The following is a 115,888-nucleotide window of genomic DNA, read 5'->3' on the forward strand; positions in this document are numbered from 1 at the left end:
AGCCCCACTCTATGTTTTTTGATTGGAGCATTTAGTCCATTTACCTTTAAAGTAATTATTGATAGGTATGTACTTATGGTCATTTTGTGTTTTCTGGTTGTTTTTGTAACTCTTTTTGGTTCCTTTCTTCTTCTTTTCCTCTCTTCCGTTGTGATCTGATGACTATCTTTAGTGTTACTTTTGGTTCCCTTTCTGTTTTTTTTGTGTGTGTATCTATTTTGGTTTGTGGTTACCACGAGGTTTGTATACAACAACATTTATATATGATTATTTAAAGTTGATGATCTCTTAAGTTCAAATGCATTCTAACAATGCTGCATTTTTATTCCTCCTTACTCACTTTAAAATTTTTTTCACCTCATATTTTACATCATTTTGTTTTGTGTGTCCCTTAACTACTTACTGTGAATAAAGATGATTTGACTCCTTTTGTCATTTAACCTTTCTACTATCTTCATCAGTGGTTGATCTACTACCTTTATGTTTGCCTTTACCAATGAAACTTTTCCTATCATAATTTTCAGATTTCTTGTTGTGGTCTTTTCTTTTCTGCTTACAGAAGTCCCTTTAACATTTTTTATAAAGTCAGTTTAGTGGTGCTGAACTCTTTTAGCTTATCTGTAAAACTTTATCTTTCCTTCAAATCCAAATGATCACCTTGCCGGGTAAAGTATTCTTTTTTTTTTTTTTTTTTTTTTTTGCGGTACGCGGGCCTCTCACTGTTGTGGCCTCTCCTGTTGTGGAGCACAGTCTCCGGACGCGCAGGCTCAGCAGCCATGGCTCACGGGCCCAGCCGCTCCGCGGCATGTGGGATCTTCCTGGACCGGGGCATGAACCCGTGTCCCCTGCATCGGCAGGCGGACTCTCAACCACTGTGCCACCAGGGAAGCCCTAAAGTATTCTTGTTGTAGGTTTTTTCCTCTCATCACTTTGAATATATTGTACCTCTCCTTTCTGGCCTGAAAAGTTTCTTCTGAAAAGCCAGCTGATAGTCTTATGGGAGTTCCATTGTATGTAACTAACTGTTTTTTCTTGCTGCTTTTAAGATTCTCTCTTATCTTTAATTTTTTGCCATATTAATTACAACATGTTTTGGCATGGACCTCTTTGGGTTCATCTTGCTTAGGACTCTCTATGTTTCCTAGACCTGGATGCCTGTTTCTTTCCCCAGGTTAGGACAGTTTTTAGCTATTATCTCTTCAAATAAGTTTTGAGCCCATTTCTCTCTCTCTTCTCCTTCTGGGATCCCTATAATTCAAATGTTAGTATGCTTGGTGTTGTCTCAGAAGTCTCTTAAGCTATCTTTATTATTATTATTTTTTTTTATTTTTTTGCGTTACGCGGGGCTCTCACTGTTGTGGCCTCTCCCCTTGTGGAGCACAGGCTCCAGACGCACAGGCTCAGCAACCATGGCTCACGGGTCCAGCTGCTCCGCGGCATGTGGGATCTTCCCAGACCGGGGCACGAACCCGTGTCCCCAGCATCGGCAGGCGGACTCTCAACCACTGCGCCACCAGGGAAGCCCAGCTATCTTTATTTTTTAAATTCTCTTTTTCTGTTCATCTTGGGTGATTTCCACTTCTCTGTCTTCCAGTTTGCTGATCCATTCCTCTGTATCATCTAAGCTACTGTTGATTCATTCCAGTGGTTTTTTTAAAAATTTCACTCATTGTATTCTTCAGCTCTCTTTGGTCCTTCTTTATATTTCTAATTCTTTGTTAAAATTTTCACTGTGTTCATCCTTTCTTCTCTTGAGTTCACTCTGCATCTTTATGATCATTACTTTGAACCCTTGATCATGTAGCTTGCTTATCTCTACTTTGTTTAGTTCTTTTTCTGAGGTTTTTGTTTGTTTAAACATATTCCTCTGTCTCCTTATTTTGCCTAATTCTCTGTATTTATTTATTTTATTTTTCTTTCTTTTTTAAAAAAAATCTGTGTTTATTTCTATGTGTTAGGTCAGTTACATTTCCTAATCTTGAAGAAGCTGCCTTATGTTAGAGATGTCCTATAGGCCCCAGCAGCACACTCCCCTCTGGTCACCAAAGCTATATGCTCTGGGGGTGCCCCTTGTGTGGGTTGCATGGGTCCTTCTGTTGTGGTGGGGCTGAGCACTATGGGCATGCTGGTAGGTGGGGCTGGCCCCTGGCCTTGTTGGTTGCCAGGCCCTGCCTCATGCTGTGACTGCTGGCCTCCCGCTTGAGGAGGGGTGGGTCCCAGGGCAACTGGCTGCATGGCCTGTGGGGGTTCTCAGGGCTGGTGCTTCCCTCCCCCCATCCCCAGTGTTAATAGACTGGAGAGTGGACTCCAAGATGGTGCTTGCCAAGCACCAGTGTCCTTGTGGTAGAACAATCTCCCTAAAATGACTTCCGCCAGTGTCTATGTCCCCAGGGGGAGTCCCAGTTGCCTCCTGCCTCTCTGAGAGGCTCTCAAGGTCAGCAGGTGGGTCTGACCCAAGCTCCTTTCATATTACTGCCTGTGCACTGGAACTCAGGGTGTGTGAGATTTCGCATGTGCCCTTGAAGAGCACAGTCTCTGGGGAATTCCCTGGTGATCCAGTGGTTGGGACTCTGTGCTTCCACTGTTGGGGACCAGGATTCAATCCCTGGTCAGGGAACTAAGATCCCGTAAGCTGTGCGGCCAATAAAAAATAAAATTATTAAAAAGAAAAAAAAGATCAGAGTCTCTGTTTCCTACACCCCTCCAGCTCTCCTGAAAGTAAGCCCTGCTAACCTTTTTAAATTTTTTTAATTTTTTTAATTTTTTTGCGGTATGCATAGATATGCTTACCCTGAATGACCCCCACCCCTCACTAGGTTGGGAGCCCCTTGAAATGTGGGCTGTCTTACTTTTCAGGGTATCCCCCTGTTCCTAGCTCAGGGCCTGCTATGCAGTAGATACTCAGCAAACCTAGTGAAGAAATGGAGGATGGAAGGCCAGAGATCTTCACAGGTGTGGGTGACAGCTCTCAGAGTATTGCCCTTCCCAGGGACTCCTGCATTGTTTGAAACGCTTGTTTTAGGCTTGGTAAGGTGGCGCTGGGAGACGAGGTGGTGTTTCTAGTGTCAGCAGCTGGTGCAGGGAAAAGGATTAGGGAAGGAGGAAAGGGACAAGGAAGCTGATACTCTTGTATCCTTTGTGGGTATTTTCCCACATGTAACTGTCTACAGTCTTCACCAGAGTCTCCAGAAGTGAGTGAGAGAAAAAAAGGAGTAGGAAGAGGAGGCCAAAAGAGCAGAGTAGTAATTTGCCCATCATCAGCCCAGCTACTGGAAGCATCATTTCGAAAACAAGGAACAGGCCATTCTATTCTGCTGAGGGTGCAGGCCCGTTCATTCCACAAATATTTATCGAGCACCTGTTATGTGTTGTTCTCAGTGCTGGGAAAATAGCAGTGAAGATAATATGGTGCTTATATTTTGGGGGGAGATAACTGTATATAGTAAGTCAGGTGATAATATGTGTTATGGAAAAGGTAAAGCAGGGTAAGTGGGTTACAGAGGGGTGGGGGGAGGAGCTGCTTCACATAGGTTGGTCGGGAAGAGCTCTGTGATGGCTTTTGAGCAGACCCCTGAAAGAAATGAGAGGAAGCCAGTGGACCCCTGGAGTAAGAACATCCCAGGCTGAAGAGACAGGTGCAAAGGCCCTGAGGCTGGAGTGTGCTGGGTGTGTAAGAGGAACTGCAAGGCAGCCAGGGCAGCTGGAGCAGAGGGAGGAAGGACAGAATGGTTAGGAAGGAGATTGGAGGGATGGCAGGGAACTGGATCACTTAGCACCCAACATTCTATGATGAGGACTCGGGATTTTTCCTCTGAGTGTAGTGGGGAGCCCTGGCAGGATGTGAATAGCAGAGTAGAGGGAGAAACATGATCTGACTTAGGTTTCAGCAGGATCCCTCTAGCTGCTGGGTGGAGAACTGATTGCAGAGGGCGCAAGGGTGGTGTCAGGGAGACCCGTTAGGATGCTGCTACTGCAACAGCCTGGGCAAAAGACAGTGACAGCCAGGGCCAGGGCAGTGGTAGGGGAGGGGATGAGAAGTGGTGAGATCTAAATGCACATTGAAGGTGGAGCTGATAGGGTTTTCTGAGGAGTTGGGTAAAGGCTGCGAGAGAGAGAGAACCCAAGGATGATTCCTGGGTCCTTGACCTGAGCAACTGGAAGGGTGGAGGAGGGAAAGACTGGGCGTTAGGGCAGCTTTATGGGAGAAAACCACCACAAGTATGGATCACAACAGGTTTTGAGATAGCTACTGGGCACATGTATTACTTATCAATTGCTTTGTAACAAATTACCCTCAAACATAACAGCTTAAGAGAACACGCATCTATGTCACAGTTTCTGTGGGTCAGAAACCCCGGTGCAGCTGGCACAGGTCCTCTGACTCAGGGGCTCTCACCTGCAGTGGAGGTGTCCAGCTGGGGCTGGGGCCCCTCTCAAGACTCGACTTGGAGAGGATCTGCTTCCAAGCTCACTTAGGAGGCTGTTGGTAGGACTTAAGTCCTTGGGGGCTGTTGGTTAGCAACGTCCTTCCTGACCATGCCAGCCTCTCCATTGAGATGCTCCCAGTGTGGCAGCTGGCCTCCCGTGGAGAGAGCAAGCAACCCTGAGGTCATCGTGGTTTTGTAACCTAATCTTAGAGATGACATCCTATCACTTCTGCTGTGTTTTATTTATTAGAAGAGGGTTGCTAGCCCAGCCTGCACTCAAGGGGAGGTGACGAGTGTGAATATCAATTGGCAGGGACCTTTGGGAACCATATAGAGGCACCTGCCACAGCAAGGAGGCGATTGGACCAACAAGTACAGATTTCAGGGAGAGGTCCAGACAGGAGCTGTCCATATGGGGGTTACCCATGACGGGCCTGAGCCAGGAGAGCTGGGAATGACCCAGACAGAGAAGAGAAGGGCACCAAGGACTGAGCCTGGGAGCTCGTCAATGTTTGGAGGTCAGGGAGATGCAGAGGGACCAGCAAAGGAGATGGAGGAGGGCCAGTGATGTAGGTGGTGAATGGAGAGTGGTGGCCCTGGTGTCCCATAGGCCAAAAGAGAAACCTGTTTGCAGGACAGGGAGGGATCAGCTGGTCAAAAGCCATGGAGAGGTCTGGCAAGGGAAGGCTGAGCTCAGGATTGGGCAGCGTGGAGATCAGCTTAACAAGAGCTGTCTCAGTGGAGTGGAAGGAGTTGCAGAGAGAATGGGAGGCTGGGAAGTGGAGGTGGACACAGCACTTTCCAAGGACTCTTGGTGTTGAGGTGCTCACAGCCTTGTATCTGAGGGCAGCAGGTAACTCTTAGCTGAGCTAATTCTTGGAACTCTGTTTCTCTCTCCACCCCTTCTACACACACACACACACCCACACACACACCCACACACACCCACACCTGCACCCACACACATGACCTTCCCACTGCTACCCCAGCTGGGACAGGGGATTAAAACCCTGAAGTTGGCCTATTTTGTTTTTTGTTTCTGGTACCAAGTTACACATTATGAGACTAGGGTGGAGACACATGCTATTAATCAGTCATCAGCTTGAGGTTCCCTAAATCCCCAAATCAGCCACCCCTAGAGGATCTGGTTTAGAAGGCAAACAGCACTAAGCAAAAGCTTATTGCTGACTGCCATCTGGTGGTCATTTTGGGACCTGGCCTGGATCTAAATCTGTCCCTCACGGGGTGGTGGAAAGAATTGAGGGAATTGTTAGAATACTACCTGGCACAAATTGTGTTCAGCAAAACTGGGCTGCTGTCTGTGCTCATGGTTTGGAGGAGCATGGTCAAAACAGTGGCCCTGACTTCACTCCCAACATTTTTTGAAGGAAAAGGAATTATTCTAAAAGGAGGTCCCTCTTCTTATCTTGGTAAAAGTAAGAGTGCTTCAGGGAACCAAGTAGGACAGTCATATAAGAAGTTAGATGATCTAGGGACTTCCCTGGTGGTGCAGTGGTTAAGAATCCACCTGCCAACGCAGGGGACATGGGTTCGAGCCCTGGTCCAGGAAGATCCCACATGCCACGGAGCAACTAAGCCCATGCACCACAACTACTGAGCCTGTGCTCTAGAGCCCACAAGCCACAACTACTGAGCCTGAGTGCCACAACTACTGAAGCCCGTGCGCCTAGGGACCATGCTCCTCAACAAGAGAAGCCACCACAATGAGAAGCCCGTGCACTGCAATGAAGAGGAGCCCCGCTCACTACAACTAGAGAAAGCCTGCGCTCAGCAATGAAGAACCAGCGCAACCAAAAATAAATTAATTAAAAAAAAAAAAAAGAAGTTAGATGATCTAGATCCAAATCCTGATTTTGATACTATGGGACCTTGATCATATCACTTAAGTGGCCTGAGTCTCAAGTTTCATCAAACCATAAAATGGGAACATTAGAATTAAAAACTATACAAGGTGAGACTTCCCTGGTGGCTCAGTGGTTAAGAATCTGCCTGCCAATGCAGGGATCACGGGTTTGATCACTGGTTCAGGAAGATCCCACATGTCGCAGAGCAACTAAGCCCGCGCGCCAAAACTACTGAGGCTGCATGCTGCAACTATTGAAGCCCGCACGCCTAGAGCCCATGCTCTGCAACGAGAGAAGCCATCGCAATGAGAAGCCCATGCACCGCAACGAAGAGTAGCCCCTGCTTGCTGCAACTAGAGAAAGCCCGTGAGCAGCCAAAAGCAAAACAAAACGAATGAACAAAAAAAAACAAAACAAAAACTATACAAGGTGGTAAATGTAAAGAGCTCTTATTAAAGGTACTCTCCATTAGTTAATAGTAGTGGCATACCAGCTCTAAGCACTGGGGGTGTGTTGCTTTAAAATAGTGGTTCTCGGGCTTCCCTGGTGGCGCAGTGGTTGAGAGTCCGCCTGCCGATGCAGGGGACACGGGTTGGTGCCCCGGTCCGGGAAGATCCCACATGCCGTGGAGCGGCTGGGCCCGTGAGCCATGGCCGCTGAGCCTGCGCGTCCGGAGCCTGTGCTCCGCAACGGGAGAGGCCACAACAGTGAGAGGCCTGCATACTGCAAAAAAAAAAAAAAAAAAAAAAAAAAATCGTGGTTCTCAACTGGGGGTAATTTTGCCCCCCAGAGAACAACTGGCAATGCATGGTGATATTTTTGTTTGTCACAAGGCTGGGGGATGCTAAAAAAAAAAAAAAAAAAAGAGGCTGGGGGATACTACTGACATCTAGTGGGTAGAGGCCAGGGATGCTGCTAGACATCCTACAGTGCACTGGACAGACCCCTATGAGACAGAATTATCCAGTCCAAAATGTCAATAGTGCTTGAGTTGAGAAATCTTGGAACTTTTTCTTTTTAATTTTTTTAAAATTTATTATTTATTTATACATTTATTTATTTTATTTATTTATTTTTGGCTGCTCTGGGTCTTCGTTGCTGGGTGCGGGCTTTCTCTAGTTGCGGCGAGCGGGGGCCGCTCTTCATTGTGGTGCACAGGCTTCTCATTGTGGTGGCTTCTCCTGTTGCAGAGCATGGGCTCTAGGCGTGCAGGCTCAGCAGTTGTGGCTCGCGGGCTGTAGAGCACAGGCTCAGTAGTTGCGGAGCACAGGCTTAGTTGCTCCGCGGCATGTGGGATCTTCCCAGACCGGGGCTCGAACCCGTGTCCCCTGCATTGGCAGGCGGATTCTTAACCGCTGTGCCACCAGGGAGGCCTAGAACTTTCTTAAATGGGGATTCTTCTTGCTGTGTTATGAACCAACATGAGGAACTGCTTTCTGAACATTATGAGGAAAGCAGAGTGATGCATGAAGTTGGAAAGGGGGTCTACAGTTACACGCAGGAGTAAAATGAGGCTCCAGATTACTGTGCTCTGCGACGTGGTAGCCACAAGCCAGCCACACGTGGCTATTGAAACTGAAAGTAATTAAAACCAAATAAAATTTTAAATTTGATTCCTCGATTGTAATAACCATGTCCCAAGTGCTCAGTAGCCACATGTGGCTAGTAGACAGCACAGATGTAGATCTGTTCCATCAGCACAGAAATTTCTATCAAATAGCACTGCTCATAAAGGATTCAGGAGAACCAGGCATCAGTGGGGCAATCCACAAGAGAAAAGTTAGAAACTAAGGATGTGCAGAGAGGAGGGTACAATGAGAGACAACAGGATACACCAGTGAGATGGTTAAGTAAGCACAAGGGCGGTCTATAACTAAATGCCAAAACAAGTCACAAATACACATGTATAATAACTGATCCACGCAACCCTCCCTCCCCCAAGGGTCATTCTTAAGCGCATAAAACTCGAGAACCCAGAAAAGGCAAGGAGAATCAGCAGCAGGCAGGCAGGGAAGGGCAAGCCACCGCTGGGGAGCGCTGTCCCTCTCTCTCCCTTCTTCCTGGCACAGTTTAGTTTAACTTGCGGTGCAAGGTTCCCAGCCCGACAGGTGGCCACGAGACAACTGTACCAACAGAGGAGTGTTTGCAGCGGCCTATCTTGCTTAAAGTCTTGAGGTCCTTGTAAAGGGAGTACGCATACTTGGTGACGAAGGGCAGACAGAAAAAGTGCAGGACCATTCGGGAGACCTGGAAAATCAAGTGCAAGTACCTCAGCTCCTTGAACTGCTCCTTGATGGTCCCATTGGTGAGCAGGACCACGGAGAAGCTGAGGAGCTCATAGGTGATGATCCACATGGTGTAGCACAGCAGCCCCGCGTAGTTGCTGATGTGGATGCAATAGAGGAACAAGGAGCTGACCAGGAGGGTGATGGTGGATAGGCAGATGTTGATGTGCTTCTTGTAGGTCGTGACCCAAGAGACTAGCTCAGACTTTGTCTCCTTGTAGATGCTGAAGTTGTCCTCGTAGCCGATGTATGCAACCTCGTTCACTTCAAAGATGAGGAACTGGATGGTGTTGAGGATACAGAAGATGCCCATCATGAAGGAGAACTTCTTGTCATTCATTTTATACTTGTTTTACCGGAGCATCGGCTGCAGAAAAAAAAAAAAATTGTGGAGACACCTAACAAGAGGGCAGTGCTAGCCCAGGACAAATCCTCAAGCCACTAGATGTAAATGGAAGAGCTAAGAGTAATAAGGGTATATAGACAGACAATGGGCTGGAAGTCAAGGGACACGGGCTCTGACCCTGCTCTGGCCTCACTAGCTACAGGTGAGCACATCACTGGGAAGTGAGGGCATCACTGGCCTGGAATAATCTTCAGGTAGCTCTGCTTTTCCAGCGGCAGCCATGCTTTAAGGTGGCACAAAGGGTACTCCTGTTGGTGTCAGGCTTGTGGGAATTAGGAAGTTCCTGTATCTGGAATAATGGTAGAGTCAGTTCTGGGCTCCTACTGGGATATTCATGTCTCCGAAGAAACACATTTTCTCAGAAAACTAGCATGGCTCCTCAAGGGCCTAGAATCATCCCTGACCTTCCCCTCGGCCCCCTTTTCTTTCCTTCCAAGCCCTTAAAAATGTAATTTCCCTGAGTTACTCCCTGGGTCTGACCCAGAATTGTCCCAAGTCACAGGATTCAGCCAGCAGTGAATGGAATGGGGCAAGGTTTACGGATCCAAGGCTGACTATCTCGTTTGCCCAGGGTGAAGGTGCCACAACAATAAGCCAGGTCGTTCAGGCGACAATCCAGCAGGCAGACCCCCAGCTGCAACCTAGGTTAGACCTGAACTCTAGAGGCTGGCTCCAGCCAGGGTGGAGTTGCCTAGCTCCCTCGAAGACCTGTTGAAGGTATTTATGGCGGAGGGCCCAAGGCTGTGGTAGGGCGGGCCCTGGAGCAATCGTCCCTCCCAGATCATATCGCCTTCTTACTGGCTCCCGGTTTCGGAGAACTCCAGAGCAAAGCTGCCTCCTCTTCATTCCCCACACTGGCCAGCTACCACTGTGAGGGCAGAGAGAGGGGGAACAGTCACACACGAGGGGAACACGTGCAGGCCTCTGGTTGATGTGTTTCCGATGAGGGACAACCAGTTGGAAGTTCGGTATGGTTTCCTTCTAAGGTCACTGGACAGGGCTCCTCTTCAGTCCTGTCAGAGCACAGACAGGCTGCCATCCGCCTCCCTCCAGCCTTCTCCTCGCTCACTCTATCAATCCCAAATATTCTTTTTTTTTTTTTTGTCAGTAGCAATTGTTTTATTGCTATGGTAAAATATACATAACATAAATCTTACCATTTTAACCCTTTTTCAGTGTACCATTCAATGACGTTAAGTACATTCATACTGTTGTGCAAGCATCACCACCCCCCACCTCAACTTTTTCATATTCTCCAAGAAAAAACTCTGTACTCATCAGACACTAATTCTTCCTCCCTCGTCTCCCGCCAGCCTCTGTTAATTCTACTTTCTGTCTCTATAAATCTGACTACCTCTAAGTACCCCATATAAATTGAATCATACAGTATTTGTCTTTTTGTGTCTGGCTTACTTCACAGAATAATATTTTCTTTTCTTTTTTTAGGTTTAAAAAAGTTTTTTTATTGGAGTATAGTTGACTTACAATGTTGTGTTAGTTTCTGCTGTACAGAAAAGTACATCAGTTAGACATATATCCACTCTTTTTTAGATCCTATTCCCATATAGGTCATTACAGAGTATTGAGTAGAGTTCCCTGTGCTATACAGTAGGTCCTTATTAGTTATCTGTTTTATGTATAATAGCATGTATATGTCAATCCCAATCTCCCAGTTTATCCTTTCCCCCACCAGCATAGTATTTTCAAGGTTCAGCCCAAATATTTTTACACCTTATACCCCACTAACCTCCCAACTGTGACTCCACAGTTCAGTCCTTGAGACACAGACCTCTCACTGCACCCCAGGCCCTGAAGGGTCCCATGTGGGGTGGGAGAGGCAGTGTGCTGGCCGGTGGATAGCTGCACCGATACTTCCCTGTCTGCATCAACTAAACCTCGTCCCTACTCACAGAGCAGCTTCCAGAGCATTTAAGAAAAATCTTTCTTGCTCCTGTGGGGGCCATGGGTCAGAAAGGGGGCAAAGAAAGAGACAGAATTTCAGAGGAAAGAGAAAGAGTAGCTTTATTTCTTTGCCAGGCAAAGAGGGAACACAGTAGGCTAGGCCTCAAAAACTGTGGCTCTTCCCTGGGGAATAGGGAGAGGTCTTATAGACAGGGCTTGTGGTGGGAGGTAGGTGATAAGGATCAAGGCAGTGATGGGCTTGCATTCTTCTGATGGGTTGATGGTGAGGTAAGTAGGAGTCAGCATCATCAACCTTAAGGTTCCAACTCCTCTGGGGTCCACATGCTTGTGGGTAGCATACCATCATTAATAGTTACCTTCTCCCACCTGGAGGGGGTTTCAGTATCTGAAAAACAGCTCAAAGATATCTTTTTGTGACCTTATCTCAAGGCTGCACTATTGTTTCTCTTGACTGTTTGTTTCTCCCTTGTCTGGCATCCCCTCCCTTCCCTAAATAACAACTGCTTGAATCTGTCCATTGGAAGTTGGGGAAGGTAATGGAGGCTGAATGAAGGCTATTTCCAGTAATCAAAGAAATGAGGGACACAGAAAGGCTTTGTGCCGAGGAGCCCCGCAGGGCCCAGCTCAGTGTCACTGGCTGGATTATTTTAGTAAATTATATTCTCCACCCCCCCACCCCCTCACCACCCAACACCCACATGTGAAGCCTCTGATGTTGCTTCTCATAGAGGTGCAGCTTAGGATATGCCCACAGTGATTCTAGGATAACAGTGGTTTTGCCAGAACTCTTCTCCCTCTTTCTCTGACCACACCCAGCTGTTAAGGCCTACTAATAGCTGGCTGATTGCCCTTTTGTTTTCAGTACTGACATGGGGCATAAATTGCTCTATAGACCATCCAATCAAATTCAGTCTCCTTTGAAGTAATATTTCCAGAAGTCAGTGTTTGATGTTCGTTCTGACCCCAGGAGGGCTTCTTCCAATCGTTTCTTTCCCCACTTCTCTCCTGAAAACTAGCTAGCCTACAGTTTAGCCTGAATCTTCATGTGTGATCTACACATCTCCTCTCAATTGCCTTTTGCCACAACTGTCACTATTTAGAGCACCTTTAGGCTTGAACTTCTTTTTTTTTTTTTTTTTTTTTTTTTTTTTTTCGGTACGCGGGCCTCTCACTGTTGTGGCCTCTCCCGTTGCGGAGCACAGGCTCCGGACGCGCAGGCTCAGCGGCCATGGCTCACGGGCCCAGCCGCTCCGCGGCATATGGGATCCTCCCAGACCGGGGCACGAACCCGCGTCCCCTGCATCGGCAGGCGGACTCTCAACCACTGCGCCACCAGGGAGGCCCTAGGCTTGAACTTCTTGTTCTGTTATGTAAAGAAAACCAGTTCCTTTGGGGGAGAGATTGCAAATATCTGTTTTATGGCTTACTTCTCCCCTGCCTCAGCCAAAACCTCTGGTCCACGGCTCTGGCATTGGGGGAGGGGACAACTGTATGCTTCTGTCTTAGTGATACTCCTGCTTTAGGAGCTGAGTGCTCTGTGGGGAAGGGAAGACAGTAGTCTGGGGTCATCCTGGCTTGCCTCTCCTGTCATTGGAACCACTACCTTACAACCTGGGGCAAGGGCAATTGGAGCCCCAGTATTCTCAGTGGTGCCACACCTAAGGTAATGCCTCCATCCCATGAGTAGGGACTAGGCATCGGAAGGGAGCCGCACCTCTTAGCCTCAGCAACAGGTACCTGGGACACAAGGTGAGAAATGCCAATGTCTGGCTCCTCCTGGGAAGAAAACCCTGACTGGGGGATAAGGGAAAGGGAGCCCTGTGTTCTTGGCTGCACCAGTCTGGAGTAGAGTTTCTACGTGGCTGAGCTGGGAGAGGGGCAGAAAGAAGTGGTTTTGAAACCGTGTGACTCAGATTGGGACTTGAATCCAACCAAAACGCAGATTGGGACTTGAACCCATGGTCTTTTAACTGAGATCACACCTGGTCTCAAGACTTAATGAAGTTCAGGGACTTCCCTGGTGGAGCAGTGGTTAAGAAACCACCTGCTAATGCAGGGGACATGGGTTCGAGCCCTGGTCCATGAAGATCCCACATGCTTCAGAGCAACTAAGCCCATGCGCCACAACTACTGAGCCTGCGCTCTAGAGCCCGTGAGCCACAAATACTGAGCCCATGTGCCACAACTACTGAAGCCTGTGCACCTAGAGCTCTGCAACAAGAGAAGCCACTGCAATGAGAAGCCCACCCACCGCAACAAAGAGTAGCCCCTGCTCACTGCAATTAGACAAAGCCCGTGCACAGCAATGAAGACCCAACACAGCCAAAAATAAATAAATAAATAAATAAAATAAATAAATTTATATATTAAAAAAAAAAGATGACAATAGTGGGCTTCCCTGGTGGTGCAGTGGTTAAGAATCCGCCTTTCAGTGCAGGGGACACAGGTTCGATCCCTGGTGCAGGAAGATCCCACATGCCGCGGAGCACCTAGGCCTGTGTGCCACAACTACTGAGCCTGCACTCTAGAGCCCGTGAGCCACAACTACTGAAGCCCACGCAACTAAAGCCCATGCTCTGCAGCAAGAGAAGCCACCGCAATGAGAAACCCGTGCACCACAACGAAGAGTAGCCCCCGCTTGCCACAACTAGAGAAAGCCTGTGCGCAGGAACGAAGACCGAACGCGGCCAAAAATAAATAAAATAAAATAAATACATTTATTTAAAAAAAAAAGATGACAATACTACCTAAAGCGATCTACAGACTCAATGTAATCCCTATCAAAGTCCCAACAGGGGCTTCCCTGGTGGCGCAATGGTTGAGAGTCTGCCTGCCGATGCAGGGGACACGGGTTCATGCCCCGGTCTGGGAGGATCCCACATGCCGCAGAGCGGCTGGGCCCGTGAGCCATGGCCACTGGGCCTGCGCGTCCAGAGCCTATGCTCCGCAACGGGAGAGGCCACAGCAGTGAGAGGCCCAAGTACCGCAAAAAAAAAAAAAAAAAAAAGTCCCAACAGGATTTTTTTTAAGAAATAGAAAAATCCATCCTAAAATTCATATAAGATCTCAAGGGACCCCCAATGACCAAAACAATCTCAAAAAAGATGAACAAAGTTGAGCGTCTCACACTTCCTGGTTTCAAAATGTATTACAAAGCTATATTAATCAAACAGTGTGAACGTCTGGCATAAAGGCAGACATACAGACCAATAGGATAGAATAGAGAGCCCATAAATAAACTCTTGCATATATGGTGTTATGGACAAAATTGTGTCCCCTACCCCAACATCGATATGTCGAAGCCCTAACCCCCAATGTGACTGATGAGAGGGCCTTTAGGGAGGTCATAAAACTTAAATGTAGTCATAAGGGTGGGGTTCTAACCCAGTAGGATTGGTATCCTTATAAAAAAATGAAGAGATACCAGAGAGCTCACTCTGTCTCCCAACCTGTGTACAGAAGAAAGACCATACAATGACCAGAGAGAAGGTGGATATCTTTAAGCCAGGAAGAGAACTCTCACCAGAAACTGAATTTGCTGGCACCTTGATTATGTATTTCTAGCCTCTAGAACTGTGAGAAAATAAAAGTCTGTTTTTTAAGCCACCCAGTCTATGGTATTTTGTTATGGTAGCTTGAGCAGACTAATACATATGGTCAAATGATTTTCAGCAGGGTGACTAGACCATTCAATGGGGAAAAGGACAGTCCTTCCAACAAATGGTATTGGGAAAACTGGATATCCACACACAAAAGAAGGAAGTTAGACCCTTACCTTATACCATATACAAAAATTAACTTAAAATGAGTCAAAGGCTTAAATCTAACAGTTAAAACTATGAAACTAAGGGGAAAGCTTCATGACATTGGATTTGGCAGTGATATCTTGAATATGACACCAAAAGCATAGGGGAAAAAAAAGAAAAAATATATAAATTGGACCACACAAAAATGAAAAACTTCCATGTATAAAAGGACACATCAAGGGACTTCCCTGGTGGTCTAGTGGGTAAGACTCTGCGCTCCTAATGCAGGGGGCCTGGGTTCGATGCCTGGTCAGGGAACTAGATCTCGCATGCGTGCTGCAACTAAGAGTTCACATGCCACAACTAAGAAGCCCGCATGCCGCAACTAAGAGCCCACATGCTCCAACCAAAGATCCCGCATGCCGCAATGAAGATCCGGCATCCTGCATCTAAGACCCTTTGCAGCCTAAATAAATAAATAAATAAATAAATAAATAAATAAATTGTAAAAAAGGACACGTCAATAGAGTGGAAAGGCAACCCGTAGAACAGAAGAAATTATTTGCTAATCAGATATGTGATAAATAAGAATGTATAAAGAACTTCTATAACCCAACAACAGTAACACAAATAACCTGATTAAAAATGGGCAAAGGACTTCAGTGGACATTTCTCCAAAGAAGATATACAAGGACCAATTAACACATGAAAAGATTCTCAACATCACGAAACGTTAGGGAAATGCAACTTAAAAACAGAGTGAGATACCACCTCATACCCTTTAGGATGGTTACTATCAAAAAACCAAAATAATAAGTGCTGGGGAGGATGTGGAGAAATTAGAATCTTTGTGCACTGTTGGTGGAATGTAAAATAGTAGCTCTGTGGAGAAAAACAGTATGACAGTTCCTCTAAAAATTAAAAGTAGAATTATCATATTATCCAGCAACTCCACTTCTGAGTATATACCCACCAAAAGAATTGAAAGCAGAGATTCGAACAGATACTTGTACACCGACGTTCACAGCAGCACTAGTCACAATAGCCAAAAGTTGGAAACGACCCAAATGCCCATCAATGAATGAACGGATAAATAAAAGGTGGTGTGTTCATATAATGGAATATTACCCAGCCTTAAAAAGGAAGAAAATTCTGACCCATGCTACAACACGGATGAAACTTGAGGACAACCATAGTCACAGCAGCATTATTCACAATACCCAAAAGGTAGAAGCAACCTGAATGTCCACCAACAGATGAATGGAATATATATATATATATATAATATATATAATATATATATTCCAATATATATATTATATATATAATATACATATTCATATATATATAATGGAATACTATTCGGCCATAAAAAATAATGAAGTTTTGTCATTTGCAGCAGCATGGGTGGAACTGGAGGGTATTATGCTTAGTGAAATCAGTCAGACAGAGAAAGACAAATACTGTATGTTTTCACTTATATATGGAATCTAAAAAATAAGACAAACTAGTGAATAAAACAAAAAAATGGGCAAAAGATTTGAACAGACACCTTACCAAAAAAGATATAAGAATGCTAAATAAGCACATGAAAAGATGCTCAACATCATTTGTTATTAAAGAAATGAAAGTTAAAACCACAATGAGATGCCACTATATACTCACTCTCTCTTCTCTCTCTCTCTCTCTCTCTCTTTATATATATATATATATATATATATATATTAGAATGGCTAAAATGAAAAACGTATTGTCTATACGAAGTACTGGCAAGGATGTGAAGGAATTGGAATTCTCATACACTGGGAGTATAAAATGGTACATCCCCTCTGGAAAAAAGCTTGCTAGTTTCTTAAAAAGTAAAAATGGTATTTACTCAAGATAAATGAAATCATAAATCCACACAAAGCCTTGTACACAATTGCTTATAGTGTTCTTATTCATAATTGCCCCAAACTACAAATCACTCTATGTCTTTCAGTGGGCAAGTGGATAAACAATCTGTGGTACATTCATGCCATGGCATACTACTCAGCAATAAAGAATGAACTATCAACATACATAATGACATGGGTGAATCTTTAAGGTCTTAGGCTGAGCAAAAGAAGCCAGGCAAAGAAAAATAAAGATTATGTACTGTATGATGCCATTTATGTAAAATTCTACAAAATGCAAACTAATATATAGGGACAGCAAATCAGTACCTTGTGATGGCGGGGGGGTGTGGTGCAAGAAGGGGCAGGAGACAGGGATTAGGAAGAAACTTTTGGGGGTGATACATGTATTCATCAATTCAATTACGGTGATGGTTTCACTGGGATATACTAGTGTCAAAACTCACCAAATTATATTCTTTAAACATGTGCTGTTTACTGTATGTCAATTATACCTCAAGAAAGCTATTAAGTAAACAAACACTTAACATAATGTCTAATGTTTGAAGTAGAGGTTTGCTCGGTTTGTCTTCCATTCTGGCTTAAACTGCTTCTGACAATTTCTGAACCTGAATTCAAAGTGAAGTTTGTTGTTATGTGATAGTGTGTAATCTTGTGCTGTCTTTTGTGGTTGGCTAATTGATTCATAAACATGATTTAGTTTCTCCCACTAAACTGAAAAATCCTCAAGGTCAGGCCTCATATCTTATACTTTTCTGTATCCTCCTGCAGTGTCCAGCACAGTGACTGACAGAAAAGTTTAACAAATACCTTTTGATTAACCACAAGTGTCTTTTGTGCTCCTTGAAAAATCTGGGGGGTGGGGAGTCAAGACAGAAAATGAAGTATGATTTTTCTCTATTTTTATTATTTTACTTATCTGGAATATAGTATAGAGGACGTAGGGAGAAAAACCATAACACAAAGCGACCTCAAGGCCCCAACACTATTCTTTGTGCTATAACACTCAGATATAAATACAGGTTTGCCTGTCGCTGGGTTACATCAGAGAGCTGTGGGTTGAAGGCTGATGAAGATATACCAAGATGAAAGGATTGCCAGACTGCAATTCAGTTTGATTTCATTCCTCACCCTCTTCGTTTTGACCAATAAGGAGGTAATGACAAGACAAGGGAAGAGGAACTCAAAGAGTGCTTGATAATAAAATGTCCTTTAGCTAAACATCCTTAATGAGCAGCGTGTTCCAGTTGTGACTATAATCACTTTTCTCTCCGTATCCCCCCAAAAGTGTGGCAGTAGAGTCTCTGCTTGCTGAAAAGTGAAAGAGATGGAAACTGAACTACCATGAGAACCTGGGAGATCTGCCTATCACGGAAAAGGGCCAACGTCATTGACTATAGTGGCCGGTGGGTAAAGTGTATTATCTTTGATTTCCGCCGTGGGAATTCTCCACGGCCTGTAGAAATACGTCTGTTGTAGGACATGATATTGCCCTGGCTTTGATTTTTGTAGATCATGTAGGCATAGGTGATGACAAAGTACATCCAAAAACAGTGCACCAATATACGGGACACCAAACCAAACCAGCGCATGATTCTGACCTCTCCAATGTTAGAATCATCATTGGTAAGTGTTTGTACTACAATGTTTACAGTTTCATAGAAAAAGATCCAGATGATGTAGATCACCAGGCCCTTGTACATATGGGCGTATACTGAGAATAGGAGCAAGAAGCAGATGATGATGGTGATGAATGATAGGAAGAAGACGATAGTCAAACTCCAGCAGATCATGAACTGTTTTATCAGGATACTTGTACTCTTGGTCTGTGGGGTAAGCTCAGTGCAATTGCTTCTCCTTAAGTACTTCTGTTCGAAGATGAGGTACAAGTCGATGGCCATGATGGTAAAGACCCCTGATAACACAGAGCCCGTTTTGGCGGTCATCCCACAACGGTGCTGCCGTCTCATGCTGAGACCTCCTGTGAAGACAAATAATATGGGGGAGAATTCTGATTCCTGCCAATGTGGTAAATTACCAGGGTTTCTACCTCCTTCCCCAAATTCACTTGGAGAAACAATAGAGAGAAATATGGAAACCAGGCAATAACAGCTTTGAGAAAGACAGAAGACTGTTTAAAATTAATTGGGAGTGTGAGTGGGGAGGAGGGAGATGCAGTCTGGGCCTTGGTGGCAGTGAGCAGATAAATCGGAGAAGTTGCTCTCAATGCCGGCTCCACATTACAGTCACTGTAAGTCAGTACCCCACACCAATTAGAACATTCTCTGGGTAGGACCCAGGTATCAGTATTTTTAAAAACCTCCCTGTGATTTTCATATGTAGGCAGTATTGAAAAACACTGAATAGAAAAAGTTAGTTTACATATTTTAAAATTTTGTTTATTTATTTTTGGCTGCAGGCTTCTCTAGTTGAGGCACGTGGGCTTAGTTACAGTATGTGGGATCTTAGTTCCCAGACCTGGGCCCCCTGCATTGGGAGAGTGGAGTCTTAACCACTGGACTGCCAGGGAAGTCCCAGAAAAAGTTAGTTTAAATTATGCTCTTATCTCTTCCAGCATTGCTTTGGGCAACCATTGCTGCCCCCTGATGGGGAAAATTGGCCGCATTATCCAGGCATTGAGTGCAGGTATCTCAGGAAAAAATCAGGGTAGCGCAATGGCCCTGCTGGGGTGAGTTGATGAAAACAATTAGGCTTTGAGCAATCACTCCTCCACTACATACGAAAACTTAAGGAATACAGTGAAAGGCGTACTTTAAGGGAAATTTAGAAACTTAGAATAGAATAGCCTTATCATGGAAAAAGAAAAGGCAATAATGAACTAAGCATTCAACCCAAGAAGTAAGGGGGAAAAAAAAACCAACGATAAGAACAAAAAAAAAAAAAAAGGAGGGAGAAAATAAATACAAGAACAGAAATCAATAAAAAGGAAGAAAAGATAAAACAGAGGGACTTCTGATTGCTAAGGTTATTGGGGCCAACTTGCTGCAAAAAAAAACCCCAACAACTAAAAACTGCTGTATAAAATAGTTTTTAAATATTCTTGAAAGCACAGAAGAGCTGACAAGATAAGAGGTAGGAGACCAAAGACTATTGGAATTCAGGAATTGGGACCGGTAAGCAAACATGAAAGTCAAATTTGCTCCGAGGGTATTTGCCAATCTGGGCAAGCTTGAATTTCATTATGAGAACTCTGTAAGGTAAGGAGGAATGAAATTAAAGCTCAGGGTCCACCAAGGTGGGGAGTCTATTTTTTAAAAATTAATTAATTAATTAATTTAGGCTGTGTTGTGTCTTCATTGCCGTGCGTGGGCTTTCTCTAGTTGTGGCGAGTGGGGGCCGCTCTTCGTGGTGGTGCACAGGCTTCTCATTGTGGTGGCTTCCCTTGTTGCGGAGCACAGGCTCTAGAGAGCAGGCTCAGTAGTTGTGGCTTGCCGGCTTAGTTGCTCCACAGCATGTGGGATCTTCCCGGACCAGGGATCAAACCCATGTCCCCTGCATTGGCAGGCAGATTCCCAACCACTGAGCCACCAGGGAAGTCCTGGTGGGGAGTCTATTAGAAGGCCTTCCCTGTATTAGTCATGGCCCCAAAGGTCTATGATTAGAGTAAAGGGGAATCAGAAGTAAACCTGCCCCCACATCTTGTCCCAAGAGACCCCAAGGAAAGTGAACTTAGTACTACACTGAACATATGCAGGGGGGCGGGGGGAATCTCTCCTTGAGACATTGTAACCATAGCTAACCTTTTTATAGATTTGTAGCCCAAATTACATGAAGTATTCAAAAAAACTTTTAAGTCATAAATCTAGTTTAAAGTAGTCCTAAACTGAAGTGTCTCTAAGTGCCTGGCAGAAGCAAACTCAGACCCTCTCTGGAAGGATACATCTTTGTGCTGGTCCTCAAAGTATCACCATCAGTAATTTTTCAGGGACAATGACTAGTACATAGTGAAAAATAACTGAGCATACAAGGAACAAGGAACTGAGAGAACCAGCAGAAATAACAGAACTGCAAAAACACCACATTATTAAACAATTATGATTAGGACTTTTTTTGAATTATTTAAAATTTTTATTTTATTTTTAATTTTGGTAAAATACACATAACATAAAACCTACCATCTTAACCATTTTAAAGTATAAATATTTTATACGTACAATAGTCATCCTAGTCGCTAACAGTGAGGACATTAGAATTAGAGAAGTTAATTTATTTTGCCTAAAGCTGTACATCTGGTCAGTAGCAAAATCAGGATTTGAACTCACACCTGCCTGGCTCTAAAACCAGTCTTAACACTCAACCCACTTGTGCCTTATCTGCCTCAGAGATTTGTGAGCTCAGAGAGCTCAGAGACTCTATTTATCCCACAGCTCCTAACAAAGGGCCTTGCCTAGAAAAGAGCCTTGATTAGAGCAGACCCTTTACTAGCTTCCTTCTGCTTATTCTTTTTTTTTAAATATTTATTTATATATTTGGCTGCATTGGATCTTTGTCGCTGCATGCAGGCTTTCTCTAGTTGCGGTGAGCGGGGGCTGCTCTTAGTTGCAGTGCGCAGGCTTCTCATTGCGGTGGCTTCTCTTGTTGCAGAGCACGGGCTCTAGGTGCATGGGCTTCAGTAGCTGTGGCACACAGGCTCAATAGTTGTGGCTCGTGGGCTCTAGAGCACAGGCTCAGCAGTTGTGGCACACGGGCCTAGTTGCTCCGCGGCATGTGGGATCTTCCCGGACCAGGGCTTGAACCCATGTCCCCTGCGTTTGCAGCTGGATTCCCAACCACTGCTCCACCAGGGAAGTCCCTCCTTCTGCTTATTCTTAAATGTTAATCTTCCTCAGTGCACAAACCAAGACGCTCTTCTTACTTTATACTCTCTTCCTAGGTAACATCATTTATTCCTGTGGTTCAGTTGCCATCTACACACTGATGACTCCCAAATCCAGTCCAGTCTTCTACTTGGAGATCCAAACCTGCACACTAAACTCTTCTGCCTCCATTTGGGAACTCTCTTTGGACTGCTCAAGCTCAATATGTTCCAAACTGAGCTTACAATTTCTCCCACCCCACCCTCATCTGCTGCTACGACCTGCTGATATTTCAGTAAATATCAGCGTCCACCTGCCCATTTCCCCATGTACCTGCCCTTCTCTCCTCCCCTACATTCAAAAACACTATGTTCCATCTACCCTTCCTCCCACGTATCTCTTGAATCAGTCATTGTTTTTACCATCTCCACTGACACCACCATAGTCCAATCACCACCATTTCTCCTCTGTGATTAACACTACTTATGCAGTTGTACGCTTTTTTTTTTTTTTGCCGTACGCGGGCCTCTCACCGTTGTGGCCCTTCCCGCTGCGGAGCACAGGCTCCAGGCATGAAGGCTCAGCGGCCATGGCTCACGGGCCCAGCCGCTCCGCGGCATGCGGGATATTCCCAGACCGGGGCACGAACCCACGTCCCCTGCATCGACAGGCGGACCCTCAACCACTGCGCCACCAGGGAAGCCCGCAGTTGTAGTCTTGATATAATCATGCATGGTGACCCAGCCACGTTGGGAGTTTGGGAGGAAAGGCAGTGCTTATGTGTGTATGGGATAAGAAGTCCTCACTATCATGATGGGAAGTCAGTAGAGAATGTCTAAAAATGATTAATCAAGAAATAGCAGTATAAGTATGTAATTTAGAGATAAAGAGGTACATAGGAGGGGAAATAGAAGAATTGATGTGGTTGCCTGTGGGAAGTATGACTAGGGGTGAGGGGAGTACAGAGGACTGAAGTTTTTATTATAAGCCTTTAAGTATTATTACTACACTTATATAATTTTAATAAAAATAAATTTATGAAAATATAGTTGTTCCATGAATTCCTAATAAATCCAGATCATTAAATAAATCCCACTGGCTCCCTTTTGGCTGGTGTAACTTTAATACAATATGTTCATAACCCCAGAAATGGTTTGCTGGCCTCATGGAAGCACGGTTTGCTGGATAACTCTGTTGTAGTCTGAACCAAGAGCTAAAAATGTTACCATGGAAAGTAGTTGGTGATAGTGCAAAGTCTTTTCTGTTTATTTATTTTTTTATTTATTTGTTTGTTTGTTTGTTTTTGGCTGTGTTGGGTCTTTGCTGCTGCGTGTGAGCTTTCTCTAGTTGCAGCAAGAGGGGGCTATACTTTGTTGAAGTGCGCGGGCTTCTCATTGCGGTGGCTTCTCTTGTTGTGGAGCACGGGCTCTAGGCACGCGGGCTTCAGTAGTTGCAGCACGTGGGCTCTGTAGTTGTGGCATACGGGCTCTAAGGCACGTGGAATCTTCCTGGACCAGGGATTGAGCCCGTGTCCCCTGCATTGGCAGGCAGATTCTTAACCACTGCACCACCAGGGAAGTCTGTCTTTTCGTTTATTTATGAAATTTTCTGAAAATGATACATCCTTTCAACTACTACACAACTAGAAGAGATTCTGATTCCATCTTTGAATAGTTACAACATTTTAAATGGTTTTTAAGTTAAAGATATCTCTACATAGATTTTTAAATAAACTATACTAGAAAAATAAAAAAACTTAAAATAACAGAATATTGTAAAAGAAAGAGTTAATTTTTATTCTTCCACTTCACTTTAACATCATCCTTTTTGAACTCAGTAGAAGTGTGTAATGTTTATTTTTAAATATTCTGTTTTTTGGGACTTCCCTGGTGGTCCAGTGGTTAAGAATCCACCTTCCAATGCAGGGGACACGGGTTCAATCCATAGTCAGGGAACTAAGAACCCACATGCCGCGGGGCAGCTAAGCCCGAGTGCCTCAACTACTGAGCCTGTGCACCACAACTAGAGAGCCCGCACGCCACAACTACTGAGCCCGCGCACTCTGGAGCCCATGCGCCACGACTAGAGAAGCCTGCACGCCGCAACAGAGAAGAACCGGTGCCCCACAACGAAGACCCGGAGCAGCCAGAAAAAAAAAAATTCTGTTTTTTAGGCCCTGAACTAAGCTTTTATCTTACTTGAGCAGGTCTCATTTGACAATCTGCAGATCAGTCTAGTCCTTTCTGAGTGGGGCTATATTTAGGGCATCGTCATGTGTCTTTGTTTTTTGTGTTTTTTTTTTTTCGGTACACTGGCCTCTCGTGGCCTCTCCCGTTGCGGAGCACAGGCTCCGGACGCACAGGCTCAGCGGCCATGGCTCACGGGCCCAGCCACTCCGCGGCATGTGGGATCTTCCCGGACCGGGGCACGGACCCGTGTCCCCTGCATCAGCAGGCGGACTCTCAACCACTGCACCACCAGGGAAGCCCTTTGTTTTGTTTTTTTGACAACGCTGCGCGGCTTGCGAGATCTTAGTTTCCCGCCGACCAGGAATTGAACCCAGCCCCTCAGCAGTGAAAGCGCAGTCCTAACCACTGGACTGTCAGGGAGTTCCCTGTTTTGTTTTTTGGAAGCTCTGCCCTACCAGGTTCAGCCTCAGGGGTAGGGAGGTTCAACCTTGGGGGAGTGAGTTAATTAGTCATGTTCTGAGCCATCCACCGTATCCTGAAAAGGCAAGGGAAGAAATAGATTGTAGACAATGTAAGGGAGGCATCAATATTAAGAACAGCTTCAAATCACATGAAGCTATTAGCAAACATGGATGTGACAGAGTTAGTCCAGTTAATAACCAGAAAAGAAAAATGTAATAGGTACTTTTACACTGAGAATATAATAGGTACTTCAGTAAAGAATGGTTTGAGGATGAATAAACTGCTACATATTCACACAATGGGATGTTAAACGGTCATCAAAATGAATGACTGTAGCAACACACAACAATTGGAATGAATCTTAGTAATGTAATAGTAAGTAAAAAAAGTACCAGAAGAAGATATACAGTTAAAAACAACTATAGATATATATTATACACACACACACAATTTTTGGACTGTATATATAGAAGCAATAAAACTATATAAGGAAAGCAAAGGAATGATGAACTTAGGACTCTAAATTACGATCACCTTGGACCAGGGGAAGGAAGTGAAATGGGTTGGGCAGATCATATACTCAGATCTGAATTACTGACAAGATCCTAATTTGATTTTGGGTAGAGGATTTGAGGGTACATATTACTTTATTAAAAATAACTAGTATTTTAAAAGTAATTAAAAGAGCTATGCATGGATCAGTGAGGAATATGTCATGCACCGAGGATTATGATGTCTAATTGTGAGCATAGGAAGAACAATAAAAAATACTAAAACAAGACAAGGATAATAACAGCATTTACCTTGTAAAGTTGCTGTGAGGATTAAACAAGTTAATATATTTAAAACACTCAGAACAATGCTTGGAACATGGTAAGCACTGTACTATGTAGGAGTTTTTGCTATCATCACTTTTGCTTTATGCCAAGGGGTAACCACTATTTATTATGCATGTAAAACTACTATTGGGAATTCCTTGGCAGTCCAGTAGTTATGAAACAGGAGGGAAGGGGGCAGGGCACAACCTTTAAAAGAATGACATAGCCCAAGGGCACGACGTAAACTAATTAGAACCAAATAGGTCCAAGATGACAAGTTGAATTCCACTAGACCTTAAGCCTCAATATACGCTCATTGTAACACGTCAGCAAGATAAATGACACACCCACAGGTGCCATGACAGTTCCAAGGCCAACCATAAAGGTCAAAAAGTGGGCAGTGACCCAATTTATGGAAATCCCCACTTCTTCCCCCAAATAGCTGGAATACCCCTCCCACTCATTAGCCTATGATATTACCCACCCCTATAAAAACTGCCAACCCCATATCCTGGGTCTGCTTTCACCTTCTGAGATGGCCCACACTCTGTCTGTGGAGTGTGTTTCTCTCAAATAAATCCACTTCGAACCTGTCACTTTGTCTCTCACTGAATTCTTTTGGCGATGAGACATCAAGAACCTGAATTTCATTAAGTCCTAAAACCAGGTGTGTGATCTCAGAAGACTGTGGAGGGCTTCCCTGGTGGCACAGTGGTTGAGAATCTGCCTGCCAATGAAGGGGACACGGGTTCGAGCCCTGGTCTGGGAAGATCCCACATGCCACGGGGCAACTGGGCCCGTGAGCCACAACTACTGAGCCTGAGCGTCTGGAGCCTGCGCTCCGCAACATGAGAGGCCACGACAGTGAGAGGCCCGCGCACCGTGATGAAGAGTGGCCCCCACTCGCCGGCACTAGAGAAAGTCCTCGCACAGAAACGAAGACCCAATACAACCAAAAATAAATAAATTAAAATAAATAAATTAAAAAAAAAATTACACTTAAAAAAAAAAAAAAGAATCTGCCTGCCAATGCAGGGGGGACACGGGTTCAAGCCCCGGTCCGGGAAGATCCCACATGCCATGGAGCAACTAAGCCTGTGCGCCACAACTACTGAGCCTGCGTGCCACAACTACTGAAGCCTGCGTGCCTAGAGCCCATGCTCCACAACAAGACAAGCCACGGCAGTGAGAAGCCCGCACACCACAATGAAGAGTAACCCCTGCTCGCCACAACCACAGAAAGCCCGTGTGCAGCAACGAAGACCCAGCACAGGCATGCATAAATAAATAAATACATAAGTAAGTAAGTAAGTAAGACCATGGGTTTTGGCCGGGTTTGAGTCCTGGCCACGTGGATTCAAGTCCAAATCTGAGTTACATGGTTTCATCTAGGACTACATGCTTCCACTGCAGGGGCATGTGTTCCATCCCTGGTTGGGGAACTAAGATCCCGTATGCCGAGGGGCACGGCCAAAAAAAAAAAAAAAAAAAGTGAAACTACTATTTATTAAGCTGCATTGCAACAGACACCATCAGCTTCCCCCCTAATACTCATTTCCTCTTTGCTAACAGAAGTCTTCTTTTGTCTGGAATGCCAGTGAACTTAGGACACAGGCTAAATATTTGCTTTTCTAGATATTTGCTTGTATCAAGAGTGTCCATGGGACATAGTTCTGGCAAATGACATATAAGCAGAAATCTGCTGGGATGATGTTTGCTTTTCCTGATAAAAGAGGATGATGTGGCTGGCACTACTGTAAACAGATAGGTTAGGGTTCCCCAGAGAAAGAGAACCAGGAATGGCTTTCTTGACATAAGAGAACCCATTTTGGCCTAAGCCATTTTGTGATCTAAGCCTGGCTACAGTGCTTGCCCTTGAACAGGTCTCAGTAATTAATGATCTTAAGGGAGGGAATGCAGAAACAAGGGAGGAGCAGTCAAGAAACAATAGTGCAGCCTTGGGGCAGGGCCCTGGCTCCTCAAGGGATATATATAACAATATACATAAAATCTTTAAAAAAAAATTTTTATTGAAGTATAGTTGATTTATAATGTGTTAATTTCTGCTGTACAGCAAAGTGATTCAGTTATACATATATATACCTTTTTAAAATATTCTTTTCCATTATGGTTTATCACAGAATATTCAATAGAGTTCTCTGTGCTATACAGTAAGACATTATTGTTTATCCATTCTCTATATAATAGCTTACATCTGCTAACCCCTACCTCCCACTCCATCCCTCCCCCATTCCACACCCCCTTGGCAGCCACAAGTCTGTTCTCTCTCTGTGAGTCTGTTTCTGTTTCATAGAGAGGTTCATTTGTACCATATTTAGATTCCACATATAAGTGATAGCATATGGTATTTGTCTTTCTCTTTCTGACTTGCTTCACTTAGTATGATAATCTCTAGGTCCATCTATGTTGCTGCAAATGCATTATTTCATTCTTTTTTTATGGCTGAGTAGTATTCCATTATATATATGTACCATATCTTCTTTATCCATTCATCTGTCCATAGACATTTAGATTGCTTCCATGTCTTGGCTATTGTAAATAGTGCTGCAGTGAACATTGGGGTACTGTATCTTTTCAAAGTATGGTTTTCTCTGGATATATGCCCAGGAGTAGGACTACTGGGTCATAGGGTAGCTCTATTTTTAGTTTTTTAAGGAACCTCCATACTGTTTTCCATAGTGGCTGTACCAACTTACATTCCCACCAACAGTGTAGGAGGGTTCCCTTTTCTCCACATCCTCTCCATCATTTGCATAACAAAATCTTTTGAGTTTTGCAGGAACTAAGGCCCCCACCCAGGTGGAGGATAGGATGGTGATGTTGACCCTCCTGACTTTACATCAACTAAAGCTTGGACTCTGTCAACCTTTGCCCCAATTCTATGCTGAATTGTCCTCTGCTTAAGTCCTCTCATGAATATGCATGTACCCTTAGCTTAAAACTTCCCCAATTTTGCCGTTCGGGGAAGCACTGCTTTGGGAAAGATCCCTAGTGTTCTCCTTACTTGCTGCAAGTATTAATAAATCCTTCCTTCTTTGGCTTGGATGTGTCTATTGGCTTGGTTATGTCTATTGGCTCAACACCCACCAAGAGGCAAACCCAGTTTTTGGGTAACACTATCTCTACATCTTCTTTCTTCTTAGCTTGAATATACCTCAACAGTCATTTGTTACTATGAGGCAACAGGCATGAAGACAAAAGCAAATATGCCAAGGATGTCAACATTGAAAAAGAAAGTCTTTTTGCATTTTATGGATTACTTCTGAAGTTGAATATTATTTTTATTTTTTTTTGGCCACACTATGCAGCATGTGGAATCTTAGTTCCCTGACCAGGGGTGGAACCGTGTGCCCCCCCTTCAGTGGAAGCATGGAGTCTTAACCACTGGACCGCAAGGGAAGTCCTGAAGTTCAATATTCTTATAAGTATTGATATGTGATTTAAAAATCTATGTTTAAATAAGTCTAGAAAATCATTTTGATAAATAGAAAATAAAAATACAAAGTGATGAGAAAGCATTAAGGCATAATTTAATTAATAGTATTTTTCTTTCAGTGATACCTGGAATATTAGTGCAACTTGCATTTGATAATATCTTAGATTTACACAGTTATGGTAAGAACTTTACATTTTCTGTTCCTTTCACAATTTGACTTGTGATTCCAGCAGAGAATGTTGCAGCCAGCTCTCTTCAGCTGGATCTCTTTGCATTATTGGGTTGAGGGAGGAAAATACCAATGTCAATGAGCACATTATAAGAGCCTAAGGCACCTATATCAGTTAAGAGTACATTTGGCTGTGGAGAACAGACTCGAACAATAGTATTTTTTAAAAAAGAGAGATTTATTTTCTTCTTATAACAAAAAGTCTAGCAGTGGCAGTCCAGCCTTTGGACATTGGCCTCTGAGGGGCATGTCTGTGTGGATAATGAAAGGTAGGATAAAAAACTTATTTTTAAAACTCTTTAAGTGTATTTTACTATCCCCCTCTGAACTATTATATTAGATATCTATTGCCCTGTAACGAATTACCTCAAACCTTAGAAGCTCATGATAACAAACATTTATTATTTGATCATTTTTGTGTGTCAGGAATCTGGGTGTGGCTTAGCTGGGTAGTTCCGGCTCAGGGTCTCTCATGCGGTTCAATCCAGCTGTTGGCTCAGCTGTGGTCATTTGAAGGCACTACTGTGGGGAGGAGATCCTCATCCAAGCCCACCCACGTGGTTGTTGACAGGAAGCCTTAGTTTCTTGCTGGTTTTTGGCTAGAGACCTCAATTCTTCACCTCGTGAGTCTTTCTATAGGCTGCCTGAGTGTTCTCACAACATGGCAGATGGTTTCCTCCAGAACAAGTGAGGAGATAGACCAAAATGGAAGCTGCAGTACCTTTTATAACCTAATCTCGAGTGACATCTGTCATTCCAGCTGCATTCAACTGTTCACACAAACCAACTCTGTAGGGGCCTATGAGGTATTTATACCTGCACAAAGGTGTAAAACACCAGGAGGCAAGGATTATTGATGGCCAGCTTGGAATGCCTACCACAACTATGTGTTTTGTTTGTTTATTTGTTTGTTTTATAGATTAATTAAGTTAATTTATTTTTGGCTGCATTGGGTCTTTGTTGCTGCATGCGGGCTTTCTCTAGTTGTGGCGAGAGGGGGCTACCCTTTGTTGCGGTGCACTGGCTTCTCATTGCGGTGGCTTCTCTTTGTTGCAGAGCACAGGCTCTAGGCGCACAGACTTCAGTAGTTGTGGCATGCAGGCTCAGTAGTTTTGGCTTGCGGGCTCCAGAGCACAGGGTCAGTAGTTGTGGCGCACGTGTTTAGTTGCTCCGCGGCATGTGAGATCTTCCTGGACCAGGGCTCGAACATGTGTCCCCTGCATTGGCAGGCGGATTCTTAACCACTGTGCCACCAGGGAAGCCCCAAACTATGTGTTTTTAATATATATATATATATATATATATATATAATAAAAGCATAGTTGATATAAAACAAGAAAATAAACAATTATAAAAACACTAGATATAAGCAAAACACCAAATGGCTCTTCCACCAAAAGTAAATGTACATACCTGTTTTGGGACATATATGTCATAATTTGGTATTACTGTTTTAAAATTATTTTCCATCTTGACTTACTCTTTCCATTTAACCTATGTAGTAAGTAAAAAATCATTTTTTAATTTTTTCATCTTATTGATTACTACTCTTAAGGCTGAATATTTTAAGAGTATTTGTTAACTAGTTTTACTGCCCTTTTTACACTGTTTATATCCTTTACCTGATACATTTATGTATTAGGACGTTACTGATTTTTTTTTTCAATCCCTGGTCGGGGAACTAAGATCCTGCATGATGCGAGGTGCAGCCAACAAAGAAAAAAAAAAATCCCCTACCCTTGGTATCTGATCACCCTGGCCTGGCTTCAGCAAGAATCCTCCAGCCTTGTTGTTTCCTCTCGGTCATTTTCCATGTACTGCTTCCCACCCTGCTACTTAGCTATAAATCTCTACTTGTCCTTGTATCCAGAGTTGGGCCCCCTCTCTCCCCTACCACAAAACCACCATTTGCAATAGTCCCTTTTGAAGAAAATTGTCCTTAGAATCTTTAACAAGTGTCATGAATATATATATATATATATATATATATATATATATATATATTTTTTTTTTTGGCTGTGCCGCGTGGCTTGTGGGATCTTAGTTCCCCGACCAGGGATTGAACCCACACCCTCGGCAGTGAAAGCTCAGAGTCCTAACCACTGAACCGCTAGGGAATTCCTTCATGAATAATTTTTTTTCTTTAACACCTCAGTAAAAATGCCTATACCTTATGTGGGGCCTGAAGCAGGCGCTGGTGGGCTTCAAGGCTCCATTCCGTGGGCTTGCACGAGGCAGCTGTCAGCAGGCCCCATGATGGTCACGGGTACGAGGCTGGCCTTCTTCTGGCGCCAGGTTCTACTTCTGGATTCTGAGGCATCCCCGAGAGCCAGAGGAGCCCTGGTAATAATGGAGATTGGATTTCCTTCTAGCCTGGCAGTGTCCGGCCAATTTAATTTGATTTTTAAAAATAAAAATGAGGGGCTTCCCTGGTGGTGCAGTGGTTAAGAATCTGCCTGCCAATGCAGGGGACACAGGTTTGAGCCCTGGTCCGGGAAGATCCCACATGCAGCAGAACAACTAAGCCTGTGCACCACAAGTACTGAGCCTGCGCTCTAGAGCCCGTGAGCCACAACTACTGAAGCCTGTGCGCCTAGAGCCTGTGCTCCGCAACAAGAGAAGCCACCGCAATGAGACGCCCACGCTCGCCACAACTAGAGAACGCCTGCATGCAGCAACGAAGACCCAATGCAGGCCAAGATAAATAAATTTATTTTTAAAAAAAATGAAAATGAATACTTTGCATATATACCAGCTTGAGCTCTTAGAGACACATCTTCTACACTCTTGTAAAAAAATCTATCGATTTAAAAAAAAAGCTACTGAGATAATTTATGACCTCTTCTTACTCCCTTTCCTTTGCCTTTGTATACCACAGAATCAGTTCGTACCATAATTGGACACTCTAATGCAAGAAGGCAGTATTTCATTTTATTTTATTTTATCTTATTTTATATTTCTGCATGTCTTGTGGGATCTTAGTTCCCCAGACAGGGATTGAAACTGTAACCCCTGCAGTGGAAGCACAGAGTCCTAACCACTGGACCGCCAGGGAGGAATTTCCTTTATTTTTTAAAAATAATATCAAATCGGACTCAGTTGTCTTCCTCAAGGAGTTAAGGAGAAATTCTATCTCAATCAGTTTTTTTTTGTTGTTTGTTTTCACTCCCCTCTCTCCTTGCTGGAATCACATAGAACTCCCAAGTTCATCCAATCCTGGAAACTCAGGGAAGGGCTCTAGACTTCAGGCTGGTGTGGCTGCTCACTGTGAGAGGCTTGATGTCCTAGCCTCAGTGGTCCCACTGTCCACAGCCCCGAAGGTTGTGGCTCACAGCTCAGTCCCCAGCCTGGGTCCACACAGACATCCTGTCACTCTGGGGTCTGGGAGGGAGTCAAACACAGGCCCCAAAGTGGTCAGAGCCAGGCACCTCTCCATTCCCCAAGGGTAGGGAAATCCCACTTGCTGTAGGGGTTGGGAATGATTCCCTTCTCCCTCATCTTTTCAAATCTACACCCACTACCCACCCACATCATCTAGATCTCTGCCTTTGAGAGCCTAGATTTTCCAAAACAAAAGTATTTTAACTCTCCAATGGGGGAAGAGATGCTCAGTCATCTTAAACCTACAAAGGAAAAATGCCTGTCACGCTTTGGTGGTGTATCAACCAACAAGCAGGAAACCAGCCCCAACTCTTAATGAGGCAATTCTGACAATAAATCACACTGCTGCATACAAAGTCCTCACGATTTGACTCCAGTCCAACTTTCCAGGAACATCTCTGAGCATTCCTTCTCATGTTTATAATACTCTTACTTTCTCAAATATCTTTTCTCCCCGTCTCCACCTGGCTCACTCATACTCATCCCTCAAGGTCACTGGAATCCTCAAGAAGGTGCCAGGGCTCTAGTTTGGCATTTGTAATTCTCTTGGCCTTTCTTTTATGGTAATAAGCCTCACACCAGTATCACAAACAGGAGTGCGACAGTAAGCTCTCCTCTGCATTTGTCTCTTCCATGGGAAGGAAACCACTTCCCAGAACTGCCCCCAGCAGCCTTCCCTTCATGGCTCACTGGCCAGAACTGGGTCACATGGTCACCCACAGCTGCAGGGGAGGTTGGGGAAACCAGTTCCTGACAAAGCTGAGTAGAATTGCCATCATTAGTTTAGACATATCATGAGTTATGCCCAGACTGGGAACACAGTTGCCTCACCTCTCCAAAAGATGAGTCCCCTTAACGGGGAAGAAGGAAGGAAATGGCTAATAAAGTCTACCACAGAGATCCTGTTCCATTAATTATCTCTTCTTCCCCAATGACATGGCAAGAACTCTTACTATCTGTTTGCCCCTTCTTCCACAGAAGCAGGATTTTTAGATATACACATAATTGGCCAGAATAAGGTTTGCCTTTCCTGGCCTCCCTTGCAGTTGGGTGTAACTGTGTGACCAATCTCTGAGAATGGGTTGGAAGGGGGAGAAATGAATGTAACCACCAGGTGTTCAGGAGAAAGTCATGTCTTCCCTTTCCCTCTTCCCAATGGCTGAAATGTGGATGGAGTAGGGAGTCATCTCAGACCAACTGGGCAAGGACATGATAAACACAGAGAGAAGGATCTGGGCTTCTGAAGGTTCCCACAGCAGAGCTGCCCACTTACTTAGGCTCTTACATGAGAGAGGGAAACTATAAACTCCTATCATGTTTAAAGCACTGTTATTTTGCAGCCAAACTTATATCCTAATAAACACAATTGCCTCCAATCCTCTGCCTGTAAGCATGCCAAAGTCTTTCCCAGCTCAAACAATCTCTCCTTTGACCCTGTGTCTCTCTCTGATTTACATTCAGGCTTTGTGTTAGGGCAAGCAACAGATACTGGCTCTTGGCTGAATTAAGCAGAAAAGGCATAGCTCACAGACGTGTGGAAAGGACCAGTTATCTATTGCCACAATGATGCTACATAAACAACCACAAAACCTCAGTGGCATGTAACAATGAACAGTACTTAGTTCACAAGTCTGTGGGGTTCAGCTTATCTGGGGCTGGGCTGAGCTGGACTGATTTCAGCTGGACTCACTCGAGTGTCTGGGGTCAACTGTTGGTTGGCTAGACAGTTCTGTTGATTTTGGCTGAGCTCATTCATATGCCTGAGGGTCAACTGGCTGTTGGCTGATCTAGGATGGCCTCAGCTGGGATAACTCAGGGAGACTTGGCCTAGGGCCACATGTTTCGCATCATCCAACAGGCTAGCCTAGACATGTTGTAATGACAATGGCAGAGGACAACAGTGAGAGTGCTACAGATTGAATGCTTTTGTCCTCCCCAAATTCATACGTTGAAAATCTAATGCCCAATGGGATGGTATTAGAAGGAAGGTCCTTTGGGAGGTGCTTAGGTCATGATGGTGGAGCCCTCCTGAATGAAGAGATCCCAGAGAAATCCCTTGCTCCTTCCACTACGGGAGGACATGGCAAGAAGTTGGCAGTCTGCAACTCAAAATAGAGCCTTTGCCAGAATCCAGCCATGCTGGCACTCTGATCTTGGACTTCCAGCCTCCAGAACTGTGAGAAATAAATTTCTGTTGTTTACAAGCCACTCAGTCTGTAGTATTTTATAATAGAATCACAAATAGACTAAGACAGAGAACAAGTGCAGCCACCCGAGTGCTTTTCAAGCTTCTGCTTGTGTAATGTTTGCGAACATCCATTGATCACAGCAAATCACAATAGTCAGTCCAGAGTCAGAATGAGAAGGTCCCATGGGACTTCCCTGGTGGTCCAGTGGTTGAGACTCTGTGCTCCCAATGCAGGGGGCCTAGGTTCGATCCCTGGTCAGGGAACTAAATCCTGCATGCTGCAACTAAGACCGAGTGCAGCCAAATAAATAAATAAATATTTTTAAAAAAAGAAAAAAAAAAGAACGAGAAGGTCCCACAAGATAATACGGATGCAGGGAGAGGTGAAGAATTGGGGCATGAATGCCATCAGTCTACCACACCACATTCAGAGGTTTTGCTTCCAGGATGGTAGCCAATATCACACCACAGGGCTGGGCTGCTGAAGACACTGCTGCCGCCAGCAATGAGCATTTGATATCATAGTTACACTGAGAGAGAGGCCTTCTAGCACCAGACTCTAGATGTTGCTGTTGCCAGAGCTATTCCCCCAAACTGGGTGTTGCTGTCACAGCTGGCACTGCCCACCAAGAATGGATTTTCTTGTTCTCTTTTTTCTTTGCCTCATAAGCTCCTCCTGATTCAAAGTCTAGTTTGGGAAAATTTTATTAGCAGAGCCTATGACGTGTGCATATGACTTAGTTCATAAGGAAGGATGGAAAACTAAGTAGCTGCCACTTTTAGCTGCAATACTGGTAGGTGAGCTCTCCTTCTCACAAAGTTTCATAGAGTGAAAAATTCTCCGTACATGGGAAAGAGGTTTGTATTACAGGCAAATAAAGAACTAAAACAACAGCAGTGATGAGGGGGAGGAAGAGGAGGAAACTAGCCTCTCTTCACAGCTAAGCTTCTTCTTTCTCTCTCTCTCTTTTTTTTTTTAGGCTGCACCACGTGTCTTGTGGGATCTTAGTTCCCCAACCAGGGATTGAACCCACGCCCTTGGTAGTGAAAGTGCAGAGTCCTAACCACTGGACTGCGAGGGAATTCCCCTACAGCTAAGCTTCTTGAAAGAGTACACCTAGCTGACTTTTCTCTTCTACTTTTCTTCCATTCCACTTCTATAATAATCAGTTATGGCCACACTAACAATGCAAACCCAGTGGTTTACAACCACAAGCATCTATTTTTCTCACTCTTGCTTCAGGCTGCAGATCAGCCTGAAACAACTAAATGCTCACCAGTAGTAACATAGATAAACTGTGCTATTTATAAAATGGAATGTTATACAGCAGTGGAAAATGAGGGTAAATCTCAAAACCATCCTGTTGTCTAAAGAATCAAGCAACAGGAGAATGGATACCATACAATATCATTAATATAAACAATACTTTACTTAAGGTTACAAATGTAGGTTGAAAAATATAAATACACAGAGGATGATTAATACAAAATTCTGCACAGTGGTTACACCTGAAGCAGGGAGAAAGGGGAATGCCCAGAGCAAGGGACCTCCAAGAGGCATCTAAGGTCCTGGTGATGTCCTGTTGTTGCATAGTGTGGAGAGTGGGTACATGCAGGCAAATGCTATTATTATTCATCAAACTATACATATTAATTTTTTTAAATTAATTAATTTTATTTTTGGCTGCGTTGGGTCTTCGTTGCTGCGTGGGCTTTCTCTGGTTGTGGCAAGCAAGGGCTACTCTTCATTGTGGTGTGCAGACTTCTCACTGCGGTGGCTTCTCTTGTTATGGAGCACGGGCTCTAGGCACGTGGGCTTCAGCAGTTGTGGCACGCAGGCTCAGTAGTTGTGGCTCGCGGGCTTAGTTGCTCCGCGGCATGTGGGATCTTTCCATACCAGGGCTCAAACACGTGTCCCCTGCATTGGCAGGCGGGTACACATTAGTTTTATACATTCTTTCGTGTATGTGGTATATTTAACATCCCATGAGAAAAACCTACTACAGGTGAGGATGTGAAGCAATGGAAACTCACTCATTGCTGTGAGGACCAATATAAATTGGAAAAACCATTTCAGAGAGCATTTTGCAGAGTCTAGTTAAGTGGAAACTGTGCATATTCTGTGATCCTGCAATATTTTTCTTGGGTGTCCCTAGGCACCTTAAAGCAATGGGTTTTTCAAACTTTGTGACAACCGCTTACTAAGAAATACATTTTACATTACAATAAAGTACACATAAACGCACACAAACACATGTATGTATAAGTGCATATAAAGTTGAAAAATTTTGCACAACAGTGCCTTTTCCTATTACATGTAACACGGTCTGATCTTTTCTAATCCTGTCTATTCTTTTTTTTTAAATTGAGATATAATTGACACATTATGTAACTTTAAGATATAAATGTTCCTGTCTATTTGATTTCATTAAAGGTCGCAACCTTTAATGTCAACTCACTAATAGTTGACAAACTGTACTTTGAAAAACACCACAGTAGAGAAAATTTTGCATATGGTAAATGTGTAAAAGAATGTTAATTGAGCACTGCTCAAAATAAAAATAACTGGCGATGACAATTGAGGAATATTTACATAGTGGAACACAATAGGGCAGTTAAGTTGAACAAACTAGAGCTCCTTGTGTCAACAGAGTGCAGTGTGAAAAAACCCAGTTGCTGAAGCATATGTACAGTGTGTTGCTATTTATAAAGTTTCAAAACATGAAAAACATGTTTATAGATTCGCACATATATAGTAAAAGTTGACAACATGGATGAGAGTGGATCCTGGTTTCCACTGGAGAAGGAGGGGAATGGGATCAAGGAGGGGCAAAATGGGGACTTATAAGGTTTTTTGTTTCTTAATCTTGTTATTTATTCTTTATTCTTTTTTTTTTTTGGCTGCGTTGGGTCTGTTGCTGCGTGAGGGCGTTCTCTAGTTGAGGCAAGCAGGGGCTACTCTTCATTGCGGTGCGCGGGCTTCTCATTGCAGTGGCTTCTCTTGTTGCGGAGCACGGGCTCTAAGAGTGTGGGCTTCAGTAGTTGTGGCACGCAGGCTCAGTAGTTGTGGCTCGCAGGCTCTAGAGCGCAGGCTCAGTAGTTGTGGCATTCGGGCTTAGTTGCTCTGAGGCATGTGGGATCTTCCCGGACCAGGGATTGAACCCATGTCCTCTGCACTGGCAGGCGGATTCTTAACCACTGCGCCACTAGGGAAGTCCCGCAGCTTGCAGGATCTTAGTCCCCGACCCGGGACTGGACCTGGGCCCTCGGCAGTGAAATTGTGGAGTCCTAACCGCTGGACAGCCAGGGAATTCCCTATTCTTTAGTCTTCACTGCAGGGTTGGCAAACTACTACCCGTGAGCCAAATCTGGTGCATTGTTTTTGTATGGTCTGTGAACTAAGAATGGTTTTTACATATTTTAATATTTGGGAAAAAAACTGAAAGAAGAATAATTTGTGATGTGAAAATCATATAGAATCCCAATTTTTGTAGCTACAAATGAAGTTTTATTGGAACACAGCCTTGCTAGTTTTGCAAAGCCGAAAATTATTTACAGCCTGGACCTTCATAGAAAAATGTTTGCCACCCCCTAATTTATTATGTGACATATATTTCATAATAATAAAAATATGGCAGCATTAGAGAAGAATTCTGGAAATAAAATGATGTATAATTCTACTATCTAACAAAATTTTCTAAATTTCTCCATGTTTTCTTCTACTCTGACAAAACCCATATATTTTTATTGAAATCGGGCAAAGACATTTTGCATTCTGCTTTTTCCCTGCTGTACCTCACTTCATAAACCTTTTTGACGCACAATGTAACATTCAAATTTGCATGATTTAATGACCTAGCATGCTTCAAGTTTACAAACCACATGCTGTAATTTGTGTAACTGCCTTCTCATGTTTAAACCTTTATATTCTTTTGATTTGTCCCATTTATTATTGGTTACTAGGCAAAGAATACCTTTGTACACAGAGCTTTTTCCCCCCTCCTTTTGACTTACTTTCTTAGAATAAGTTCCTAGGAAAGAAATTCTTAACCTTCCCTCCACTCCTTCAAACTCTAACTACTCTCTCTTCCTTTCTTTACTCCTATAACCTTGCTTCTTCAGTCTTTTTGCTTAGCCCTTTGCCTTCCCTAACATAATTGATCTCTCTCAGTTGGCTCTGTCTAGTGGTTGTTTAGGTACCGCAAAAACTCTCTTGCTTTTAGATCCCAGCTTGACCTCACTGTCCCTTTGGTGGTCCAACATTTTGCAGTACATTGTGAGGGATGCTTCTTGCTCTCATTTCTTAACCCTTCCTCTTAGCACAGGGTCCACTCCACTCCTACACTGAGGTTAAAGTCAGCCAGTGATCTCTTTGTAACTTAGTCCAAAGGCTTTTTTCTTGATTTTTATCTCCCCCTGGAGCTGCTACTCTGAAAGGCCCTTCAGGTCTTTCTCTTTCTTTGCCTGCATGTGTCTCCATGCACAGTTTATCTCTTCCATAGAACTTTCTCTAAGGATTGGGATACGCCCACTCTTTTGAGTGCGCATTCAACCCAGACATAGCTCATTCCCTTTGCTCCAAAGAGCTTGCAGGCAGACAATATTGAGAGTCTTCTACTTAGAATTTCAAAATAATCAAACCTTTGTGATAAATTTAAGGATCATAGGCCATATTGTGCCAAGTAACAGAAGATCTACAAAGTGAGGTCCACAAATCGGCAGCATCAGTGTCACCTGGGAGCTTGTTAGAAATGCAGAACTGTAAGCTCCACCCCAGGCCTACTAAAGCAGAATCTAGACATTTAACATGATCCCCAGGTGATTCACATGTACATTAACGTATAAGAAGCACCAGTATAGTGGACCAGTGAGTGCCTATCCCTAAGAGTCTCCATCAAAAGTACTCCAAGGGGGCCTCCCTGGTGGCGCAGTGGTTGAGAGTCCGCCTGCCGATGCAGGGGATACGGGTTCGTGCCCCGGTCCGGGAGGATCCCATATGCCGCGGAGCAGCTGGGCCCATGAGCCATGGCCGCTGAGCCTGCGCGTCCGGAGCCTGCGCTCCGCAACGGGAGAGGCCACAGCAGTGAGAGGCCCGCATACCACAAAAAAAATTAAATAAATAAAAAATTAAAAAAAGTACTCCAAGGACCCCTTGGGAACCTCAAACCAATGATTTTCACCTTTAGTTGGGCAAAGTTTGGTGTGATGGTGATCTTGCTGTCACAGCTATCACCCTTTGATGGACAGGTGGCTAAGTGTGTGGCCACCCTCCTTCATCATTTTAGGTACAGGTTTATCCCTCTGAAGATGCAAAAGGGTTTGAAGAGGACAATCTTTCCCAAGAAAGGAAGACTGTTCTTCAACCAAGAGCATAGGTAAGCTTATAGACTCTTTGGTAAAGTGGACACATCCTGCTAGGGGTGAGAAAAATGGTTCCTATCATCTTTTCCAACAAAAAATGTGTGTGAACAACATAGAACCAAAAGACAAGAATAGTTTATACTCTTCATTCTCTCATTCAGTAAATATTAAGCACCTACTGTGTGCCAAGCACTATTCTAGGTGAGAATAGCAGAGAAGAGCAGAGAACAAAGCAGACAAAATCCTTGCCTTAGTGGAATTTACATTCTGGGGTGTGGAGATGGACAAGAAACAGGTATATAGTATGGAAGGTAGGGAGAGTGCTTTAAAGAAAAATAGAGTGGTGGAGCCCGCTATTTAAGGTGGGTGGTAGGGGAGGGTATCCCCAAGGTGAAGACACTTGGGAATATAGGATGTGGAGCAAGCCATCCAGATATTTGGGGGAAGAGAATTCCAAGCAGAGGAAATGGCTAATACAAAGACCTTGAGGTAGGAACATGCTTGGAGTGTTTAAGGAATAGCAAAAAGGCAATAAGTGTGGTTGGAGCAGATTAAGCAAGGAAGAGAGTGGAACCAAATCATATAGGGTTTTTAAGGAGCTTGAATTTTATGCCAAGGGTGATGGAGCCATTGCAAGATATTGATCAGAGGAGTGACATAATCTGACATTCTAAAAGGCTCTCTCTCTGCTGTGTGGGGAACAGACTCTAAGGGGGCAAGAGTGGAAGCAAGAGGCCTAATAGCAGGCTGCTGTAAAGATGTGGGTGGTTTCAATTTGGGTGGTTATGGTGGGGGTGAAAAACGGCCCAACAATCTCAACTTCCCTAACAAAGAGTATTTTTAAAGTTATCGCTAGACAAGTAGAGTAAACTTTTTTTTTTTTTAATCTTGGATGGGAAAATGGCTTAGATGTAAAAAATAAAGAGTAAGAATATTAAGGGCTTCTCTGGGTTGAACAATGTTAAGGCATCCCCCGGGAATCAGTGTTATTTAACATTTCATAAATGATTAAGAAGAAGGAATACTTTGAGACATTTCTAGGTACACAAATTATACTCTGCTTTCCACATAGGAAAATGTCAAGTCAACAGGGGGCATCTCCCGGAACATTTCTAAAGCTATGTGAATTGGCTGGAAAGTGGCAGGTCACTTGCCAGGTGGACAAGTGTAAGGCAGCTCACATAGGGGGAGACAATTCAGGTGACATCTTTAAGATAATGAACTCTGAACTGCCAGCTGCCACCGAAGAAAGGGATCAGAAGTTGCTGTAGATTAGCCCTTCAAGACATCAGCTCTTGTAAAATCCAAAATGCCAGTAAAAGCTCTGGTGGTCCAGAGTAAAGACAAAACATCAGTTTCAACAAAAACCTCAGGAAATCCCTTTTGGATCTCAGTATGCAGTGCTAGCCACCGCATCCTAAGAAAAAGAGTCAAAGAAAGGCAGCTTAAAGGATTAAAAGGATAGAGCAGCTTTTGTTTGATGGAGCAAATGCCCATAAAGGTGACTATCTGAGACAGGATAAGATGAAAGTCTATAAAAAGATGAGAAATTCAGAGAAAATTAAAATAGCCCTTTTCATACAATCTCATGATTGTAAAATCAGGGGACAAAAGAAGCTTGAAAATGGAGGTATTTCTGTGTAGAAAGGGGCCATCAGAGGGCATATAAAAGAAGGTCCTTTAGACCTTCCAATATGTGGAAGGACTGTGCTAGCAGTAACCAGGAGTGGGGGTGGGGAACGATCAGCCTATCTCATCAGTCCTTCGTTGAGACAAAAACTACTCTGGACTAGGGTGTGCTCCCTGCACCCCACCCCCCCAGCCCCACCTCTGTCACTGTGGTATACAACCACAGAAACTCAAAAAGAGCAAAAAACACCGACAAGACATTCAAAGGATTCAAAATGTTAATATTAAATCTCATTCTGAGTCAAAACTAGGTTGAAAATAAATTCAAGGGTGAAGGATTTATAATTGATTAATAAGGGACATTAAGGATATTTGAGGGTACGTCCTTAATTTTTGTGATTCATGCCTTGGAGATGCGATATGTCCTCTCAAGAAATGTTACTTTGTAGTCTGAACTGGATAGATAAAATAAGAATATTTCGGGCTTCCCTGGTGGCGCAGTGGTTGAGAGTCCGCCTGCCGATGCAGGGGACACGGGTTCATGCCCCGGTCCGGGAAGATCCCACATGCCGCGGAGTGGCTGGGCCCGTGAGTCATGGCTGCTGAGCCTGCGCGTCCGGAGCCTGTGCTCCGCAACGGGAGAGGCCACAACAGTGAGAGGCCCGCGTACCGCAAAAAAAAAAAAAAGAAAAAAAAGAATATTTCCTAAACAGTTTGTCAGCATCTGGGTTCTCATAGTCAGAAAGTGACAGTTATTGGTTGAAACAGAGATTTGATCATTTGAATTTCACCTACAGCACAAGTCCTTTAATAGTGATCAATTACCTGAGGAGAGCGAGGCTCTTGTGAACCAACCGTTACTCACGTGTTGAACAGTTAGCAACTCTGGGCCATCGGGTCAGTATCGATCTTCCTCCACAGATTAAAATATATCAGGGGCCGAACGGAACGGGGGAGGGGAGAAGGTAATAACTAGAGTGTCGTTGAGTTGGGAGATGTTAAAAATGGGCTGCAACCAACACATGGGCCTTTATTTTTAGGTCAAAGATTTATGTATATAAATATATATGCTCTCTCTTTCCAAAAAATATTAGACTCAGGAACCTCATTACCCCCCAAAGAAAACAGCACCCTCTCCTCCTTCCCATAGGTCCCTTTCTTTACCTGCTTCTTCTGCCTGGGTTAAGGAACTTTCAGCCCCGCCTCCCGGCTCGTCCAAGCTCCGCCTGCCCGGTTCACCTGTGTGCTCAGCCCCTGACGTTACCGTTCGGCTTCAGCGGCCTGCAGGATTCCAGCTCCCGATTGGTCTGTCTGACCACAGCCTGCGCAGCCCACCAATGGCAGCGGCGCTGGGTGGGAGGGTGCCCACATCCAAGATGGCGCCCCCGGGAGCTGGGAGAGGGTGACCGGCAGCGGGGAAGCGGCCTGGGCTGGCCCTGCGATTGCGGGGTCCTGGGGGCATCTCGCTGGGTACCCCCCTGGCCAGCCTACAGGGCCTTCCCCGGGCCGGAGCAATGGCCGCCGAGAACAGCAAGCAGTTTTGGAAGAGGAGCGCCAAGCTACCGGGGAGGTGAGCCTAGGACGCTGAGAAGAGGGGATTGGACCAAACCCTTACAGATCCTAAACCCTAAATCCCGCAGGCCTGGGGCGTCAGCGACCCAAGAAGGCTGGTTTGGGGACCTGGGCGGGGGGAGCTGGGGCTACCTGGTGGCGGGAGGACAGCTGTCAGGCAAAGGAGCGGGCACCGAGCTTTGGAGGTGGCTGGGTGTGGGAGCAGACCCGGGACTGGGGGCGTAGGGCTCTGGAGGGGCTGCCCTCGGCCGGGAGGTGGCCGGAGTTCGGGCATAGGGGACAGTGGAATTGGGTGAATAATCAGTGTCGGTCCTGGGTTTGGAAGGCCATCCCCAGAGCTGCTTTTCACTTTAAACGGAACTCCTTCGTGGGGGGCAGGGGGGGTCTCCACCGCTCACAGGTGGTTGTTTGCACGAGGATGGCCCCTTCCGTTGCTCCCCCAGCTCTGCACGTACGAATTTTTCTCCTGGACTCCCAAAAAAGTTTTGGTGGGAGCGTCTGCGGGGGGACAAGAAAAGTGAGGAAAATTCTTAAGCTCGACCTTACTTTATCTTGAGTTGGCCCTTTCCCGTTAGGAATTATTACAGGGTGACCTAGAATTGAGAATATTTCTTCAGCGTTTCCTAAGGATTTGTTCAACCCCAAGTGACCTCTTCCCCTCTGCCTGGTAATGTACTTCTTGAATTAAACTGTTTAGTAGGAGAACAGACTTCCTAAGTTACTCTCCACTCCCACCATCACCCCCTTTTTGGTATATGTTGAGTCTCTTAGCAGTTGTACATTCGTCAGTCTACTGTTGGTTTATAGTTTAAATTTGTTTGGGCGTAGTCCTGAGGAGTAAAAGGAGTGTATATTACAGTCTTAAATTTAAGATTTCTGACAGCCACAGTCTACTTGATAATGAAATTCATGTTTGGTTGTGCCCCACGTGCTACCCTTCCTTATTGATTAATTCAGGGATAATCCTTTTTTTGTTTTTTTAAATAGCAAGAGAGAAATGAGGGTCAGTGGTTGCTATACAGCAGTCTTATTTTATTTAGGATCCTGTTAGACATTTGGGGATCAGCTTTAAGTAATACAGGGGAATGCAGAAATAGCTTCAGGTTAAAGTGCTGTGGAATCCCAGTGTTAATATTAATGCTAAAGACTTCTATGTTTTTAGATAGGCACCACTTCCTGCCAACTGATTATTTTTCCTTCCTGGTCTAGGGAGCTCTCTGGTCTCGCTAACTGCTGTTCTCTGGGGATTTCCATGGTGCGATCATTAAATTTTGACATCTGACATCTGAAGGTTATAATCAGAACCTATGGGAAAACTGTTAAATCAGGAAGCAGTGTTTGAGATGTGGGACATGGCAAAGTACTTTGTGCCTACTGACTGCTGGTCGTTATTAACAATTTTTGTTTTCATATTTCCTCTTTTGGATTGTAGAAACAGTCATCTTTTTTGCAAAGCACTACTTTTGTGAGATAGGAAGAGCAGTCTTTTCAGCTTCTTCAAGTTTCTGGCTTCCTTTTTCATTTTGAAGAGGAATATACAGGAATAGAAGAGAGAATATTTGAGTTCTGAAAGACTTGGATTATTATGGGACTGTTATCTGTGTGATCAAGGGCAAATGGTTTACTTAATCTTTTTAGGCCTCAGTTTCCTTATCTGTGAAATGAGGATAAAAATACTTTCTTAAAGGTTCCTGTGAGGACTGAATTAAACACCATATTTGTAAAGAACCTAGGACAGTGTTTATTTAGTGCATTATAGTTGCTCGATAAATACTAGTTATTAGTATTACTGTTATTATTAGAGAAAGTAAACATTTAAAAGAATGTTTCTCTGATCCTTACTCCAGTGCTAGGTATTTATTTTCATTGTTTATCTTAAGGCATTAAAGTGTTGCCAGAATTCATAATAGTACCTTGCTTGTTGAAGAGAAACATTGTTCAGCTGTGTGCTTTTAGCAGGGAAGCCCCAGGAGCCCCTGGTTATGGGAGAAAACTAAAGTTCTTTTAGATAGAAAGTGCTTTGATTTAAGGAAAATATTAGGATATTTTCTCAAGAACAGAACTTTTGCATTTGTATTCTTTCAGTCATACTGAAGAAAAACTTTCTCTGGTTGGGGAAATGACACAGATAACTGTGTCTAGGGCCATGGCAACCTAGAAGTGAAACTAGTTTACTCTTTACAAATTGAAAGGTAAAAATTCAGAGAGGGCAGATTACTTTCAGTTTCTTTGATCATGATCCAGCAACCTTAATTACAACAAATAGGAATTTTATGTAGTAAAATAGCCTCAAGTTCAAAATGAATTAAGCATCCTTTTGTAAAATAATAGCTTTATTGAGATAATTCACATATCATAAACATTCACCCTTTTAAAGTGTATAATTCAGTGGTATTCAGTATATTCATCTAGAGTATAAATGGTTTTGTGCAGCCATCACCACTAATTTCAGAACATTTTCATCACCCCGAAAAGAAACCTCATAGCCATTAGTAGTCACTCCCCATCCCTTCCTCCCCCTGGCCCCTGGCAACCACTAATCTTTCTGTTTCTATGGATTTACCTATTCTGAACATTTCATATAAATGGAATAATGTGATATGAGGCCTTTTGTGCCTGGTTTCTTTTATTAAGTGTAGTGTTTTCAAGGCTCATTCATGTTGTGGCATGTATCAGTATTTCATTCCTTTAATGGCTAAATAATATTCCTTGTATGGAAGTACCTCATTTTGTTTATCCATTCATTAGTTGATGGACATTAGGGTTGTTTCCACTTTTTGGCTATTATGAATAATGCTATGAAATTCATGTGCAGGTTTTTGTGTGAAAGTATGTTTTCTATTCTTTTGAGTATATGTAGGAGTGGAATTGCTGGGTCATATGGTAATTTGATGGAATTAAACATCTTTTTTAAGTTCTTTCAGTAATTCATGAGAGCCCCATGTACTTAATACATCAAATGGTCCTTGTGTGGATGCCTAGGAAGACAGGACGTAGTATGTACCATGTGGTTAAGAATACAGACTCTGGAAACTTGAAACTAGTAGATAAATAAGTTCTGGAGAGTTAATGGACAGCATAGTGATTATAGTCAACAACACTGTATTATAAACTTCAAAGTAGCTAAGAGACTAGATGTTAATTGTTCTAACCACAAAGAAGAAATGATAATTATGTGACATGATAGAGGTGTTAGCCAATGTGACAGTGGTAATCATATTGCAGTACAGTCAGCCCTCAGTGTCTGGGGGGGATTGGTCCCAGGACCCACTCAGATACCAAAATCTGCAGATACTCAAGTCCTTTATATGAAATGGCAGTATGGTTGGCCCTCAATATCCGTGGGTTCCACATCCATCCGCAGATTCAACCAACCGTGGATCAAACTTCGGAGGGTGACTGTAAGTGTACTGAACCAACAGAATGTACATCTTAAACTTACACAATGTTATATGTCAATTATATCTCCAAAAAAGGAGAAAAAACAAAAAAGAATGCAAGCTCTGGAACCTGACTGCCTGGTTTCAATTCCCAGCTCTGCCACTTTCTAACTATGTGACCTTGGGCAGTTACTTAACCTCTTTGTGCCTTAGTTTCCTCATCTGTAAAATGGGGACAGACTGTCTACCTTATAAAGCTGTTATGAGGATTAAATGAGATAATGCATAGAAAGTACATAGAAGGTACTCACTAATATTAGCCATTATGAAAATGATAGTTGTGATTACAGTAGCTCCTATTTTTATTTGTTTCTCCTAGTTGCTCTAGTTTCTGAAACTGGAATTGAAAAACTTTGATCAGTGGTGTGTCTGGAGCCCCCAGTGAATCCTGGGTGGAAAAAAACACCACCTATTGTTAATTAGGCAGAGGATTTACGGAGGCACAAAGAAGCCTAATGCAGGGTCTCTGGCTGTCAGGTGTTCGTTAGCGATGAAGAGTATGATTTTGAGCAGTGGTTCTCACACCTTAATGAGTCACCTGGAAGGCTCGTTAAAACACAGATTGCCAGGCCCCACTTCCAGAGTTTCTTTTTTTTTAAATTAATTAATTAATTAATTTTTGGCTGCATTGCGTGTTTGTTCATTGTGGTGCGCAGGCTTCTCATTGCAGTGGCTTCTCTTGTTGCGGAGCACAGGCTCTAGGGACGCGGGCTTCAGTAGCTGTGGCTCAAAGGCTCTAGAGCACAGGCTCAGTAGCTGTGGCTCACGGGCTTAGTTGCTCCGCGGCATGTGGGATCTTCCCAGACCAGTCCTCGAACCCATGTCTCCTGCATTGGCAGACAGATTCTTAACCACTGCGCCACCAGGGAAGCCCACTTCCAGAGTTTCTAATTCAGTAGGTCTGAGGTGGAACCTGAGAAGTTGAGCTTCTAAGAAGTTCCCAAAGGATACCGCTACTGCTAATCTGGGAGCTGCACTTTGAGAACCACTGAGAAAAAGAGCCCTGAATTAGATTGAAAGAAAGCTGATTCCTAGTGCTGGATGCTTTTGCCGTATGGATACTGAACAATTTTTTTTTTTTTTTGGCCACACCAAGAGGCATGTGGAATCTTAGTTCCCCAACCAGGGATCGGACCTGTGCCCCCTGCTGTAGAAGTGCGGAGTCTTAACCACTGGACTGCCAGGGAAGTCCCTGGATACTGAACAATTAATGCATCTCTGTTTTGCTGTCTAATAGCATCTCTCATGTAACACATCCAAGCAGAACTCTTGATTTCCACATCTGCCCACTCCTGCAAAGCTATTCTGTCCATCTCACTTAATGGCCCATTGACCAAGTTCCTCAGACCAAAAATCCTAATGTCTTTCATCCTTCTCTTTATCTTCCTGCCACATCCAATTCATTAGCAAGTCCTGTGTTGGCTTGTCAAAATATATCCTGAATATGAGCTGTTCTCACCACTTCTCCCTCTACTACCAGGATCAGACTGAGTCCTCTCTTGCCTGGACCACTGCTATACCTTCCTAACTGGTCTCCCTGCTGTGAGTGGAGTCGGTGCCCCTAATCCCCGTTGTTCAAGTCAGATGTAGTTAGGAGGCTACTGCAGTTAGTAGAGGGAGAGGTTAAGAGGGCTTGGACTAGGGCAATGGCCATAAAGGACAAGTTCGGGAATATCTACAGGATTTGGTAAATCATTGGATTTGGGGAGTAAGGGAGAAGGAGGTGCCAAAGAGATGTCACCTTCAGGTTTCTGGCTTGGGTGGTCAGGTAAGATTGTGGTGTCCTATCCTCAGAAAAAGCCACATTTTTGGACAATGTACTAACTACTCCATGCTCAGTTTTCTTATCTATGAAATGAGAAGTCTGGATTAAGTGAGCTCTGAGGCTCTTACCAGTTCTGACGTTGAATGTTAAACTTGCCAACTCCAACTCGTGTCACTGGATATTTCTCTTTTGCTCTGTCACTCACAAAAGCATGATTGATAGGTAAGAGTAGATTTGCGGGGGGCGCCAAAAGTGGGTTTTTCTATCTTGTGCTTTTGAAAGCAGTGAATCACTGGCCCCACTGAACATCTGAGTGTCACGAAATTGTAGAATGTTAGAATTCCACCCTAAGAGCACTGCCAGTGAGGAAACTGAGGCCAGAGAGGGAAAGTGACTTGCCCCAAAGGACACTGTCAATTATTATTATTATTTTTTTTTGCGGTACGCGAGCCTCTCACTGTTGTGGCCTCTGCCATTGTGGAGCACAGGCTCCGGACGCGCAGGCTCAGCGGCCATGGCTCACGGGCCCAGCCGCTCCGCGGCATGTGGGATCTTCCCGGACCGGGGCACGAACCCATGTCCCCTGCATCGGCAGGCGGACTCTCAACCACTGCGCCACCAGGGAAGCCCTACACTGTCAATTTCTTGACTCCTGGTCCACACTCTGCTACTGCTTCCCCCTTCCCTCAATCTCTGCTAAGATTTAGACACCGTCTGTCCAAGCACCTCATCCAGTCCAAGGGTGTGGACGCTGCCATTGAAAAGATGCAGATGAGACTTGGAGTAGGAGAGACAAATGTGAGCCAAAGCCTGGCTCATTTCCCACGTTCTTATTTCCAATCCTTCTGGGAAGGGCTTCTCCCTCTTTTTAAGCAAAAGTGTTTATTGTGAAAGTCAAGGAGCTCTTTTAACATTCAGTGAAGTTGAGAAAAGTGTCTAATCACTTGAATTACTTAGGAGCCCATGGATTTTTAACTGAAACTGTCTCTGTCATTTGGTCATTTTTCATAACACTAATGAATCTGATAGTAGACTCGGCGTAATGGTCCCAGCCTATCTGGGCAGGTACATTACAACCTATTCTTAGCTTGGAAATGCTTTATTGATAAAGTCAGTGACTAGAAGATACTGAATTATCCCTGAAACAGCCAGTTCTGGAAGACTTCCATCAAGTGAGTGTGTGACCCTGCATTGATTGCCAGCATGTTTGGCTTTAAATTGGATAGCTCTGTTCCCATGTTTGCTTTAGCTCCTCTGTCAGTGCTGAACAAACACCTGTTGATTTTTTCCTGCCAAGCTTTTTGCACCGTTCCGACTACGTGAACCAGCTATGCCAATACATCCTTTGGCATTGGTTTATTGAAGAGAACAATGGAGGTTGACCGAGATTTTTGCTTCATTTTGTCTTCGTTGTAGCACAGCCCATGGCATTCTTTTCTCTGTGTGTGCAGTGTGATTTCTCTGAGAGGCAGTGTGATTGCCTCTTGTTTTTAGGTCTAACTAAACAGAAGTCAGCTTAAACAGAGGCCTGGGTTTCATATAGTCCCAGCCTTGACTCACTAAGGATTGTTAAGTGCCTGCTGGTGTGTGTCATGCTCTGCCAGGTGGTGAGGGGACTACAGAAAAAGACATGGTGCCACCACTGCTCAGTAGAAGCTGAAAAACTCCTTGGCAGCACAGCTTCCCCTGGTGAGGATGCTGCATATTACTGCCTTTCCAATTTTTCCACTGAACATATGTTACTTTTGTAATCAGAAAAACTTAAAAGCAGAGCTGGGTAAGAACACATTGTTGAGTGAGAAAAGCAAGATGTAGACCGATATGTACATGCAGTCTTTTATGTAAAGTTTTAAAACATAAAAAAGATATTATACGTTGTTTATGGATACATGAATATATGTAAAAGTACAAAAGCAGATGGGAAGGATTTTGTACCCACTTCAGGATAGTGGTTATCTCTTGCGGAGGCAGGGTAATGGGCTGGGGACTGCAATTGGGACTTCAGAAGTCTCTCTAATGCTTTAGTTTCTTAAAAACAGAAATGTGAAAAGTGTTAATATTTGTTAAGTCAGAGTGATGGGTTCATGGATGTTATATCTTTCTCTGTACTTTTCTTTGTGTTTGAAAATGTGAATGAAATGCCTTTTACATTTGTGGTAGAGCAACTGTTTTTTAAATTTGTGTTGGAGAAATCAGCCAGCCAGCCATGAAATTAAGTAGTATTTAAAGTAGCATTTATGATTTAGCGTCAAAGTAAGTCATAAATACAGTATGATGTCATTTATATAAAGTCTTTAAAACATGCAAAGCAACACTATATATTGTTTAGGGATACATACATAGAAAATGTAAAAACAAAAATCAGGGTGAAAAATACCAGATTCAATAAAATGGTTTCCGGGGAAGGGAGGAAGGGTTGTGCTGGGGTTTCAACTCCATAATGTCTTATTTCTTTTCTTTTTTTTGGCTGTGCCACGCAGCATGTGGGATCTTAGTTCCCTGACCAGGGATCAAACCCACATCCCCTGCATTGGAAGCGCAGAGTCTTAACCACTGAACCTCCAGGGAAGTCCAATAATGTCTTATTTCTTATGTAGGTGTTAAGCACCTACCTGGGTGTACCCTATATTATGATCTAAATCTAGTTTATTTTTTAAAATAGCTTATTTTTTTTAAAGCAATATAAGCCCTGATGTCTGCATTTTAGGGAATCAGAGAAGGAATGGGTTAGTGGATGCTCAGAGAAGGTCTCATGGGGCAGTGGGTGTAGAATTTGAAGGAATTTTTTAGGATGGATAAGATTTTGAGAATGAAGTAAGCAGAAGAGCCCAGTTTAGTACTTAAGGTGTTTTTGGAAGGTGGAGTGGAGACCAGCCTGCTCTAGAGTTGAGTTTGGGTTTGGGAGGAGTGGATGGTACAGGTTGATAGGTGAATTATACATGCCAGGAGATTGAGCACCTTAATCACCAGGCTCTTTCCGTCTGTCTTCATTTAGTCTCTGGGATCATCTGGGCTTCTCTTCCTTTTTCTAACTTCTTGCTTCTCCTTTTTGAGATTCAGTAAACTGATAAATTATACAAAGTGTTCCTGGTACAGATACATCATGGTTTAGTTCAAGAATATGTTAACAAGTTCAATTTATGCTCTGATACCTTTGCTGATGAAGTGCATCATTTATCTTGGCCTTTCTGGCTGTGCCAGCTGACATCTTTTTTTTTTTTTTTTTTTTTTTTTTTTTTTCCCGTACGCGGGCCTCTCACTGTTGTGGCCTCTCCCGTTGCGGAGCACAGGCTCCGGATGCGCAGGCTCAGCGGCCATGGCTCACGGGCCCAGCCGCTCCGCGGCATATGGGATCCTCCCAGACCGGGGCACGAACCCGTATCCCCTGCATCGGCAGGCGGACTCTCAACCACTGCGCCACCAGGGAGGCCCAGCTGACATCTTTAAAAAATAGCCTACCATGATTTTAAGATCCCTTTCATGGATGGTAATTGATGGCCTTTGGTCTTTAAACCTGCACCATTAGGATTGTTTTTTTTCTCCATGGATGACTGGCAGGTGGTAATACTCATTTGTGGAGAGAACCTAAGGATTCTCTCATATTTTTGTACTCAGTCACCCAACCCAACTTACCCATTGAGATCTTCCTGCAAAGTTTATTCTCTGATCTTTATATTTTACTAATATAGAAGCTTATGGACTTGGAGAGTTCAGGTGTACTCAGAGTATTTGCAAACATTAAAGTAGAAATCAGTGGCCCTTTGGGTTTTCTAGTTTGTTTGTGCTTTTTGTTTTGTCTAAGCCTTCTCTCTCTAAGCCAAACTTTCCTGTATTCTTTAATCCCTCGTATTTTCTCTCTTCCTTTCCTCTGCCAAGGAAACTCTATAAATACATTCAAGTAGTACTGTTTGTATTTCTGTGGTCCTACATGTGATGGTTAATTTACAAATTACTTAACCTTCCAGAGAAGTTTAGGGAGTAGGGATTCTTACAACTAAAAAGGTCAGGGACATAGTCATAACTAAAGATTGTACACAAGAATATTCCCTTTGGGGAACCTCTTGCACTGTTGGTGGGAATGTAAATTGATACAGCCACTGTGGAAAACAGTATGGAGGTTCCTTAAAAAACTAAAAATAGAACTACCATACAACCCAGCAATCCCACTACTGGGCATATACCCTGAGAAAACCATAATTCAAAGAGAGTCGTGTACCACAATGTTCATTGCGGCTCTATTTACAATAGCCAGGACATGGAAGCAACCTAAGTGTCCATCGACAGATGAATGGATAAAGAAGATGTTGCACATATATACAATGGAATATTACTAAGCCATAAAAGGAAACAAAATTGAGTTATTTGTACTGAGGTGGATGGACCTAGAGTCTGTCGTACAGAGTGAAGTTAGAGAAAAACAAATACCACGTGCTAACACAATACAGACACAGATGTAGGGAATGGACTTGAGGACATGGGGAGGGGGAAGGGTAAGCTGGGAGGAAGTGAGAGAGTGGCGTGGATTTAAACATACTACCAAATGTAAAATAGATAGCTAGTGGGAAGCAGCCGCATAGCACAGGGAGATCAGCTCCATGCTGTGTGACCACTAGAGGGGTGGGACGGGAGAGTGGGAGGGAGACACAAGAGGGAGGAGATATGGGGTTATATGTATATGTATAGCTGATTCACTTTGTTATACAGCAGAAACTAACACACCATTGTAAAGCAGTTATACTCCAATGAAGATGTTTAAAAAAAAAAAGAATATTCCCTTTGGAATCTTAGTAGAAATCAATGTGAATTGGCTACATTTTTATTTAAAAGCAACTTTAGGATCACATCTGTTATGTCAAGGTAGGTACTTGGTAAACTTGTTCTATTTTCTAAATGTTGGGTGAGGAATAAGTTACAAAAATTGGAAGGAGGAAGAAAACCAACATTTCTTAAGCACTGAGTGTGTGCCAGGCAGCGTTCACCTCACTACTTGCTAGCGTTACTACCTGCAGAAATTGTGCTGAAGGGCTTTTTACACATTATCCCGTTTAAACCTCCCAACCCTCTTAAGATTGCTTAATTTATTTCTTAAAAAGGTGATAATGTACACAATACTAATTCAGAAAGGTACAAAAAGGTTTGCACTGAAAACTAGGTCTCTGTCACAGGGCCCTCCAGTCATCAGTTCCACTTCCATACCACTGCTACTGGTGTCTTACGTGTTCTTTCAGAGATACTCTATAAATACATAGACATAATCGTATATAATTATGTGGATATATTTTATTTTAAAGGTTTTTACAAAAATGGAGGTATTATGCATATATTCTGCATCTTTTTTCTTTAAAATAAATTTATTTATTTATTTTTGGCTGTATTGAGTCTTCGTTGCTGCATGCAGGCTTTCTGTAGCTGCGGAGAGCGAGGGCTACTCTTCATTGTGGTGCGCGGGCTTCTCATTGCAGTGGCTTATCTTGTTGTGGAGCACGGGCTCTAGGGTGCACGAGCTTCAGTAGTTGTGGCACATGGGCTCAGTAGTTGTGGCTCACAGGCTCTAGAGCACAGGCTCAGTAGTTGTAGCGCACGGGCTTAGTTGCTTTGCGGCATGTGGGATCTTCCCGGACCAGGGTTCCGACCCACGTCCCCTGCATTGGCAGGCGGATTCTCAACCACTGCACCACCAGGGAAGAGCCCTCTGCATCTTTTTTCAACGAATGTTTCATGTCAGTGGATATAGAACTGCCTAATTCTTTTTAACAGATGTACTGTAATTTATTTAACCAGCCCCATTGATAATACTCCTTTTTCTTTTAATAGGCAAGTTCAGCCCATTTATATTTATTGGAAAGACTGATATATTTGGTTTTAGTTCTATTTTTAATATTTTCTTTAAAAAAATCTTTCACTATCAGGACAGTACTTGCTTTGGGAGGTAGGTGTGCGTGTGTATATTCTGATGATTTGAAAGGTTTATCTTTTTATTCTAGTGATTGCGTATAACTTTTTACCATATTTCTTCAGACAGTATCTATTGACTCCCTGCCATGAGTAATGATGAAATTAGTAGTTATATTTCCTGCCTCCTCCTCACTTGCTTTTAGTTGATTATATTATTTTTCTTAGTTTTATTTTATATCTTGAAACCTACTTATACCTATATTACTTGAGCTATCAGCTTTAAATATCTTTTGAGCCTTGTCAGTAAAAGATGAGGAAATCAGTCTACTTATTTCAATCTACTTTTTCCTCCATCCCACTTTAACATTTGCCAATTACATTATTTTTACATTCTCTTCTGCAACCATAAAGCCTCAAATTTAAGACTCAAGCTTAAGGTAAAATCAATTAAGTGCTCTCCATCAGTCCTTTTGCCATAGTTTCTCCATTTATTTCATTATTAATAGAAGTTTTTCCTCTCGTAGTTTCTTCAGGAAGGAGTCAGGGAGACCATATTCCCTGAGTTCTTATATATTGAAACACGTTTTTCTGTCACCATTGTACTTAACAGTTTGGCTTGATAAACAATTATTTTCAGGTCACTCTTTTTTTCTTTTTTTTTTTTAAACTGTGAACTACTACAGAAAAGTACATGAAACAATTGTTTGGTATAATACTTGATAAATAATCTCAAAGTGAACACCCCAGAATCCCCCTGTGTCTGTTCTCTCTCACACCTCCTTCCTTCCCCTCAGTGATAACCACGTCCTTTTATGTTAATCACTCCTTGCTTTCTTTATAGTGTTACTACTATGGATGCATCCCTAAACAACAGAAATCATTTTTGTCAGTTTCTGAAGTGTATATATATAGAATTATACAGTATCTACTCTTTTATTCTTTGCTTTTTTGCTCAACACGACATTTGTAAGATCCATTCACGTTACTTTCAGCCTTACTCCATTTATTTACATTGCTGTAAAGTATTCTATTATGTGAACACATGACAGTTTATTTCTTTGTTGATAGACACTTGGGTTATTTCTAGTTTGGGGCTAAAAGGATCCATAATGCTATGGACACTTTTATATGTATCTCTTGATACACATATCTATATATTTCTCTAAAGATATATATTTGGGAGTGAAAATACTGGGTCTTAGGGTATGCATATTTTGTTCTTCCTAGACACAGCCAAACTTTTTTGAAGTGGTCGTAGCTCTTTATACCCCTACCAGCAGTGTGTGAGAGTCCCGTGGGTCACTCTACTCTTGATTTGTGGTGTTGCTTCACTGTCTTGTAGTCCAAGTGGTCCTTTGGGGTAGGTGATATTCCAATTTTATAGATGAGAAAGCATATTCAAAGTGGTCAGGTAATTTAATGCAAGTTTATAGAGGTAGTAGATGCCACAACTGGCATTTGAACTCTGTTCTCTCCAACTCTAAAGCCTTTCCATGCTGCCTTCTTTACAGATAGAACTTCCTGACAATCAGTTACGTAGGGCGCTGAAACCTCACCATGGAAGATGAACATTTTTTTTTTTAAAGAGTAGGGTGCTATCCTTTGGCTTGGGTATAGTTGTTCTCGGAGGCAACCTGGGTCTCAAAGTCCCTTCCAATGTTGTGATTCAGGTGGTACTCACCCAACGTATTTACTTTCCTGACAACTTGCTTCTTCCTTTTTTCCTTGCTTTTAGCATCCAGCCCGTGTATGGAGCACAGCACCCTCCTTTGGACCCTCGGCTCACCAAAAAGTAAGTCAAGATATTTTTCCTTTCATGCATGTACTTCTCCTAAAACCCCGGAACCCTCCCTTACTTTGTTGAAATGACAATTTCCACTTGGACCTTTTCTAGCATCTCCTCTGCTTTATTTTGGATCAGAAGATGAGCAATCTTCTTACCTCTAAGCAGTCCATTACTAAGTGGAAAATTAACTTATATCAAAGATTTTTTTCTTATATTGGAAGCTGGTATATGTAGGAGTTTAGTGTTGGATTCTCTGTTCTGTGAGAAGGTCTTTATTGATTAAATATTGTCCTGAAATTGAATGATTGATGACCTTCTTCTGGTTTCTGGGGCCCATTGCTTCTGAATATATATATAGGTCTGCCCTCTTCCTTGTTCTCTGAGAATTGAGGCAAATAGAAATAAACAAAACAAAAATAAACAGAACTGTGGGGCTGGCAGTTTTCAGGTCCTCTTTCTCTTTGACACACTCAAGGAAACCCAGCCAGACAATGGAGTTAAAAGCTCCCTGGAGACTATTTCTTTTTTTCTTTTTTTTTTTAATCCCACCCCACCCCACCCCACCCCACCCCCTGTCCTGAAGGCTATTTCTTCTAGTAAAATTCTAGTAAATTATTTTCTAACACAACAGAGACCCTAGTTAAATCCAAGATGTGTGGGTGTGTATTTGTACCCCCAATTATCGCTTTATCACATCTTTCTCTCATAGGCCATCATTCAGCCACAATAAATTTAAATGAGGAGATGGGTCATCTTCTCGCATGTTCTAAGAACTTTTGCCTCTATCTTTGAGCAGGCTTAATCTTAGAGACTTATTTCTAGGAAAGTTGTTGCTTGTAGTGAAAGCTGAATGATTTGAGAGGTACAGGAGACCTAGGTTCTCATCCTTCAGGTGCCTGTGTGATAATATCTACCCTTTCTTTCTTCATAGTCAAGGGGGAAGTAAAGATAATGTACATTAAAATATTTTGAATACCTAGAAAAATACCTTATCAAATACGCATCATCAATATTTTAATATTCTTTTAATAACTTAATGTGTGGTGAACTTTCTATAATTCTACCAAGTCATTCTTTTTGCAATTTGGCCAATGTGTAGAAGGTACAGTCTTCTGAATTACTATAGAGGCATGACTGCTGTTCATTTCTGTAAAATGCAGAAGTTTTATATCAGGAACCGCTAGAGTGTAAGCTCTCTGTTCACCACTGTACCCTTAGCACCTAGACCAGCAGGTTGCACATAATAGGCACTGAGTAAATATTTAGGGAATGAAGGAATGAAGTCCCTGCATTTACTTAGACAATGGGTTTTTCTTTAACGTTTCTTAGTATGTACCTTGTATTAGATCTTCTTAAAGGGAAACATGTTTTCTGTGGTATTTTTGTGATATTTTCATTAAGTATAATGAATTTTATTTCCTCGTTTTTATCATCCGTGGACTCTCTGGTCTGTTGGCCAGTGTAACAGGCACTGTTAATTACCTTCCCAACAGTCTTCCCTGCACCTGCTTCTTCCTTGCTCAGGAACCACAGTTCTATTCAGTTCTTGAGCAGGTGACAGTGTACTTAGAGTAGGTATCTGGTTTAGTTTAAGCCTTTTATAATAATTCCTTGGTAATACCAGTGACTGGTCTATGATGGGCTCATCTCATTGGTTCTGGCCAATGAGATGTAAAAGAAAGTCTCCTGAAGGAGGGTTCTTGGAAGGATTTTCTTTTTTTGACCAGAGAGAGATCATTTTGTGAAGAAAGCTGCATTTTGCCTCCACTCACATTTCCTGCTTTTCAATGCGTTAGTGTGAAAATGAGATGCAAGGGACTTCCCTGGTGGTGCAGTGATTAAGAATCCGCCTGCCAATGCCGGGGACACAGGTTCGAGCCCTGGTCTGGGAAGATCCCACATGCCGCGGAGCAACTAAGCCCGTGCGCCACAACTACTGAGCCTGCGCTCTAGAGCCCACGAGCCACACTGCTGAACCTGCATGCCACAACTACTGAAGCCCATGCGCCTAGAGCCCATGCTCCTCAACAAGAGAAGCCACCACAATCAGAAGCCCGCACGCTGCAACAAAGAGTAGCCCCTGCTTGCCACAACTAGAGAAAGCCCACGCACAGCAACGAAAGCCAAACGCAGCCAAAAATAAACAAATAAATAAATTTTTAAAAAAAGAAAGAAAGTGAGATGTGAAGAACTGTAACAGTTAACTTGTACCCTGAGGGAAAGACAAGAGAATTGCAGAGACACCAGCTCAGTGCCCTGACATCATGGTCTTTACAACTTAAGCGTCATAGTTGAGTATTCTGTTCCTTGTAGTCAGTTCTGTTCGCAGCCAGGATTTGTTGATTGGTAATAGATCCATTACAGCATAATTTATAATGGCCTTTGATAAACACATGGCTAATGTAAAATCTGCCATCCACCTGTATATAAGGCAGTGGGATATACTATCCTATTTTATGTTTGGGTCAGAGTCACCATACCTTCTCTGCATCTGTCATCAACTGAGTTTTCCCTGATTCTGTATTTAGGTCAGGTCTTGAGGAATATCACCATGTCCCAAACTGCCAAGGCAAACTTTATATACTCTTGTTTTTCCCACCGATTTTAAATTTATTTTTATGTTCATTTTTTGGCTGCGCCGCAGCATGCGGGATATTAGTTCCCTGACCAGGGATCAAACCCGCGCCCCCTGCAGTGGAAGTGTGGAGTCTTAACCACTGGACCACCGGGGAAGTCCCTTTTCCCCACCTATTGATGATATAAAACCATGAATGTTTCCACTGGTCATTCAGCAGTTTGTATTCATACTTTCGGTAGAAGTAGTTATTTAGTCTGCAATTTGGGAGGAATATATAATTGTCACTGAATAAATTGCATCCCTTTTTTGTGCATGTGGTGGTTTGGTATTACCACTCTACAATCTGGGACAACATCTAGGTCTGCACTGGACCATTTTACAATTCCAGATTGTTACAATAAAACATTTATTGCCCTTATTTGAGTACCTTTGTTTGGGACATTTTTATTACTTTCTCCGCTACCTGATTACCGTTCCACTTCAGGCTACCATTAATTACTGTGTGGTTAATCCTCATCACAGCAGAAGCCTTTACATTGGGTCTTCAATCATCTAAACTGCACGAGCACAGCAAGTCATTACCCGTCTGTGTATATTGACTTCCATTTGCCAAATTATTACCATTAGTGATAATATTGCCAGCAATAATTTTTATAGCTCAGATAAAACTAGTCTTACTGCAGAGCGGCCCCATTGGCCACTTGATGGTATGATAAACTTCTAAATTTATTGTTTTCTGAATTGATATCCTAGTTCTGAGTTATAAATCTAGTTCATGTGAAGCCACACTAGTCATTGATATGACTGGATTTAGCAAATTCCCCACTTGCTTCACACCCCTTTACCAGTGTCAAACGTTATTTTTCTAAATAGATTTGTGTTGTATTTCTATTAAGTGAACAGCCGTCTCAGTAAAACAACATAGTATTAATCAAATCACAGAATGGTTGATCTTTTGTTTCCTAACCCATATAACAAACAAACTATAATTTGGCATACAGATGTAAGGAGGTATGGTGAAGGTGTCTATGCGAGGCCAGGTTGGTTGTAACTTTGATATGGTTCTGTTTAAGTAATTTTGGTTAAACTTCAAGCCACACTGTGGCATTATTGTGCCTCAGGTTAGTTATAGATTAGTTTGGACCATGTTAAAATTAGGCAGCCTGTAAGCCAGAGGCACCCCCAGCTAGAATTATCTGAATTAATATTTTACTGACACTCACCATGGCCCATCTCTTGGTGTGTTATTTTTTTTGTTGTTTGTTTGTTTTTAAAATTTATTTATTATTATTTTCGGCTGCATTGGGTCTTCGTTGCTGCGTGCGGACTTTCTCCAGTTGTAGCGAGGGGGGCTACTCCTCGTTGCGGTGCACGGGCTTCTCATTACCGTGGCTTCTCTTGCTGCGGAGCACGGACTCTAGAGCGCAGGCTCAGTAGTTGTGGCTTGCTGGCTTAGTTGCTCCGCGGCGTGTGGGATCTTCTTGGACCAGGGCTTGAACCCATGTCCCCTGCACTGGCAGGCAGATCCTTAACCACTGTGCCACCAGGGAAGTCCCTGGTGCAGTGTTTTGATCCACTCCAGGGTGTGCAAATGCTTCACCCAATGTTAGACTAATAGCATCTAGTCAATTCTTTGACCTGAGTTAAAATTCAGCTTCTTTTTTTTTTTTTTTTTTTTTTTTTTGCTGTACGCGGGCCTCTCACTGCTGTGGCCTCTCCCGTTGCGGAGCACAGGCTCCGGACGCACAGGCTCAGCGGCCATGGCTCACGGGCCCAGCCGCTCCGCGGCATATGGGATCCTCCCAGACCGGGGCACGAACCCGTATCCCCTGCATCGGCAGGCGGACTCTCAACCACTGCGCCACCAGGGAGGCCCAAATTCAGCTTCTTGATTCATGGTTTATTTAAAGAATTCTTAAGACATCAAGAGGGTGTTTAAGAAACATCAACCAAGGGAAAAAAAAATAACCTTGGCATCCAAAGTACTCTTTATCACTCCATTGGAATCGTTCTGTGCAATCTTGAGGTACACATGGTCTCTAAGGAGGAAAACAATAACAATAGCCACATACTCCTATGCAGCATTTTTTTGATGGCAGATCTTTCTTACACATCCGCCTATTTGTTCTTGACAGTGAACCCACTGAGGTGAGTACTGCAGGTTGTGGATCCTGGATCCCCTTTCACAGAGGAGAAGCATAGTGATGAATACAGAACATATAGCCTCAAGAGGTCTGCAGAGAAGTAATTTGCCTCTGGCTCATGGATTTTTTTTTTTTTTTTAATATTTCCAGATGCTTTTTTTTAAAAAAAATCTTTATTGGGGTATAATTGCTTTACTGGCTCATGGATTTTGTTTGTTTTTGTTTATGCGGTACGCGGGCCTCTCACTGTTGTGGCCTCTCCCTTTGCGGAGCACAGGCTCCGGACGCGCAGGCTCAGCGGCCTTGGCTCATGGGCCTAGCTGCTCCATGGCATGTGGGATCTTCCCGGACTGGGGCACGAACCCGTGTCCCCTGCATCGGCAGGCGGACTCTCAACCACTGTGCCACCAGGGAAGCCCTCCTTCACGTTTGAACTGTTACTTCTTGTAATCTTATGTTATCTCCTGCATCCTGAGTGATAGAATGATATATTTTCCTTTACTCTGTGTGAGACTAGTGTTTGAAAATATGCCTCAGGGATATCTTTTTTGGTGTTAATAATAGGGACTCTCTGATGAGCTGTATGAGTTACGAGTCTGTATTTATCAATGTTAGGAACAATTATCTTTCAGAATAATTGTTGGACGTATCTAGGGAGATGGGATGGGTATTAGACCACCCACCTCTACCCAAAGGGATGAAACATCTCTCGGAAATGGGGGAACTTCAGCTCTTCCAGAAGAGCCTTGTTTTTAGTCTAGAGTTGCCCTGCCTTGCTGAGGGAAACAGTGAGGCATTTTAATGATGTTTTTACCCCTCACATTCCAGTCCTCAGGGATGCTAATTAAGACTGAATTAGAAATGTCCCAACTACCTAGTCCCCTGGAACCAGAAAAAGGGCCCCCAGACCTTAAGGGGTTCACAGAGAGGAAAAGTTCAGGGGGATTTCCCTGGCAGTACAGTGGTTAAGACTCCACACTTCCACTGCAGGGGGCACGGGCTCGATCCCTGGTCAGGGAACTAAGATCCTGCAATCCGCATGGTGCAGCCAAAAAAAAAAAAAGAAGAGGAAAAGTGCAGGAAAGTAGGAAAGGTCTACATCAGCGGTCCCCAATCTTTTTGGCACCAGGGACTGGTTTCATGGAAGACAGTTTTTCCATGGACTGGGGGGTGGCGTGGGGAGATGGTTTCGGGATGATTCAAGTGCATTACATTTATTGTGCACTTTATTTCTATTATTCAGTCATGTACTGTCTCCACGATTTTTTTTGCTGTATTCTACGCTATTATTTATTAAATACATTTGAAAAACTAAACTCGTATATACTCAGTTAATTTATTTTTAAAATAAACCTTATTAATTCCCTAAGTGGAAAACCAGTATCATTTGCCAAAAATAGAAAGTAACCTTAAAAATAAATACAGTGAAACACAAAACAATCTTATTAATTAACTTCTAAGCCAGATTCTGTTCTTACAAAATGTTGATCCTGAGACTGCCCTCACTTTGTTAAAAAATAGTCGTAAAGACAGGGTGGCAGCAAACTCAGATCTCTCCTCAAGGGCAGCAGGACTTTAACAGAATAAAAAGGGAACAACTTGTTCATTTTGGAACTCAGTGTTTCATAATACATGTGGGCTACTTAAAATTGTCTCTTGTTCTACCAGTAGTTGATGTCCTGCTTTAAAAAATAGTTTAGGTTATGTTGTCATAACAGATTAACTCTGAAATCTCAGTGGATTGACACAACAAAGGCTTATTTCTCACTCACCCCACCTGTCCAGAGTAGAGGCAGGTGGGTGTGGAAGGCAGGCTCCGCTCCACGTGGTCACTCTGTTATCCAGGCTGAGGGAGGCGCCACCATCTGGAGTTGTCATGATAGAAGAAAGCTTACAGAGAACTCACACCTGTTCTTTTATACTTTGGCTCCGAAGGAACTGCCTCACTTCTCTCCTTAGCCCATTGGCCAGAACTAGTCATATAGCGTCACCTAAGTGCAGGGAGGCTGGAAAGTATAGAGGAGCACATGGAATATTTGGAGAGCGTTGCTGTCCTTGTTTTGTCTGGCTCTGCAGCATAGAGGTGGTCTGGATGCATCAGATGAGGAATGGAAATGGATATTTTTTTGTTTGAAGAAGGTAATGATTGTGCATGGGATAGTTTATAATACTATTAATATTATATTAAGCAAGTGAAGATGGTCAGATGTGTCAGATCATTCCTTTGTAACGGTGTCTCCTTTCTTAAAGCTTCATTAAAGAGCGGTCAAAAGTCAGCACGGTTCCTCTGAAGAATAAGAAGGCCTCCAGTTTTCATGAGTTTGCCCGGAACACCAGTGATGCTTGGGACATTGGCGACGATGAGGAAGAGGACTTTTCCTCCCCTTCTTTCCAAACTCTGAACTCAAAAGTTGCTTTGGCAACTGCTGCCCAAGTGCTAGAAAACCATAGCAAGCTGAGGGTGAAACCAGAACGGTCCCAGTCAACAACATCCGATGTTCCTGCCAGCTACAAGGTCATAAAGTCCAGCAGTGACGCCCAGCTGTCCAGAAATTCCAGTAAGTCTGTCCAGCTCCCATCCTTAGGCTCAGCCTCTTCAGCAGAGTGCACTTTAAATAAAAACAGTTTTTTTTAGGGCCTCTCTCAGATCTCCCACTGGATGATAAATAGGCGAGCTCAAGCCTGAGGGACATCAGTGAGCCTAACTGGTCCTGAGCTGTACTTACTCCTCCCACCTGGATGGCTGCCTGGCCCTGGGACCCGGGGTTTCACTTCCTGACACTCGAGTGTTGCCTGCCATTCTCTTCTTCCTTTACCTGTGGTGGGGTCCAAAACTTCTGTGGTTTGGTTGCTTCATATTGCTTTAGGCCTGGTCAGGTTGAAGACTATTGACTATATGTAGTTACAGTTGTTAGTGGCTGAATTTCACCAATGTTTGGCACTGTTGGTTGACCTCCTCAGCTGTGGGGAACAGCCACCAGCATAGGTTGTCTTTTTCCTGTTCCTGAGCGACGGAGTCCCTGTGTCACGGCTCCCTGCCCGCCAGGTTGGGTGGGGCGGGAGGAGATACCCTTTCTTTTCAGGAAACTGGCAGCAGTAACTGGTTGAGATGATGGTGGTTTTATCAGATGTTTGGGGATGCTCGGTGTGCTCTTTTAAGTATCCATTGCTGTATTTAGTGTTGCCCTGAAGGGTTTTATGGAAGCCAGTTATTCTGAGCTGGAGGGGGAAGTGCCCTCAAGCTAGTGAAAGTTAAAACAGCTGACTGGTAAAGGATGAAAAGAAAGTAGAATGTCAGAGCCCTGGCGCGTGTCCTGGCTCATGTTCTAAGAGAACTTCTTTTACAGTTTCAGACTAAGGTTGTGGTCAGGAAATTAGGCTGAAAGGCCTTTAAAATCATTCCATAGTCACTTTCTGTTGCTGATTCGGGCCCCAGCTCGAACCTTCAATGACGTGCCCAGGACAGGCATTCAGTGTCCATTGACCGGGTGGCCACAGCTACAGGCTGTGGAAAGTGTCTTCACACGTGATTGAGGGTCTCCACAGGGTCCCAGTGTGAGGGAAGGCCCCACCACAATCCCTAATGAGTTGCCCTTGTGCAGCCAGGACTGCCCAGAGCATTCCTGTTATGAGGTTCCCTCCTGGGAGCATCTGTCTGTCAGTCACTGATTCCGAAAGTGCACACTGGTCTGAGCTCTTCAGCGTGTGGTCTGCGTTTTCTAGGCCCTGTGTTACACTAGGCATCCAAGCCAAGTACTCCATGGCAGTTGTTTCTGTAAACCTTCTTGTCATGCTGGTTGATGAATATTCACTGTTTTATTCTTGTTGTGACTACTACTTTTTAAGGCCCTAATATGTAAAGAATACGAAACAGTCATGAAAGGACAGTCAGAATTTAAAACTGAGTTTCATTTGGGGTAGTAAAATAAATAAGGCTTTTGGAGTTAGGCAGACCTAAGGTGGTATCTCAGCTCTCTCTTGCAAATTACTTAACCTCTCTGAGCTACAGTTTCCTAATCTCTAAAATAGTGATAAATTCCTACCATATGTTGGAAGCATCAAATGAGAGGTCATATGTAACTGTGACCAGCACAGTGCCTTAATAAGCATTCAATAAATGTTAGTCCTATACTGCTCATTTCTCCTACCTACCATCTAGTTTAGAAGTGTCTAGAACTGGACACAGAGTTCAGCTTGAGTCTGTGTTCCTGTTATTTCAATTAGAGAAATGTGATTGGCTGGTGAGAAATATGGGAGCACAGAGGAACCTGCCTTAGGCCAGAGCCTCTCACATGTGTGCAGAGCACAACTAGTGGGCCAAGAACAGGTGAGAGTTGTGCCAGAGGTATTGACCCTCTCAGCCCTTGGGGCAGCTGGCTAGGGCTGGGGCTTTGGGAGAGCAGCCACTTCTGTGGAAAAGGAAGGCAAACACTGCCTTTGACTGCGTTGCCCCAAAACTTGCTATTAGACCCCAAGAAAAGTTCCAGGCTGGGGTAGAAAGAAAACAATTGATTTTCCTCTGAAGTCACAAAAAAAGTTGTCACATTTGCTACCGCAGCCGGAGTCTCTGTTTGCACATAAGGTGCCTTGGTATGTATGATAAAAACGCAGCCCTTCCCCTGGGCGGTTGAATGGAGCGCAGCTGGGTTTCCATCCCCTGGCTGCTCCACACCGAGCACCTTCAGGCAGCACACAAACCATGAAGCCGCAGCTCTGGTGGAGGAGACCAGTGCTCAACAGTCAGGTTTAAGGTTTCTCAGAATCTGTGCTCTTCACACAGCTTGTTCTCTTTCTCTTTCAAATTATCTCAGGTGATACATGCCTGAGGAACCCACTCCACAAACAGCAGTCACTCCCTCTCCGACCCATCATCCCCCTTGTTGCCCGGATCTCGGACCAGAACGCTTCTGGGGCACCCCCAATGACCGTCCGGGAGAAAACCCGCCTAGAAAAATTCCGTCAGCTTCTCTCCAGCCACAACACCGACTTAGGTGAGTCCCCGTGAGCCCTGGGCAAAAGCTAGGACCTCTTGGTGTCTGGAATTCTCAGAGACCTGGAAGCTATTGCTCTTTATTCTTCCTTCTTTTACTTTTCCAGCATCTCCTGATCTGGTGCCCATTGAAGTGACATGCAGGTATTAAGTCAGAAATACGTTACTAGGAATTAGGGACCAAATTAGGTGGGACTGGATTCTGTGGCCTGTAGCTGTTCTGGCTTTGGTCTCCCCTACCTCCAGGTGATTCTTAACTGAAATCCACACCTACTGGCCTTTCTCTTCCCCTCTAACTCTAATCTCTGAGCTGACTGGATCACTGCTGCAGAGCCGTGGCCTTGGCACTTTGCTGCTCAGGGCTGTGTTTTGGGCTTTTTCCATGTGCTTGTCGGTAGCTGGTGGTGGTGGTGGCAGCGGCAGTGGTGGTGGTGGCGATGGCAATCGTCCTACTGGAACGGTGGGAGGCACCAGGCAGTGCTGGCTGAGGCTTGTCTTAGGGCATCTGTGGGAAGGGCTAAATCCAACAAAGCCTTTATCTATTTGCAGATGAACTGAGGAAGTGTAGCTGGCCAGGGGTTCCCAGGGAGGTTCGGCCTGTAACCTGGAGACTCCTGTCGGTGAGTTCTACCCACTGTGTAGAGAAGTATGAGCCTCACACAGTCCTTCTTACCTGCTGAGGTTAGTCTGGTCACATAAGTCTTGCTCCGTAGACTTCTCTAGTCCTACCGGATGTGGCAGACCTGTGGGACCGTAGTCCTATTTCTTTGCATAAAGAAACACATTCTTGAGAGTTTATTCCCACACATGTAGAAGAGCACACGTTTGTGCCTATAGTCCTGATCTCGCCTTCTCAGCACCGAGGAGGAAGAATACGGTGAGGCTGGGTGAGCCAGCACTTGTTTGAACAGGCTCCCACATTCCCTGGGCTTCCCTCCTTTTTCAGTAGGAATAACCAAGGTGGTTGAAACCCACTTTGCAACTGTGAAGAGTTGATAAACGGGCCTCCCTCAGAAGCCTGCACTAGTCTCACGTTCACTAAGTAACGGGGCACTGTGCCTGTCACTGTGATAGGAACACTTTGATTTCCTGAGCCTGTAAAATTCATTCATTCGTTCAATAAATCCTATAAGGATTTATTGAGGGCCTGCTGTTTGCCAGGCATGGTGCCAGGTGCTGTGAGGACATAGGGAAGTGAAGACGGCACAGCCCCTGCTCTCCAGACGCTTGCTTGCTCGCTCGCTATGGAATGTATCCCTTAGCTGCCTGCAAGGGGACGGCTCTCTCCTGACTGCCCTCACCCCCAGTCTTGCAGTCGTGTAATCGTTGCCCCTGCTTCTTCTAAGTTTAAATGCTATTAGAAGTAGATGTGGTGAGAATGGAAGGGGAACAGGAGATGTAAGAATTGAGAGTGGGATCTAGACCAGGGATAAGAATGTAAGTTGGCCTGGAGCTGGGGCCAGGAGGGGAGCTGCTGCCAGCAGTTCTGTGTCTGAATGTTGCAGCTTCTGTGTCGCAGATTCCATTCAGGTTCCTAAGCTGGTAGTTCTGAATGTTACCATAGAAAAGAACGTGTAACCGGCACCGACTCATGTGGCACACCACTGAGATATGCCACAGAGGCGGCCACCTCCCCGTGACCCTGGGAAGGTTTGTCTCACGCACATGCAGCCCCAGGAGGTCCTGACTTGGGTCCAGTTCCCTCCTACTGACCTACATTCGCTTCTCTACTGTGCCAGCTCCGGAGCTCCGTGGTGCTCCAGCAGTACCCGCTCCTAGCACAGTGCAGGGGGTGCAGGGGTAAATAACCCTGGTTGGCTGTGCTTCATCTGCCCACATGTGCATCTCTTTGAATGAGGAGAGGGCAAACACTGGGTGGCCAGAACCAAGATGGGATTTACGCCTGTGTCTTGGCAGCTTTCTTTCAGTTCCTGTGATAGTTTCCAAGCCACTGCTCAGGCTAAAATAAAAATTAAGGATTCATCCAACCAGTGCCTGTCCCCATCTGACTAGCAGTCTTGTCTACAGGGCTATCTCCCAGCAAACACTGAGAGGAGGAAGTTGACCTTGCAGCGGAAGCGGGAGGAGTATTTTGGCTTCATTGAACAGTATTATGACTCTCGAAATGAGGAACATCACCAGGATACCTACAGACAGGTACAGTCATCGCCTGCTGCCCTTTTGCTCACTAGTCATAATCTTAAGGTGTGGCTCCTGAAGTGCTCTGGGGGTGCGAGTTTTCCAAGTCTTCAGGCTACAGTGTGCTGGTTAGGAATTAAATTTATTCCCAGAACTACTTCCCCTCTTTCTAATTCAGTAGCTCTTATCTTAGCCATTTTAAATAGATAGATTCTGGGGGGTCCTGGTCAGTGGCAGTGCTTCTCTGACTTTAATGTGCATACACATCACCTAGGATTATGATAAAATCCCAACTAGGGATTATGGTAAAATGCAGATTCTAATTCAGGAGGTCTGGGGTGAGACCTTCACTTCTAATGAGCTCCCAGGTGATGCCACCTGCTGCTGGTCCACAGACCACACAGACAGTAGTAAGGGTTATGGGACACAAGCTGAAAGATGAGTTCACTCTGTGGTCCATCCCTCTGGACTGTGACATCAGTGTGTCCTTCTGGCAGCTGCAGTGCCTCTTTAGCAACCATGTTTGTCTGTCTGCAGGAGCCGTAGCCATCAGCAGCCTTAGCAGGGAGTGTTCTATCATTGCGCATAGTGGTCCCCACAGCCTGCGGAAAGGTGGAGGGTGTGAAGGGGAGTCTCGTGGTTGCAGAGGGGAAAATACTGGGGGAGGTAACTGTCTACAGCAAGCTCCAAGAATTGAAGTAGCCTCTGCGGCTATTGACACAGTCCTTAGGGTTGTTAGACATTGGGAAATCCCGAAGCCAAAACCAATCATCATGACTTCTTTGGTAACAGAAGTCAGAACTTTCAGTGCCAGGTATTAAAGGCCAGCTCCCTCTAGTTCTCTATCCTGGCATGTTTTTGCAGCTTTCAGAGCTCTTTTACTTCTTGGGAACTGTGGCTTATTTGGGAAGGTTTCCTCACTGTTCAAAAAGCTATTGCTGTCATGGGAATGTGTTCCAGATGCACAGGTAGGTAGGTTTAACGAGACTATTTTTGTATGTCAGTCAATTCTTTCTAAAGATAAATTGTGCTCTCACTCTTACTCCCTTGATTTCCGGTTCCTAAGAAAATAACTTCTGAAAAGAACAAACTGGCATTTGTGTTTTTGGATACGGCTTCTCTTTTTCAGATTCACATCGACATTCCAAGGACGAATCCTCTCATTCCATTGTTCCAGCAACCACTTGTACAGGAGGTGAGGGAAGTGCTCAACATTCTCAGTCCTCCTCCCCCCATCTTTCTGTGGCACCATCTGTGTGGATGTGTGCTTAGCCCTCCCTCCAGGCATGGGCAGGTTTAAGGCTAATCGTGATAGTGTGTTCGCCTATGGAGCTTTGGTCCTTTCAGAGCACTTTCTTATGCATTCTCATTCGATCCTCATAACAAACCTGTGGGCTAAGTAGCACTTTGAGAGGCTAAGGAACTTGCCTAGCATCTTGAGTCTACCTGGTGACAGAATGAAGACAGAAACTACACCCTAGAATTCCTAGTCCTGTGTTTGCTCTGCTTTATCTAGCTGGTAGTAGTGTGTGTGTGTGTGTGTGTGTGTGTGTAGTAAACATACGTAACAAAATTTACCATTTTAACCATTTTTAAGTGTACAGTTCAGTAACATTAAGTACATTCATATTGTTGTTCAACCATTACCACAAGCCATCTCTACAACTTTTTTTCATCTTCCCAAACTGAAGCTCTGTACACATGAAACAGTAACTTTCCATCCCCCAGCAACTGCCATTCTACTTTCTGTGTCTATGAATTTGACTATTCCAGGTACCTCAAATAAGTGGGATCATACAGTGTTTGTCCTTTTGTGACTGGCTTGTTTCACTTAGCATAATATCTTCAAGGTTCATCCACGTTGTAGCATGTGTCAGAATTTCCTTCCTTTTTATTTTTATTTATTTATTTTCTTGGCCGCACTGTGCGGCACGCGGGATCCTAGTTCCCTGACCAGGGATAGAACCTGCGCCCCCTGCATCGGAAGCATGGAGTCTTAACCACTGGACCGCCAGGGAAGTCCCCTTCCTTCCTTTTTAAGACTGAACGATATTCCATTATATTTGTATAAGACATATTGTTGATCTGCCATCTGTCAGTGGACACTTGAGTTGCTTCCACCTTTGGGGTATTGTGAGTAATGCTGCTCTGAACATGGGTGTAGAAATATCTGAGGCCCTGTTTTAAATTCTTTCGGATACCTACCCAGAAGTCAAATTGGTAGTGATATGTTGAGACCTAACAAATTGGCAAAGCACATGAAAGGTTTCAGTGGGACTGTTCATCTTTTGACCAAGCAGTAAGTATTGATATAAACTCCTCAAGATTAGGGATTTCCTTTGCAGCTTCATAGTAGCTAGGATACCGGATGTAAATGCTCTTTGAATTATATTTTCACTCATCCTCATAATAGAGAAAATGTGATAAAAAATGCTCAAAATAATTTCTGTTTGACTTTAGATTATACTCATAATTCTGTTTAAATATAGATGTGTCTACTGATGGGATCGCTCATAACTTACCACTAGCATCAAGAAGATTTTGAGGGTGACACCATTATTTTACCTGTGAGAGTCAGCTCAAAGGAAGCTAAAAGCCGCCCAGGATCCCTTTGTGTCTCCTGTTCAGCTTCCCATGGCTCAGCCCTGCTTATTCCTCATTTTAACCTGAAGATGTTCAGATTCTTCTCTCTTACCTGTGCCTGGTTACTTTAAATTTGGAGACAGGGAAAGTAGTTTATTTAAAAGGCTTCTCCTAGTAGTGGAACCTGCCTACAGAGAAAGAAATTCAAACTGTAGTCTTTCCAATTTTTCTTGAATCACCTTTCCATCTAGCAGACTGTAGTTATCATAGACAGAATAAATTGCCAACCAAGGAGCAGAAAATTAAGTAACGTTGAATATTGAAAGACTTGTTTTATAAACCTAAAGATACTTGAGAATTGACTATAGTAAGTGAGAATTACCCACACTAGTAGAAGAGGTGTCTCAGAGGTAGACAAGATTGTCCCAGGCTTTTTCTGTAAGGAAGATTCCATGGTCTCCCCTGGTGACCAGGCTTGGTGCTCATCTATTTCTCTCTCTTTGGCGTTTTCACTTGCACAGTGTGAGTGTGTCTGCACTGTCCCATCCTTACTAGAGAGGGATTATTGCAGGTCTCCTGATTCTGAATGGTTAGCTTCCATGCGCTTGGCCATTGTTTAAGCCAGTCACCAGGGATTTGTGTATTCACAAGGAGCTGATAGTGTGAAGTAGAAGCCCTGATAAGTCCTTCAGAAGGATTGATCCGGAAGAGCTTTTAACAGAGACATCCAGACAGACACAGGCCACAGGAGGTGTCAGGAGACAGAGTGGAGCAGGGAACTCTTGAGATCTTCCTGAACGTGGTGGGTCTAGCTTGAGCCACAGTTTCAAGGGAGGGAGGACGGTATTTAGCAGCAAAGAATGTAAGAGGGGTCCCATTGGAGTGTTGGGCCTAACACAAATGAGGACGCCACACCCTTCCCTCAGCCCCGGGGAGCAAGTGGGCCCATCTAGTGGAGGCAGAGGCCAGCTCATTCCAGGCTGGGCTTTGCTCTTACTGCCTGCGAGGGCAGGGGTGTTGACGGTGGGAGTGTTTCTTGTCTCTCTCTGCCAGCTGGAAGGCAGACTCAACACAAGGGCTGGGAAACATCCTTTATTGTGTCTGGATTCTCTACATCTCTCCTACACTGGCTAACCAACTCCAAAACCATACGACCACTTCTTTTTTACTTTTCCCCATGGGAGGTTTTTTTCTCCCTTGCACCTGACCTCCGAGAGGGCCTCTTCAATCTGCCCGCAGAGCTGACTGACTCTGGGCTCTGCAGAGCCAGGTGCTGTGGAGGCCCCTAATCTCCTGTCCCCCCGCATGTAGTCATTTCCACCTCTGTCATCCCTCTGGTGTGGTTCAGAGACCTGAGGCAGCCCAGTCAAAGCCTGTCTAAGGAATGTATTGGGCCCAGGAGTTGTGGTCAGCAGGATGAAGCCAGGGGATGAGTATCAGCAAGCTGAGAGAAGACAGGGGAAAAGCTCCAAGGGCATAGTGAAAACAGAGAGGAGTGTAACAGGATGCGACAGGGCTGGACTCTGTAAAAGGACCATAAAGATCTTTTCAGGGACATCCCTGGTGGTCCAGTGGTTAGGACTCCGTGCTTCCACTTCAGGGGGCACGGATTCGATCCCTGGTTGGGGAATTAAGATCCTGCGTGCTGTGCAGTGCGGCCAAAAAAAAAGATTTTTTCTTTCTCCCCAGTCCTCTGGCCTCTTGTGGCTAATGTACTTAACCCCAGAGGCTTTCCCCATGGAGGCCCTGGCTGACTTCTCTGTTCTCAAGTTCCTGTCTGTAGGCATCCATAGGATTTGGTTTATTTGACTTCCTGTCCCCAGTAAACGTCTGGGTTGCATCCTGATATGTGAAATGACTTCCTGCATTTAGAGTCTGTCACTGGTTCCTAGTCAAGCTGGGTTAGAACTAAATCCAGATCTAGATCTCCTTCTGTCTCAGCAGGGAGAAAGGGGAGTGTGGTAAAGAAGGCGTTTCCTCTTTAAATCCTGTAATGACCGAAAGAGATTTAGAAAATGTATCAGAACTTGGATATTGCTCCTGGAAATAGAGAAACAGCATCTACAAATGAGCATGGTGGCCTGAATTAATGACATCCACAGCAAACCTTTTTCTAAGCCATTTGTGTCACTCTCCTTTGCGTTTCCCAATTTTATATCACGTTGGCTAGATACTGAAAAGAGAAAGGGCAAGGAGCACCTACCCCCGTTTAAAAACAGTTAGTGTCTTAGAAACTTTTTATATTTGTAGACTGCCTTTGTCCACAATATTTTAAAATTTTTTCTACAAATTCTGTAGCAACGCTGAGTTAAATTGTGAGGTAGGTAAATGGAGGGAGGGAGAGTATCCCCGTGATTTAACATCATGTCGTCTTTTTTTCTCATTTTCCTAGATCTTCGAAAGAATTCTATTTATTTGGGCCATCCGACACCCTGCCAGTGGGTATGTCCAAGGAATTAATGACCTGGTCACTCCGTTCTTTGTCGTCTTCCTCTCAGAATATGTCGGTAAGAAGCATGAGTACCAAGTTGAAAAAGCTATTGCTCTTTCTTATCTGTGGTCTGTTTGTTTTTCCCAAGAGTGCAGCCAGTGGGCACATCTTGCTGAAAAAAGATAGTGGCTTTAGAATACACAACTAAACCTGTTTTAACAGCAGCTGCAGCAGCAGCCTGGAATTTCTCTCTCGAGATGGTCACAGATCTCTCCTAAGAAGACCTTTGCCAAAGAATGACCAAGTTGATATATTTATGTTCTGCCATAAACAGATGGTTTGATGGTTTGACTGAGGTTCCTTGTGGATTATTTTGAACTCACCTCAACTGCAGGCCCTCATCTGTGAAAGCTGGAATTTTAGACTATACATTAGGCCTTCACACTTCAGTTCACATGCTGTATCTTAGGAGCAGGATGTGGACGTATAGAGCAGGAAAGGTGCCAGAATCTAGGTAATGGAATGGGCCAAGGAGAGCTCTGGGACCTTGGTTTCTCCTCCTCTTTCTTCACCTCTTACCCCACTGGGTTCTTGTCATTTCGAACAGAGTGATTCGCTGTCACGGCAGCAGTTAGGTTTTCTTACAGCTCCAGCCACCTGCTCCAGCCAGGCCTAAATCAGGCAGAGTCTTAAAAGGCATTGAGGATGCTCCACTTTTTTGGTTTCCTCAGTCACTTGTGCTTCAAGACTCATAGGAAAACCTATCTGTCATGGCCTGATGCTTTGTTCTCTTAGTCAAAGAGAAGTTCATGTGGGAACAAGAACATTGAAAAGGATTTTAGAAAACTATCCGTCTACTCCCCTCATTTCACAGATGGATTGTGAGATTCCTAGCCTCCTTATTAGTGGCAGGGCTAAGATCAGAACCCTCTTTTTCAGACTCTGAGGGTGGTGGGTTATTCTTTTTGTAGAAAGCCATTGCAGGGGGTAGGATGGTAATGAGAAGGGGACTGGAGTGGAGCCCCTTGGAGGGGGAGGGCATAAGAAATGTCTCACTTGATCCTTCCCATTCAGGTTTTCTGGTGGGACTCAAAGGCGTGGTGTTTTGGTCTTTCATGAGGCAGCCTTTTTTATTTTTCATTACTCAAAACGTAAGGCAACCTAATGATGCCATTCCTTGTTCCCCTTAAGTGACAGCAGCCAGGGCAGAACTGGGAGTAAGGGTGGAAGGTCACACTCTTGTCCACTCTGTCCAGTGACCCTAAGCAAAAGCATATAAATAAAGCTTTTGCTAGAGAACTTTCATTTTCCCCTCACATTAATAGGTCAGTTTTCAGAGGCACCTTAATTCTGTGTGGTTTAACTTTATTAAAGAGTGGTGCAGCTGGTCTGTTGGGATTTGGGGGTTGATTCTTGCAGTAGTACTTTTCTGAAATGGTATTCAAGGATGAGCCTAGGAAGGTATTAATCCATTCATTAATCTACATTTGAGGTCTGAACGCTGGCATTGCCAGTTTTTATGCCCATTAAGGGAAATCCTCAGCAGCTGCAGTTCTAATTGGATATTAACTATCTTGTTAGCTGTCATTTATATTTTGTACCAAATTTTCCTTTACCTTCTATAGGCGCCCATCCCATTGCTACCATCAGCCCCACCAAGCACTGTGCCTTTCTTTTTTGTTTTTTAATAAATTTATTTATTTATTTATTTTTGGCTGCATTGGGTCTTCGTTGCTGTGCACGGGCTTTTTCTAGTTGCAATGAGCAGGGGCTACTTTTCGTTGTGGTGCACGGGCTTCTCATTGTGGTGGCTTCTCTTGTTGCGGAGCACGGGCTCTAGGTGTGTGGGCTTCAGTAGTTGTGGCTTACGGGCTTAGTAGTCGTGGCTCGAGGGCTCTAGAGCGCAGGCTCAGTAGTTGTGGCGCATGGGCTTAGTTGCTCTGCGATGTGTGGGATCTTCCCAGACCAGGGCTCGAACCTGAGTCTGCTGAATTGGCAGGCAGATTCTTAACCACTGCGCCACCAGGGAAGTCCACTCTGCCTTTCTTTGATAGATATGACTGCATTCTGATCTGGGTGTTTGGTTTGTCAGTCTCACCTGCTGACCAGTGAAACCACTGCTGATCCACAGTGTTTACACAGTGAAGCGTGGGCTTCTCTGCCCCTCCTCAGCAAGGAAGCCTTTCTTGGCAAGGCTGTACTCAGTTTCACCTCTGCAGCAGACTTCAGATGGGTGTTTGGTACCTCCTCCTAGAACTAGGAAGGCGGGGCCCATTCTTTTTTTACAAAAACTTTTCAGTTTCAAGCATATGTACAAGTAGAAAAAATAATACCATAAATCCTTATATACCTGCCACCCAACTTCATAACTCTGTCAGTTCTTCACCCACTCATCTTTGTGAGTAAGCACATTTCAATGTCAAGCACCATATAATTTCATCCAGAAATATTTCCATATGTACCTTTCAAAGATAATGATTAAAGATACTCACAGCTGTAATGCAATTATTAACATCTAAAAAGTTATAATAGGTCCTTAATATAATCTAATATATAACACTATTCAAATTTTCTTGATTCCCGTAATTATATTTAACAGTTTGTTTGAATCAGGGTTCAAATCAGGTCCACACATTCTACTAATTGGTTGATATGTCTCTTAAGTCTCTCTTAATCTATCAGTTCCCATCCATGTCTCTTTTCCTTAGGAGTTTGTACCTTTAGCCCTTATTTTTCCAGTTTTCAAAGTAGAACTTGCCAGGCCAACCAGTAATATAACCCTGATTTTTTAAAGCACTTTACCGTTTGCAAAGTACTTTGACTTACGTGATTTCATTTAGTAGCCCCCAATATCTCTTTAAGGTAGATGTATCAACCTTTTTTTTTTTTTTTAGTCTTTCTCTAGTTGGTTTTTTGGGGGTTTTTTTTGGCTTTCTCTAGTTGCGGCGAGCGAGGGCTGCTCTTTGTTGTGGTGTGAGGGCCTCTCACTGTTGTGGCCTCTCCCGTTGCGGAGCACAGGCTCCGGACGCGCAGGCTCAGCGACCATGGCTCACGGGCCCAGCCGCTCCGCGGCATGTGGGATCTTCCCAGACCGGGGCACGAACCCATGTCCCCTGCATCAGCAGGCAGACTCTCAACCACTGCGCCACCAGGGAAGCCCATATCAACCTATTTTAAATGAGCTTTCCAAACTCAAACCTAGGTCTTTTGCTATGACTGCATTCTGATCTGGGTGTTTGGTTTGTCAGTCTCACCTGCTGGCCAGTGAAACCATTGCTGATTTCATTTAGTAGCCCCCAGTCTCTCTTTAAGGTAGATGTATCAACCTATTTTAAATGAGCTTCCCAAACTCAAACCTACGTCTTTTGACCTAAATACCTGTGCTCTTTATAAGAATTGGTGGTATCTCAACTTAGATCTATCTAGTGGCTCCCTCTTCTCCATTCCCTGCTCCAAAGCAGGCAGCACATTTCTTATTGCTCCTTTTCTTAAAAAAAAAAAAAAAATACAGTAGAGGTACATACTCATTTTGAAAAATCAAGGACTTCCCCAGTGGCACAGTGGTTAAGAATCCACCTGCCAATGCAGGGGACACGGGTTCGAGCCCTGGTCTGGGAAGATCCCACATGCTGCGGAGCAACTAAGCCTGTGTGCCACAACTACTGAGCCTGCGCTCTAGAGCCTGTGAGCCACAACTACTGAACCTGCGAGCCACAATTACTGAAACCCGTGTGCCTAGAGCCTGTGCTCCGCAACAAACAGAAGCCACTGCAGTGAGAAGCCCGCACACCACAACAAAGAGCAGCCCTCGCTTGCCGCAACTAGAGAAAGCCTGTGCACAGCAACGAAGACCCAGTGCGGCCAAAAATAAACAAATAAAGAAGTAAATTTATTAAAAAAATAAAAACAATATAGAATTGTTATTACCTCACCCCTACCCCCCCATCACCAGAGATAACTACTATTGACCTCTTGGTGTGTATTTTTCCAGTCCTTTTCCTGTGTGCAGATAGAGCTGCATATATTATTTTTCTTTGTTGTATACAGAAAACTGGGATCAAACTTATCCATACTTTTCTCTATCTTGCTTGTTTTCATTCACAAATATCTGGTCAGCTTTCCAAGTTTGGACATATGGATCTACCTCATCATTTTCAGCAATTATATTTACTTTCATCAAATTTTACTATACTAACAATTCTTTTATAATAGGACATTTAAATAATCTACAATTTTTAGCTATTATAAAGAACACTTCAGTGAATATCCTTGTACATATTTTCTTATGCATTCGTGTTAAAATACATGTTTCCCTGAAAGAGAGCCCATAGAATGGAAATTACTAGTCCTAAAAGCATGCCAAATAGGTACCACTCCAAAATTACACTGCAAAAAGGTTTACAGCAGTTTATACTCCACTAATGTTTGGGTGCACTCTTCACATCCTTAGCAAAACTGGGTATTTTAGTCTAACTGTGTTTCACCAATTTGGCAAATAAACCATGGTTTGTGTTTCAATTTTTATTTCCACTTGCTCATCAGTGAGGTGGTTTATCTTTTCTTTTGTGTATTAGCATTTGTTTCTTTTGTCATCTGCTTGTTCAAATCTTTTATCCAGTCTATGGCCATACCACCCTGAATGCGTCCGATCTCGTCTGATCTCGGAAGCTAAGCAGGGTTGGGCCTGGTTAGTACCTGGATGGGAGACCACCTGGGAATACCGGGTGCTGTAGGTGTAAAAGAAAAAAGATTCTTTTATCCAGGTTTTTCGTTTTTTTAAAAATAACTTTATTTATTTATTTATTTATTTATTTTTGGCTTCGTTGGGTCTTTGTTGCTGCATGCAGGCTTTCTCTTCATTGCGGTGTGCGGGCTTCTCATTGCAGTGGCTTCTCTTGTTGAGGAGCACAGGTTCTAGGTGCGCAGGCTTCAGTAGTTGCAGCACACGGGCTCAGCAGTTGCCACGCCTGGACTCTAGGGCGTGTGGGCTTCGGTAGTTGTGGCACGTGGGCTCAGTAATTGTGGCTCGTGGGCTCTAGAGTGCAGGCTCAGTAGTTGTGGTGTGCGGCCTTAGTTGCTCTGTGGCATGTGGGGTCTTCCCAGACCAGGGATCAAACCCATGTCCCCTGCATTGGCAGGCGGAGTTTTAACCATTGTGCCACCATGGAAGTCCTATCCAGTTTTTTCTATTGGACTGTTGGTCTTGTTTTGTGAGAGCTTTATGTGGATTAGATATATTCATTTTTCATCTGCTATGTGTTAAAAATATTAGGTCAAAAAAAATATTAGGTCAAACCACATGAAATTGCTAATATTCAACCATTTTTGACACATCCCTCCATGGGAATTTTATATAGTTCAAGCTAATTCTTTTTTTTTCTCCCAGACCATCATTTGTCTTTTCAACTTTGTTTATTGTGTCTCCTTATGTAGCACTTCCTAATTTTTATGTGGTCAATCTGTCCATTCGACAGGTATTTATTGAGCTCCTCCTATGTGCCAGAGGATAGAGTGACTAAGATAACAGATGTGGGCCCTGCCCTTATGGAGCCTCCCATCTAGTGAGGGGTTAAGGGGCTCACAAAAAATTAAACAAGTCATTGCAAAGTGTGAGAAGGACATGAAGGAAATACCTTCTCCTTTATGGTTTTTAGATTCGGTATATTGCTTAGGAAGTCTTTCCCCACCACAATATTATAAGAATATTCTTCCATGTTTTCTTCTAATATGCTGTGGTTTTGATTTTACATTTAGCTTTTTAAATTCCATTAGTAATTTATTTTCCTGTACAGTGGGGGCTGAGATTTAAAGTTATTGTTCCAACTGGATAGTTCATTTTTTCAACTCTATTTATAAATAGTACACCCTTTCTTCACTCATGTGAAATCCCTTTTCATAATATAATATAAATTTCTTTATTTATATGGTTTACTTATTTCTGTCCCATTTATCTCCATTTCTATGCATGTACCAACAGCTTGGATTTTTGACCTTTGCAGTGTGTTTTATTATTATTTCAGGGCCAGTCTCTTTCAACATCCTTTTGTAAAAATTGTCTTGGCTCTTCTTCCAGGTGAACTTTAGAATCAACTTGCCAAATTCAGGATGTAGGGAACCCTTCTGAATTTTTATTGGAGATGCAGTAAATTTACAAATTAGTTTGGTGGGGTATTTTTTTCTTTTTTTGATAGCAGCTTCGTTGAGATGGCATTCATATACCATACAATTCACCCATTTAAAGTGTACAATTCAATGATTTTTAGTATATTTATAGAGTTGTGTAACCATCAGCACAGTCAATTTTAGAATATTTTCATCAGCCCAAAAAGAAATCCTGTACCCCTTAGCCATCACTCCCAAGACCCCGCACCCCCTCTGTTCCTAGGCAACCATTAATCTACTCTCTGTCTCTATGGATTTGCCTTTTCTGGACATTTCATAAAAATGGTCATTCCTTTTCATGGTCAAATAAATACTCCATTGTATGAATATACGACATTTTATTTGTCTGTTCATCAGTTGCTGGGTATAAATTAAGCTTCAAAGAAACAAGGCATACAGACTTCCCTCCAGCCTCAAGGCCTTTCCTGAACATAGATTCAACATTGTTTGTGGCCTTCAAGAATAGTTCTCTTGTCTGAGTAATAATGCTGCTTTTCTTCCCTTCTCTAACAGTGCCATATCCTAGTAAGGCAGCTACTGTGAGAGGTGTGTTGTTATGACCTCTCTGATATGACTCTCCCTACCACAGGAGGCCTCAGGTATCCTTCACCCATGGAACAGGCCAGGCAGTTGCCCTCGTCATCCCAGGCAGGTATCATCAGGCAGCCTTAGCCCACCGCCCCATCTTACTGAGCTGTAGCGTGGAGGACGTGTCCTAGTGGAGCTGTGGGATCCACATGTCGCCAGGACATTGTTTGGCCTCTCTCCTACCTCCTCCCCTATCTGTTCTTTATTACTTTTATAAATTGGTACCTGAGCTGGCTTCATGCTTTGTGTCATGTTTGTTGTAAAATAGTTGAAAACGGGGAGAACCAGTGACTCTCCTCTGAGTTGCTAGAGGATTTTTCTGTAGCTGGCTTAGCCCCCCAGTAGCCTCTTTATCTGCTGAAACCAGCTGCTCACGTAGAAGTGGGTCCTCTGTGGATAAGCCAGCTATGTCTGGGTCCAGAGGTGACAATGCTGGAGGGTCACCCCTGGGGAGATACTGTCTCTGGACTGCGACCCCTGAGATGGTAGAATGCCTTTAGACTCTCATCTCCAAAACCTTTTGGACTTAGATGACATTATTGATCTAGCTTGGAACATATTAAGGTCAAATGTAATTGATGATGTGGCCATCACCAAATTAAGCTGCGTAACAGCAACTGTTTAAGTGATGCAAATGAGGAAATCGTATAGAAAAGTGGGGCTCATGACATGTCCTGTTTTCAGAAGAAGAGTGGTGCCTGGTGATTTCTTTCATTACAAAATGAAACACTGTCAAATAACTCTCCCCCTTCTCCTCTGCATGAAGTAGTACGGCAGGATTTTCATTTCAGGTTGTACTTAGAAGCATGACAGCAGTAGGACTCCCAGAAGGGAAGTCTTTCCCATACCTCTGACTCATGTTCCCTGCCTGACATTTACACTCAGGTATGTCATAAATGACCAGTTAGGATTAGCTTGTCTGCACTGACAGGGAACCAATACCTTAAGCAAGAGAGAAAAGCTTACTTCTCTCACATTAAAAGTCAGGAGGTAAGTAGTCTGGGGCTCCATGGTATCAGGGATCCAGCCTCCTCTGTCTGTTGTTGTCCTGCCATTCTCAGCACGTGTTTTTGTACTCATGATCCAAGATAGCTGCTTGTGCTCTAGCCATCACATCTATATTCCAGCCAGTATGGAGGGGGAAAGGAAGAAAGGCATACTCCTTCTGTTGAAGGACACTTCCCAGGTACATGACACTTGGTTTTGAATCTCTCTTGTCTGAACTTAGTCTTATGGCCATTCCCATCTGCAAGTGAGCCTGGAAAACACAGTCTGTATCCCAGGTGGCCAGTACCCTTACAGGTCCTTTCACCAAGGAAGAGTGGGTTATAGTTATTTATGCATAGTGACAATCTTTGCTATCCCTAGGCTCCTCAGACTCAGTGTTTGACTAACTTCTCTCCATACCCAGCCACACTTTTCTCTCAGTTGCCAGCATTTCCTGTCACTTAAGTCAGAAATGCTAAGACTTGTTCATAATTCTTTTTTCTCATTCTTGCATATCCAATCAGTTACAGAGCTCTGATGATTTCATGTCCTAAATATTTCTTGAATCTGCTTCCCTCTCTGTTCCTCCTATGACTACCCTAGCTTAGCCCTGGATTGCTGAAATGGCCAAGTGTGTTTTCCCATCTCTGGTTTTTGTCCCCTTCTTCCCATCTTTCACACCATTTAAACACAGACTTGTCGGTGCAGCTCCTTTGCTTAAAACCCTTCACTAGCATCCCATCACCTACAGTTAAAATGTCCACATTCTCAGGAGTTCCCTGGTGCCCTAGTGGTTAGGATTCTGGGCTTTCACTGCCATGGCCTGGGTTCACTCCCTGGTTGGGGAACTGAGATCCTGCAAGCCACACAGCACAGCCAAAAAAAAAAAAAAGTCCAGATTCTCTGGCCTGTGCAAGGCCCTGTGTGCTCTGCTTCCTGCCTCACCTCTTAAACTCAGAAATCCAAAATTGACAGTTTGAATCTAAAGCCTTGTCCTGTACCACCTCTTTATCCCCTGGGCTAATCCTTGTGCATCCTTTAAGACACCCCTCCTTCCTGGAAGCCTGCCCTGAGACTTATTCCCTACCCCCACCACCCCAGTGGTACTCTTTCCATAACCCTGTGCATTTCCCCTTTGTAGGACTTTGCCACACCAATTATTGTGTGTTTCCCTCCTACCCTCTCCCACCAGACTGTATGATTCTTTGAGGCCAGAGACTATTTTAAACATCTTTATATTCCCAGTGCTTTTATTTTGGTGTCCAAAATAGGCATTCCATACTTGTCTAGATGAATGAAAGAATGAAAATTTCATAACGTTGCTAGATATTCAGGAAATAGTGCAGCTTTGCTGGGCTTGGCCACTGGAGGGCAGTGAATTACAGTATTCTGCTACTGTGCTGAGATAGTCAAAAGTTCTCTCTCTTGTAAGGGATGGAGATGGAGTTCCATCACTCATTCAGCAAATACTTATTGAGGAACTACACCGTGCCAGGCACTGCTCTAGGCACTGGGGATACGACCATAAACAAAGTGGACGAAAATCCCTGCCTTTCACTTCTAGGTATTTATACAAGGAAAATGAAAACATATAGTCCCCCAAAGCCTGCGTAGGAATATTCATAACAACTGTATTAATATAGACAAAAATTGGAAACAACCCAAATATCTGTTAATAGGAGAATGGGTAGTCACACAATGGGATAGTACTCAGCCATAAAAAAGAATGAACTACTGATAAAAGCAAGAACATGGAAGAAATCATCTCAAAAACCATTATGTTGAACAAAAGAAGCCAGATACCAGAAAAGTACACATTGTATGTATGATTCCATTTAAATGGAGTTCATAAATAATCTACAGTGATAGAAATCAGAATGATGGTCGACTCTTGGTGGGAGATTGATTAGGAAGAGGCAAGGAGAGACTTTATAGGGTGATGGAAATGTTCTCTATTTGGACTGGGGCACTTTATTACACGATGTATACATGTGTCAAAACAGAACCGTGCACTTATGTGTAGTCTAATGTATGTAAATTATATGTAAAACGAAATCCCTTCCACTGAACGTAAATTCTGATGAGCAGAAACTGACAATAAATAGAAAAGTAAGTAAGGTATTTGTTACCTTGACTGTGATAAGTGCTATGCAGGAGAACAGAGGAGGAAAGAAGGGCACAGTTGTGCCCTGTTGGCAAGAGTGGGGACAGGAGCAGGTTTTAATCAGGGTAGTGGCCGGGGTCACACTGAGAAGACCATGTTTGAGCAGAGTCCTGAAAGAGGCGAGGGGGTGAGCCATGCAGTTAATTTTTGGTAGTTAACACTCAGATTTTCAGAGGAAAGGAGTTGTTAATAACTCCCCACATGCCCAGGTACCATGGCCCCTGTTGCTGTGTCTTGCTCCTGGGCTGCTGTGGATTATACTCCAGCTCCATGCTCTTAGATCCTGGGAGGCTTCATTGTCCATCTCACGCCCAACTCTGCCCTGCCGATCCTCTTCCTCCCCACCTGGCAAGGTGTGGAGGCCAAAGATGAAACTGGACAGGCTTCCGTAGTCTTTCATTGTCTTAAGAGGACGTTCCTTTTTTTCCTTTTAAAATGTAAACTTCATATTGAAGTATAACATACACTTTTTAAAGTACATATGTCATGACATGCACAGCTCAATAATTTCCCCTAAATAACCAGCACCCAAGGGGAACATTTCCAGCACTGCAGAAGTTCCCTTGTGTTCCCTTCTAGCCCCTCCCCTCACCCCCACAAGGGTAACTATTTTACTGACTTCTAACACCTCGATTTGTTTTGCCTGTCTCTAAACTTTATATAAATTGAATCATAGAGTAAGGGTATTCCACTTTGCATTTTCATGCTACTGGTTTGGAGGGAACTGGGAGTGAGACCGATGCTGAATTTTTAGCACTCACCCTGTTTGGGACTTTACCCCTTTCTTCAAGGTGCCTCCTGGCCCCGTCTTCATAGATGCAGCAGCCTCATATGTGATAGTTGAGACATATGAGACTCTTTCCAGCAGCAGCAGACATGTATGTGGAGACGCCCAGTCAGAGTGCTGAGCTGAGCTGAGCTGAGCTGCTTTCAGCAGACAGTTGAGAGCAGTGTGAGCATTTGGTGGGATGTCCAGTGCTGGATTTTCTCCCCTGTAGGAGGTAAGCTCTCCAAGGGCGAGTTGTAGCTTGTCATCTCTGGCACTGTAGGACCCAGCCTGCTCTCTCCCTGGTGGTAAACCAAGTGACACATGCATGCTCACTTGCTGTCTCTCTCATCTGACCCCCCCAAAAATGAGAAATTAGAGGAGAACTTGAGGTAGCCAACATAGTCAAGATGTTTGAGCCTAGATGAGGAGCCTCTGGGCAGCTGACATTGGCACTGGGGACCTTGGACTCCCTAGAGCCTGTTCACATACACAGTGTCTTGGTGACATGCTGCCTGGCTCTGTGGGTAGTCTTTGGGCAGGTCCTAGAAGGTGAAGTGTGTGCTGGACCTGGCCCCTCCCTTGCCCCATAACCTGAATACTCATATAGTTCAGGTTCATGTAATCTGAGGTCATAGCCAGCAGCCACTTGTGTTTGTTAAATAAAAGTAAAAGTAATCCAGGAACCTCAGGAAAGTAGAGATGGTTTAGTGATATGTTGGTTTTTAAAATTAATTTTAGCCAGGCTGCCCCACGCTGAGTAGTAGACAGCCAGAGATCATTCTGAGTTAATATTTACCTTTTAGTCACTGCCCTGATTGACAGGCACGGCGTCGGGAAGGGCTCCATGGTCAGCTGCTTCTCTGTGTCTTGGAAACAGCACGTCTCCTCTCACTCAGTCTGGAACATGGTCCTCATGAAGAAGAAAGGCCCCGCATGGGTCTCCGCTCTTTAGGAGCCTCAGAAGAAGTCTTTCCTCTAATCTCCTCCCTGTCCTCGCTGCCTTTTCTTTGTCAGGTGGTTTGACTTTTCTGGGTTTAGCTGAGGGTTCCCTCTACTTTTTTTTTTTTTTTTTTTAAATATTTATTTATTTATTTGGCTGCGTTGGGTCTTCGCTGCTGCGCGGGCTTTCTCTAGTTGGCGGCGAGCGGGGGGCTACTCTTCTTTGCGGTGCGCGGGCTTCTCATTACGGTGGCTTCTCTTGTTGCAGAGCACGGGCTCTGGGCATGTGGGCCTCAGTAGTTGTGGCACGTGGGCTCAGTAGTTGTGGCTTGCAGGCTCTAGAGTGCAGGCTCAGTAATTGTGGCGCATGGGCTTAGTTGCTCCACGGCATGTGGCATCTTCCTGGACCAGCGATCGAACCCACGTCCCCTGCATTGGCATGTGGATTCTTAACCACTGCACCACCAGGGAAGTCCTGGGGCCCCTCTACTTTGTCCATGCTCAGCTGTGGTGGCCTTGTCTCAGCTGCTGCTATCAAATACTTGCCTGAAAATACCAGATGAATAACACCCAACAATAAGTTTCTATAGCACTTGAACCACTTAAAAATTATTACATACAGATGATCAGATGAATTCCTTGACACTTTTCTTAAAACTGTGTTTCTTTTTCTTTTTTTTAATATATATATTTTTTTAACTTTTTATTTTTGGCTGCGTTGGGTCTTCGCTGCTGCACAAGCTTTCTTCTAGTTGCGGTGAGTGGGGGCTACTTTTCGTGGCGGTGCACGGGCTTCTCATTGCAGTGGCTTCTCCTGTTGCAGAGCACGGGCTCTAGGCACACAGGCTTCAGTAGTTGTGGCGTGCAGGCTCAGTAGTTGTGGCTCACGGGCTCTAGAACGCAGGCTCAGTAGCTGTGACGCACGAGCTTAATTGCTCCGCGGCATGTGGGATCTTCCCGGACCAGGGCTCGAACCCATGTCCCATGCATTGGCAGGCAGATTCTTAACCACTGCACCACCAAGGAAGCCCGAAACTGTGTTTTTCTGGATGAAATATTTAACTCTTATTTTATGAAGTTCTTTAGATGTATAGCTGAAAAGATTTTTTTTTCTTTTCTCAATCAGTTTACTTTTGTGATCAGAAAATATTATGTAAGGTATTCTTTTGAGTCCAGTTAAAAAAAAAAAAAAAAGACAGGAATCAGGTAAGCCAGAGGCTTTGGAGAATAGAAGGGCTGTCTGTAGTCTGATGCCTTGAATCCTCTCATGCCTGCCAGTCAGGCTGATTAATTCTGACCCAACAGATCACAAAATCTAGAAATTGCCCTGCGATCACAGATGGTTCCTGGGACATGCCTAAAGCAGTTAGTGGACAAGTTAACTCTTGTCAGTTTAAGCAAAAGCCGTTCTTCCCGAAGCTGTAGGGGAGTGTTTGAGGCATAGGTGAGGCTGATTTTAGGCCCGAGATCTGGAGTTCTCAGAAAAATAAATACTTGACTGGGGTTACCACTCAGGTGGTACATTTTATCAGCTAATAATGCCGGGCTTGACAGCATGTTCTTGTCAAGCCCGGAATGGGCGATTTGATTTTTATAAAGAGCTTTTGGGTTTCCTCTTTTTGGATGCTTTACCTCTTAAAACAGCCATAAAATATCCCTTAAAATCTCATTCCCTCCATTCTGAGTCCTAGCTGCTGAACGCTGCATAATGACAACCAGAGACGCTGCCCTCATTGGAGACTGTGTTGCTGGCATGGTTTCCCGTTCCAGCTTCAATTATATGTTGAATTTTCTCTCAAGTGGGACGTTTAATGATCCTTCTGAACAGACTGTTTATGCTGAATGAAGCCCTTCAGAGAGCATTTGGGCCTCCCTTTCTCTGCTGCTTTTTGGTGGTGCACTCAGCTCACAGTTTTTGACTGAATGTGTGAATTTTATCCTCCCAGCAGCCAGAACACTAAAACTAAACTCTCTTCCCACTCTCTGAAATGCTGGTGAGCTCTCCCACTGACCGTGAAAGCCATGGGCTAACAGGCAGGCCAGGCGTAAGGGCAGAACATGGGGAAACAACAACCCCCAACTCGAGTCCCCAAGAGAGGGTTCAGCATCGGGTCTGGTCCCTTTCCCCCCTGGACAGCTAAAGATTTGGAACAGGCACAGTTACTGAGAGCTGTATCTTACCAACTTAAACCTCATGTTCAGTTTTCTTCCTTGAGACCAGAAGGTGGAAATGGAAAGCTTTGAAAATTGACTTTTATTCTTTAGGTACGTTTGGAATTAGGTTAGGTTTGGCTGCGAATAACAGAGATCTAAAATAACAGTGGCTTAAACAAGGTAGAAGTTTATTTGTTCCTCATATAATAGCAATAATACTAGCTGACATTTGCATAATGCTTGTGACAGGCACTGTTAGCACTTTTCGTGTATTGACTTGTTTAATCCTTACAATGTGCATTGACACTGGTAGGATATCACCACCTTAACAGATGAGGTGTTGAGGCACGAAAGGTAAAGTCACTTGCCTAAAGCCACATAGCTCGTGAGTGACAGAGCCAGGATTTGAGCCACACAGTCTGGCTCCAGTCTGTGCTCTTAGCCACGTGCTCTTCTGTCTGACAGAAAAGCCACAGGTCACCAGGGCTGATGTGGCAGCTGTGCTCCCCAGTCTACTTGGGGACCCAGGCTCTTTCTCCCTTGTTACTCTGCTGTGTGTGGTTTCCATTCCCAGTGACATTCCCGCTGCAATGTTCTGGAATAGTAGAATACCCAGGTAGGAAAAGACCCTTCAAATTATTGTGGCACTCTGGATTTTCTTTTGGGAAACGTGTATGAATAGTGGGAGTGGTTTTGTCTTGAGCCTTCCTTGTGGCTTTCATTTTTTTCTTACAACCCTATTTTCTTTTTCTTTAATAAATTTATTATTTTTTTATTTTTGGCTTTGTTGGGTCTTCATTGCTACATGCGGGCTTTCTCTAGTTGTGGCGAGCGGGGGCTACTCTTCGTGGCGGTGCACGGGCTTCTCATTGCAGTGGCTTCTCTTGTTGTGGAGCACGGGCTCTAGGCGCGTGGGCTTCAGTAGTTGTGGCTCATGGGCTCAGTAGTTGTGGCTCACAGGCTCTAGAGCGCAGGCTCAGTAGTTGTGGTGCATGGGCTTAGTTGCTCCACAGCATGTGGAATCTTCCCGGACCAAGGATCGGACCCTGACCCCTGCATTGGCAGGCGGATTCTTAAGCACTGCACCACCAGGGAAGTTCCACAACCCTATTTTCATAAAGAGGGAACTACTGCCTTGGAAGGTTGGTGTGATCAGTCTTGCTCACTAAAAAGGAGAACACACGCTTCCCTAGCACACTGCTGGGGGTCTGGTCCTGGAGAGTGGTCTGGTGGTACCTGAGGTTAGGTCACTTGAACCTGTGGCCCAGAGTGGTTCTCATATGGTTCCTCTGGCCATTGTTCATGGTAGTGGGAGTTGGAGGCACCTGGATATCCATCCATGGGGGGAACAGATATGTAAAGGGGTGGTGCTCTGTGTGGGGCAGTGAACTAGAGGTCTGTACAGCAACACGCAAGGATCTTAGAAATGTAAGATGAAGCAACAAGAAAAAGGAAATTTTATGAGCTGGGTCTTAGAGCCCAGTATCACTTAATTAAATTAATAGTATATATATGGCCACTCCCCCCACACACAAGCCCCCACTGTACAATAAGTGTTTAAGTTAGAAAAATAGAAAGATTTTTTTTTTTTTCCAGTACGCGGGCCTCTCACTGTTGTGGCCTCCCCCATTGCAGAGCACAGGCTCCGGACGTGCAGGCCCAGCGGCCATGGCTCACGGGCCCAGCCGCTCCGTGGCACGTGGGATCCTCCCGGACCGGGGCACGAACCCATGTCCCTTGCATCGGCAGGTGGACTCTCAACCACTGCGCCACCAGGGAAGCCCCCAAAGATGGTATTTTTTGGAAGGATTTTTTTTTTTGCGTGGTTTCTCAGACGGACCTTTATATATTATCTTAAGTCTTCATTTCTTCAGGCTTAGTGTTGTTTTACAAAATCTTGTTTGTTCTTTTTTGGTGGTGAAAGGCAGATGTAGTCAGTGGTAGCCCCTTTTTTCTAAAATCATGTGCATTTTTTCCTGACTATAAAAATTATGCTTATTGTAGAATTTTTGAATAGTAAGGCTTAAATAAAATAAAAATTCTTTATCCCTACCACCTTGGGAATAAGCACTGTAAACCTTTGTGATATATTTTGTCTTTCCTCTGTGATTATATAAACACATAAATATTGTATGTGCAGTAGTTGAGAGTAAACCGTAAATCATTTTGTACTTTATTCCTTTCCCTCAATGCTGTGACATGCTTTCCCATGTCATTACAAATTCCTAGTAAACTTCATCTAAAATAAACTATATTGTGCGTACTGTGTGCCAGGCACTGTTGTTGACACTTTACTTGTATTAACTATGGACTTTTACACTGTTCCCAGGGTCATAGCTTTTCTGACAAAGCACCCCGCCCTCCCCAAAAGGGTTTTTACAGCCCTTGATGTCCATTAGAAAAACGCTGTTTATACAGGATGAGAATCTGAGAGTTCTTACACATTTCCCGAAGAAGGTTCAGATGTAGGTCTAAATAGAGTAATAATTCTCATAAATGAAAGAGAATACATTTCATCACATGCCTGTGTCTCTCTGCAGCACCAGGGACTGCAGTGAACACCCTGTTTTCAAAACAGGCCTCCAAGGAGATAAGCTGCGTTTGGCACAGAACTCAAGGGCCTGAACATTTCCATGTGTGGCCTCTGACAGGCATGCAGGGACCTGTAGGTTGAGGTGGCCTGTCTTGTCCACCTCTCTCTGGCAGGAAGGAAACATCACATGACCTCTTCCTTCTTCTAGAAGACTCTTATATTCTCCCCGCTTGTATCTCAGACCAGATAGACAACCTCTCACTCTTGTCATTTAGTCTGGGATTTCCATGAGACGCTAATAGGCGATCCTCTTTAAAAGAGGTCCCATGGCTAAAGAAGCTGGGGAAATGCTGGGTAAGCAAGGTTAAGGAGATTTACTTAATGCAGAATGTCTAATAACTTCTCAAATCCTTTTGTGTGCTATGATCTTCGTGAATCTCTAAGACGAGGATATATAATGCAGCATTTCTCAACCATATTTGTCTGTGGAACCTTTTTTCTTGAGTATCCTATAGGATTGAGGTTTTGCAGAACCCATCTTGATAACTACCAGGTTGGTGAGATTAAATCCTGGGAGCTTTCACGGGTTTGGGCCATCTTCCTTCACACACTCATCTTCACTTCTGAGTGGTGAGGCCATGGGTCTGCCTTGTCAGAACTGGGGGATCCCATCTTTAAAATGAACTATTGGGGCTACCTGATCCCACCTTTTCTCACTACCTGTAAGTGTGAGTGTGCTAGACAGTTCAGTGAATTTCTGAAATCAAAGAATTTTTCCAGACCATCTCCAGGGAGCTGGATATAGCTCTTTTTAAAAATTCATTTATTTTTATTTTATTTATTTTATTTTTGGCTGCGTTGGGTCTTCGTTGCTGCGCATGGCCTTTTCTCTGGTTGCGGCGAGCGGGGGCTACTCTTTGTTGCAGCGCGCGGGCTTCTCATTGCAGTGGCTTCTCTTGTTGCGGAGCACAGGCTCTAGGTGCACGGGCTTCAGTAGTTGTGGCACGCGGGCTCAGTAGTTGTGGCTCACGGGCTCTAGAGCACAGGCTCAGTAGTTGTGGCTCATGGGCTTAGTTGCTCCACGGCATGTGGGATCTTCCCGGACCAGGGCTCGAACCCATGTCCCCTGCATTAGCAGGCAGATTCTTAACCAGTGTGCCACCAGGGAAGCCCCTGGATATAGCTCTTTGAACAGGAGGCCCGAAGTATTTTTTTTCCTCAAACTAAATGAACAAATGCAGTGGAAGAGGAAGATGTGTTGGACCCAGCAAAACTGGTGTGAGAAATGGCCTGTTCAGCATTGTAAGGAGATCCTCAAGAGCCTTCCTGGGACACATTTGCCCATCTGACAAGGGGACGGGGAGGGCAGTCCCCTGTTCCTTGGCATCGCATTAGCCTGGCTCTCTCCTGGCCTTAAGGACCCCGTTGAAGATACTAGACTCTGTCTTTCTCTCTCCATTTTTTGGAGAAGACCTCCGGACTTTCTTCACCTTTTGTTTTACAGAAGAGGACGTGGAGAACTTTGACGTGACCAATTTGTCTCAGGACATGCTGCGAAGCATAGAAGCCGACAGCTTTTGGTGCATGAGCAAACTGCTGGATGGGATACAGGTGAGTGGTTCTGCCCTTGTGGGACACCTGGGTTGGGGCTCCCTGCAGCCCTCTGGGTTCCTTGTTGCTCTTCTGTATCATACAGGGCCCCCCACCCAGCATGGCTCCCCCACTTTTTGGTCCATCCATCTTTACCTCGTTCATTAGCTTTACAGCTTTCAAAAGGCAATGGTCTAGTGTCCCCTGGAGCCTAAGGAGGTTTCCATTGTTGCCCTGCCTTTGTCAGACTATACCCCGCCTTTCTTCTGTGCTCCCGGGCCATGCGGTTTGCCTCCACAGCCCAGGGCTCTTTTAGGCTTTCCTCACACTCTGCTGTTCTGTGAGATTCCTTTGTTCCCCAAAACACTGGCACCAGCTTCGGAAAAACAGCTTGTGTTTTATAAATGTATTTCAGTGAATATGAGGGATGGTGGCACGACTGTTTGGTTCATCCTGAGTCCTATGTTGTTTGCAGGATAACTACACCTTTGCACAACCAGGGATCCAGAAGAAGGTCAAGGCACTAGAAGAGCTTGTCAGTCGGATTGATGGTAGGTTCAGAGGAAGAATTCTCTAGCAGTAGCACAGTGTGATTCTGACACAAGCCAGTTATGCTTGTGGGCATAACTCAGCCCCCTCCCTAGCCACGACCCTTTTCAATTCACTCTATGCTGTTGGCGGCACTGGCATCCTTCCACATCTCAACCGGAAGGTGAGGTGAGAACTCTGCTGTTATGTCAAGTTCTTTTCTCTCCTTAGTTTTCTACCACTGAGGTCTGGCAGTCCTCCTTCAGAATCTCTCCTCAAATTCACTCTTTCTTCTCGATGTCCATAGTCACAGCTCTGGTCCAGCCTTGCTTGGATTTTTGCAACTTCCTCCTAGAAGGACTTGCCTTCTCCATACTCTTTGCTCTTCCACACCATCTATCACACACCTGCATCTTTCCAAAGCACTGTTCTGGTCATGTCCCTCTTTTGCTCTGAAACCTCCTGTGCTCTCCATTGCTTTTAGCATCAAGTCTGTAGTCTGACCTTGTCCTTCATGCTGTGATGTGACTCAGGACTCCTGGGCTCCATGCTGGGTCCCCGGGTCTGGCTGATACCCCAGCAGGACGTCCCATAGCTCCCTGTGACCTGTCTGGGTGGGGAATATGAGTCGTGGCTTCCTGAAGCAGAATGTCTTTGAGGAACAGGAGCCCTACAGTAAGTCCTTGGCTCTGGTACGGAATCATGGAGTGTTAGAACTGAAGGCAACTCAGGAAGCCCTGCTGTTGACTGATGAGGAAACTGAGGCCCAGGGAGAGAAGTCAGAATTAGTGTCACGTAGAGGTCTGACAGCGAGGTCTTCTGTTAAGAGGAATCTCTAACACCAATTAATTCCACCAATTACTACACAACTGTTAAGTCCCATTGTCTGGTTTTCTATCATGGATTTTTCTGCTTCACCAAAGTATTCCCTTCCCCAGTGTAGAGACTGTGTATCTTTTTCCTTTCCCAGGTTCTCTTCCCATGAAAACCTTCTCTGATTTGTTCCACTCACTCCAGCTTCCTTTTTTTTTTTTTTTTGTGGTATGTGGGCCTCTCACTGTTGTGGCCTCTCCCGTTGCGGCGCACAGGCTCCGGACGCACAGGCTCAGCGGCCATGGCTCACGGGCCTAGCCGCTCCGCGTCATGTGGGATCTTCCCGGGCCGGGGCACGAACTCGTGTCCCCTGCATAGGCAGGCGGACTCTCAACCACTGCGCCACCAGGGAAGCCCCCAGCTTCCTTTTATGACTTAGGATTTCAGTCTTCCCAGCATGTTGGATTATTTACTATTTTTATCCTGTGCATCGTATGTGGGATACTTTTAGCCTCTGCATTATTGCCCTGGCCCAGCTGTTAGCTCCTTGATGGGGCCCACATCCAACTCTCTTGCATCCCTCACTTGGATCCTGGTACAGGGCCTGTGCTAAGCTGTCTGACAAGGGCCAGGTTCCAGAGGGTCTGAGCTGTGGTTTTTGCCACTGCCTGGCCTGTCCTTTTTTTTTTTTTTTTTTCCTTTTTCCAGCCCTCAAAAATACCTGAAAAATACAGGCACAGTACTTTAGGATGGTGGATTTTTAAATGTATATATCTTTATGCTTTGAATTATAGAAGTAATACTTACTCATTACAAAAATTTAGACACTCGAGAAAAACACAGAATAAAAAGTAAAAATCCTCCCCCTTCCTTAAATTCTACTCCCCAGAAATAACCATCGTTGATAGTTACTTTTTCAAAAATTGTATTAAGTATTTGCCCCATGCAGGTGCTATTGTAAGCACTTTTATTTTCTCACTTTATTCTCCCCCAAACTTTGAGGTATGGACGATTATCTCCATCTATAGATTAGGAAACTGAGGAGGATCGTGATTTCTTTTTTAATCCTGTCAAGCAGTATTTGAGGGGCTGTCATGTAGAACAGGGGTCAGGTTTGTTTGGGTTGCTCCAGAATACTGCACCAATACCAAGGGGTGGGAGCGGGGAGGGAGCTAGTGTCTGCTAGTGTCGACAAGGCACTTTCTGGTGAATCACTTAATCATCAGTGGGTGAGGCTGCCCTTGAGTGGAGTCGGTGAACCTCTTTCACTGGCGGTTTAAGTCCCTGCTGGCTGCCATCTGTCAGGGATGCTGAAGAGGAATCCTCACTGGTGGGAGGATGGCCAAGGTGACCTGCACCGTTCTTTTCCATTCTGGGTTCTTCTCTGATGAGTACCAAGGTCAAGCAGCCAAGTGAGCCTTATGTCTCCTGCTCTATGGCTCGAGCAGCCGTGTGAAGGAAGAAAGGTCCCTAGAATATCACTATGGGGTGTTCAAATAGTTCTACTACATGCAGGGCTGAGTAGTAACCATGCAGTGTTGCTGTGAGGTGGTGGAATCAAACGTAAAGGATGGTCAGATGCCCGTTTGGCCCCTCTGTGTCTGGCTTCTCCAGGGAGAGTGGCTGAAAAGAAATGGAAACCACCTTTTTGGCTCATGTGACTCTTTCAGGGTCCAGTCCCCTAGGTTACTCTCAGGGGGCCAATGATACTTTCTGTTTCAGAGCAGGTACATAGTCACTTCAGGAGGTACGAGGTCGAATACCTACAGTTTGCCTTTCGTTGGATGAACAACCTGCTTATGCGGGAGCTTCCCCTTCGCTGCACCATCCGCCTGTGGGACACATACCAGGTATGAGGAGACCCCTGCCCTCTCCATGCCAGCCTGTCCCTGAGGCACCCAGCTCCCTGCCGGGTGTGCAGTATAGCTGCTCGGAAGTTCCCACCACCTCCTTTCTACCTCTGTGTCTGCCTTAGCCTCATGGGCAGGGCCTCTGCTAAATCTTTTCAGGCCTCTGCTCACCCAGCCATTAAAAGGGTGCTGTTCTGCTTTCCCACCTTGCAGAAGGATTGGCTCTGAGAGGGCTCGGAGACCTAACGGTTTTTTCCCTCCCCAGTCTGAACCAGAAGGGTTCTCCCACTTTCATCTCTACGTGTGTGCAGCCTTCTTGATTAAGTGGAGGAAAGAGATCTTGGATGAGGAGGACTTTCAGGTGAGTGGCCTGGAGCTCCGCCTGCATGGGGGATGAGCGTCGGAATGGGAGTCATCCCTCTAGTGGGGCTGTGCGCATAGAAGCTACCACAGCAGGTACCTGGCTGGAAAGAGCAAAGGAGAAAGGATGCTCATAAGAGGGTGCCCTTCCCAGTTGGCAGGAAGGCACTGGGGCCCAGAGTTCTTCAGTGTGAAAGGGTCTTAGTGCCAGAAAGGCTGCAGAGCAGCTGGGCGGGTTCAAGGGACCTTTCAGTCATTTGCTGACCAGCACTGGTTGAATGCCTGCGACATACTAGGCACCATTGAGGGACTAGGACATACAGAAAGTAGAACAGAGAACTCTGCTCTTGTAGAGCTTACATACTAGTTGGGGAGAGACTTAAACAAAAGCCTAGTAAATAGTAAATTAAAATGAATGTTAGAAGGAGATAAGAAATATAATTTTTTTAAAGGTAGAGCAGGATAAAGGGATTATTAGGTGGTAGGGGAGGGACAGGTTGCAATTTCAAAGTAGTCAGAATAGGCTCACTGAGAAGGTGACATTTGAGCAAAGGCTGGGAGAAGGTGAGGGGGCGAGCCATGTGGACATCTGGGGATCTGCGGGGAGAGCGTCCAGGCAGGAGGAATAGGCTTGCAGAGGCCATGGGGTCGCAATATGCCTGGGCTGTTGGTGGAACCATGATGGTGGCCAGTGTGGCCTGGAGCAGAGTGGCCCAAGGGAAGAGTAGGAAGAAGTGAGGCCAGAGAAGTCACAAGGGACCCAGATCATGGAGGACTTCGTAGCCAGAGTAAGAACTTTGGCTTTTACTCTGAGTGGAAGAGGGTCTTGAGCAGAGGAGGGAGATGATCTGACTTACGGTTTCAGAGGTTCACTCTGGTGTGGACTGCAGGTGTGGGCAAGGCTGGAAGCAGGGACACCACCCAGGAGGCTAGTGTAAGTCCTCCAGGTAGCACACGAGAGTGGCTTGGACTTGGATGGTGGAGTGGAGGTGTCACAAGCGGCCTGAGCTTGGATATAGAGCCAACAGGAATTCCTGAGGAATTGTGTGTCGAGTGTGACAAAGGGAGGAGTCAGGGTGGCTTTACAGTTTGTGAGAAGCTGTAGGAGGAGCACGTTTATGGAGGAAGATCAGGAGTTCAGCTTTGGGCATGTTGAATTCTAAATGCCATCAGACATCTGAACGGAGAGGTAGAAAAGGTAGATAAATCTTAGGGGTCTGGAGTCGAAAGAGAGAACAATCTGGACTGGACATGTATGTTTAGGAGCCTTTGGCTAGATAGTCTTTAAAGCCAGCACCTTGCATGAGATCCAAAGGAGGTGGGAGTGGACAGAGGAGAGAAGAAGGCCGGGCCTGAGCCCTGCACCCTCCTACGCAAGAGGTCAGGGAGGCGAGGCAGACAGGCAAGGAGGCAGGGGGGTGACCAGTGGGAGCCCAGCATCCTGGAACCCGAGGCGGGGATGTGAAGAAGCCTGAAGAGGTGGCGGAAGCCAGGCAGCTGCTGCAGGGGACCCAGGACAGGGGGATGGGGAGTGGGGATTGAGGAGACAGGTTGCCAGGCTCTGCCATCTGCAGAGAGAGAGGGCTGAAGGCAGTTCGTGGTCTTAATCTCTGGGGGTGGCAGTGGGCTTTTGTTTTTCTGCTTTGTCCGTTGCTGAACTGAGGGGTTTGGGGGTTGCTTTTGTTTTAATGGGTAGATATTCCTTTTAAAAATGGGAGGGGAACGGGGCTTCCCTGGTGGTGCAGTGGTTGAGAGTCCGCCTGCCGATGCAGGGGACATGGGTTCGTGCCCCGGTCTGGGGGGATCCCACATGCCACGGAGCGGCTGGGCCCGTAAGCCATGGCCGCTGAGCCTGCGCGTCCGGAGCCTGTGCTCCACAACAGGAGAGGCCACAGCAGTGAGAGGCCCGCGTACCGCAAAAAAAAAAAAAAAAAAAAAAAAGGGAGGGGAAAAGCCAGAGGAGGTTGAATGTTTTTCTAAGTTCTAACTGATACCGTAGGCGTTCTCAAGGACAGCAGCATCTCCAAGTGACCCCCGGGGAAGTCCCACTCTATAATTGGTGTTAGGTGGTTAAAGCACAGAAGCCTGTTCAGCAGATAAATGGAAAGACAGGACCCAATTTGCCCAAGGAAGGGCTTTGGAAGAAAAAAGGAAAGAGTGGGCTTCTGTGAGTAGGTGGTAGCCATGGGGCCGAGGCTGCAGGCAGTGGATAAAGAGCCACAGCTTCCACAGCTTCTGCCAACCAGCAGCATGTGTAACGCCCTAGGATAAATGAGAACAAGGGCCTGGACTGGCCATGTGCTGGGCGAGCTGTCAGTTTTGTTAATGTGGTTGATGTGGAGCAGGATATCGAGAGCACAAAGTCTAGTTTGGCTATCATGAGCCAGGCTCGGAGGGCCTTGTCATATGTGATAAAAGTGCTTCCGAGATTAGCTCAGGGAGGTGGACGTGATTCCTGGAATGGCTTTTAGCCATTCACAATATCGATAGAGTACAGGACAATAGTCTGTGACTTTAAAACTCTGGTAGACATGGAGGTATTCTATGCTGGGTAGCATATTCGATTATCTGATGGACCTGAGGTCTTTCTGCACTAACCCACAGAATGACAGTGGACTTTTTGTCAGCTTATTAGCACCTAAGCTAGTCCTACTCATAGAGGAGTCTCCCCTCTTTCCTTTAGACAAAACAGAATGGGTGATTAAAGTTCCTTCTAAATCCATAGTTCTATAATTCTATGAATAATAAAAGAAAAACTGCACCTGGCTGTGTTAGGATAGACGAGCGGTGTCCCTTAGAGGACAGAAGCATGGCACGGGTGTGAGGAACAAGGGCAGAAGAGCGTTGTGTGGGGTTGTGAGATGCTGTTCTGTGACCTCTGTAGAGAGAGAAGGCCCGTACATCCTAACTGCTAAAGGGCTGCCTGCAATGAAATCACTGCAGAGGAAGCTCTGTCAGTGAATACAGGTATCCCAGAGAGCCAGACAGGCCTAGTCTGGGGGAGAGAAGTTTTTTTTTTTTTTTTTTGTGGTCTGTGGGCCTCTCACTGTTGTGGCCTCTCCCATTGCGGAGCACAGGCTCCGGACGCACAGGCCCAGCGGCCATGGCTCACAGGCCCAGCCGCTCCGCGGCATGTGGGATCTTCCCAGACTGGGGCACGAACCCGTTTCCCCTGCATCGGCAGGCGGACTCTCAACCACTGCGCCACCAGGGAAGCCCCTGGGGGAGAGAAGTTTTTAGGGCTAAAAGCTGAGTGACTTGAAGAGAAATCAGGTGAAGTAGCTGCAGATATAAAAGTTAGAGTTGTGGCAGTTTCAGCAGACTGGCGATGTATCACCCTTAAAGAGCAGAGAAGGGGAGCCAGCTGAGGGTATAGGGTGACACAGCAACCCTCCTTCTAAAGTTGGGGACTATGCAGAATAGTACAGTGGTTAAGCCACGGTCTCTGGGGCCGGTCTGCCTGGGGTCAAACCCTAGCTCTGCCATTTTTCTAGGTGTGCAACCTTTAGCAAGTAAATTGGCCCTCTATGCCTCAGTTTTCTTACCTGTAAAATGGGGATGAGAGTACTTACCTCCTAGGACTATTATGAGGATTATACAAATCACTACATGTGAAGCTGTTGGTGTACTTTACATATGGCCCTCAAAACAGTGAGCTTATTATCACTAATATTACTTCCTGCAATGTACTCTCTGAGTCCGGGGAGCAGTGAAGTGAAGACAGCTTTAGAAACCCGTCTCTAAGTGGTTTTAAACTTATCTGAGTAAACTGTGCTAGGCTAATCCTGGGTGAAACCAAGCTGGATGACCAAATGGGGCTGGAGAGGAGGTGTTCAGAGGGTGCAGGGGCAAAGGGCGGTGCCCCGGCTGTGGTGAGAGTGCCCAGAAGAAAGGCATCTATCTACCTCTCCCTAGCTGGGCGATTGTCTGGGGTCTGCCTGGGAGAGGGGACCAAAAACTGACACAGGAGGCTCACTTTAAGAGGTTTCTGGGACTTCCCTGGTGGTCCAGCGGTTGGGACCCTGCACTTCCACTGCAGGGAGCACGGGTTTGATCCCCGGTCAGGGAACTAGGATCCCACATCGCAGCGCAGCCAACAACAACAACAAAAAGAAGTTTCCTTCCTGAGACCTCTGAGCAAGGGAACCTCAGGCGTGTCCGTGCACAGGTGCTGTAGGGGCAGACAGGGCCATAGGCTGCTTCAAATGAGAGCTTCCAGCAGAGCTGCACCAAGGCTCTTTCATGGTAGAGGGGGCCTCGGCAATTCTGGCCCTCAGCCTGGGCTGGCGTAATAGAATAATGGTGATAATGTTAGGTTGCATCTTATGAAATTATTTTTATAGGTCAAAACAATCAAGTATTGGCAATTTAATAAGGTTCAATCTAACTACTTCTTAGTACTTTTAATGTACCAGGCACTATCCTAAATGTCTCTCTATGTTAATTCATTGTAACAGTCCCACAACATAAGTTGTAATCACTACCCCCATTTCACATATGGGGAAACTGAGTCACAGAGAGAGATTGACTAGGCCAAGATCACCCAGGGAGTAAGTGTAGAGACCTGGAATCTGTGCTCCGGGCATGGATTATGCTCTGATGCCTCTCCCTCAGGGCCTGGCCAGGCACTTCCTGGGGCACGTGAGCTTGGTTTACGTGGTCCCCCTCCCCCTCCTCCATTATTATGGAGGTAATAATTTCCTAGATACATTATTTTATGTAAGTCAGAGAGAACAGGCACTTGAGCAAATGCCTGGTCACCTGCAGCCTAAAGCGTCCCCTCGGGAAAAGCAGCATCTTTGAGAGTCTAGGAGAGCATGGGACCCCACAGATGGCTCAGAAGTGATGTTGAGAAGCCCCAGGCAGGGAACTCTAAGACTTATAACCACAGTTCCTTTAAATACATAAAAAGGGAACTGGCAGAGGAGTTGTGGGACCAGCTGATGACTCTAAACCAGAGTAGCAGCTGGTCTTAGAATCCTTTGCTTTCATCTTATGGAAGAAAACCTTGGAGAGATTCCCACTCTGAAAGTGACTTCTGTAGGAGATAGGTCAGAGTTATTAAATGAAATAGTGCTAAGCCCGTGGGATGTTCCAGGCCTAAATAACAAACTAAATGTAAATAAATCCCTTGAACCAGATGGCGTCCACCCACCACTTCTGCAGGGACTTAAGGGTAGGATTGTGAAACATTGCCCAAATGCAGGCCCCATCTTCACAGATATCCAGTAAATTGCCAGTTTGAATCCTGCCCAGAAGGGTTCAGAGACAACCCTGGGACCTAAAGATCTTCCACCAAGAACAAGCTGGTGTGAGAAAGGGCACGATTCCTCAACATGTAAACAAAACAAACATTGGAGGGGGACTCGGCTTTCTCTGGTGGGGGAACTTGTACTAGGTGCTTTGACACCAGGGAAGCCTATGAATACGCTTGACTGAAAAAGTTTACATACAAGGACATGTTTTTGAAAGTTTTTATTGAGACCAAGGGAATTGTTTTGCTGCCTCACTGATTCTCAAAACGAGGGATTTGTTTCAAAATACTGATTTGACTAGGAAAGTATTTTTACATGCCTGAATACATACTTAACGTTTGCAAAGAATGTTCTAGTATTGCTAGGTGATTCTGTACACAGTGTCATATTTAATAGTATATATTTAATGTGACCTGTAAGTTCTTTGCTGTTAATTATTACTCATCCTCTTTGGTTGTCCTTGGCCCTTATTACCGAGTAAAATTAATCAGCTCTTCCAGATTTCCTTCAAACAGCCTCTTCTATGACTTCTTTTCTTTTCATTCCTTCTCCATCATGTCCCACTTTTCTTACTCCAGGCATGCAGCATATAGTATAGTGGTTATGAGCACAAGCTCTAGAACCAGATTGCCTGGGTTCAAATCCCAGCCTAGCATTATGCTCTGACCCCAGGCAACTTCCTTAACTTCTGTGCCCCAGTCTCCTCATCGGTAAGATGGAGGTAATAATAAGTGCCTCATAGAGTTGATGTGAGGATTAAATGTGGTAGTAGAGTACGTGTGAAGAACCCCATGTGGTGAGTAGTAAGTGCTCAGTAAATGATAATTACCATTATGAAGATTATTATGTTTCATGGTCCCCCTCTTCCTCATCAATTCTTCCATCTGTTGGACATTCTCTAATGACTTTCCCCTGCATTTTTTCTTACCAAGGCCTCTTTGCTTGTTACATACTATCCCTTCTCCTTTGGCCCCCTTGTCTAATTGTTGTCTTCCCCCCACCCCCTCACACATGGCTCAGATTCTTCCTCTGCAATATTCCGTTTCCTTTGGAATCTGTGGATTCTCAGAAGGTACCTTTTTCAGCCATTTTGAGCTTTTCTTTTCTGAAAGCCGTTGCCCCCTTCTGTTAACGTGGAAACACTCTCTGCTGTTTGCCCCACAAGCTGTCTTCTCACGACTGTAGTGTTTCACCTGACTGCATGTTATGCTTAATGCTCCCATGAGCTGGCTTTGTAACAAATGTTCAGTTGTTCCCCACCCTAGCAGTGTCTCTTCTCTACCCCTTGATTAAAGCACCTGATTTGTGATTAACACCTTCTTTCCCCACACATGAGAATTTGGTTTCTACTTCTTTATCCCTAATTTATCAATGCATGGGCAGGGTTCCCATTGTCACAGCATTGTGTGGGCAGCACAGTTCCTAGGCATGGCCACCAGGTGGCAGAATGGTTCCTCCACCTAAGCCTCCCTGCCCTTCAGAGAGGTGGGAGGTTGACTTTGGTCAGGGGAAGAAATATTTCAAGGCTTCTGGGAGGTTTCTAGCAAGACTAGAAGAATTGGAAATTACAGGTAGAGCTTCTCCTATCAAAGAATATTCTCTTCTAGAGAGGTCACCCCTTTGTTGGTTATTTTTGCTTGTCAATTATGCAAGTGTGTGTAACCATTATAGAAAAATTAGAACTACCAGTAAGCAAAAAGAAAAAAAAAAAAAGTTACCTGAAATCTTACCACACAAAGGTGATATATCTCCTTCCAGACATTTTGCCATGCAAATCCATATGAATAAAAACATATTGTATGTACATAACTGTTCATGGAAACATTTTGTATATGTTGTTTTTGTAACCTCTTTTTATCACTGTACAAAATATAGTGGGTGTTCTATAATGTCAGAAAGCATAGATCTATATGATTTCCCCCATTTTTGTATTTTTTTCACATTACATGAGTACATGCTTATACAAAAATTGTGAAAACATTAAAATAATAACTTGAGTGCAGGGTTTTCCAATTTACAGATTTATCTTTTTTCTTTTCGCTGCGCCACACAGGCCCTTGGCAGTGAAAGTGGCAGTGAAAGCGCAGAGTCCTAACCACTGGACTACCAGGGAATTCCCTTGACTTATGCCTTTGAGTTCTGTTCTCAGGCTTGGAAATCTCAGGGACAGGAGTTACAATTAACAAAGCTTGTTGAATGAGAGTATTCAGTGCTGGTAGAGATCTAGGGAAATGAGCATTTTTCTGGATGAGCTTTAAGTACCTTTAAAATGTTCATGCCCTTTGATACAGTAATTGCATTCCTAGGAATTTAGCCCGAGGAAATCATCTAAAATATGGCTTTTTGCACAAGGCTGTTCATTATAATTTCATTATAGTGAAAAACTAGAAATGATTAAATGCTCAAAGCAGGAAGATGTAAATTATGGTACATCTGCATCATGGAAAATTCTTTGGCCGTTGAAAATGTCTAAAAGGAGTTTTTAATATTAGAGGAAATGCTTATGATAAATGCTAAACAGATTCAAAATTATTTAGAGAAAGTACTTCAACTGTGTAAAATGTGCAGAAAAAGGACTAGAAGGAAATATGCCAAAACGTTTAAACGTGGCTTCCTCTTGATTATAAAGTTAAGGGTAATTTATTTTTCGATTTTTTACTTTTTTACAAAGTAAACAAAACTTTAAACTTCCAGAGAATGTGTATTACTCGAAAAAAATTTTATAAGTAGGTAATATACAAAGACTTTATTGTAATAATTGAAAACAAGGGGACGTATGATGAGAAAAAGTGAAAGTCTCCCATCCCCAAAGGTAACCACTGTTAACAGTTTACCACCTAGCCTTCTAAAAATTTTATATACCTATGTACATATACAAACATATAGTTGTGTTTTTTCTTCTACTTCAGTGGGATCGTACTATGAGTATTTTTCTGCAACTTGCTTGTTCCCCCGCCCCCCTAAAATGTCTTTGATATCTTTGCACCTTGGCATATGTAGGCCTGCTTCATTTTACAGGTGATGCCTTGTATTTCATGATTTGGATAACTGGTTTATCTAAGTGTCCCATACTGACAAGACACTTCCCTCGTGTCCTTTTCCCCACTATTTGAAGCAGTGATGCAGTGCAGACCCTTGTACAGGAGTGCGAATATTTCCTGAGGAGAGGTACATAGAAGTTGAGTTGCTGGATCAGAGACCATGTGCATTTCTGGTTTTTTGTTTTGTTTTTGTTTTGGTTTGTTTGTTTGTTTTGGCCGCACTGCCACAACTTGCGGGATCTTAGTTCCCTGACCGGGGATCGAAACTGGGCCCCGGCAGTGAAAGCTCCAAGTCCTAACCACTGGACCGCCAGGGAATTACCTGCATTTCTGGTTTTGATAGATGTGGCCTGTGTTTGTTAAGATGATATAAACTTGTCTCTTGAAACCAAGACCAGAGAATGATAGTGGCATAAAACAAGGTAGTTGTTTACTTCTCTTCAACTAACAGTCTGAGTGTCAGAGTCCAGGGCTAACAGGGCTCCAGAGTATCAGGGACACGGATTTCTTCTCTCATGTTGCTCTGCCATCTTCAACATATAGCTTTATTCTTACGGTCTAAGATGACCACTTCCACTCCTCCATTCATAGTCATTTTCTAGGAAGGAGAGAAGGGTAAGCTTAGGGCAGAACCCAGGAGTTACACTGTCTCCAAAATTGGCCAGAACTTAATCATGCTGGCCATACATAGCCTTGATGTGCCGAGGCAGCTTTGTGCCCTGCTAAATTTCTATTACTAAAGGAAGAAATTTTATAAAAGATATGCAGGACCTCTACACTGAAAACTACAAAGCATTGCTGGATGGTGCAAATCAGCCAAAGGCAGGGTTCTAGCATGTTGGTGGGCCATTGATATTTTGAATATATCTATTCGCATCCGTTTTTTCCATTTGGTGGTTTTCCTTTTTTTCTTACTGATTTGTAGGCACTCCTTTTTTTTTATTGTGGTTATTTATTAACCTTTTGTCTTTTATAAGTGTTATATTTTCTTGCAGTCAGTTTCTTATATTTTAACCTTGTTTTTGTGCCTCCGCATATTGAGGTTTCAAAATTGTATCAAATCTGTCAGTCTCTTTTTATCTCTGGGTTTTGTCTTGCTACTATTTCTTTAATAATCAGAAAAATAAGAAGAATATCCAGTTCAGAAAGAAGACAGAGAAAGAACACAAAGTAGCAGCAGAAGCATGGGTAGCTAAATTACAGAGATAACCTAAAGTCTCACATTCATTTTTTAAAAATTTATTTAATTACTTTATTTATTATAAATTTATTTATTTTATTTATTTATTTTTGCCTGCGTTGGGTCTTCATTGCTGTGCGCGGTCTGTCTCTAGTTGCGGCGAGTGGGGGCTACTCTTCATTGCGGCAGGTGGGTTTTTCATTGAGGTGGCTTCTCTTGTTGGTGGAGCACGGGCTGTAGGCGTGCGGGCTTCAGTAGTTGTGGCACGTGGGCTCAGTAGTTGTGGCTTGCGGGCTCTAGAGCGCAGGCTCAGTATCTGTGACTCATGGGCTTTGTTGCTCTACGGCATGTGGGATCTTCCCGGACCAGGGTTCGAACCCATGTCCCCTGCATTGGCAGGCGGATTCTTAACCACTGCGCCACCAAGGAAATCCTCACATTCATCTTTTACTCTAATATCCTCTTTAATAGGCTATCTCCATGGAGCTGTTTGAGGGACCTGGGCTTTGAAAACTGAATAAGATTTAGATAGGGAAAGGAGAAAAGAGGAGGTGTTCCAAGTGAAAGGAACAACCTAAATTAAACCCTGGAGGCACAGATAAATGTGGCTGAAGTGGACCTGGCTGGATGAGGCTCATATGTTGGGAACAGTGGGAAATCAGCTGGACCGGTTGGTTGAGGAGAGTCTTTGGAGAACAGGGCAGAGGATAAATAAAGTGATTACAAGTGAACATTGGGATTCAGAGAAAGATGTCAAATGCCAAAGGGTACATAGCAGCCTTATCAATAAAGGTTTTGTTTTGTTTTGTTTCCTTAAAGGAAACAAATTAAGTATCTAATAAAAAGGAAAAAAGGGAAACGGGTTGAGTCAATTAAGGTATAGCCACATGCTAGAATACTGACATTGAGAATAATCATTTTTGAAGGCTGCATGGGAAAACACAAAAATTATAGTAAAAAAGGATGGTTAAAAAGCATGTAGGGCTTCCCTGGTGGTGCAGTGGTTGAGAGTCTGCCTGCTGATGCAGGGGACACGGGTTCAAGCCCTGGTCTGGGAGGATCCCACATGCCGCGGAGCAACTAGGCCCGTGAGCCACAACTACTGAGCCTGCGCGTCTGGAGCCTGTGCTGCAACAAGAGAGGCCGCGATAGTGAGAGGCCCGCGCACCGCGATGAAGAGTGGCCCCTGCTTGCCACAACTGGAGAAAGCCCTCGCACAGAAACGAAGACCCAACACAGCCAAAATAAATAAATAAAATTAAAAAAAAAACATGTAAAATCATAATTATTATTACAACTATTTAAAGAAATATGCGTGTGAAAAAAGACTAAAAAGGACTACTTTGAAATTAAGAGAGGTATATTTGGATGATGGGTGCTTAGTTTTCTCTTTTAAAGATCCTTGTTTATTGTTGTCATTCTCTATTTATAATATTATTAAAGAAGCAGGTGTTAGTGGGTCAGAGACTCAGCAGAGGCTATTCAAGCCTTCCTGAAGGTGAACTAGGGCCCAAGGGCTGTGTGCCGCCTGGGAGGAGGGAGATCAGACCCTTGGGATGCATGACCCAGGAGAAGGGGCTCCATTCCAGGGCCTGCCGGTCCCTTGGTCAGTGATAAAATGATGAAAGTCCTTTCTTGCATTCCAGGGTCTCCTCATGCTGCTACAAAACCTACCTACGATACACTGGGGCAACGAAGAGATTGGGCTGCTCCTCGCTGAGGCGTATAGACTCAAGTACATGTTTGCCGACGCCCCCAATCACTACCGCCGATAGGTGCTGTCTCCCCGCGGGGACCCAGACTGCCCCCATCTCTGATGGCAATCTGATCACTGTGGCCACTGTGCGAGCCGTGGACCCCGGCCAGGAACCACTCCTGCTGTAAAAAGCTCACATCCGCCACCCAGGTCTTAACTTTTTGGCGTGCCTGTCCACCACTCCATGTCTCCAGATGGCTCTCCTGGACCACTGTCAGTATTCCATGACGTGTGGATGGGCCCAGCTCTGGGAGAGGACAGAAAAGGAGGTACAGGGTTGTCTGCCCCTTTAAAAGAAACTGGACAGAGGCAGGGGAAGGCTCAGGGTCTCCAGTCACATTGCCCTACCTGGACTGGCTGTCTCTTGCCTCCCAGCTCCAACTGATACTGTTGCTTTTTTGTGACATAGTTTGATTTGCTCACAGGTCAAAAACGCCTTATGTTTTCAAAAGACTCCTGGCCCCTCCCCTCTACCCCCAATTCCTAGCCTTTCCCCTTCTGCCCAAGTCTGAGCCAGTGACGGGCAGCTTTTTAAGACCATTGTTCTCAGATGGAGGAGGCACTGATGCTTATAACTCTGGGAAGAGGCCTACACCCAAGGGCTAGGAATTTCATTTTTCCTTTTCTCACCAGACATCTGTATGCGTGCCTGCGTTTGTGTGTGTATGTGAGTATACACACCCATCAGCATTTAGTTACATGTCTGAATGTCTGTGTCCAGACTATCCCCATTGCAACCAGCTGGGAAGGGCCCCAGTGACCACATACACAAGCATCCCTTGAGAAGGATCAGGGCAGGGGAGGGAGAAGGGGCTTTTTACCTCTCCAGACCCTTTTTCCATGATGACCCACTCCAAGATACTATGTGTAAATTGTGTTACTATGTATATGGGTAAAGATGTATAAATATATGTCTTCTTTGTAGCAGATATGATTTTATATTTATAATGTGCATCAACATGTGAAAGCAATCTAGGTCACTAGCACAAATGAAGTTGCCAGGCAGGTGGCTTCAGCACCTCCAGGTTGGTTTCTGGGTGCCCTCCTGTGAGGGAAGTGAATGGGAGTCTGCTAGAGTGAGCACAGCCAAGCAGATGGAGCTGCTTTGAAGACCGGGTGGCAGCCAACCCAAGCATCAGTGTCTCAGAGTTTTTCTCTCCCCGCCCCCCGCCCCTCAATCCCTGCCCCAGGCCTTTGTGGAGCATCTGCCGTGCCCCTTACACGTCTTCAGCGGTCAGAGCTCCCCACCCTTCTCCCCTAGCAGCCTCCCAGAGAGAGGACTACAGAGGCAGAAGCCCTTCTGCATGTTTTAGCCCCTGCCTTTCCCCTGGAAGCTGGGGAGGGCTTTTGTTTTTACATTTTTAAGTCAGCACTGTATTCAAGACAGAAGCTGTGACTGACGGTCAGTGCCAAGGAGAGGGGTTCCTGTGTGTCCCTGGGGTTTTGGGCTCTTCCCAGAGAGAGAGGTGTTCGGTGTCCCCGACTCACCATCACACCCCACACAGCTCATGAGATGTGTGACCTGTGTTGGATGTTGGGTGTTTGGTAGTGAAGAGGTGGCAGGCAGCCGGCACCCTCTTGGAAAGCCAGGCAGTTTTCCCCTGTGGGTAAGGCCCTGAGTCTGCCAGTGAAGCCCACCATGCTGGCATGTTACATTTCTCATCAGGAGCTGTTTCTCAGGCATTCTTTCTAGCCCTTTCCTTTTCCCCTTCAGTGTGCCTCAATAGTCTCCTTCACAGAGTGAGAGGGCTGTGACCCTCCCTCGATGGACTAATTAAAGAAAGACACTTGTGTTCCCAAGTGGTGGTTTTATTTTTTTAGTTTTTATGTTTGTATGGGAAATTGTGGATAAAGTGAAAGCATTGTAAATAAACAGTGTATTTCCTCCTCCACTGCTGATTTTTCTGCCATGGATTTGTGTAACCTGGAACCTAACGTCTCCTTTTCTCAGGTTCTTCGTGCTGACGCCAGTAAGTACGGGGGAAGAGCTTTCTGTAGGGCAGGCAGGGGACCAACAGAAGATAAGGCAGCCTCGGAGGATGCGGCAAACACTTGCTGAGCACCTCCTCTGTGCAGGACACTGTGGAAACTACAACAATGAGTAACGTGGTCCCTCCTAGCTGATGTTTATAGGGCGCCTTGCCGTGTGCCAAGCACTGTGAAAAACACTTGAGGATTATTTAATTTATCCAAAAAGGAGTATATAATGTAATGGAGGTTAGAAAATGGACTAGAATTTCAGTGCTGTATGAAAGCCTAGAGATATCTAGCTCAACAACCCTCACTGTTCGCAGAGGAAAACCCAACCCAAGGCCAAGGAAGGGAGCATCAGAATGAGAACTAGAGGACAGGCCTTGCAGCTTACCTGCACTGTGTTTTTCCCACCAAATCATGCAGAACTAAAATGTTTTCAAAGACTGGCCCTCCATTTAGGGTTTTCATTAAGGTTTTGGTTTTGGGGTTGTTGGTTGTTTTTGTTTGTTTGTGTTTTGTTTCGTTGGTTGGTTGGTTTTTCTCTTGGTAACCTTACTGTGAAATGTCTCAAGAGAGGCAGTTGACTGCACTTTTCTTCTACAAAGAATAGATTGGAATGGTGGTTTCTCCACCTAGAACATCTTCCTGGGGATCCCTGGAGAGTGTTTCTTGGTTTCATTAGGATTAGATTCAGCTACATGTAACACAAACCAAAAATAACAGCAGGGTTTACACAACATGGGAATTTACTTCTCCCTACCATGAAAGTCCAAAAGTAGGCAACCCAGGGCTGGTGTGATGAGTCTGTTTCACAAAGTCTTTAGGAACCTGGACTCCTCCAGGTCTTCATGGTCAAGGTGGCAGCTAGCACTCCAGCTACTACATCCACTTTCCAAGCAACTAGATGGATTAAAGAAAGGAGACAAAGAAGAGTGCAGGAAATGTGTGAGCAGTGTTCTATAGAAGGTTCCTGAAGGCTGCTCCATAATATCTCCTCTTACAACTCACGGGCTAGGACTTAGTCCCATGGTAGGTCACACCTAGTTGCAAGGGAGGTTGGGGGATTAGTCTATTCCAGGCCACCATTTGCCTGACTCAGAATCAGGATTCTATACCATGGAGGAAGGGGAGAACAGATACTAGGATTCAGGTAGCAATCTGTACAATAAGAACTTATGAAAATAAGTTGAAAATGGAGACCAGACTTTCCCATAAGCATATGGGAGTGGGGTGTAGATCTGACTGAAATTCAAGCGATTGTTCACGATTAACCTTAGAATTTAACCTTTTTCATAAAACATGGACAGTCGGGACTTCCCGGGTGGCACAGTGGTTAAGAATCCGCCTGCCAATGCAGGGGACGCGGGTTCGAGCCCTGGTCCGGGAAGATCCCACATGCCACAGAGCAGCGAAGCCCATGGGCCACGACTACTGAGCCTATGCTCCTAGAGCTCGTGCTCTGCAACAAGAGAAGCCACAGCAATGAGAAGCCCACGCACCACAATGAAGAGTAGCCCCCGCTCGCCGCGACTAGAGAAAGCCCGTGCGCAGCAATGAAGACCCAATACAGCCAATAAATAAATAAATAAAAATTAACAAAACGAAACAAAACATGGACAGTATTTCTATTTGGTGTTATTTGGACCAAGACCATTAATTGTTCCTGAGGCTGGTAGAGAAAATAACTGACCTGGACTAGCCTTCATTCAAAAGTTCTGTTTTTCATTTATGTAGGAAGTTAATCATTTTCTGAAATATGTTTGATCATGATTAGGAAATTGGTGAAAACTTTCAAACTAATCCTGGTGTACTTTGACCTGTAGTTTATCTGTTCTTTCTGCGATCAAAACCTCTACGGTTCTACTTAAGTAGGCCTTACCTCTGTTTTTATTCATCTGTGAGGGGACAGTGGCACAGATTCTTCGAATAGTGACCTCATTTGCTCCTAGAGGCATGAATCTCATTTTGAGCTTTTGGCTTGTCTTGGATTGGACTTTCCATGTCAAACAGCTTTGTAAAGCTTCAAGGATTGGAGTCAGAACCTAAGGCCCAGTAACTGAGCTCTTCATTCGTCTCCTCAGGACTTCCAATAGTCCCTTACCAGTTGGAGACAGTTTTGATTTATTAGACTCACGATGGAAAAGATGAGATTCACAGAGGATCAGAGAACATAAAGCAAGCACATTGTACAAGACCAGACTCTTTGGAACCTGTGCCAGCTTGCCAGGATAGCCACAGCTACAGCTGATCAGAGCATGCCCTTATTTTGGCAAAGACTGCATTAGAATTATTGGAAGCAAGGAGAATCCCTGTTGAGTTTGATTCAGCAGGTGGTTTGTGAACTGTGGCTTCTGGGTGATGAATGTGAAAGTCCCTGCTTGAACTGATAGCTGAGGTGGGGAGTCTGGGAGCCAGACTTGGGGGACTCACTGCCTTTGCTGTTGGGATACGACGCTTGTCTCTGTAGTGACCGAAACACACCTGTCCTACCCCACCCAGCTATCTGAGAGAGGAAAACCCAGACCTTCTCTTCAAGCCACTGGTCTCCAAAATTTTTCTCCATCCCTTTAACCTATGTCTTTATATTTAATGTAGGATTCTTAGAGGCAGGATATAGTTGGGTCTTATTCTCCAATCCAGTCTGATAATCTCTCTTTTTTTTTGATTTTTGCATTTAGACCATTTACAGGGAATTCCCTGGCGGTCCAGTGGTTAGGACTCCGCACTTCCACTCCAGGGGGCACAGGTTCCATCCCTGGTTGGGGAACTAAGGTCCTGCATGCCACACGGTGCGGCCAAAAAAATTAAAAAATAGACTTTTTACGAATGATATGGATGTGGTTGGATTTAGGTCTACGATTTTATTTGTTTTCTGTTCCTGTCCCCTTTCCTGCCACTTTTTGGATTATTTGAATATTTTTTAGTATTTCATTTTAATATATCTATTGACTTTTGGTTATATCTCTATACTTTTAAAGAGGTTGCTCTCAGGATTATAATATACATATCTAACTACTTACAGTTAATATTTTATCACTTCAAGTAAAATGTAGATGCCTCACAACTATATAGATCCTTTTACCCTCCCCCTTTTATGTTATACTGCACTTGTATAAATTATGTCAAGGTACATTGAAAACCTTACCATATACTGTTAAAATTTTTGCTCTCAATAGTTATACATAATTTAAAGAACTTAAGAGGAGATACTTACAATGTACGTTCTTCCTTAATTCCTTAAGTTCCAAGTTTCCCTCTGCTCTTATTTCCCTTCAGCCTGAAAAACTTCCTTGAGCACTTCTCTTAGAGCAAGTATGCTAATTAATTCTCTTAGTTTTCCTTCATCTGAGAATTGTCTTCATTTTGTCTTCATTCCTGAATTTATTCTCTCTGGATATAGTTATTTTCTTTCAACACTTTAAAGATGTCCCACTGTCTTCTTGCTTCCACAGTTTCTAATGAGAAATCCACAGCCATTGAAATCATTGTTCTATATCTAATTAATCATTTTTATCAGACTGCTTTTTAAAAAAAATTGTAACAATATGTACATGTACATAATATAAAATTTGCCATCTTGAGCATTTTTGGAAGGGTGACCTGGAAGTCTAGTGGTTAGGACTCGGCGCTTTCACTGCCAGGGCCCAGGTTCAATCCCTGGTCGGGGAGCTAAGATCCTGCAAGCTGCAAATTTTATATATAAAATTTGCCATCTTAATCGTTTTTGAGAGTACAGTTCAGTAGTGTTAAGTACATTCACATTGTTGTACAGCCATCACCACCATCCATCTCGAGAACTCTTTTCATCTTGCAAAACAAATCCTATACCCATTAATAGCTCCGTATTTTCCCCTCCCCCCAGCCCCTAGCAACCACCATTCTCTTATAGTTTCTGTCTCTATGAATTTGCCACTCTAGGTACCTCATATAAGTGGAATCACGCAGTATTTGTCTTTTTGTGACTGGCTTATTTCACTTAGCATAATGTCCTCAAGGTTCATCTATGTTGTAGCATATGTCAGACTTTCTTTTTTAAGGCTAAGTAGTCCATTGTATGTATATACCATATTTTGTTTTCCCATTCATCTGTCAGTTGGCTTGCTTCCATTTTTTGGCTATCGTGAACATTCCGCTATGAGCATGAGTATATAAATATCTCTCTGAGACCCTGCTTTCAGTTCTTTGGGGTATATACCCAGAAGCGGAATTGACAGATCATATGGTAATTCTATTTTTAATTTTCTGAGGAACCACCATATTGTTTCTCAGAGTGCTTTTAAGATTTTTTTTCTTTTTCTTTGGGTTTATGCGTCTGAGTGTAGGTTGTTTTGTTTCTTTGGTTTTTGGAAGGTTGGTTTGTTTTGGCATTTATTCTGTTTGGGGTTCACTGAATTTCTTGAATCTGTAATTTTATGTCTTTCACCAAAATTGAGAATCTTTCAGCTATGTCTTCAAATTTGTTTTTTTTCCTGCACCAATCTCTTACTCCTCCTGTGGGACTCTGATTATAGGAATGTTGGACCCACAGTCTCTAAGACTCTTGTTCATTTGTTTGTTTAATCTTTTTTTCTCCTTTCTGTTCTTCAGATCTATCTTAATCTATCTTCAAGTTCATTGACTCCTTTTCTGTCATCTCCATTCTGCTATTAAACCCATACAGTGAATTTTAATTTCGGATATTGTGGTTTTCGGTTCTAACGTTTCCTAAGTCTTCTATGTTGAGCAATTTTGGATTGTATCCTGGACATTTTGAATACTGTGTGTGAGACTCTGGGTCTTATTGAAATCCAGCTCTCTTCCTGTTGTTTTGTTTTGTTTTGTTTTAGCCACGCTACATGGCTTGCAGGATCTTAGTTCCCTGATCAGGGATTGAACCCAGGCCCTCGGCAGTGAAAGCACAGAGTCCTAACCACTGGACCGCCAGGGAATTCCCTCCTGTTTTTATAAGTAAAGTTTTGTTGGAACACAGCCCTGCCTGTTTGTTTACATATTGTCTATGGCTGCTTTGGCATTACAACAGCAAAGTTGAATAGTTGTGATAGACTGTATGGCCCACAAAGCCCAAACTATGTAATATCTGTTCCCTTATGGAAAGAGCTTGCTGACCCCTGCTGTAGAGAACGTTGATTTTGTTTTGTTTTATCAGGCAATCCAGTTAGGTTCAAACTGCAAGTTCTGTCCCATCTTCTATGAGCTGTAGTTCTGATGCCATTTCAGTTTTTCAGAGGCTTTGCTGTGCTGCGTAGGGTTTGTTTTGACCATGTAAAACCCGTGCTAGTTCATACACAGAATTATGGGATTCCCTTTCTGGCTGGCTCCTCTCTGGGATTCTCCCTGTACTCTCTGGTTCACCAGGGCTCATTTCCTAGTCAATTAACCCGAACGACAGTGTTTCTCTTGACATGTTAGCTGCCTATACTGCTGCCACCACTGCCCCACAATTGAGGGCTGCCCGTGGGACAGGTCTGGGAGAGAGAGAAACAGTTTTAATGAGAATTCTGACTTGGAAGAACCCTTTTCCCAAGTCCTCTGGTCAGAGAGATGGGGTTTGTGACATAATAAGAAATATATATATTTGGTCTCTGTCTCCAGTTCCTGACACAGAGCTCCTAAAACCCTTGTAATTTTTTGAGGGATAGGGGTGTTAGGAGTATCTTTTTTTCTAGCATTGGGTCTTTGCCCCCCACCCCCACCCCCGGTTTCTGACATAGATCTCCCAAATCCCTTGGAATTTCCCGAGTGGTAGGAGCATCTTTTGTTCTAATGAGGTGACTCTTGGTGGGCTCCTGGGTGGCTTCAGGATTGGGGGGCTGGTCACCAGAAAGACCAAGCCATGATTAGAAGCTTTGAATTTTCAGCCCCACCTCCCATCCTCTGGGGAGGGGAGGAAGGTTGGGGATTGAATTAATAATCAATTATGCCTACATGATGAAGCCTTCATAAAAAACCCTTACCAAAGAGATTCAGAGAGAGTCCAGTTGGTGAACACATCCGTGTGCCAGGAGAGTGGTGCTCCCCAACTTCACAGGGACCCTTCCAGACCTCCCCTAATGTACCTCTTCATCTTCCTTTATAATAAACCGGTAAATGTAAGTGTTTCCTTGAGTTCTGTGAGCTGATATCGCAAATTATTGAACCTGAGGAAGAGGTAGGTTATGGGAACCCCCAATTTGTAGCTAGTTGGTCAGAATATAGGTGACAACCTGGGACTTGTGACTGGCATCTGAAACGGGCAATCTTGCGGGACTGAGCCCTTAACCTTTTTTAAAAAAATAAATTGTATTTATTTTTGGCTGCGTTGGGTCTTCATTGCCGTGCACGGGGCTTTCTCTAGTTTTGGAGATCGGCGGTTACCCTTCGTTGCAGTGCACTGGCTTCTCATTGCGGTGGCTTCTCTTGTTGCAGAGCACAGGCTCTAGGCGCACGGGCTTCAGTAGTTGCGGCACGCGGGCTGAGTTGCTCCGCGGCATGTGGCATCTTCGTGGACCAGGGCTTGAACCTGTGTCCCCTGCATTAGCAGGCAGATTCTTAACCACTGCGCCACCAGGGAAGCCTGCCCTTAACCTCTGAGGTCTGCACTAACTTCAGGTAGTTAACATCAGAATTGAGCTGTAGGGGCTTCCTTGGTGGCGCAGTGGTTGAGAGTCCGCCTGCCGATGCAGGGGATATGGGTTCGTGTCCCGGTCTGGGAAGATCCCACATGCTGCAGAGCGGCTGGGCCCGTGAGCCATGGCCGCTGAGCCTGCGCGTCCGGAGCCTGTGCTCCGCAACGGGAGAGGCCACAGCAGTGAGAGGCCCGCGTACCGCAAAAAAAAAAGAAAAAAGAGCTGTAGGACACACAGTTGGTGTCTGAAGAGTTAAGAGAATTGGTTGGTGTGGAAAAAACCCACACACTTTTGGTGTCAGAAGTGGAGTTGTGAGTAGAGTAGAAGAAACAAGAGTTGTTTTCTTTTAGGTTTCTCTCGTTTTTTGCTGACTTTGCTACTGTGAAGCTCCCCACTGGGGCCTACTCTCCGGTCAAAGCTGAGAGGAAAAAAAGGAAAAAATTTGAGTAACTTACCCAATACAGATAGCTTCTCCAAGCTCCCTAATTTACCTGCTTGTTTACTTTGCAGAGTTCTCAGGTAGTTGTATTTGGTTGAGAATACTTAGTTGTAACTGTTGGCAGAGAGACTGCAATGGGCTTATTTCATCTTGTCCAGAACCAAAAACCCTTCAAAAGTTTTGATCACAACCTACAGTAAAAAAACACATTTTACACTGAGACCCAGTACAGACACACACACAAATACGAGCAACGTTTCACAAACAGTGCCCACCCTCCCTATGTGTGATGGCCTCTGACCTGTTCTATTGTATTCCATTTTTCAAAAATGCTGGTCAAGACTCATTACCGTTAACCTGAGTTTGAAAAACACAGCTCCAAACATTATTACGGAAATGAGAGAGAGAAGGCTTCTACTAGCTGTAATAAGTGTAAGCACATTTCAACAAGTCCTGAATAACAAATACTAAAGCTGATAGTGCAATGAATTTATGAGTCAAAAAAATGTGATGAAAATTGCGTTATTACCTTGGATTGTAGAACTCAAGGTTCTCCAAAGGAGAAATAGCCCCACTGTCTCCCCTTTCCCCAGCCCAGATGAAAGTGAATTGAGTTAGGGATCTTTGTGATTTTTGTAGTCCCGAAGTAGCCAATTCAGAGTGATATGATTCCACTGTAAGTCACCCCAAGCCTGATTTTATATTAGGTGCTTCATACCATGTATTACTTGTAAAATAAACAGTCTGAAGCCAACTCTGCAATGAGAGGAAAACAAGGCAGTAATTATTGATACCTGATTCCCACCGCCTTCTTTCCCTCCCTCTTGCCTACCTCCTCACCGCGCACCCCCTTTAATAAAATCAGATGGGTAATAAATATTTAAACCGGATACTGATCCTTGGCAAGTTAAAGAATATAGATGCTTAAAGAAACAGCCAGGTGCAGCCGCATAGCACAGGGAGATCAGCTCGGTGGTTTGTTATCGCCTAGAGGGGTGGGATAGGGAGGGTGGGAGGGAGGGAGACGCAAGAGGGAAGAGATATGGGAACATATGTATATGTATAACTGATTCACTTTGTTATAAAGCAGAAACTAACACACCGCTGTAAAGCAATTATACTCTAGTAAAGATGTTTAAAAAAAAAAAAGAAAGAAACAGCCAGGGCCCCAACAAAAAAGGAAGAAGGTAGCTTCCTACAGTACTAATTTCAAGTACCTCCAAACCATCCACCTTAATTACTGATTACAGATACTCCAGAATATTATAAATTCGATGACTTATAAGTACTTCCAAAATATAATAAACTTAATTAAAGGTATCAGAAATATCTTACGACTCTATACTTGAAACCCTATGTTTACATAAAATAGCACTTAATAAACAAGCTGTTCAAAGCAGTTGGTCCCTTTTTTCCTCCTCACCTACTTCCTGTTTTTCTAAAACAGTTCTCTTTCAAAAATAAAAGACATCTTTCCTTGATTCTTTCAGCATAGAGTCTTCCATTTTGGAGATGGGCAGAGGAGAGAAGGTGGGAGGATAAATGAGTAAGAAAAAGGGTAGAATGAACAAGAATGTGGAGGGTCAGCCTCAACTCTCCACCTCTGACCCCCACCCCCAGACGCAAAGGCTGGATCACCCCTTCTGGGATTCTACCTCCCTTCAGTTACCCTGAATTCCTCCCAGTCTAAGAGACCCATCTGTGCACTCACTGCCCACCCCACCCCCAATTGTAGCAGTCTATTGAAAAATTGGCCTGTGATCTCAAGGTTAGAGAGTACTTAAGGAGAAACACAGGACC

At 44.3% G+C, this 115,888-nt stretch overlaps 3 protein-coding genes across 3 annotated transcripts; 1 reads left to right on the forward strand and 2 right to left on the reverse strand.

Annotated features, from left to right (window-relative positions):
* Nucleotides 1-8,362: 8,362 nt before the first annotated feature.
* Nucleotides 8,363-8,917, reverse strand: TMEM217B (transmembrane protein 217B; the record flags this gene model as incomplete). The annotated part of the gene is made up of 1 exon (XM_082638889.1): nucleotides 8,363-8,917. One exon carries the CDS (start codon nucleotides 8,915-8,917, stop codon nucleotides 8,363-8,365), a length of 555 nt encoding a protein of 184 aa, XP_082495015.1.
* Nucleotides 8,918-17,941: 9,024 nt separating this feature from the next.
* TMEM217 (transmembrane protein 217) lies at nucleotides 17,942-18,517 on the reverse strand (the record flags this gene model as incomplete). Its single annotated transcript, XM_082638941.1, has 1 exon — nucleotides 17,942-18,517. One exon carries the CDS (start codon nucleotides 18,515-18,517, stop codon nucleotides 17,942-17,944), a length of 576 nt encoding a protein of 191 aa, XP_082495067.1.
* Nucleotides 18,518-42,447: 23,930 nt separating this feature from the next.
* TBC1D22B (TBC1 domain family member 22B) lies at nucleotides 42,448-106,870 on the forward strand. The gene is made up of 13 exons (XM_082638829.1): nucleotides 42,448-42,648; nucleotides 55,486-55,542; nucleotides 62,509-62,816; nucleotides 65,070-65,249; nucleotides 65,798-65,868; nucleotides 67,277-67,405; nucleotides 68,517-68,582; nucleotides 72,363-72,477; nucleotides 90,202-90,308; nucleotides 90,763-90,838; nucleotides 93,351-93,478; nucleotides 93,744-93,839; nucleotides 104,961-106,870. The coding sequence occupies exons 1-13, from the start codon at nucleotides 42,593-42,595 to the stop codon at nucleotides 105,087-105,089; spliced, it is 1,518 nt and encodes a 505-aa protein (XP_082494955.1). The 5' UTR covers nucleotides 42,448-42,592; the 3' UTR covers nucleotides 105,090-106,870.
* Nucleotides 106,871-115,888: the final 9,018 nt, after the last annotated feature.

This window comes from Mesoplodon mirus, assembly GCF_964341445.2.
Source record: "Mesoplodon mirus genome assembly, chromosome: 12".
In the NCBI taxonomy this organism is placed as follows: domain Eukaryota; kingdom Metazoa; phylum Chordata; class Mammalia; order Artiodactyla; family Ziphiidae; genus Mesoplodon; species Mesoplodon mirus.

Excerpts from the sequence above, each read along its gene's own strand:
- TBC1D22B (XM_082638829.1), top strand. The coding sequence starts at position 42,593 with ATGGCCGCCGAGAACAGCAAGCAGTTTTGGAAGAGGAGCGCCAAGCTA. Across the intron at positions 42,649-55,485 it reads AGCGCCAAGCTACCGGGGAG|CATCCAGCCCGTGTATGGAG; the intron begins GTGAGCCTAGGA and ends CCTTGCTTTTAG. Across the intron at positions 62,817-65,069 it reads CCAGCTGTCCAGAAATTCCA|GTGATACATGCCTGAGGAAC; the intron begins GTAAGTCTGTCC and ends AAATTATCTCAG.